At 40.1% G+C, this 144,179-nt stretch overlaps 1 protein-coding gene, 1 long non-coding RNA gene and 1 pseudogene across 6 annotated transcripts; 1 reads left to right on the top strand and 2 right to left on the bottom strand.

Moving 5' to 3' along the window:
• Positions 1 to 19,599: 19,599 nt before the first annotated feature.
• LOC133064930 (uncharacterized) lies at positions 19,600 to 22,215 on the bottom strand. The gene is made up of 3 exons (XR_009694775.1): positions 21,501 to 22,215; positions 20,761 to 20,815; positions 19,600 to 19,822 (listed from the first exon to the last, which is right to left on the bottom strand). It is a non-coding gene; the product is annotated as an uncharacterized LOC133064930 (long non-coding RNA).
• Positions 22,216 to 33,782: 11,567 nt separating this feature from the next.
• SOCS5 (suppressor of cytokine signaling 5) lies at positions 33,783 to 99,842 on the top strand. 5 transcript variants are annotated; one of them, XM_061155477.1, is made up of 3 exons: positions 34,062 to 34,287; positions 52,118 to 52,179; positions 96,747 to 99,842. In XM_061155477.1, the coding sequence occupies exon 3, from the start codon at positions 96,759 to 96,761 to the stop codon at positions 98,367 to 98,369; it is 1,611 nt and encodes a 536-aa protein (XP_061011460.1). In that variant the 5' UTR covers positions 34,062 to 34,287; positions 52,118 to 52,179; positions 96,747 to 96,758; the 3' UTR covers positions 98,370 to 99,842. The 5 variants fall into 5 exon arrangements, with proteins under 5 accessions (XP_061011458.1, XP_061011459.1, XP_061011460.1 ...); XM_061155475.1 differs by lacking the exons at positions 34,062 to 34,287; positions 52,118 to 52,179 and adding an exon at positions 33,783 to 33,951; XM_061155476.1 differs by lacking the exons at positions 34,062 to 34,287; positions 52,118 to 52,179 and adding an exon at positions 33,783 to 34,001.
• LOC133065324 (zinc finger CCCH domain-containing protein 15-like) lies at positions 52,843 to 63,730 on the bottom strand (annotated as a pseudogene).
• Positions 99,843 to 144,179: the final 44,337 nt, after the last annotated feature.

Below are 144,179 nucleotides of genomic sequence, written 5' to 3'. Positions count from 1 at the left end.
TCCAGTGGGACTGACAACCAAGGTGCCTACTCACTCCCCTCATATCCTCACAGGCAACTGAGCTGAGATCTGAGGCCTCTGTGGTGACCACTGGTCATGCATATTGGCCCTGAGGAATAGCTCTTTCTACATCCTCCCACATTCACCAGAACTTTGACCTTGGTGTCTGACATTTAAGCCCTTTATCCTGCTTAGCAACTAAGTCCCCTTCTGAGGCTGGAGCTCACTCTGAATGACCATCCAGCACTGGGGGACTATCCTTCTGTTGGTCCCCTTCCTGGGCTGGAGTGTTGGCCTATACCCAAATCCTGTGGTTGGGTCCTACATCCCATGGGCCAGCCTCCTACATGGTGTTTGTTCATTCAGAGGTCTTCTGAGCACTAATTGTCTTCTGAATTCCCAGGGTCTGTGCTCTGCCTGCCAGATTGGAAATCCCAGGTTTGACCTGGTATAAATCAAAGCTGGGATTTTCATCAAGCCTTGGGATGCTTGTCTACCTATCATGGGCTAGTTTCTCCATTGGATCAGTTCCCCAACTCCATATAACCCTAGCCACATTCCTTGGTTTGCCCAGTGAGACCCAGCACAAGGATGTCCTAAAAAGGACAAGTGCTTCGAGTGGGTTTTCCCCACCATGGAGAAGGGATACACTGATCCATCCACAGTGGTACCTTACAGGCCTCTTTTCATTTGGAAGTGATGCTCCAAAGACATGGTCTGATAGGAGACAAAGAATTGGCTAGATTATTCTGCATAAGGAGTGGGTAGATACTGGAGATAAAGGAAAGAATACAAAAGAGAGGACACTGGAGAAGTTTGGAGTAGTTTGAGTGACATAGAAAGATGCTGGAACCTAGGGGGAAAGGAGCCAATAAGAGATTCCCTATGTGACATGGCCAGAGGACTTTTGCTGTTGAATTTTAATTTGCCTGCTGTCAGGCAAGATCTCTTCCCTGCTCCAAATCTAGATACACCTCTATAGCTTTTGTGGTGGAGACATGAGGAGGGAGACAGCAGGACAGTATAGAGAAACATGGTCTGCTCCACTCACCTCTGCTGAGACTCATGTAGCTAGGAGGGTTCGATCTCGACTTTAGGCTGGAAACTGCTAGTTCCAGCTGGTCAACACTAGTGGGGTGAGCAGAAGCTAAAAGTGGGTCTGGGAGAAGCAGGGAGGAGTGCTTGACACAGAAGCAACTGCCAGGTAGACTTAGGCAGGGACAGGAAACATATCCCCTGTTTGCCAAACACACCAGAGGCTTTAAAGGCAACTCTTAGACAACTGTGCTGGGCTATTCTGGGATTCATTGTCATTACACTCTCACCATTTGAGAGAGCTAGCCTGATATCAGACACTCTAGAGTCTCTTAAATTTGGATCCAATTAACTTGGAATCTGTATTCCCATGGTAAGGGGTTTGGGTGAGATTACCCTTTTCTTGTCTGTGAAGAAACAAATCAGACAAGAGGACAAGATGGTAGGAAACATGTTTAGCCTATGCAAATTTAGTAATCCTTGGCTTACTGCCTTGGGGGGAAAATGCAATAAATGCATTGATAGTTGATGGGGGTTTACAGTTTTAGGGAAAAAAAATTTAAAACACTTGATTCTATTCTTTTTTTTTTTTTTTTTTTACAATTTGAGGATGGTTCTGAACCTCTTTTCTAGTGACTCCCTCCCCTGTAGAGTTGATTCTTTTGTTTCTCCCAAGCATACCTTACCTGGTGAGAAGATGGTATGGGAAGTCGGGTTGCCATTTTAAAGTGTCCCTCAAACATCCTAGAATGGGACAGCTTTTCCTTCTCCCCTTCAAGTAAGTGTCAACCATCAGGGCTGCAGTAGACTGTCAGGATGTGGCAGTGGGAATGAAAAGGAAGGTGAGGAAAAGGTTCTTGCTGCAACCATTCCCTTCCCTTCATTTGTTCCTAGTCCAAGAGCGGCTGGAATGAGTCACTCAGGACACACCTTGGTCCTTTTCCTGAGAAAGCCAAACTTGGAAGTGACTAGCAGGTCTAATTGTGCCTCTGTGGAATCTAAATTCTGGAAGGAGACAAAGAGATGCCTGGAGGCCTCTGACTGGAGAGCCTGATGGATTAAATCCAAGCCGCCAACCGTCCCAAGAAGCTGTCAGGGTGCCTGGGCCGTGTGGAGTCGATCTGGACGATGCATTCCAGATGGTTTGCCTTTTTTCCTTGGGTTTGGGGCCAGTTGGAGCTCCTGGGCGGTCTCCCAAGGTAGACCCCCAGAGAGCATAGGGCAACTGTCCAGATGGGAGGGACCAAGCTGAGGATCACTGTGGCAGGCTTGAAATTAGAGGGAAGGGCCCCCCTCCTTTGTGTCGAACATCTGGATATCATTTTTCAGGCTATTAAAAACACTAACTCTACTTTGCTAAATGCAGCCAATTCATTTTTTTCAAAAAGCAGTTGGGGGGCCAAGCAGTTGCCCCAAAAGGGATCCAAATAACTTGGGGCTGTGATATGCGGTGGCTCAGAAAAGGGGCTCCAAACCTTGCTAACAAGCATCCAACCACCACCTCTACTCCAACCTCCCAACTTCACCAGTTCACAGGCAATGACCCCACCTATGGCAAAGACTCAGGACAGTGCCAGGGTTTTGGAGTGTATTTTACTTTTGGTTTTTGTGCAAAATGTATGAGGCAGATGAAGAACCTTTTCTTCCACATTGAAGGCTTTCCGATTAGGTTACTGAAAAGAAGCAGGAGATAGACAGAAGGGTGGGGGCAGGAAGAGCACGCGAGAGAACAGAGAGAAGGAACAGACTAGATGAACCACTGAAAATTCTCTGTGGACTCCAAGGTCTGTGAATCAGCTCTAGCCATGACTGAATTTGCTGCCATGGAAAGAAGGCCTGTTTACCTGTGGTCCTGTTGCAACAATGTGGTTGGCCAGCAACCTGAGGGCAAGCAGCTAAGAGCAGCCCACTTCCCAAGGGGCCTGGGGAAGAGATGGGAGGTGAAGGATGAGCTTCTACCCATGAGCGTCCCAGGCTGGTTGGAAGATAAGTGGTCCCAGCTCTGGGGAAATCCTGGCTACCGAGGCAGCAGGCCCCAGCACTGGGTAGCTTCTGGCTTACTAGAAAGAGAATAATTGCAAAGTACCATGGAATAAACAACTGCAAGGGAAGGGAGTTTGTAAGTACCAAGGGGATGCAGGGACGGGGTGGACAGAATAGTTTGGGATGCTTTGGAAGGAGAAAAGCTGCCAACAAAGAAAAACCTTTCTAACCCAATAACCTTACCCAGAGGAATCAGAGGAAGCCCAAGGATAGATCCTGCCCAACCATCCCAATGTCTGCTCTGTTGCTCTGAGAACTGTGCTTTAGTCAAACTATTTTGGACACATTTCTAGAGGGTAGATGTCAGAAAGTAAAAATCTTACACATCCAATCAATCCCTGAAAGTATCCTGTTTGAGGGGTGGAAATGTCTTCTATATATATCTCCTAGCTCCAGGCACTACCTGTGATGGTAAAAACAGGCTTCCTAAAATTTTCAGCCTAGTCCATATTGGGGGAAAGTGATGACATTCAGGACATAAATGCTTACTGTAAATATACATCATTATACATGAACAAACCAGAAGTAATCAAGTACACAAGTCTGTACACTGCAAACTTGTGATGACACGCCCCTATGCAATGTATCCATGCCCCTAACTCTTATTCATGCTTTGTCCTTAGGAATCAGCCAAGAGGATTGCTCTCCCCATTATTTAGAGACCTCACTTGACCCTGGTCCTCACGGGTGCCTCAGCATGAAAATCTCCAGCTCCGAGGCCCAGACCCTTGCCTATCTTGACAAGGCAAACAGCTCCTGTCGTGTGCCAAAGTGTTATTAATGAGCTCTGATCTCACTCATGGCAGCTCTGCTGTGAAATGCCAGTCCTGTTAATAGCTCACTGCCAGGCTCTGTGCTTGTCTTCGTGGAGTTGCACCTCAGGACTAACCTTTATCTTCCTTTTATGATCCCAGAACATTGACAGATTCTCAAATGCCATAACAAGAAAATACGTCATGAGCACCAGCCAGTCCTTCTGAGATAATATTGATGTCAGTGACAGGCACGCTATTTTCACCTCCAGATTTAAATGGGAGTGTTTTGATATGGTTTCGCAGACCAGGAGACTTACATAGTAGAGACCTTCCACAGACTGGATCTTTCTTGCTCACTTGAATTTTAAGAGAAATTTTCTCAAGGGATTCAGATAAGTGTTGCTCTAACTCTTTACACAGAGCAACATTAGTGCTTGTCTTGTTCACACTTGCTAACCAGCATTACTCTTCTGCGTGAAGTTACATCCTTTCCCGCTGTGGTTGGATCTCCACCTTTGTGACTCCTGCTTCTCCACAGTAAGTTGATGAGGGAGCCTGGGATTCTCCCAATGAATAAAACCTGAGCCTGGCCCCAAATCAGGCTGCCTAGGGATCAGAAACAACAGGTGAAGGGCATTGCTACCTAGCCCCAACTCCACGGCCATCCCATCCTCATTTTTTTCCTGGAGTTGCCATGAGCTTTACTTGAGGCTGAAGCTCTGGTGCTTGCTCAGGAAGGAGATGTGTGGGGAACTACTCCCTGATGAACTGGAGTCCTTGAGTCTCTATTCCATAGGGGTTTCTTCTAGATTTTCTAGGATAACTCATCCCACCAGAGGAAATGAGCTCATGTAGTCACTGGCCTGACAGATGGCAATGACTTTGGTCAAGAGTGCCAAGGAAAACACCCCAGAAGACGGCTGCTCCTCCCTGTGGCTTTGGTGGCAGCGCCACGTGGATGGGTCTGTCTGCCTATAGCCTTCTCATACCCGCAGAGTGTAAACACCAGGAGCAGCCACATTCCTTGGGCTCTGCATACGGGGTGCCTCAGTGGGCATCTGACCTGATCTGAGTCCACAGAGAAGACGCTGTCAAGCCAACTCTCATCTGGGAAATGCAGAGCTGTTTTTAGACTCTGACCTGGTCGAGTCCGTCCTGGAACCATGAGCCAAGGAAAGTTGGCTGAAACGAGCAAGACTCATTTAAGAAGCTGTAATGGAGGAACGCCCATTCTGCCCTGTTGGCTGGCTGCCAAAGTAGATTGGCTCCAGGTAAGTCACTGGCAAGGACAACGATGCTTCTTCCTGCTCCGCATCAGTAACCTGAGCATGGGTCGTGTGCTGCAGGAGGAAGGGCACGGTGTGGAGCTGGAAGGGCGCCAGAGGTTTATGTAGTCTGTAATCCTGGGGCTCAGTGACTTCTTCCATCTGATCTCTTACTTCCAGGAGCCTTCCTCTCCTCACTTCTCTCCAAGTACTGTGATGATTTGATATCAAGGCTCTCATTTAATATTTCCATTCCATCTCTGTCCATGCTTTCATCTGAGATTTTGTTGTGTTCTTGGCTGACCCAAATGATCATAATTCTGAGTTGTTTCCTCCAGTTTCTTCCACTTGTAACTGAGAAATGAGATTATCATGTAGTAAGTACTCTAAGAAAAAGGTACACAGGTTTGCTGTTACCAAGATTATCTAAACTGACTTTAGTCCATACAGTTCATGTTAGAGGGAAAGGCACAGCAGTTTCCTTTTTCAAGAGTTTTCCCTCTGATTGTTCATTTTGTCCTTGTAACTCTTAGGACCATGTAGAGACGAGTCAGATTACCTCTGTTTGACAGCTGAGGACAATTCAGCTCCGTAGTGACTTGTTTGAGGGAGTCCAGGTAATTGGTGACAAAGCTGATGTCTGGTCTCCTGATTTCCATTCTGGGGTTCTTTTTACCCATCTTCCTTATTTCATTCATGCATGTGTGCTAGGTCACTTCAGTTGTGTCCTACTCTTTGCAACCCTACGGACTGTAGCCTGCCAGGCTCATCTGTCTAGGGGATTCTCCAGGCAAAAATATTGGAATGGGTTGCCATGCCCTCCCCCGGGGGATCTTCCTGACCCAGGGATTGAACCCTTGTCTCCTGAGGCTCCTGCACTGCAGGTGGATTCTTCACCGCTGAGCCACCCGGGAAGCCCTTTTCATTCATTCAGTGTAGCGATTGAAATAAAAAATTGCCCCTACATGCCATGGTAGAAACAGGTCTGTAGTCTTATCTCCTAGCCCGCCCACAGAAACCATCTGTCCAGTCACACAAAAATAGCACCGTATTTCAGCCTCTGCACCTTTGCTCCTGCCATCACTTGCTTGAACTGCCCTCCCTCAGTTCTCTGCTTAATGAAATTTAACTGTCCCTTAAGCCCAAGATTAACTGTCTTCTCTTCTATACTGCTCTTCTGACTATAGCAGCAAAAGTAGTTTTTCTTACTTGGGACAGAGTTAATTAAAAAAAAAAAGGTGTACAAAGCCATCATATACTGCCTTGGATTATAGCTTTTTTTGCAGGCGAATTTTTTTCTCCCCAAATAAACTGTGAGTCCAAAAAGACAGAAATTGTGTCACACATCTTGTGTTCTCTGGAGAGTCTCACATAGACTATAAGCCCAGTCTTTATTGAATGAGCAAATGTGACCTGGAGGAGGTTAGCTGACTCCTCGACATAGTCACAGTACTGAGACTTGAATTCTGAATTCCAGAAGCTGGCCTCCATGTTCTTTCCACCAAGAAAACAGTGCAGTTTTCACTATGATTAGCCTCTTTGCAGGTCAACAATGGTTGAAAATAGGCTACTTCATATGGATCAGTCTAATACAATGCATATTGAGTTATTCTAAAAAAAAAAATAGAATAGGTTAAAAAAAACCCCGAATTTCCTGGGTTGTTGGCTAGTGGTAAATGAGTAGCCCTCTTTCAAGGATGCTGCTTTCTCTCACAAACTTGAAAATTGATTCTCACCATGAGTCAATGTGGGAATAAAGTATGGTGGTCATTAGGCTGGCTTCATGGGCCAAAGAAAGAGGAGATTGAGAGTGACCCAGTGTTAATCTTCTTTTTTTTCTCAATCACTTTTTAAAAATTTAATTAACTCATTTTTTGTCTGTGTCGGGCTTTCTCTGGTTACCGTGCAGGGGCTTCTCACTGCGGTGGCCTCTTTTCTTGCAGAGCACGGGCTCTAGAGTGCGAGCTTTAGTAGTTGCAGCACGTACTCTTCCTTGCCCTGCAGCTTGTGGGATCTTCCTGGACCAGGTATCGTGCCTGTGTCTCCTGCATTGACAGGTGGATTCTTAACCACTGGACCACCAGGGAAGTCCCAATATTACCTGCTTTTATCAACCATGCACTGTTTCCATCTGCATTGAACTAAGCACGCTCTGTCTGCCCACAGTGGACCAATTTATGTAGATACAGAAATAGCATGGAAATCCCTCATGGAATGCCAATCTTGTGATCATCTGTTGCTACTGCAAGTCATTTTAGTAAAAAGCTTTGATTTAGTGGATATCTTTTGTCTCTCTTCTTTTTGTTTTATCTTAAGGGTTGAATTAAGGGTAGAACTCCAGGCCTCATTCGTAAATGAAATGTACACTCAGTCTATATACTGAATCAATCTGTATACTGAAATAGAATGAAATAGAATAAAATAGAAATAATTACGCTTACTTGGAACCTCTCAGGAAGCTGCTTGGGTTCGAAGACTCCCAAGGGAATTATGCAAGTGACAATGGTATTTCACTCACCTGCCTTTAGAGTGGGGTGGGATATGGTCAGGTGTAGAGCTTACTTCTGCTGAGCAGTACAAGTTCGGGTCAGAATTAAATGGCTCAAGCCAATAGAGGAGAGACAGATTCTATCCTCTTTCACTTGTGGTTATGAAGCTGTCTTTAAATAAATATTAAGCACATATTTAAATACATGTGTTTGAAGCAATACAAAGTTGTCCCATTAAGGCATCTGTCTGTCTTGGTCTGGCCTTGTTTATCAGTGTCATTTTACTTATCAAAGGGAATGGACCACTCCTTGAACAGTCACAGAAACCACAGTGGAACTCAGGAATCTTAACCCAGTCTTGCATCCTATGCATTCACATCCTGTTGCTAAATAACAATTCATTCCATTTGTTTATTTATTAATGACAATTATCTGCATTGCTCAAATGACTTCCTCATTCAAATTAAATATTAGGATACTAGGTCACATACCATTCATACTGTTCATGGGGTTCTCAAGGCAAGAATACTGAAGTGGTTTGCCATGCCCTTCTCCAGTGGACCACATTCTGTCAGACCTCTCCATCAAGGCAAATCGGAAGTGGTCAAACAGGGGATGGCAAGAGTAAACGTCGACATTCTAGGAATCAGTGAACTAAAATGGACTGGAATGGGTGAATTTAACTCAGATGATCATTATATCTACTACTGTGGGCAAGAATCCCTTAGAAGAAATGGAGTAGCCATTATGGTCAACAAAAGAATCCAAAATGCAGTACTTGGATGCAATCTCAAAAATGACAGCATGATCTCTGTTCATTTCAAAGGCAAACCATTCAATATCACAGTAATTCAAGCCTATGCCCCAACCAGTAACGCTGAAGAAGCTGAAGTTGAATGGTTCTATGAAGACCTACAAGACCTTTTAGAACTAACACCCAAAAAAGATGTCCTTTTCATTATAGGGGACTGGAATGCAAAAGTAGGAAGTCAAGAAACACCTGGAGTAACAGGCAAATTTGGCCTTGGAGTATGGAATGAAGCAGGGCAAAGGCTAATAGAGTTTTGCCAAGAGAACGCACCGTTCATAGCAAACACCCTCTTCCAACAACACAAGAGAAGACTCTACACATGGACATCACCAGATGGTCAACACCCAAATCAGATTGATTTTATTCTTTGCAGCCAAAGATGGAGAAGCTCTATACAGTCAGCAAAAACAAGACCAGGAGCTGACTGTGGCTCAGATCATGAACTCCTCATTGCCAAATTCAGACTTAAATTGAAGAAAGTAGGGAAAACCACTAGACCATTCAGGTATGACCTAAATCAAATCCCTTACAATTATGCAGTGGAAGTGAGAAATAGATTTAAAGGACTAGATCTGATAGAGTGCCTGATAAACTATGGACGGAGGTTAGTGACATTGTACAGGAGATAGGGATCAAGACCATCCCCATGGAAAAGAAATGCAAAAAAGCAAAATGGCTGTCTGAGGAGGCCTTACAAATAGCTGAGAAAAGAAGAGAAGTGAAAAGCAAAGGAGAAAAGGAAAGATGTTCCCATGTGAACACAGAGTTCCAAAGAATAGCAAGGAGAGATAAGAAAGCCTTCCTTAGCGATCAATGCAAAGAAATAAAGGGAAACAACAGAATGGGAAAGACTAGAGATCTCTTCAAGAAAATTAGAGATACCAAGGGAACATTTCATGTAAACATGGATTCAGTAAAGGACAGAAATGGTATGGACCTAACAGAAGCAGAAGATATTAAGAAGAGGTGGCAAGAATACGCAGAAGAACTGTACAAAAAAGATCTTCACGACCCAGATAATCATGACGGTGTGATCACTCACCTAGAGCCAGACATCCTGGAATGTGAAGTCAAGTGGGCCTTAGGAAGCATCACTATATCACTATGAACAAAGCTAGTGGAGGTGATGGAATTCCAGTTGAGCTATTTCAAATCCTGAAAGATGATGCTGTGAAAGTGCTGCACTCAATATGCCAGCAAATTTGGAACACTCAGCAGTGGCCACAGGACTGGAAAAGGTCAGTTTTCATTCCAATCCCCAAGAAAAGCAATCCCAAAGAATGCTCAAACTACTGCACAATTGCGCTCATCTCACAGGCTAGTAAAGTAATGCTCAAAATTCTCCAAGCCAGGCTTCAGCAATACGTGAACCATGAACTTCCAGATGTTCAAGCTGGTTTTAGAAAAGGCAGAGGAACCAGAGATCAAATTGCCAATATCCGCTGGATCATCGCAAGAGAGTTCCAGAAAAACATCTATTTCTGCTTTATTGACTATCCCAAAGCCTTTGACTGTGTGGATCACACTAAACTGTGGAAAATTCTGAAAAAGATGGGAATACCAGACGACCTGACCTGCCTCTTGAGAAACCTGTATGCAGGTCAGGAAGCAACAGTTAATATTGGACATGGAACAACAGACTGGTTCCAAACAGGAAAAGGAGTATGTCAAGGCTGTGAAGTAGGGTGAAAACCCTGCTTATTTAACTTATATGCAGAGTACATCATGAAAAATGTTGAGCTGGAAGAAGCACAAGCTGGAATCAAGATTGCCAGGAGAAATATCAATAACCTCAGATATGCAGATAACACCACCCTTATGGCAGAAAGTGAATAGGAACTAACTTTGATGAAAGTGAAAGAGGAGAGTGAAAAAGTTGGCTTAAAGCTCAACATTCAGAAAACTAAGATCATGGCATGTGGTCCCATCACTTCATGGCAAATAGATGGGGAAACAGTGTCAGACTTTATTTTTTGGTCTCCAAAATCACTGCAGATCGTGATTGCAGCCATGAAACTAAAAGATGCTTACTCCTTGGAAGGAAAGTTATGACCAACCTAGATAGCATATTAAAAAGCAGAGACATTACTTTGCCAACAAAGGTCCGTCTGGTCAAGACTATGGTTTTTCCAGTGGTCATGTATGGATGTGAGAGTTGGACTGTGAAGAAAGCTGAGCACCAAAGAATAGATGCTTTTGAATTGTGGTGTTGGAGAAGACTCTTGAGAGTCCCTTGGACTGCAAGGAGATCCAACCAGTTCATCCTAAAGGATATCAGTCCTGGGTGTTCACCAGAAGGACTGATGCTGAAGCTGAAACTCCAATACTTTGGCTACCTGATGTGAAGAGCTGACTATTGGGAAAGACCCTGATGCTGGGAGGGATTGGAGGCAGGAGGAGAAGGGGTCGACAGAGGATGAGATGGCTGGGTGACATCACTGACTTGATGGACATGAGTTTGAGTAAACTCCGGGAGTTGGTGATGGACAGGGAGGCCTGGCATGCTGCAGTCCATGGGGTCGCAAAGACTCGGACACGACTGAGCGACTGAATTGACTGACCTGAACTGAGGTCACCACATGGCCTTTCTGAAGGCTATACCTCTCTGATGTACAAAAGAGAATCAACAAACCAAGCAAAGACTAACAGCCTACTTCCTACCAGGCACTGTGCTAGGTACTGGATAGTACAATAGGTTGGATCTAGTTTGGCTTATTCAGAAGACAACCCTGAGGCAAACCAAGGACTGTTTTTATAGAAGGATAAAAATAGTCTTCAATACATCATCTTTACAAAATTATAAAGCAGCTCTTGCTTCCTTTAACAACTTATTATGAATTCTTTATGCATGCAGTTACCTACATTGCAGTCGCATTTATTTTGTTCATGTCTCCAGTGCTTCTTGGTATGATGAATTTATAACGCAAAGACTAAAAGTAGAATCCCCTCTTACGTGTTCTAAAATTACTCCTTTCAAAGTTCAAAAGCTCCTTCTCCCTTTTAGTTTTAGTGGTGGAAAATCTGGTGAATCATTCCTGATTACACAGTATATAAACTTCATAGTTTCATAAAATCTAATCATGTTCCTGTTCAGTCTTCCTGCCAAAGAGCTTTACCCCATTCAGTAAGTCATCAGTCCTCAAGTCATTTCTGAGACCCTTCTGGAGCTTTTCTAGATTTTCATATTTGTATTGATGTGTACGGTTTCCAGGAGAGAAATCAATAACTTTTCGAGGTTTAGACTGCCATGCTTCTACAAATATCCAGGTTGATGTTTACATGGCTCTTTAATAATAAACAGGTCAGCAATTCACAACATCATTTGTCATTAATCCTTGCTTCTTACCCAGATATTTCTTGCTGTATAAATGTTCTTACTGCAAAAATAAAACAGCTATACTGAAGCAAACACCTGTCTAGAACACTCCTTCAAAACTCCTTGTCTGCTGCTGCATTCTCTTCCCTGATTTTGGTTTTCTGTGTACATTTAAACACTCATCCATGTGCTCAAAATAAACAAAGATGCAAAACAAAACAACCAATATATTCTTCCTTTCCTCCTGCAGAATCCCAATCAACAAACCCTCTCGTTATGCCCTACCCATCCTCATTTTTCTCTTTACCCTATTTCTACACCCTCACTAAACTCTCTTTTCTCTTCGTTCTTTGTCATCGTTGTTTGTCACAGGGTATACGTTGAAAACACAACAAAAAGAAAAGACTTCCCATTCTTCAGTTAATGTGTAGCCAGTGCAGTCAGGAGAAAATAGCTCTCTTAGGCCAAATAAATTTTAGCAATTAACAATATCTTCTGTGAATCATACTTAAAAATGCAGCTTTCAACATTTCATACTTCACAAATGTCAATTGTGAGACTTGCACTTAGGTAATAATTAACTACTTTAAAACTACTCCCCAAACATTGAATATGATTTAGCATGGCGCCTTGAGTATAGGAAATGTATCGTAAATAATTGATGAGGCTTTACTCTGATAACTATATGAGAAATGCCTACTGTCCTGTAGGTTATACTACTTAATGCAGATGTCTGGCGGCAGTTTAGTTAGCTTTATGAATGTTCTTGATGGATGAATAGAAATCACGTAGTGGATTGATAAGGAATGGATGAAGTGTATGGGTTTAAGATTTTAGGAGGTAATAGTCCCGTTGGGATCTTCTAGATAGTTTGTGGGCTAGTACTCTGCAGAATTAACACAAATAAGACAGCAATATATATTTAAGGAAATTAATTAGTTCTAGAAAATGATGCTTTTTAATATTTAATTGGTGTATTTTCTAAAAAGGCAGGATTGCACCCATTCATTCAGGAAAAGCTTTTTTTAAAAAAAAAAAAAAACAAAAAAAAAAACAGGTTAAAATTAGAAAATTGTCCAGAGTGTCTTTAATCTTTCATTGACCTGTCCACTCTTAAGTACTTCTATTCTAAGGACTCATCACTGCTCTCCAAACTTCCCCCAAAAAGCCTCTACTGAAGTTTCATCCTGAGTTTTCTAGTGACAAGTTCAAAGCCAGCAGGGCTCCATGGACATGTAAATGGGATCTTCACCTTTACATACAAAAGCCACTGAGTAGGTGGCATCATATTTCAGTGAATTGGAAGTGAACACGAAATTCATAGGGACAAGCATGTTGACCCAAACATATGAAGATTGCTGAGTCTTATATTCTAAAATACGTAATTAGTCAATGACTAGGAAACCTTTCTCACATCAGTCTGGAAAGATAGTCAAATACAGAATGTTTTCTTTTTCTTAGATAACTGCGCTAGTTGACTAGTCAATACTATGAGAGTTGCTAATTTTAGAGGTTTTGGGCTCAATTTAACAGTATAGACATAAACAAAATATGAGGACCAAAAAAGGCAATTTTTTTTGAGACCATAACAGAAGTCCCTGTCAGTGGCTGCACATCATTCATGAAAAGTCTGTTGAAATAGAAGAATATAATAAAAGCCAACTGTCCCTCCCAGCTGACTTAAGAAAGCTGAAAAAAAAAAAACACAGACATATGACCCGTGGTTTGAGAGATGCCCGAATAGACTCCTCTAACATATTCGTATTAAAACTTGACCCCATGAGTTCTTCAGTTTCTGCTTCAAAGACTCTGTGACTTATGGAAGGATCCATAGGCACGTCCTCCTGATTTGGTCTCTGAAAGGCAGTGTGTCCTCTGGCCTCCAACTGCATTGTTCATCTCAGAGCAGTGCATAAAGATTCTATAAAGATCCTACAGAACTGGAGATCCTACCAGCTCTTATTTACAAACCTCTTTGTTATCTATTCACAGACGTTGGTTCAGAATGAAAATGCATAGGACATACAGTCTGTTCCTAAGATTTCACTATTCTCTTTCTGCTATTTAGGAATAGGAAGTCTATTAATTTAAAGTAAATGTCCATGATTTCCCTGGTGGTCCAGTGGTTAAGAATCTGCCTGCCAATGCGGGAGACATGAGTTTGATCCCTGGTCTGGGAAGATTCCACATGCTACTGGGTGACTAAGCCTGTGAGCTGCAACTACTGAAGCCTGCACATTCTAGACTGTGTGCACTTCAACGAGAGAAGCCACCATAACCAGAAGCCGTGCACAGCAACTAGAGAAAGCCTGCGCAGCAATGAAGACCCAGCACAGTCAAAAGTAAATAAGTACTTTTTAAATATTAGGCAAATGTCCACAGAAAGCACATCATCCTCCAGGTAATTTGATCACATCTACCAAATTCTAATTAATTTGCGAAAGCAAAGAGGAACTGAGGACCCTCTTGATGAAAGTGAAAGAGGAGAGTGAAAAAGCTGGTTTAAAACTCAACATTCAGAAAACTAAGATCATGGCATCCAGTCCCATCACTTCATGGCAAATAGATGGGGAAACAATGGAAACAGTGACAGACTATTTTCTTGGGCTCCAAAATCACTGCAGATGGTGACTGCAGCCATGAGATTAAAAGACACTTGGTCCTTGGAAGAAAAGCCATGACAAACCGAGACAGCATATTAAAAAGCAGAGGCATTACTTTGCGGACAAGGGTCCATCTAGTTAAAGGTATGGTTTTTCCAGTAGTAGTTTATGGATGTGAGAGTTGGACCATAAAGAAAGCTGAGCGTAAAGAATTGATGCTTTTGAACTGTGGTGTTGAAGACTCTTGATAGTCCCTTGGACTGCAAGGAGATCCAACCAGTCCATCCTAAAGGAAATATCAGTCCTGAATATTCACTGGAAGGACTGATGCTGAAGCTTAAACTCCAATACTTTAGTCATCTGATGCAAAGAACTGACTCATTGGAAAAGACCCTGATGCTGGGAAAGATTGATGGCAGGAGGAGAAGGGGACAATGGAGGATGAGATGGTTGGATGGCATCATCAACTCGATGGACACGAGTTTGAGCAGGCTCTGGGAGTTGGTGATGGACAGGAAAGCCTGGCGTGCTGCAGTCCATGGGGTCGCAAAGAGTTGGACACGACTGAGCAACTGAAATGAACTGAACCAAATTTTAAAATGAGGAGGAAATTCTTGGAAGATGGAGGAAGTGGTAGCATAGCTTTAAATCTCCCTGGATCCCTTCCCCAAAATAAATAACTGGATAGCAGAACTCAAAACCCTTGAAAATATTTACAGTAAAGCTTAGGTGATAAAGTAGCTTTGTGAACATCAAAATACCAACCAAATGGGATAGCCAGAAGACATGCCGGTTATCAGCACCTATGCATGAGGAAGCAGAGAAATCCATGAGAAACAGTGTATCCAAAAGGTCAGGGGACGGAAAAGTTCAATAACAACCAAGAGGTATTTGCTGAAAAGCATTTGGGCTCGGGTGATAATAGCCCTTGCATGGAAAAGAAAAATTTGAAAGGGAAAACTGCAAATTTAAAGAGATTTGAAAGATATATCAATAGTTTTTTTTTTTTTTAATGGACAAAATTAAACTATCATATTTATGGATGACACTTGGTTGGTAAAACCACAAAAGAAATTGATTTCTATAAAAATCAGTATAGTGGTTAATATCAAGGAGGGAGGCAGTTGTGATCATGGAGCACATGGAAGGCTGGCAAAGTTCTCTTTCTTGACCTGAGTGATGGTTAAGGGGGTGTTGCCTTATAACAATCCATTAAACTCTGCATTTATTTTGTTTGGTTTTCTGCATTTGTATTTTATAATAAAAAGAGGCTTTAAATTTTTTAAATGAACATATCCTTTGGCCTAGTAATTTCACTGCTAGGGATCTGTCTGTAAGAGAAATTCACCAAAGTATGCAGAGATAGGCATGCCCATTGCAGCATTGTTTGAAATAGCCAAAAAGTTGGGGGAGGGGTGGATATGAATGTCTATTAGGTGGAGACTCAGTAAATAAATTATAAAACAGCCAGCCATTTAAGAGAATACTATGCAGTCAAGAAAAAAATTGAGATGGGTCTCATCTATACACGTTCCCAGACATATCATTATGCTTTTTTTAAAAACCAAGATATACAACAAAATTATTATGATCCCATATATGTAAATACATACACAGACACACAATGCATTCACACTTAAAATATTTGCAGGAATATCTAAGAAACAGTTAAAAATCTTTACCCTTAAAGTTGAGTGGGAGTAGGGAGGGAGTCAAAGGGTGAGAATTCAATTGTCATTTTGTGTGCTTTTGTATTTTTCAAAAGTATGTGTGTATTTTATTGTTGTTTTTAAAAAGCTGATGCCTTGATTGCAGTCTTGTAAAAGGCCCTGAGAGGGAGAAACCAGCTAAGCTGTACCTGTATTTCTGACAGAAAGAAACTGTAAGATAATAAATTTTGTTGTAAGCTCTGTTTTAGAATATTTGTTACACAGTAACATAGAACTAACACAGTTGACTAAATCCATTCCCTTTTGGAACTAGAGCACATATGCTAAAACACTTGCTTTGGGAGGCTATCTGATACATTGGGTGGATGTAGCAAAGTCAGTACGGTTTGTTTTTTTTAGCAAATGTCCTCACCTGTGCCACTTTATTTTGTTTCAACTCTTTTCTAGCCAGGTGACCTTATCTCTGAAGACTTTATTCAGAATGGGCTTTCTTTACAAATTCATTTTGTTTTCTTTTCTAGCAGTGAGTTTTTTCAATCTCATCTTTTATTTGAAAATTGCAGTTTGAAAGTGATTTAGTTAAGAATCATCCCAGATTCCAATTTATTACTCTATACACTTCTTACTTTCTGTCCTTGACTGCTTTGCTCCATTGTCTGCATTCTTCTACCTTTCTTTAGAGCTTTTCTTAATTCTTTCAGTGCTTGGATGGAGCATAGGAATCTACTTGAGTAAGCCCTCCTATTATTTCCATATTTCAACATTTTTTCTTTTCTTTCTTTCCCTGGAACTACATTTTTTATATTATAGTCATTGCTCTGAAAGCTTGTACATGACTTCCTTTTATTTCTCACTTAATTAAGAAAGAAGGAATAAATCCTCCTGTAAGAGATAGACCATATGACCACATTTAGTAGTTCTACTGGGAGAACAATATTTGCATTAATTTTTGCAGAATTTCCAGAATGCTTAGTTCTTTGAGCAACATAAGGAATCCCAGATTTAGGAGGCCTGAAATTAGAGGAATGCTCTTCCCTCCCCTCCCCCAGCTTCTCAGAATGGCAATTCCTCAGCTATATAGGAGAATTCAGAAAGGTAAGTGGAAAGGGAAGATTTTTGAATACCATTTTCCTTTGTTTACCAAGTTGGTGTGAAATACAAAGGGACCTAAGGATTTATTTTGGATGAATAAAAATTATAGGCTCTCTAAGTTACAAATAATAACAATAACAACAAAACAAAACAAAACACGTCATTTTTCCTTCCAAAATATTTGATATGCACTCTATAAGAGGAAAATGGCCTTAAGAAGAACATAGCAATATATATCTTCTGCCACGAAAAATGCAGATGAGATTGTGTCAAATAAGAGATCAAAAAAGCCGGCAACCTATCCGGCAAGGTTTTGACTTGCACTAAGTGTTTTACCCCTTTCTAAGGGCAGCACGGTCCTGACGTAATAAACACATTCTTCAACAATCAAACTGCAGCAGTAACAACAACAAAGACAAACACATAAAAGATTTGTTAGGTTTTATTTTGTTTGTTTGTTTTATTAGCACATGGCCTCAGAGAAGCTAAGTAAAGATTCACCCCTCCAGCTGTTGGTGTTGCTCCTCAGGGCAAGGCTGACATTAGATACAGGTATTTGGAAATGAAAGATACTCCCTTCCAACCTAGAAGAAATTATTCAGGAATCTGGGAGACAGCATATGATATTTTGCCAGGTGCCACCAGTCTTTCTCAATAAAACATCCCTAGTGAAAAAACGTGGAGGCCAGAAAGGGCTGGTGAGGGAAAAGCAGGACGAGGAGGGCTGGCAGCAGTATACCCTCAGTGAATTCAATGTAAGGGAGAACATGCAGAGAGACACCATAAACGTGCTTTTCTTACCAAGTTCCTTTCGTTTTAGAGCTGGGAAAACTGAGATGCAGGCATAATCACCAAAGGCATACAGCTAGTTGCTGACAGAGCTGGCTGTCTCTACTCTATCACACTGCTTCTTCATTTTCCTGATTTCCTACCTCTGTTCTGTTCTGGTCTAAACTGCCTTTGTTAATTGGCACTAAAGCCTCTGCACCTAGAGTTTCAGACATGTTTGGAAACTTCCTTTAAATGTGTTGATCAACTGAGCGCTGAACTATTTGTGAGAGCAAGAACAACTCCCTCCAGGATGAGGTATTCAGAGATTAGTCATGATATGTTCCATTCTTCCAGGCTCTCTACATTTTCACACAGGAGGAATCAGTTTCTTGAGAGTACACAGGCCCCCAAAAGCCATTGTAAAGGTATCTGTGGAGAAAACAAGGCAAAATCCCATGGGTCCAGCTACCCTCCACAGTCATCCTTAGGATGACCTTGGAGAACCTGATTCCTCCTGTGGCGATGATGTGTGTGGACTGGGTGATTTGTGAGAGACAGGTGAATGAGCTCTATGTACAGCTGGTCCTTGAGTCTTTGGTCCTCCTTAGCATCAGCTGGCAAGACCGTGTCCTTGTCCCACTGCCTCTGAGAGACACGGAATCTTGGCAGGGAGAGGAAGAGGGAGTGATACTGCATCTAACTTTGAGAATAATCATTACCATATCAGTGTGCAAACGACATGCTCCAATGGGCAGTGTAGGAGTATGCATGTTTGTCTAGCTATCTTGAATATTATAGGCATGGTCTAATTCTTCTTTATATTTTCTTCTAATAACGAACTGCAAAAGAACAAGATGTACGGTTGTGCTTTATAGTTCAGGCAAACAATACAGGTATTGGCTAACATGGTTTGATATGATCAGCTTTTTTTTTTTTTTAAAGCCGATCTGGGAGAAAAGCAGTGGACTATTGCAGGAGTTGCATTGGCCCTTCCAACACTTCTCTGTCCAGTCCATTAATCAGCGGCAGAATCGCCAAGACACCACATTACTGCGCTGTAGCTCAAAGAGGTCTGTGGTTGTAATTGGGTTGACTGGGAACAAAGTTATATCATTCTAATTCTGATTGATTAATGCTGAAGTCCTTGCTAAAAAGTGGTTACCAGTCTGTCTCCACAAATCATTCAGTGGTGAAGGAGGACTAAGCTAAACAAACTTGGGCCTGTGAACACAGATTTTTCTTGCAGTGTGGGGCAGAGGTGTAGAGATGGTGGAAAGGGAAGAGAAAAACTAGATTTGACTGAAGGAGAAAAAAACCCCTGCAGTTTAGGTTCTTATGGCATCTTGGGCACTTCCCTTTCTTTTGTTACCTTGTTCCCATCTCTGCATTCACTGTCTCTCTGCAGTCAGATTACCACCAGATGGTACCACCATAGTCATTCCTTTCTATCACCCTTGGCTCTTTCTTTACAGATGCTCATTATTAGCCAGATAGAGTTATTGCCTAGTCAAATGATTTAAACCTCCCCTCTCTGAAAGCTTTTCTACCCAAATTCTCCAACTCCACCCAATTCCTCCCAATTACTTTTTTCTAGTGAAGCACACTCCCAGTCATCCACTTTGTCTCTCTCAGTTTCTCTTTTTCATCACTCCCATATCTAAATTTGCTCATTCATGGAAAGATAACATTCCTCTACTTGGGTTAGATAATCTTTTCAAAAATGCTTAGTGTATTTCCACCAATCCTGGACACAGAGTAGGTAGGGTATTAGAATTGCAAGAATGTTTTGGACAAAATCAAATTTAAATATTGCTTTTCTGTTTGGGGTTCTTTGAGATATATCCAAACAAATAATAGGGGGAAATGTTTTTTCAATTTTAAGTACGCTCTGGTTGTTTCAGTGTCAGCAATCTCAAGCATTACTTCTTGCCAGCTTTCCATTTGGTAGAAGGTGCTTCCTAAAGATGAACTTCTGTGGAGTCAGAACGAGCACAGATGAGCCAAATCACGATTAAAATGCTTGCTGGCTGCTGCTTTTTGCCAGTGTAGCTCTGTGTTTCCACTTGTTGGAAATCCATCTGCCTGTCAGTGTTTATGAACGCCAGTACCTTTTTTGACATAACTCACAGTGTTCCGCTTCAAGAACACCATAATTTTTAAGTCTCCAACTTTAAAGAAATGGAAGCAACTGAATTTCTCTTCATTTAAAAGTAGAAATAGAAAAATTAATAAATAAAAGTAGAAATAGTAGTATTACATAGCTAGAAATTTCTGTAAAGTGGATTAGCAATAACATTACTTATGCTTTCAAAAATAGGGTTCTTTGAAATTTATGCCTGTGTATTGGCCACAAGATAATACATTCTTTGACTTTAAACTATTTTCTTTCTTGTCCTAGAAATCCTGAATGATTGTTACTCTGTGGACATTTACAGGAATTTGGCTTGAGAAAAAATGTTTCAAAACTCAGGTAGAGGTAAATTATAACTTATTACTGGGAGGAAAACACTGTTAGTTGCAACATCTAACTGGAAAGCTTTTGAATTTTCTAGATATGACATAAAGATTTATGAGGTGTGATTTCACAGAAGAAAAAACATTTTGGTAAAAACTTTTTTTTTGGTAGGTAAAATAGGAACTCACAAGAGTAACTAGATGAACTTTAGTGGAAGTCCTCTGTGAACTTAATTGAGCAAATGAAATCCATTAAACTCCAGGAAACTAAACCTGCATGTTTATTATTTATTTCTGGCATTGAGTCCTTTCGATTTCCCTACAGAGTTGTTTGAGGAATCTAATATTTTGAAAACATGCTATTTTAACTTGAGTTAAAAACTTGATCCTAGTAATTTGGTGAAAGGACATGAGATTAGAGTATGGCCAGGGTCTCATTCTCACTCTGCTACTCACCGGATTTGTGACTGTGGTCATCTCTCTTCCATATTTTGAACTTCTGTCTTCTCATCTGTTTGACAAGAATAAGAAATACCTGATCTCGTTGCCTCTTAACATTGTTGTGAAGATCAAATAAAGTCCTAGTTGTTAAACCATTTTGAAACTATCCAGTGCTATACAATATAAGGCAGTCTATTCATTATCACCTCAGAATTCCTCTCCGATTACATTGCTTCAAATGCATTATTTAGGAAAAGTACAAACTTGAATGCCATATGGAGTCCCTGTTGACACTGCAGATGTTGGTTAATTTTAGATTCTAAAAGAACAAAAGAACAGAAGCAGTACCAAGCAAATTAGCCTCTCTTTAGCTTTTTCTTCGAAATCTCCTATTATACAAATACCAAACTAAAAATGGCAGGCTAAATATTATAGAAAATTACATCATTTGAAGCATCGAAATTCTGTATATCCAAGCCTTTTTGCAGTTTATTTTCGCAGGAGTTTATTCCCTTCAAAACACATCACCAGTGAATTTAATGCTATAAGATTAATCATGGCTATTTCTTCAAGGACCAAGTAAGAGGATTTTAATCTTAAATTTTAACCACAAATAACACAGAGTCAAGGGAAATAGAAAGTCTCAGAAAGGCTCACAAAAAGCCGTTTTGGTGGTCATAGCCTCTCTTGAACTAACGGGAAAGTGAACTAAGCTCAGCTAGCCTTGGTCTCTGATTCTGAAGATTCGTACCTACCGGTGGGAATTCCCTCGAAGAACAGGTGTGGCGGACTTGCACATACTCATGACAACTGCTTTTACAGCCTCATCAGCTTGAGAAGACTGTCCTCCTCACATGCGCCATCTGTAAGACATCTCTTTGCATTTTGTCAAACCTGACTCTGCTTACACATGCACAAGCAAGAGGTGTTTTTGTAAAACATATATATGGCATCTGTCATTCTATCTCTTGTTTGTACACCACCCGCTAAGAAAAAAATATCCTGGAACAAGCTGAGCATTCTTTAAGTGCCTTGTAATTATTTATATTATATATAACATTTTTATATTATATATTATTAATATAATATTGCTTCTATTATATATATACAAAGGTCCAGTTGATATTCTGAACCTAGATTTTTACTTTCTAGAGGATAATCATGTCCCCAAATTGTTCACTAAGTCTATCACTTTAATTAGAAATAGTTTTCAAACACAGGCCATAAGTGTTTCACCTATAAGGCACCCGCTCCTCTAAAAGAGGCAAAAATTTTAAAAGTTTGTCTTAACCTATCTTTTAGTCATTTGGTGGATACAGTCTGATGTTTCAAAGTCTACTCTCACGTGGATTAGAATTATTAAAAGCAAACCCAAAGAGTAGATTTTATGACACAGCTTATTATGGATGCAGTCTAGGCTGATTATTTTTGTATTAAGTATATTAGTAATCACCTCCCTATCCTGCCCATATACTGCCCCTATTAGCACAAAAGGCCTAAGAAGACAGGTGCAACTTGATTCTACATTACATGGTTCCCTCAAACTGGAACAAACTTTTAACTCCCTCAAATATTTTCCCCAGTGAAGGACTTTGGATTACTGCAGATGATTACAGGCCTAAAGAAGAAATGGATTCAAACAACTCTCATTCACTGCTGAAACTGAACTGGAACTGACCCCTAAAAGCAATTGGCTTAATTCCTATAAGAGGAATATGAATCAGGTTGCCATCTGTTCCCTTCCTTCTTTAACTTCCCCAGTGAGCTGGGTTTAAGCACAGAACTGGAGGAGTCTTTCAGGGAAGGGAAAGAAGACTCAGGTTTAGTGTTTAGAGGGGTTTGCTGCAAGGCTAAAGTCACTCTACATGTGAGAAGAAAGGAGTCTGGGAATTAGCCGGGGAAATCACAAAATTTGGCAAACCATGGGCACAACATGAGTTTAATTTGCCAAATTTTGTTTGAAGATGTTACATTAATCAAAAATCCTTTGCTCGCCAAAGTTGAAAAAACATAACCCAAAGTAGCTGAATCAAAAGGTAAATTTATTGACCCATGTAACTGGATAATTTAGAGTATCTGGTGCAGGTGAAGCTTGATCCAGGCCTCAAACAATATGACCTAGGACTTGCTTTCTCTCTCTCCATTTCTCAGCTCAGCATCTTCCATATGGGCTTCATTCTTGGACAAGCTCTCATCTTCTGTACCCAATATGGATGCAAGCTGCTACTTACCCCTAGGTTCAAATCCAGGACCAAATTTTCTAGCAGATCTAGAAAGGATCACTGTGACCAGGGGAGTAGGATATACTAGATGACCTAGACCAAGGTCACATGTGTCACCCCACAGCATGGCAGTGGAGACATCACTATTTTCACCAAGCCCTGAGAGTAGGGAGGACCAGAGTCCACAGAACAAAATGTGTGGTGAGTAGAACTGATGTTCTCCACAAACACGCAGGAACCAGACGCACAAATAAATTTACTGAGTATTATCCCTCACTTAAGAAGGAATTCTGGATATCTTCTAGAATCCAAGTCTTACCAGCTGAAGAGAAAAAAAGGAGAATGTATAACTGACATTTCCTAATGTTTACATAGAAGAATTAGTGCTTAATGAAAACTTGAAGGATAAATATTGCAAGTACAGAAACCAAAATATATGAGAAGGAATTTAAATTTAATTAATTTAAAACCAAAAAAGAAGTGGATTCCATTTTAAAAAAAGAAAAAGATAATGGCCAAAAGAGAGACTATAGAATCCTCATGTGAGACATTTTAAAAATTGAAGGTAGTTTCAATTAGAGCTATGAGTAGATACTCTTCAAAGATACTGGGCAGTTCTAGCTTCAAGATTTGTAGATTTTCCAGTTTCTGAGGAAGAGAACTTTAGAGCTAAGGAAAGCTTTATAGGTGGCTATTTGTTGAAATTGTCAACTCATAGTTTGTTTTTAAATACTTTCATTCTATAATTGAAACAAACAAACAAACCTCCCCATACATGAAATGAAACCAAAGAGAAGTCCTATGTGGAAAGAAAATTTTATTTTCTAATCGTGATAGTAATATGGCTAGGCTAGCTTGTTACGATATTTACATATATTTCTTTTTTTTTTTTTTTTTTAATATTTATTGGTTTCTTTATTAGACTGCACTGCGTCTTAGTTACAGCATGTGGGATCTAGTTCCCTGACCAGGGATTGAACTCGGTTCCCTTGCATTGGGAGTGTGGAGTCTTCACCACTGAACCACCTGGGAAGTCCCACGATATTTACATATATTTCTTAAATGGCAGCTTTCACTGCCATGTTACTTGTACATATTTCTACATCTGTATGTTCTCCTAAATTTTGTTGTTCAGTCACTAAGTATGTCCGACTCTGCAACCACATGGACTGCAGCATGCCAGGCTTCCCTGTCCTTCACTATCTCCTGGAGTTAGCTCAAACTCATGTCCATTGAGTTGATGATGCCCTAAATAGTTCTAAATATTTCATGTAAATTAAGTACCCTAGGATTTTTCCATCCTGGTCTCATGTATCTGGAATCTAATAATAAAAAAAGTATGGAGGGAGGTGCCTAACATAAAGACAGGATGCTCACTTTACAAGGCTCAGTTATAAAGCACATTTACCAAAGTCTATCCATTTTACCAGGCCCTTAAACCTATTTTCCAAAAGCAACCATGGGAAATTGAAGAATTACAGAGACAAATGCAAAGGGATACTAATTAAAAAAAAAAAAAATGGCTGAAGGATATTTGAACCTGGGGCTAGGGTAGCACTAGAGCTGTTTGGGGCAGTCTATACCTTACAAGCTCTCAACTCCAAGCCCATTAATCCCATAACAGTTTTCATTCAAAAGATGCTTCCATATGTTGAATTAAGAAAACTCAAGTATTTTCTAGAGCTTGCAATTTATTAACTGGCACAGAATCAAGCTGAATATTATTCTTTCTTTTCTTCTTTTTAAAAGTACGCCAGCCATTACTGGTTATAGGAGAAGCAGATTAAATATTTTAAAATTTTCTGGACTTCCCTGGTGGTCTAGTGGTTGAGAATCTGCCTGCCAATACAGGGGACATGGGTTAGATCTCTGATCCAGGAAGATTCCACATGCCACAGGGCAACGGAGCCCATGCACCATAACTACTGGAGCCCAAGTGCCCTGGAGCCCGTGCTGAGCAATAAGAGAAGACTACTCACTGCAACTAGAGAAAGCAGGCTTGCCGCAACAAAGACACAGCCCAGCCAAAAATAAATAAGTAAATAGGTCATTTTAAAAAATAGTTAAACATGATAAAATACCAGTAAATGCTCATTGCAGAAGGTTTTTTTTTTTAATTATTAGGAAATGATAAAAGCTGTAATTTGCAGACCAAAGAATGAGGAATTATTTTTAATGGAATGTGAGAGCTAATCCTTTGAAAGTTGACGTTCTACTTTGGAAACCTAGTCATGCCACCTTAGAATATTCCTTTGGAAGATTTCGTTAGAGTGTTTGGGAGACTTCTGGGGATTTATCCTAAAGATATACCTGCAGACATATGTGCTGGGTTATTCATCTCAGCATTGTTTATAATAAATAGCAAAGACTGTAAACAGCTCAAGTGTTCATCGATAGGGGAATGGTTAAATAAACTGTAGTGTAATGTTATGCAGCTGTTAAAAAGAATAAGGAAGCTCTCTCAGTACTGATATGAAAGAGCTCGAAGAGACATTGTCAATGGGAAAAGCAATATACAGTTCAGGAGATATAATATGCCACCTTTTGTGTAAGCAGGGAAGAAAAGAAGAACTGCTTACATGTGCATGAATATCAGGACACATGGAAAATCCAATATAAGTAACTATCTCTACCTATGAGGGTGGGTGGGCATGAAGAAGGGGTGGAAAAAGCAGGGTGGGAGGGCGAATTTTCACCATATACCTTTTTCTTTTGTTTTGATCTTTTTTAAAATTTCTGATGGAAATCTTTTTTTTACATTTATTTATTTATGTATTTATTTTTGTCTGCATGGGTCTTTGTTGCTGTGCACGGAACTTCTAGGGGCTACTCTCTAGTTGTGGTGCCCAGGTTTCTCATTGCTGTGGCTTCCCTTGTTGCAGAGCACAGGCTCTACAGTGTGGGCTCAGCAGTTGTGGTGCACAGGCTTAGTTGCTCCATGGCATGTGGGAATCTTCCTAGACAGGGATCAAACCTATGTCCCCTGCATCGGCAGGCGGATTCTCAACCACTGGTCCACCAGGGAAGTCCTGTTTTGATTTCTGAAACATCTGAACGTATCAACTGGTCAAATATTAAAAATTAAATAAATACCAGAAAGAAAAAAGCTTGAGAGAACTCATTCAGGAGTCATACAGTAATTTCATGAAAGTTATACTTACAATAAAAAGAAAAAGAAATCTGAATTCATCCTCAACCATAGGTATTCTGTTGGTCAGGTATGAGTAGGTGGAAACAGCAGAAGCTCAGACCACAGTGACTCCCATTCCTGTTAGCAGAGCACCTTGCTTCTGTCCAGTATCTTAACCTTGTGGTTCTTTTTCCATATCCTTCTTTTCTCTTCTCTCAAGAAAAAAAAAAAATCCAAGATCCCAGAAGATGCCACCAACAGAAAAGTTACCAACAGAAATTACCAGGGTAATTCTATTGGTAGAGGCAGCCCTCCCCACTAGCCTGGGTTGTTTGAGGACAAGTACGTTTCTTACTCAATGGGCTTTGTAGTCTCAGAGCCTAGCGCAGCACCTCCATAGGCACTGTGTAAATTCAGTAAGCTGAACTTCTATCTGCCTGCTTAGCTCCTAATCCTAAGAGTCATCTTTTAGCATCTTTCCCTCACTTGCTGTCATTAAATCCATCATTAAATCCATCAGTTAGACTCATCAGTTCTATCGGCCAAACATACCCCCAAACTACTACCCTTCACCATCTTCAGCACTACCATCTCTGTTCTGGACAGAAATAACTAGTCTGCCTTTGGATCCTCACTCCCAACTCCCCTGGAACACATTCTTCATATGTAGTTAGGGCTATTTTTTAAAAAACCAATCAGATCATACCATACTCCTGCTTATAATCCTCCAGTAGTTTCTATTATGATTATAATATGATTTAAACTCTCTACTCTGCCAGTCTAAGCTCTGTCTGCTTCTTTGACTTCACCTCCTACCACTTCCCCTCCCTCCCTCCACACCGTATCAGCTAACCTTCAGTTCCTCACAGAGACTTTGCCTTCCCCTGTCTCAGAGTATCGTCTGTGCTCTTCCCTCTGCCTGGAAGGCTATTCCTCCTCCTTTTTGTAGGACTGTCTCCTTCTCATTCGGAGAAGGCAATGGCAACCCACTCCAGTACTCTTGCCTGGAAAATCCCATGGGCAGAGGAGCCTGGTAGGCTGCAGTCCATGGGGTCGTGAAGAGTCGGACACGACTGAGTGACTTCACTTTCACTTTTCACTTTCATGCATTGGAGAAGGAAATGGCAGCCCACTCCAGTGTTCTTGCCTGGAGAATCCCAGGGACGGTGGGGTCTGGTGGGCTGCCGTCTAAGGGGTCACACAGAGTCAGACCTGACTGAAGCGACTTAGAGCAGCAGCAGCAGCTCCTTCTCATTATTGATGCTCAAAGGCCACTTTCTCAGAGAGGCTTTTTATGACCACTCCAGTTTCGTCAGTACCAACTCCCCATGCTCTTTCTGTAGAACCTTTAACTGTGTAGATTAAATATCATTCAGTGGCTCTGAAAAGTTTTTGTTGAATAAAAATAAAGACTTTTAAAATTAATCAGGGGTAGACTATATAGTTTATTTCCTCAGAGACCTTTTGATGAAACTATTTAATTACAAAGGCAATAAACAATTATAAAGGGCTTTCCAGGTGTTGCTAGTGGTAAAGAATCTGCCTGTCAATGCAGGTGACATGGATTTGATTCCTGGGTCAGGAAGATCCCCTGGAGTAGAAAGTAGCCACCCGCTCCAGTATTCTTGCCTGGAAAATTCCATGGACAGAGGAACCTGACAGGCTACAGTCCATGGGGTCTCAAAGAGATGGACACAACAAAAAAAGAAATTAAGTGTCATGATTTGCTTTTATATTGTACAAAGTAGGCTAAGAGAATAAATGAAGAGAATATGGTTCTATTAATACAAGAAATAGTAACATGTCATAAACCAATCTAGGCGACAGGCAGCTCGAGCACTAAGTTAAGTAGAAGGAATATAAAGATGGCCAGATGTTGATTTTGCACTCAAGGAGCTCAAAATCTAGCAGAAGACATTTTAAATATCTTAGTTGCTCAGTAGTGTCCAACTCTTTGCTACCCCATGGACTGTAGTCCACCAGGCTCCTCTGCCCATGGGATTCTCCAGGCAAGAATACTGGAGTGGGTTGCCATGCCCTCCTTCAGGGGATCTTCCCAACCCAGGGACTGAACCCAGGTCTCCCACATTGCAGGCGGATTCTTTACCATCTGAGCTACCAGGGAAGCCCAGCAGAAGATATAGCTTTGTCGTTATAGTCTCTAATAATCTGTATAGTGCAAGATACATTCACATTTATAATTACACTTAGCTCATTTAATCACCAGAACAGTCTTTTGCGGGGGTATTATTAAAAGTGTTATCTCAGTTTTGTAGTTAAATAACCAAGATTCAGAGAGGCTATGTGACTTGCCCTAGACGGTGCAGCAAGTGGTGAATGAGATTTTTAAGTTAGACCCAGATCTTCTGACTCAGCTCTCCTCTTCTTTTGTTGTTGTTCAGTGTTCACTTGCTAAGTCATGTCCAACTCTTTGTGACGCCATGGACTGCAGCATGCCAGACTCCTCTGCCCTCCACTATCTCCCAGAGTTTGCTCAAATAAATTCATGTTCATTGAGTGGGTGATGCCATCCAACCATCTCATCCTCTGCTGCCCACTTCTCCTTTTACTTTCAATCTCTCCTAGCATCAGAGTCTTTTCCAATGAATCAACTATTCACATCAGGTGGCCACAATATTGGAGCTTCAGTTTCAACATCAATCCTTCCAATGAATATTGAGGGTTGATTTCCTTTAGGATTGACTGGTTTGATCTCCCTGCAGTCCAAAAGACTCTCAAGAGTCTTATCCAGCACTACAATTCAAAAGCATTCATTCTTTGGCACTTAGCTTTCTTTATGGTCCAACTCTCACATCCGTATACAAATACAAGAAAAACCACAGCTTTGACTATATGGACCTTTGTTGGCCAAGTGATGTCTCTGCTTTTTAATATGTCTAAGTTTGTCATAGCTTTCCTTTGAAGGAGCAAGCATCTTTTAATTTCATGGCTGCAGTCACCGTCCACAGTGATCTCCTGTTCTAATTCATCACTATGTCTGTTCAGTGTGATAAATATATGTGCAGCATGCTATGGGAGGTCAAGTGTAACAGATGGAATGACTATTTTTATCTGGAGAGGTCTAGGAAGGCTTTATTGAGGAAAGTCATATAAGTGGGGCTATGAAAGGTGGAGGAGTTTCCAGGTGGAGGAAGAAGCACATTTCAGACAGAAATCTGATACAAAGCACAGAAAGATGAAAATGTATAGCATGCTTTATGTGGCAGGGAGCAGAGGAATCCAGGAGGGGAGGTTGGGGCCATACTGTGAAAGATTTTCAGTGTTACTTTGTATGCAGTTTGGCAGTCTCTGAATGCAGAGGTTTGCAACAGTCAGCTCTGGGTTTTCAAAAGAGAATTAGAGTGGCAGATTGGTGGATGAATTCGATCATGAAGAATCTAGTTAGGATGTTTTTTTTTATAGTGATCGTGTGAGCAAGCTGTATCTGAATGATGATATTAGAAATGGAAAGGACTGATTACAAAATGTTTGTGTGAAATAGAATCACTTTTTTTGGGAGGTTGAAGAGAGGGAAGAATGAAGATTATTTTTTTTTTTTAAATTTTCTTGCTTATATGACTCAGTGGCTGACGACTTCTTTAGCAGAACTGAAGAATGCAGAAAAATGATTTGAAAAGGGAATTGGACGAGATGGTGGTTTTCTTGTAGCTAAGATAAAGCTTTTAGTCCTATGTGGTTTGAGGAGCCTGCTGGCCTCCTCTGTCTATGGGATTCTCCAGGAAAGAATATTGGAGTGGGTTGCCAAGCTCTCCTCTAGGGTAGTTTCCCAATCCAGGGATCGAATCCACACTGGCTCCTGCATTGGCAGGTAGTTTCTTTTACCACTAGTGTCACCTTGGAAGCCCAGCTCTGTCAAGTAGATGGCTATAAATATGGGTCTAGAATTTGAAAGCAAGGTTGAAGTTAGAGACTAGATTTTGGAGTATTCAAAATATAAGTTGTATTAAAATTTCTGCTGTGAAAGGGGCACAAGGGAACTTTTGGGGATGAAGTAAATGTTCTATTTCATGATTATGACAGTGATTACAAGGGTATACATGTCTCAAAACAAATCAAATGGTGCACTTTAAATGGGTTCATTTTATATAATCTTGAATTCCTTAAAAAAAAAAAAAACTGCTAAAAATAAAAGTGAACTGCCTTGTATAACATACTGCTAAATTGTTTTTTAAAACTGTTGTTTTATAAGAAAGAAGAGAATAAGAAACTGTTCTACACACATCAGTTAAAAACAACTGATAGGCAGCAAGGAAAGCTGCCATGGTTTCATTGGTTCCAGAAGCCAGTGCCTGAGGTGCCAGTTTATGGGCCATTTGGGAGTCCTCCATTCAAAAACTTATTCCCTCCCCAAACCACCCTCTTTCATCCTCAGCCCACCCTTGTACCACCTGGGTTGACTTCCCCATTTGGAAGAGCTGAGATAATAAAGGTACTTGAAGAATACAATATGACTCACCACTGAACAAGAAATCTTTCCATATTGATTGATTTCAGGCTTACGGCCAATTTGGCCTCCTTGTTTGGCACCATTCCCTCAGCATCACTTCTGAATTGTTCTTTCAATGTTCAGCTTAAAATCTACTTTGTTCAAAAAACCATGTTTAATTTGACAGGAGGAGGAGGAGTCTGATACCTGTATTCACCACCCAGTGTGAACACATCTACCATGAATATACAGTCACCAAATTTGTACATTTATGTTGGAATCGCAGTTCTGTCACTGTCTTTGAGACCTTGAAGAAAATAAGGATTATAAGAGGCACCTTGCAGGGTGGTGTGGATCAAGTCAGTTAGCATATGTGAAAATGCCAAGTATGGCATTGAGTAGGCGCTCAATAAAAGGCAGATGCCTTGTCAAGCCTGACTATACTTTCTGAATTATTTAGTCTGTATTATAAGTTTCTTGAAAGTAAAAGCACTCTTTTCTGCATTCTGCACTCCCACTCTAATATACCCTCCAGAGACACGGGTGAATGATGCTTAGAAAGCTGGCAGGTCAAGGATAAAGTTGAAAAAGATTTACACAATAAATATGTAGATGAGAAGAGATCATTCTGGGGACATGGAGAAAATGGAACTCCATTTAGAGGAGGTGGCAAAGGTCTTTCTTTACATTTCCTCTTTTCATTAATTTAAAATTTTATCTTGCCAAGAAGAGGGGACAGAAGGTTTCATCTTGATGAGCTGCAGGACTGTGTGCCAATACACCTGGTATTGATTCATGCCAGCTGGGAGAGGAGCTTGGCTTCTCCGTGTTTTACTACTGTGGTTTTCTGGGCTGGGCAGCTGGGTGCCTAATAATGATAAAAACCATAATAGTACTTCATAATTATGCACTGCCCTTTGCCAGAACTTGGGTTTAATTACAATGACTATGACGGAACTGGCAACATCTCACTCCCTGTTGGGGTGCAACACCCAAGGGCCTGGAAATAGAGTCAAGTGGCAACTGCAACCCTTCTCCTGCAGAGCCTCTCCTGGCAATTTACCCAGAGTGCTCTGGGTTTGAAGCTCCTCATCAGAAACAAAGAGTACTTTTAAATTGCCCACGTGTACTTGGCACTGTCAAGTAAAGTAGTGTTTATGATGCAACTCCTGCCCCACATGGGATACAGCATCATGGAATCCCAGGCCTGGAAGCAACCAACAGAGGTAATCTCATTCATTTATTACTCTGCCCCCTGCCAGGAGGCATCCCAGCCTCTACCCTCTAATAGATGAGCTTACTGACCTACCATTCTGATTGGGCTCAAGATGCTTTTGTGGAGCCTGCTTCAGGGGTCAGGAGATTTCACCAGGTCATTTCAATACGCATTTTGTGAGTACCTATTCTGAGCCAAAACACTGTGAAGGCCCAAAGATGTATAAGGTGTGACCCCTGCCCTCAAAGTAGCTTATCTCCTAGCTGGGGGATTGGTATTGAGGCAGCCCTAACAAAAAGATAGAGGGAAGTCCTCACAGATGAAAGGACGTAAAACCGCTCCGGATGAAACAATCAGGGCCATCTTTTCTTGGAGAACAAGAAGGAAGGATGAGAAGATACTAAGCAGGGTGGGGAGGCTGGGGGGGGGGGGGGAGGGATGGAGGGGGAGACTGAGGTGAAGAGCTGGGCAACAACTTCAGGAGGTTCTTGCATGTTTCTCTGTTTTTTGGTGGGAGATCTTTATAGTATATATCACCCCCTGAATTATTAATTTGCTACTTTACTCATATATGCTTTATTTCGCCCTATTCAGGAACTTTGTCAATTTTGTTCACCACTATATCCTAAGCACCTCAAACAGTGCCTGGCACATTGTATAATGCTTAGTAAATACTGGGCTAATGAATAAACGGCCCGGTGAGGCAATGGCTGTTGAAATTGAGAGGAAAGAGCAATTAGAAAAGATAATCAACAGGACAAAGCTCAAAGAGGTACAGAAGTGTTACAGCAAGGAGGGAGTAGCCTGGAGGATTGCTCCCAGGTTCTGGTTTGGTTAAGAGAATGAATGGTGATGTTATCAAAGAAGATAACAGACGGGGAGGAACAGGTTTTGTGGACTTCTTAGGGTATTTCAGTTCAGATTTGGATGTGTCAAGATTAGATGTAAGTGGAAATATCCAAAAGCACTAAGACAGGCAGATTGGAACCTCATTAAAGGTACACTCAGTCATCAGAATGGTTAGACCACCTTAGTGTGCAGCAGAATAACTCTGTACCTACTGAGGAGAGGACTAAGGATTAGATCCTGGGATTCTCTTAAAAAGCCAACACGATTGAATTAGAAAGGTTAACTGAAAAGAAATACAATCTGAGAGTTTATGGTCTCAGGGAAACTGGAGTGAGGGGAGACCTTAGAAACTACCGCAAAAGAGATCACCTTATACAAGCGACCCTTGAACTCGATCATATGGATGTCACTGGTGGCCTTGAGAGGGGCACTTTCAGTGGATTAGTAAGGAACATAATTTAGTCTGTACTGGAAGCACGAATTGAAATACGACTGAGAGCTAGACAGGGTCTCGTAATCAAGTTTGTTTTGTTTGGAGGTGTTGTGATACGACCATGGGTATGTCTAACACAAAAGTGGCCGGTAAGTTTGTGAATGACAAGGCTTCTGTAAGTTCAGATGGCCCGTCCTGGTGGAGTCAGATTGCCTCAACTATGTTTTTATCCTTTTAGCCATTTCTAGGGCGGGGGCCCTTCCATTCAAACTGCAAGCAAAAAGTGGGAGACACCCCTCCATCCGATCTGAGTCATGTTTGTGACAGCTGGCAATAGGGATGGGAATACTTGAATTAACCTAAGTGCCTAGGTTCCCGTGAATCTTGGAATTTAGTAATAGGCTCCTTGCTGGAGGGACTAGGGAGACTCATTCACATTTTTCGACAAGAAACTCACGCCTCCATTCAACATTTTTCCTTTCCTTTTCCCTAACAGAGTTGAAACCAGGGACAAAGCGTTCCTCCTCCTACCATTTCAAGGCTGACCTTCCGCCCTCAAGCCCACCGCTGCCCCTTCTTGGACCACGTGACCCTGCCCAGACCCAGCGACTCGCCGCCACCGACCCCGCCCCTTGGGACCGTTTTACTCCGCCCCTCAAGCCCACGTGACCTTACATCGCCCATCTGACTGGCTCCTTCCTTTCCCCGGGCCGGACCCGGCCGCCGTCGCAGCGGCCCGACTCCAAAATGGCAGCCGCGCACAGAGCGTACCCGAGCGGCCGGACCTCCCTGACTCCCGGGCCGCCCAACTCTCGCTCCCAGCCTCCCTCCTTCGGCCTTCACCTACACGCCTTCGGATTGGCCGCTAGGAATCCCGCCCCTTCAGAGCCCCGCCTGCTATTGGTCACGGTAGGCTGCCCTTCAGAGAGGCGTGCCGCCGCCGCCCCCCGCCCCGGGAGGTATTTTCCATTCCGGTGGGGGTTGGGGGGTGGGGGGAGGGGTAAAGGGTGAAGAGGGGGAGGCGGCCCGGGAGAGGGGTGGGGGCCTGGAGGGGGCATCCGGCTGAGCTCGGGTCCCCGGGCTCCGTCCGGAGGAAGCGAGACTGCGCTCACTCGGGCAGTCGCTGAGAGCCGGACGGGACCGGCGGGCTGGCCAGGGGACTCGCTCTCGGTGACTGCGCCGTCCGGGCCCGTCCTGCCTGGCCGCAGGTGCCCCTGGATGAGGCCGCCCCGCGCGCCCCGACCGGTGAGTGTCCCCGCGGCCGACCTGGTTGGTGAGCGCTCCCCGGCCCCCGCGCCGCCGTTAGATGCCGCCTCTCCGGCCCCAGGTGCTCGCGCCGGGCGCAGTCCGTCTCCGGCCGGCGCCTCCACATCCCGGGCGGAGGCAGCGCCGGCCCTCCGGCCGGGAAGAGGACGACGGGCGGGGGACGGCGGACCCGGGCCGCGAGCCCGGTGCAGACCGTGCGGCGCATAGTGGGAGCTTGCGCTTGGTAGGCTTTCGATGCATTTCGTTGAATTATTTTTCTGGTTGGAGGAATGTGGGGCGCCTAAGGGGAGAGGGATCTCTCCAGGCTAGTCAGAGGGCGTTCATGATCAGGGTCGTGGCCAATCTCGGGGGTCACCAGAGACTGGGGCATTTGCGCGCGCTGCCTGGAACAGGGCACCCGTCAAGATACTGGGCTCTGAGGCTCCAATCCGGGGGTCCTCAAGGTCGACGAGAAGGTCCACCGGGAGATGAGAGAGGGAACTGGGAAACTTGGATGGGGGAAGTGGCTGGAGCACCTCCGGAGTTTAACCCGAGGTGGAAAGGGATGCTCAGGCGGGCTCTGGAAGACCTTCTGCAACTACTTGGGGTCCTAAGATTCTTTGGTACTGGGATTTGGGGATTCAAGTAGCTGAGGCGAAGTGACTTTCTGGAGAGGGCGTTGTATTTAAAGAAGGATGCTCAGAAACAGTTTAAGCGCTCATCTTGGTTCTCAACTTTGAGAGGCTGGAGGATTGGAGTCGCGAGGTGATTTTTGACATTTTCTTTCGGCATTCCAACCAAAAGGTGGACCTTGGCAGCTACCTTCTAAAATGTATGTATGCGTTCGATGGTGTTTTACCGGTTATTATTTTTACTGGAAATTCTCAAACTGCACCTTGAAATTCACAAACTGCACCTCTTGTAGCAGCTTCTCCATCTGCTGAAGATCTCACCTTCAGGTCTCTCCATCCATAGCAGTAGTTTACTTCCTTCCAATTTAACATTTAGACTGGTGTGTGCTATTATTACAGTTTACTAATGATTTTTATTCTATAAGATTAATAAGTAATTCACGGACTTTCTTTCCCTTGTTATTAATTGTTTCTCTACAAGGTCATATAAAATTGAACCACAAATTTTATAGAAGTTTAAAATAATTTAACTTTGTTGAGCTGGGAAGATGTTTGGTAGGCTAGCAGCTCTAGAAAGCAATACGAAAATCAGGTTCATTTTTCTAACAGTTGGGAATTTTAATGCCTGAAGCTTAGTTTAACTTCAATAATCTTGTATTTTGCATAACACTCTTGAGAATGAGTTAAGAGCATAGAAAATGCATACCAGGGTTAGTCCACAGAATCCACCTCTGTGGCAGCCCACGGAGGTTCTTCATGTCGTTTAGAAGATGAAGCTAAGAATTTCACAGCTAGATTTTTAATCTTTTCACAATCATATATCTTACTGATTCATCACAATTTGTAAAATAAAAGCTTTTTTTTTTTTAAGGGTGTATTTAAGCATAAGAGAAAATTTTGTAGATCGTATTTTCACTTTGATGTAAAATGTAATTCATCCGTCAGAGAAAACATTTCTGCAAAAGGTTGTTAGTATATTCACTTGGCCCCTTCTTAGTTATTGAATAAATAATAGAAAATTAAAATTTTTTCTCTCTATTGTCCTTGAATTTTACTATTTGTCCTTAGGGAGAATGTACTGGCACACAAAACAGTAGCCTAAAATATTGAAACCTAACACCTTTTAACATTATAATAGCTTCTACATTATTCACCTTCCGATTCATTTATGGCAAACCAGTGGTCAGAAAGGCTTTCTCCTCTTAGCTTTGTTTAGAATGGGCTATTCTCCCATTGTAAAAATAAGGAAAAATAATGCTTAGTACCTGCAAAGTAATGGTAATAACTAAAGAGAGTGAGAATAGGAAGCTTGGAAAAAAGATTTATGTGTATGAGTCACATTTCTTTTAGAGCTGGAAGAGTAGAATTTGGATATAATTATTTTGCAGATCAGGAACTGAGACCCAGACCAGTGGAAGGGTCTAAAATGCTAGCTAGTGATGAGCCAGAATTGGTGGGCAGGTCTCTGGACTCTAGTGCAGGGTTTTTCTACTTTATCATGTTCACATTGTTTATTTCTAAAGCATTCTAGTGCCCACCATAAGTGGTTTTAGGATTATGGGTGATGTTCCCTTCTAAGGATGGCAAAACTTGGGTTGACTACCATTATACATGAAATGATAGACAATAAGATGAGCTTTTATTGAAAATTTTACAACAGTCTGCAGCCTTGTTAGTGCAAGTGCTGACATTTCCCTCTCATTGTCATCTAGATTGAAATATTAGGTGAACTAGTGTTCTATGATTTTTGTGCTAAAACTTAATTGCCTAAAAAATTTTCAGTTCAATAGGCTCAGATATTTTCAAAATAAATTATACAAAAATTATTATTTTAATTAAGTGTGGGGGTTTTGTTAAAATGGATTTTAGTACCTTTAAAAAGAACAGTAGTAGAATTGCATAATTATAAAAACATGATTTTGATCATAGTTGTAGTAAAGGCTGGATTTGTATAATAACATCATGATCCCTGGCAAATTATGTTAACCACTGTGTACCTAAGTTTCCTCACATGTAAAGTGAGGTTAGTAAATATACCCCCTCATGGGTATTGGTGAGGATTAAAAATACAGGGTAAGGGTACAACAAATATTAGGTATCATTTGTCATGTTCATTAGGTACATACAAGCAGTTATATGTCCAATTGTTTACTCGCTATTAATGAAGTCACTTTGTGGCTACACAAATTTCCTAGATAAATACATGATCAAATAACAGTCTGCTTTAAGGGACACTTAGAGCAAATGATGCCCTCCTTTATTTATTTACTTATTTTTAGTCTTACTCTGCTCACCTTGGAACTTGAGTTAGAGATATATATATCAAGTTAGAGTGAGTGTGGCTGTTCTGAATGTCATTGGGAGACCCTTGTAGAAGTTTTGTTATTCTAGAATTAAAATGTTAACAATTGATTTGCAGATATTCTGTTGAAAATACAGTGAGTTCTGCAGGCCTCCTTGTTCAACTTAGATGAGGAAACCAGGTCTCTGTAAGGTCTATTACTATTTGCAACCCCCTTCTCCCAATGGAACCATGAGAAAATCATCGAACATTGTTTTCTATTAAGTGAATATTTTGATGACTTCATTCATTAAACTGTTAGGTTTTAGTGATAAAATTTGTTTAGCTCTAATTTTATAACATTTTATTCTTTTTGATTTGCTGTAGCCCAGATCTTACTAGTCTCAAGAACATGTGGTTTAGCAAATGTGCTTCATGGTGACAGTGGTGGATTTTTTCTCCTGGACATTTTGGAGTTCATCCTCATCAGGTTCTTCAGTTGATGTTATAGCAGCTTGTCTTCCATTTATTGTTGTTGTTTAGTCTCTTAAGTCGTGTCTGACTCTTTGAGACCCTATGGACAAGTAGTCTGCCAGGCTCCTCCATCCATGGGATTTCCCAGGCAAGAATACTTGGATGGGTTGCCATTTCCTTTTCCACGGGATCATCCCCACCCAGGAATCGAATCCGTGTCTCCTGCATTGGCAGCACGTTCTTTAACACTGAGCCACCAGGGAAGCAGTCACACAGGAGCTTACTTTTTTTTAATACCTTTTGTTTTTTTTACATTAACTTCAATTATTTTTTAACTTATATCACATAATATTTAAAAGTTGCCCTTATTTTTAGAATTTCACTGAATTGAGCCTATTTTACATGTTTGAGATTAAAACAAAAAATAAGTTGTAGTTCAAAAGCATTTTTGTTATGCCAGTACTTGATTTTGACTATTTTGTTCTAGATCTCAGGTAGGCATTCTTTTGGTGGTACTTTAGATGATAAACACACAGGTCATCCCTTTACTCTGAAGTAATGCTGACCAGCAGGGCTAAGAGTTACACAGAGTCACCAAAAGTTTCCAGAGTAATTTTTTTTTTCTTTCATTGGTACAGAATTTTACTGCTTGAGAGTGACCAACCCCTAGTCCTCTTTTGATAAATTGTTATAATAAAAATTATGAAAAAAAAATTATGAAATTACTAACAATTTGTTGGTCATTTTTGGCCTCATGACATACTTTTAGGAATTTCGTAGAACTTAGACATACAGATCCTTTCTTCACGTCTACTATATAATCTAATTATGTGAATAAAATATTTAGTTAAATATGGTTTCCAAAGATATCATAAATACCATGCTATAATAAAGAAACAAACCGTTACTCAATTTTTCATTAAGTTGATTTTCTTCATGTACTTGAAAATAATCATGGTGTTGTGAATTGCCTGTTAGTCATACTGAAAATTCATGGATATGGACTGAGTAGATACAGACCATGCAAACTACTTTTCTTAGCCTCAGTGTAGATGTTAGAGAATGACAGGGAAAATATAAATCATTTGCCTTGCTCAACTTAATGAATTTTTCATCTGAGTTATCCAGCTATCCTACTTTTAAAGGGGGGGGAGGGGTTTTGTATCTGGTTAGAGCAGAAGTAATCTTGAAGGGTAATTGGCTGAGTTGGACTGTTGGTGTTGGGTAAGTTTGCATCTGAGTAGTTTAACTGAGAGTTAGTTACCTGTCTTTACTCTCCACCTGGTCTTCCCTGGTGGCTCGGTGGTAAAGAATCCGCCTGCAGTGCAAGAAACATGGGTTTGATTTCTGGGTCAGGGAGGTCCCCTGGAGAAGGAAATGGCAACCCACTCCAGTATTCTTGCCTTAAAAACCCCATAGACAGAGGAGCCTGGTGGTCTACAGTCCATGGGGTCACAGTGAGTTGGACATGACTTAGCGGCTAAATAACAGCAACTCTCCATGCAGGTGACAAATTCTGAGGAATACCTTGAGGGAAACCATAGTGATAGGATTGCTAAATACATATAGGGAGAATATATGTCTGCAAGTTCACTAATAGTATATAAGCATTTTACTTATAAGCTGGTTCACATCAAAATTAAGTTTACCTTCCCTTTGGTGAGATGTCATACAGTTACTGTATCTTTATTAAAGCTAATAAGAAGCAGCAGTGTTGAAAATAATTTTGAAAGTTATTTTTGAAATGAATTTATCTGCTCTGGGATTGTCTTCAAATAATAACTTCCTTATTTTATTGGAAAACTACAAGCTTCCCTTGTGGCTCAGATGGTAAAGAATCTTCCTGCAATGCAGGAGACTGGGGAGGTGGAGTTTGATCCCTGGGTCGGGAAGATCCCCTGGAGAAGGGAATGGCTGCCCATTCTAGTATTCTAGCCTGGAGAATTCCTTGGACAGAGGAGCTACAGTCCATGGTGGAGCTACAGTCCATGGAGTCACAAAGAACTCAACATGACTGAGCGACTAAGCATGCATGCATGCATACAGGAATAATATCCAGTCTTTCTATTCTGAGCCACAGTCTTCAGTTAGAGGTGGTAATCAAGTATTCATATGCAGTATTTCAAGCAATTGAAAAGGATAGAAGCTTATTTAAATTATATATATAAATACACAGGCTTAAAATGGAACATGAAAGATAGAATGATGGAACGAAAATGATTTGGGAACTGAACTTCAGGCCTGCATATGCGGCAGGTAGTCAGGAAGAAAGTTAAAAATTAGAGGTTGGTTAGAGAATGTTGAAGAAAACTGGGCTTTGGTAGGAGTTTAGCCCTAGCATTGATCCTAGGTTCTATGTATTAGGTGTATCTTTGTATCAGAAAAACTGCTAAAGGATAAACTTAGTAAACATTAAATATAACCTGTTGGGAGAAGTCCAAGTACTTTAAGAGTTAAAATATGCATGTAGTCAAAGGGGAACTAATTTATCTAATTATTTGTTTAGTCTTTGACCTTGGTTATTAACATGAGAAGTAGGCCATCCTTATTACTCTTCAGATGATCAGTGCTGGGACTAATTTTATTTAACATTTTTATAAATGGTTTAAAGACATACTGGCATTGAAAGTTGCCAGATTTGCAGCTGACTCTGTGTGTCGTTCCAAGCAGTTAAAAGCCAAGCCAACAAGAAGAAGCTACCGGAACATCCTTCGATGAGTTTTTGTGTGTCAGAGAACAAGATAATGCATTTAGGAGAAGATAGTCCAAATTATATTTATAGCCTGAGCTGTGACCCAGGAAGGGGATCCAGAAGTCATGGCGATAACTTCCTTGAAGGCGTTTATTATAGTTACTGCTTGGCCACAAAGTCCAAGGAGGAACATGTTGAGTGTTGTGGGGCCAGGTTCTGAAAACAAGAATGTTGTTGTACATGAAAATAATTACACAAGGGGTTACCATTTTTACTATTATGTTCCAGGCCAAAAGATTTGCCATTGTGCTTTGATTTAATTCTGTTTTAACAGTTTCGAAATGTAGGTGGCATTCAGTTTTATCAAAGAGGAAATTTGATTCGGAAAAGTTAGGTAACTTTCCCAAGTTGGCCAGTATGTGGTAGACTTGGGACTGAGGCCCTGGTTTTTGTTTTATTGTTAACCCTAAACATTTCCTGATATGTTAGGGGGCAACTCTTCAAACTTGTCATCATTTAGGGTTTATGGACTACGGTTGTACTCCTTTGCTGTGGCAGCTTTGGATGTCATTACCAGAAGAGACAGTGTCTAGATATTTTGAGAGAACTTAAAGACATTCCTTAAATTATTGATTTTTAAGGAAAACTAGGGATGTTTGGGGTTTCCTAGGCGGCTCAGTAGTAAAGAATCCGCCTGCCAAGCAGGAGACGGGGGTTCAATCCCTGGGTTGGAAAGATCCCCTGGAGAAGGAAATGGCAACCCACTCCAGTATTCTTGCCTGGGAAATCCCATGGACAGAGGAGCCTGGCAGGCTACAGTCCATGAAGTCGCAAAGAGTTGGGCATGACTTAGCAACTAAACAACAACAATAAGAATGTTTTAGTGTATAGTCTTACTCTCAGTGCTGGCTGCCCATAAAATGTTTCTCCTGTTGACTTTATAACATGCTGGATTATTATTGGGCATTACTAAGGGAAACATTAACAAAAAATAGTTTTGGGGTGGAAAAGACACCAGAGTAGGAGTCCAGAGACCTGGGTTCTCCTAGTGGTCTGAAAGAGGGGTGTGAAAACATTTGGATAACATTGAAACAGGCATTAATTTTCTTGTTGTGGAAGTAGGAGAAGGCTTGAACTGTGTTTTAAGAGTTGAGAAGGTGAAGAGAGAAATTGTAGTTTCTTTAAATGTGAGTTAAAATGTAAGAAAACATTTTATATTTCACTTACAAGGATGACATCTATCGTGTATAAACTGTTACAGGTATTTTGTATTTATTGATTTTGGCACCCTCGAAAAAAGAGGTTCTAAGAACCAGGTGAGTAAGTAAATGTGAAAGTACTTTGTAAATTTTTAAGTGTTCTTTCAGTAAGAGTGATAGAGGAATACTGATTCTCTTGAGAAGGGTGGACAAAGAGGATGCTGTGAAAACTTTAAGTAGGAAGAGAAAAGTACAAGAGGAGAAACAGCAGACGCGTTGAAGGAAGATGTTCAAGATGAGAGAAAGGAGGTGGATGAATGTGAAGAAGATTGAGCTGTAGTTCTCTGGGCCAGTTGATCAAAAGGAGAGCCATACATCTGTACTGAGGACTTTGTAATCGTGACTTACGACAAGGAGGTAGCCCAGCAGGTAGTCTGCATGGACCGTGTTAACAAGGCTATGAAAATAGGCTCATTGAGAGTTGACTGTGTTGTCTGTTTCTCCACTTCTGTATAGGTTTAGCTAATGGTTTTAAGTTGTATAAGGGTGCTCATAAAAATAAAATAAGCTGGACTGAGTTACTGTTTATTCTAGATTATTAAAAATAAAAGGGCATAGTGTGTTTAAGGAAAAGGGTGAAATTTGATCTGTCAAAATAAGTGCAAAAGAAAATTAGGGAATTAGACTAGAACCAAGGTAGAATGGGAACAAAATGCAATAGTACAAGGTAGGGTTTTTATTTTCTTTTATAGATGAGGAAGTGATTAAAAAATAGTTTGGTCTTTTAAAAACAGTTACAGGTGTGATAAAGAGAGCAGCCTAGAGGAGCAGGTAATGGAGACATTTATTCACCAGTAATGCTGCCCTGGTGGCTCAGTGGTAAAGAATCCACCTGCAATGCAAGATCAGACCTGATCCTGGGTTGGGAAGATCCCCTGAAGAAGGAAAAGTCAACCCACTCCTGAGCCTGGCAGGCTACAGTCTATGGGGTCACAAGAGTCAGACACGACTTAGCGACTAAACAACCAACAACAGTACATACAGTAGAGTGAGTGAATGAGGTATTTTCTCTGGTCTCTGGTAGGCAATCCACAGTCAAAGATGCCATATAAGGCTCTATAATTCTCGTTCAAGAATGAGATTATGATGGTCTGAATTAAGGAATTTGTAGTAGGGATAGAAACGAGAGCACTGATTTCAGTGATACATAGGAGTTTTAACTCCTCCAGACTTGGTTTGTGTTTGGAGTTTAAGGAAGTTGAAGATGAGTCTAAGGTTCCTGACTTGGCGGTAGAATAATATGTGCAAGTGAGAAAAGGGAAACCCTGAGTTTGCTTTCAGATAAGTAGTTATGCTTTTTAGATAGATAATAAGTGATCAGTTGGAAATAATGGGTCTAGCTCAGGGGCATGGTCAGGTTTATAGATATGATTTGGAAGGTATAAAGTTTGTAGTTGAAAGTTTTGAAAGTAATGACCATAATTCCTAAAAAATAATGCATGCAAAACGAAAAGTAACTGCCAGTGTTAACACTAAACTCAAGAATGTAGACATTTTAAAATATTTGTTTGAAATTTTGCCCACCTCTAGTCAAACACCCACCACGTAGCCTTACAAAGAATACATAGAAATATTTACTGCCAGCAAGCCAGAAATATTTTAGTGTCCTTGAAATAGTGTACCACATCCTGTCTGGCCATCCAGCATAACAGGGAATTCGTAGACAAATGCACTTCCTTATTCTTCACTTTAGTCTCTTTTTGGAATCCTGTTTGCTTCCTTGAGCTGGCAGGGTTGTCTGAACAGATACTGAAGCCTGAAGGCTTTTTTTACCTTTAAAATCTCTCCCAGAGCAGCTCTAATTAACCATCTCTTTACCTCTCTTTCCTACTTTTCCAGCCCTATGGAGCTCAAGGCTCTGGCAGTAGAATGGCACTCTTAAGAGGGAAAAGTAAAAACATCACAAGAGAAAGAGCCTTGAAGAGGACTATAATCTTTTCAGTTCTCCCCCAAGGTTCTACTCTCTAATCCAGGGGATGGAGTTGGTGAGTCATTAAGAAGAGATGTCCAAATTCAGTAAAATAAATACATCTATTAGGAGCTAGGTCTTCAAGTGCCGAGGGAATTTGGAAAGAATCTGAGGTGGTTCAGTACTTAGTGGAAAAGATGAGTTTTTGGTTCAGTTTTAAAGGAGGTAGCAAGACAGGGCTGTGCAGTGAAAAGTAAGAATAACACTATTAAAGAGCTAGGGAAAACAGTATGTACCAAGAAGGAAGAACTTTAAGAAAAGCAAAGGAACTGGTGAACAGGATTCTTTATATAAAATGCACAGTTTGGGATGTGGTTCATGAGAAATTGGTGTTAAATGACTGAAAACTAAAATTTGGAGTTAGTACTTCTTAAAGTACATAAGTAGAAAGTTGAATGTGAACAGAGGGGTATTATAACATGATTTAAATAGCAATTAAGCAATTATGGAAGATGACAATTGTTATATATAGGTTATGATGTAATTATGATGTATGTGGCAGTGATTAATTTATATACCATCCAAATTCCTTATATTTTCTTTTTGTTTTTGTATTATGTACTTTTATACTGGTAGTTCTCAAACTTTACTGGGCATAAAAATTATATAAAGCTCTTGTTTGAAATATAGATTCATCCTGATACATGTAACATGTCAGTTAGCTGACTAGTGTTTCACTGTGTGGATATACTGTGGTTTTTTATTGTGGAAGAAAGGGTTGCTGCAGTTTTAAACTGCTATGAGGAAAGCTGCTTTGAACATACCCATACAGGCTTTCTGTGACATGTGTATTCCTTATTTTGGGGTGAATACCTAGAAGTGGAATTGCTAGATGTATGGGATAGGTGTGTTTAACATGAGAAACACAGAACAATTTCCAAGGTGGGTTTCCCAATTTACACTCCTACCAGCAGTGTTCCCTCTTCCTTTTTTGGGGAAGAGTTTGGGTACAATTGATGTTCTTCCTTAAGTGTTTGATAGACCTCACCAGTGCAGCCATCTGGACCTGGGAGTTTTCTTTGTAGAAAGGTTCTTAATTAAGGATTTGATTTTTAAAGAGATAGCTCTAAGACTCTTCAGATTTTCTATTTCTTTTGGTGTCTGTTTTGGTCATTTGTGTCTTTTGAGGAATTTGCTTCATCTAACTTGTCGAATTTATCAGCTTGAAAAATAAATTACACATTTTATGAAACCGTATTTTCTTTTAATGTAAGATATGTACTGGTGTTCCATCTTTCATTCCTGGTTATTGGATTTATTGTCTTCTTTTCCCTCCTGATCACTCTAGCTAGGGGTTATCAGTCCTTTCTAATAATCAACTTTTGGTTTTGTTGATTTGCTCTGTGATTTATCTGTTTTCTATTTCATGATTTAAGTTTTTTTATCTTTTACTAATTCCTTACTTCCTCTATACTTTGATTTTAATTTGCTTGACATTTTCTAGCTTTTAAAGTGAAAACTTAAATCATTGATTTTTAATTTTTTGAAAAATGATCAACATTTAAAGCTATAAATTTTCATTACCATTACATTCAAAATAGTTCCTAATTTCTCTTATAATTTTTCTTTGACCCATGGGTTGTTTCAAAGAGTTTTGTCAAATAATTTCCCAATATTTGGAATTTTTAAGCTATTTTGTTACTGTGCTTTCATTTAATGCCATTGTGATTATAGAACAAACCTAGTAATTCCAGGCAACTTAGGCTTTTTTATTATTTTATGGCCCAACAGATGGTATATCTTGGTGAATGTTCAATGTGTATTTGAGAAGAGTGTGTATTCTCCTATTGCTGTGTGGAATGTTCTCTAAATGTCAATTAGGTTAAATTGGTCTTTGTGATCTTCTTATATTTTTACCAATTTTTTGCCTGCTTGTTCTGTCAATTACTGAGAGTAGAGCTGAGGTTTTCACCTACAATTTTGGATTTCTCTGCTTCTCTTTTCAGTTCTGTCAGATTTTGTTTCATGTTTTAAGCATTGTTACAGCACTCTTAGGTGCATACATATTTAGGATTGTTAAGCCTTGTTAATGAATTGGCCTCCGTGTCGTCATGAAATGTCCTTTTTTATTCCTGATAATTTCCCTTGTTCTGAAGTTTCTGTGTTCTTTTGATTAATGGTATATTTACCATTGTTGTATGGTATTCTTCCATCCTTTTAAAAGCTTTTAAACTATCTGTATCATTATATTCAAAGTAGGTTTCTTGTAAACAGTGTGTAGTTGCATCTAACTTTTAAAATCCATTCTGATAATGTCTCTTTTAATTCAGTGTGTTTAGACCAGAAGTTGGTAAAGTTTGGCTGTCAGATCAAACTCTACCACCTGTTTATGTAAATAAAGTTTTATTGGGACATAATCATGCTCATTCATTTACCCATTGCTTGTGGTTGCTGTTGTGCTGCAGGTGGCAAGGTTAAGTAGTTGGGACAGAGACCAAAGCATAAAATATTTTCTGGTTCTTCATAGAGAAAGATTGCCAACAACTACCTTAGACCGTTTACACTGAATGTAATTATTGATAAGGTTGGATTAAAATGTATCATGTTACTATTTGTTTACTCTTCATTCTTTTTTTCTTTGATGTCTTCATTCGGATGGGTTATTTTTTATGGTTCCGTTTTATTTTTTCTATTGGTTTATAACATTTTTTTAAAAATTTTTTATTGGTATCCCTTATACTTAATTAGTAGTCTGCCATCAAATAATATCATGCCACTTCATAAGTAAGAATCATACATAATATTACACTTCCAACTTCTCCTTCCCATCTTTTGTGCATTTTTGTCATACGTTTTGATATATGTGCTTTAACCCTGTTGCTGTTTTTTTTGCTTTTGTTAGGCAGTTGTACCTTTTAGAACATTACAGGTGAGAAAAATGTCTTTCATATTTCTATCATTTTAACCATTTCTTTATTTGGATTCAAGTTTGTATCTAGTATCATATTCCTTTTATTTGAAAAACTTTGTTACCTTTCCTTTAGTGCAACATTCTGTCTTTCCCTCTCCTCTTGCTTTCTCTTCATTTTGCCTTCAGCTTTGGAAGTTATTGTTAATAGTTACAGAATTCTAGGCTTTTTGGATTTTCCCCTTTTTTAGTACCTTAAAGATGTTATTTTCCTATCCTCTCATTTGCATACTTTCTGATAGGAATTCTGTGGTGATTTTTATGTTTGTTTCCCTATATGTAGTGTATGTTTTCCGTTTGGCTGGTTTTATAATTTTCCTCTCTATCGCTAGTTTTCAGCAACTTTATTATGATGTTCCTTGGTGTGGTTTTACGTTTATTCTTTCAGTTTATTGAACTTTTAGATCTGTGGGTATATTGTTTTCACCACGTTTGTAAAATTTTTAGCCATTTAACTTCAGATTTTTAAGTTCCCAAGTATTTCTTTTCTCCTAAGACTACAGTCCTACATGTGTTCATTTAGCCGCTTAGTATTAATTCACAGGATCACTGAAGCTCTTTTCATTTTTCTTCCAATCTATTTTTCTTTTTTTCATTGTAAAAAGTTTATGTTAACCAGTCTTCAAGGACACAGATTTTTAAAAATTCTTCTTTGTCTAACATACTGTTATACCCATCCAGTTAAATTCTTCTGTCAGATATACTTTGTAAAAAATATAATTCTAGAATTACCATTGATCTTTTAAAAATAACTTCCACTTTTCTGTTAAGGTTTTTCTTTTTATTATGTCTGTGTTTTCCTTTAAGCCTTTGAACTCTTTTCTAATAGCTATTTTGAAGTCCTTTTATTAAGATTCTCTTTATCCCTGCCACTCCTGGATCCTGATTATAGATAACCATTTCTTATTTTTTCATACATTTGATAATTTCTTATGGGATTATGGTGTTGAATATTTGTTTTTTTCTTTTTTCCTGTTTTGAGTATTAAGTTTAATTCCGGCAGGCAGTTACTTTGTGGATCAGCTTGATCTTTTGAATTTTGTTTTCGGGGTTTTTTGGGTTTTGGTTTTGGGCGGTTCTAGAATAGCTTTTAGTTTAGGGCTAGTTTAGGCTCATTACTGAGGCATGTTCCTTCTTGTGTCTCATTTGATTGCCTTATGTGTTCATCAAGGTTTATTCATCCTGGCTAGTGGAAATGGAATGATCCTGGCCCTGTGTGAGCTCTGGGGGTTGTTAGAGCTCCCTAATAGTTGTTTTTTTCTTAGAAGTTTTCCTCAGAGAGTCTCATAGATTTATATAACACACATATGCAGATTGGTGTTTAGCCAGAAACTCAGAGGCCTCTTCTGTAGATTGTTGAGGGTTTCTGTTTAGTTTCTAGCTTTATGATCATATGCCCTGCAAATCCTACCCATCTCAGACTCCACAAATTCTGAGCTCTGTGACCTTAACTCGGTGAGACTGTTGACTCTGTTTGGGTTCCCCCTCCTTTTGTTGTTGTTCCAAACAGAAAACTAGAGCAATCTTTGGGTTGACCTCATTTGTTTCCTTCTTTCAGAGGTCATATTTATTTCCATACTGCCTGTTACCTAGTGTCTGAAAATAATTGATTTATGTTTTGTCTAGTTGTCTACTTGTTTGTGTCAGGAGGACAATTCTGGACTTTGCTGGTCCCTTTTGCCTTCATTTTTGAAGGATATTTATGCTGGATGTAGAATTTTAAGTTGGCAGCTTTTTTTTTTTTCTTGTAGCATTTAAAAACCGTCATTTCATTACTCTCTTAGATTGTTTCTGATAAGTTATTGGTCATTCTTACCGTTGTTCACTTGATGTAATATGTCTTTTTCCCCTCCTCTGGCGGCTTTAAAGATTTTCTCTTTATCTTTGGTTTTCAGCAATTTTATTTACTCTAGGACTAGCTCAGCCCTAATACCAAGGCATGGCCTTTCTGAGATCTCTACCAAATGCATGTAATACTCATTGAAGTCCCTCCTCTCCAGCTGCCAGGAATTTGAATGTCTCCCAGGTAGTTGTTCAGCGCATGCTCCATAGCTGTTCTTTCCCCAGATTTTGTTCTTTGGCCTCATGGAGTCTTGCCTTGTGCATATTTAGCTTAGTCTTGGCAAAGAATTAGGAGATCTCTCTATAGGTTTTTGAAATGTTTTCTCACCACATCTTCCTTCTTTCTTATATTCTCTTTAAATTCCAATGATTTCAGTAGCCTCAAACATGAAGTTCTATTTTTTCAACTCATTGAGATCTCTGTGTTCTTTGGAGGTTTTCCTTCCCAGGTACATGCAGAAAACCAGGGCGTTCATGAGTCTTTGTTTCCCTCCTCTGAAGAATTGCAGTCTGATGCTGCCTGTTGTCCAACATCTGAAAATAATAATGTGTATTGCCCAGTTTGATGGTTTTTCACAGCAGGAGGTCTAGCCCTGTATCAGTTACTCCATCATAACTGGAAATGGAAATGGAAAATTTCATTTTAATTTTTCTTCTTTTTAAAAACTTCTTTTGTTGTGTGGCTTGTGGAATGTTAGTACTCTGACCAGGGATCAAACTCAGGCCATCAGCAGTGAAAGTGCAAAGTTCTCACCACTGCACTACCAGGGAATTCCCTAAAAACCTTTGTAACTTTTGGTATAGCATATCATCATATTTTAATTTTCAAGCCATACTGAGAGCTATAAAGAAGAAAGTTCAAAAGAAAGGAAGAAAGCTTAATATCCCAAAATGAGGTTACCATGGTTACCTTTATCATGTCAGATCTCTTATTGCAAATACACACATAGAAAAATAATTTTTAAGGTAGATTTATGCAATTCATACTATTTTTAATTAAAAGCACTTTAATTAACAAGAGTAAATTTATTAAGCAGAATCAACAGTGGAAGAATGGCTCAGCCACAGCTAAATATTTATTTACTAACAAGAGATACTTCCTAAAAGGTTTTTCTCTAAGGTTATGAAATAAGATTATGGGGAAAAGCCCAAGAGGTTAGAATCATTACATCATAGTCAGCATGCTTCAATAGGTCTTTCATATTAAAAAAAAAAAAAAGTGTTGGCAGATACTTGCTGTTGTTAGGAGCATAAATTGATACAAGTTTCCAAATGGCTATATTAGCCCAAGCTTCTATAACAAATACTATAAATTTATGGTATTATAACCAACAGGTGACTTATAAACAACAGAGTTTAAATTTCTTACAGTTTTGAAGTCTTGAAGTTCAGGATTGGGTGCTAGTGTGGCTGGGTTCTGGTGATGCCCTTTTCAGAGTTGCAGACTTCAGACTTCCTGTATCTTCACATGGAAGAAACAGAGCTAACTAGCTCTTTGACTGCTGCTTATAAGGCACTAATCCCATTCTTGAGGGCCCCATCCTTGTGATCTAGTTACCTCCCAAAGGCTCCACTTCCAAATATGATCACATTGGGTATTAGATTTCAATATATGAATTTTGGGGAGACACAAACATTCAGACCACTACAGTGGCAGTTTGGCAATATATATCCTTTGCCCCCAATTCCATTTCTAGCAATTTATTTTAAGGAAGTATGAGATGTATATGTATATATGAGTGTGTACGTTATTCATTTCCATGCTATTTATAAAGTTTAAAAATTAGAAGCCTCTTAAATGATTAAATTATGCTACAGCCATATAACCAAATACCATAAAACCATTGTAAATTATGTTTAAATTTGTGTTTAATATACTAAAAAGGAAAAATTGCAGGTGACAAAAATGAACTCTAAGATGTTTAAGTATAAGAAAATGTTGAAAATATAGTAAATGAAAAAACTAAGATGATACTTTTGAGTTTCTTATAAAGGAAATATTTATCTAAAAGAATATAAAAGCATCCTAACTTTAAACAGTTAAGTTATAGGTTATTTTCCAATTATCTGTTATTTAATATTTTTCACATTTTTCTACAAGAAGCATGTGCTATGTTCACTTATACAAAAAACTTAATTTTTAAAATTCTGATAAGATGAATGGAAGGATAAGGGCAGAAGGATTTAAGTGATTATAGTTTCTCTCATCTTAATCATGCCTCTCCTCCACTTTTTGCAGTTACTTTAACTTGAGCTTTATCAGTATAGATTTAGTGAAACATTTATTCTTACATTATATGTATAATATATATCCTAACTTTTTCTATTTTAAGGCAGTCTCCCATGTTTCATAGTTTAAAATTGTGGATTTCTATCAAGCACTGCTTTGTACACTTGAAGAGATTAATATCCCTTTCCTTTTTTTTTTTTTTTTTTAAGTTTTTGTCTTGCTTTCTCAGCCACCAGTTACTGTGCACCTCCTTGCAGATGTGGATACCCTTATGGTGTAAAAAAGAATAGTCTTAAAAAAAAAATAGTCTTTACTTTTCTCAATAAAATACTACATTTGCTGTCTCAGTCCCTGGCATCTTAAAGTGTATGGACCTGGTGCTCTTAAGGAACTCACTCTAGTGACTCGGCTTCACATTTTTTGCTATATATAGAACATGCTAGAAATCCATTGGGGAAAGTTAATATACCAAAGAAGAGACAAAGGAATGTTGTGGTTAATGAATAAAGAACTAGACATGTCTTCCAGGGAGGCACCATTTATATCAGACCTCAGAAAATGACCTTAATTTGGACAGTCTGGTGTCTGTTCCTTAGCAGTTGCAGATGCAGAAACTTATTTTGGTCACGGGAACTGATTTCATGCTACGCAAGGTTACTGAAGACTCCTATGGGAAACAAGCAAATTATTTCTTAATAGTATCAAGCCATAATAGCTTGATAGCTTACATCTTCACAGTAGGGCTACATCTGCCGATGGGATGTGAACAATCAGAGTCCAGCTAATCAGACTGTGTTTTCCTGAAGGCTCAAGGCAGTACATTCTTCTTTGATTACCTTATTTTTAGACTTTGTGAAAGATTCTATAGCTGTGGGCAAATTTTTTAATCTCTGCAGTCTCAGTTGTCTCATCATTAAAATTGTGATAATAACTAGCTACTTCCTAGACTTGTTGTGAGAACTAAATAAGGTAATCCATGTACTGCAGTGCCTACTAGGGAGTTGCCATTCAGTAATTGTTCAGATGATTTGTTGTCTTCAACTTCTAGATTTGACATCTGGGAGTTAAGACAGGCACTCTTTATCTTTTCTTGCTCCCTGCAGGGATTGATAGGAACTCTACTCGGCTAGGTGTATTGAGGTACTAACACTATTTGGTTTCTAAGAATATTGTTGTGAGTGATAAAGTTAACTCAACCTGTTGAAGAACTGTGACGAATCTTTGCAGAAGTTACGTTTTACTGTGAGATCTCACCATTTTCATATTTTTAAAACATTCTATTTATTTATTTATTTTTGGCTATGCTGCATGGGCTTTCTGTAGTTGCAGAGAGCAGGGGTACTCTCCGGTTGTGGTTGCGGACTTCGCATTGCACTGGCTTCTCTGGTTGTGGAGCACAGGCTCTAGGGTACGTGGGCTTCGGCAGGTGAGGGCACGTGGGCTCTAGAGCACAGGCTCTGTAGTTGTGACGCAAGGGCTTATTTGCTCTGTAGCGTGTGGGATTTTCCTGGATCAGAGACTGAACCCATGTCTTCTGCATTAGCAGGTGGATTCTTTACCACTGAGCCATCAGGGAAGCCCCCATTTTAATACTTTGAGACTAAGGTAAGAATCATTCTTTTAAGGAATTCAATAGTGTTTTCTTTTCAAATTTGACATTTCTGAAGAGCCTGGTATTTCTTGTAAAACAAGCAAGTCCAAGTAATGGATTTAATAAACTGTTTTTACTTGTTGCTGACAACTTAGTAAGGTTCATACTCTCTAGTTAATATTTCTAATTTATTACATTTGTAGGTTATAATGTTGTAAAGGACTTGATCCCATTCGCTTTCCTTCAGATAAGCTTACTGAGACCCCAAGAACCAACGTGAAACTAAGTCAGACTAAGCTGATGCATCATAGTGGTTCTCTGGGACTGTGAGGTGCTGGTGCAGCTGGGTCCAGGACGGCGCAGCCCTTGATGAATTTGTACTCTAGAGGAGACAAGGAGAGCAGCTGGCTCCTTCCTTTAGGTGTCAGCATCCTTTCTTTCACATGGTTGTGAGAAGGTGTTACTGAATGCAAGCAGGGAGCTTGCGGTGTCTGCCTGAGTAGCAGACATCCTAAGTAGGTCCCTTCTAGAAGGAGCCCCTGCTTGCCCCTCCTTGCTTAGCCAAATCCAAATCACAGTGAATGAACAAATGTCCTTTTTGTGTCAGGTACCATGTCTACTCCCTGGGCACTGTGGAACAGCTGGGATTTAACCCTGGAGTTTTTTTTTTTTTGGAATTTATTGTATCACTGTTTTTATTTACAACTTTATTGGCAAAAAAGAAAAGGGAGTGGTTTCAAACAGTTTAACACAGGGCATTGCAGTTGATCCTGTCAGATTAATGAAGTTTCATTTTAAATGTCCATCTAATTGTCCAAAGATATACAATACTGAATCTGCATATGCAGTTTCCTTGATGAAGTACAGGTTCATATCTTAGGCAGTCTTTTAAACATATAAATACAAAGGAAATAGAATCACTCATTAAAAATTGCCTTAAATGAAGGGTAATTTAAATTTATGTTGTCCTTGTAACAACACATGCCCAATGAAAATCAAAAGCTGGAAAAGCAGTTTACACTTCCTACTTGAGTGGACAATTACAACCATCAGTCATTTTCTGCAATGACCATTTATCTTTAATTTATCATGAACTACTCTGAACTTACTATGAGATGTAGCCAAAGTCAGAAAACAAGATGTAGGGAGGAAGTAAGCCCTCTATAATCAGCATGGGAAACAAACATCCTGTTGAAGAGTTTTAGGTGGAAAAAAAAGTTAATGTAGTCAATTTCAACTCATGCTGAGCTGGCTCAATTTTTGCATTGACTTGTTTGGTGTCATTCTTCTAAATCAAGTGTGTTTAATTCTTCTTCTAGTTCATCCAGTAAACAGATTTTCATCCACAGGAGCAGCATCGATGGCTCCGTTTTCCTGTCCTTCCCCTTCGTTGTCCTCTTCCAAATCACTTCTCTCACCATTTTCAGCCCTACCTCTGGAAGCGTCACTTAATTTGTTTTCATCCTTTTCTGAAGTATATGTGCTGAATCTTTCAAGACTGGCTACAGTAATACCTGTCTCATCTACATCTCTTGGGATGTACAGGCTTAAATCTATGTCATTTACACTCACTGAATCATCAACCTCATCACCACCTGTTCCCTAGGTGTAACGGGTGTCATCAGCTTCCTCATCATCGTCGTCAACCAGTTCAGGACGAAATTCAAACACCTCAAGACCACTGATCACTAGTGCTTTCCCAGCTTTGAAGCCTGCTTTCCTTCTTTCTATATCTTGCTCAAGTTTATCAATCTTTTCTTGTCTTTTTCTTTTCTTCCATGCAAGAAAAGATTCTAGAGTGATTTTGGTAACATTTGGACCTAGGGCAGAATGCTCTCTTTCAATTAGATCTTCTAATGAAATTTCATCCTCTTTCTCTTCTTTCTTTCTATCTTTCTTTTTACCTTTTTTCAAGACAAATCCAGGAGGAAGTGCATGACGATACATGCAAATATCACCCCCTCCAGGACATACCCAAAACCAGCCCTATTTGTTGTTTTCAATAGCTTCAAGGAAATGTTTGCACACTCTTTGAGTTTTTGGTTTTTTCTTTTCCGCCTCACCGTGCTTCTTGTTCACAACTTCTTCCAGTTTTTTCTCATCCCAATTATCCATAGTATCTTTTTCAAGTTCTTCATCTCTTGCATCACTGTAAACGCTTCGCTTTTCACATTTTCTCTCCAGAGTCAAGTCATGAGAGAACTTACACTTATCTCCTTTAGTACACTGTCCGTGCTTGAAGAATGCACATACTACAGATTTGGGATCTGCACCTTTACTTATTTTTTGAGCAGCAACTACAGGTTTGAACAACTCATTTAGCCCTTGTAATTCTTTCTTCTTGTCATCTTTCTTCAACTTCTTTTCAGCTTCACTTTGTGCTACCTGACGTGGATTCTGTTGACCAAATTTAACTTGATGAGTGACAGCCTTGATAAACTTCTGTTGCTTCGCTCCTTTCTTATCCTCCCTACATCAGATGAATTTTTTCTTCTCTTCTGAATTACCATTTGACTTATATAGGAGACCTGTTAAAGAGTGTTTTGACATCTGTTTAGATGTTATTCTTTAATTGTTCTACATAGTACTTTCTTGCTTATAGTCCTGGTGTTTTATTATCTCACAGATGTGTACTGTGTCCTCAGCTAAATCATTGAGGATTTGTGCCATTTTGATCTCTTTTCTGTGACCCTTAGGGCTTGGAATATTTTAAGCATTCAGTAAATTGTTGATCAATAGGTAAATATGTTATCAATTTTTTAATTACACCAAATTTTATATTTTAATATACTTGCAACTTGAGAAAGATCTGTATTTGCTACTTAAAGCTTGTATCCTTGGAACAATTAAGATTGAAAAAAATTACAAAAGTGCTGTTATCATTTGGAAGAAATTGAGTGCTGTCACAGATAACTGTAATGCTTTAAGAACTAGGAAAAGTTGCAGATGGTGAGGTTGGTCACTTATTTGAATAAATGACTTGTGGTCATCTGTTTGTGTTTTTGTTTTTTACAGTCATAACCTAAGGTCTAATTTTATGGCCCCCATCACATATATATAATTATGGAGAATAGCTGTCTCTAATTATAATCCTCTGTGTGTTTTAGTAGATTTGCTCTGGGTTTATTTCTTGAGAAGAAAAAAAAAATTATATCATGGCTCCTTAGGATGGTACAGAGTGGTACAGTTATGACAGTCTTAGTATGTGGTCTCAGTCAGCAGTCTTTTTTTTTTTTCTCCCAGTTTTATTGAGGTATAATTGATGAGTAAAATTTGTATATAGTTAAAGTGTATGTGTGCGCATGCACACTTAGTAGCTCAGTTGTGTCTGATTCTTTGCAACCCATGGACTGTAGTCCAGCAGGCTCCTTTGTCCATTGGGCTTCTCCAGGCAAGAATACTGGAGTGGGTTGCTGTGCCCTCCTCCAGGGGATCTTTCCAACCCAGGGATCGAACCCAGGTCTCCCACGTTATACTTGGATTCTTTACCATCTGAGCCACCAGGGAAGCCCATGAATACTGGAATGGCTATATATTTAAAGAATACAGCATGGTAATTTGATACACATGTACATTGTGAAATGATTATTGCAGTCAAGCTAATTTATATTTCCATTGCCTCACATAGTTACCCTCTTTTGCAGGGGGAAACGAAAACATTTAAGATCTACCCTTTTTGCAGATTTCAAGTATATAATACAGTAATATTAACCATAGTCACCATGCCATGCAGAAATTATTCATCTTATAAATGAAAGTCTGTACCCTTTTACCAACATCTCCCTGTTTCTCCTACCCGCCCAAGCCCCTAGCAAACACCATTCTACTCTCTGTTTTTATGTATGTCACCTTTTCTTTATTCATCATGTCAGCATTCTTAAAAGTGTTTTTTTTATATCAAGCAGAATCAGTTGAGAAAAATTTGGATAAACCACTGTAAATCTGTAATTGCTATTAGGAAAAACAAGGGACATACCATACTAATAATAAACAATGTCATTTTTATTTCAAGGACCAAATGAATATCTAGTACGAATGTGGAATCTTTCTTTTGACTTAATATATGCTCTATTTATTTCATCTCAAATTATCTTTTTTACATGGTGATGTTAAATATTTGTCTTTAGTTGTTACTACATATTACAGCCTCTGTTGTTAATTGAGGGATAGAATTTGAGTTTCTGAGTTTAGAATTAATATCTTTGTATATTTGCCATATCTTTGTATAATTTTTAAAAATTTAAATCTCCTGCCCACTATCTCTCTGTCCTCCCATCTCATTGGTTTTCGCATGCTCAAAACATTTATTTTGAGCCTTAATTCGTGACTAACTAGAAAAGAAAACTCTAAGATAACTTAAACTATATATTTTTAAAAGCTTTAAAAAAAATCTTGATTAACCTACAGTACAATAGACTTTTTGGTGGGGAGGGTATTGTTAAGTCGCTAAGTCAGGTCTGACTCTTTGCGACCACATGAACTGAAGCACGTCAGGCTTCCCTGTTGTTCAGTGTCTCCCTGAGTTTGCTCAAACTCATGTCCATTGAGTCAGTAATGCCATCAAACCGTCTCATCCTCTGTTGTCTCTTTCTCCTCTTGCTGTCAATTTTTCCCAGCATCAGGGTCTTTTACAATGAGTTGGCTCTTCGCATCAGGTAGCCAGAGTATTGGAGCTTCAGCATCAGTCCTTCCAGTGACTATTCACTGTTGATTTCCTTTAGGATTGCCTGGTTTGATCTCTTTGCTGTCCAGAGGACTTTGCATAGTCTCCAGCACCACAGTTTGAAAGCATCAATTCTTCAGCGCTCAGCCTTCTTTATGGTCCCTCTCACATCCATACATGACTACTGGAAAAACCATAGCTTTGACTATACGGACCTTTTTCAGCAGAGGGATGTCTCTGCTTTTTAATACACTGTCTAGGTTTGTCTTAGCTTTTCTTTCAAGGAGCAAGCATCTTTCAATTTCATGGCTGTCATTGTCTACATTGATTTTGGAGCCCAAGAAAATGAGGGTGTGTGGTTGTATACATTTTAACTTGTATGTACATCCATGTACCCACCACCACAATCAGGATACTAAACAGTTCCATCGCCCCTAGAACTCTCTCATGCTGTCACACCCCAAACCCCTGGCTGTCCCTTCTTAACCCCTGATAATTCACTAATGTCATATAAATGGAATCATACAGTATGTAATCTTTTGAGACTGGTTTCTTTCACTGACAATAATGCTTTTGAAATTCATCCAAGCTATTGCATGTATTGGTAATTCATTCCATTTTATTGCTCAGTAGTATTCCCCTGATAAACTATACTAAAGTTTGATTATCTGTTCACCTGTTGAAAAACATTTGGGTTGTTTCCAGTTTTAAGTGATTATGAATAGAGCTATTATAAACATTTATGTACAGGTTTTTATGTGAGCACAGATGCTCATTTCTCTAAGATAGATACAAGGAATGGGATTGCTGGGTCATATAGTAAGTGTATATTTATTAATAACTTTATAAGGAGCTGCCACACTTTTTCAGAATTGCTGTCCTTTTTGCCTTCCTGCTGACAATATATGCGAGCTGTAGTTGCTATGCATCTTCTCCAGCATTTGGCATTGTCACTCTTTAAAAACAATTTTAGCTGTTACAATATTGTTATGCCTTTAATTTGGATTTACCTAATGGCTAAAGTTACTGTACTTACTTTAGTGTAGTCAGTTGCCCTCTGTCTAGCTCCTTGGTGAACTTTTTGTTCAAGTCTTTTACCCAATTTTTAATTGGAGTCTGTGTTTTCTTATTGCTGAGTTTTGAGAGTTCTTTACATATTTACGATACAAATCCTGTGTCAAATATGCTATTTGTAAATATTTTCTCCAAGCTATAGCTTGCTTTTAATTTTCTTTCTCTTTCACAAAGCAAAAGTTTTAAATTGAAGTCTAATTTATAATTTTTTTCTTTTATGGAGCATGCTTTTGGTGTTGTGTGTAAAAATTCTTTGTCTATCTCCATGTCATAACGGTTTTATACTGCAGATTCTGAAGGCTTTATCTTAGTATTTTACATTAAGATCTGTAATCCAGTTTTAGTTAATTTCTATAAGATATAAGGCTTGGGTTATATTTTTGCCTATGGATGTCCGGTTGTTCCAACACCATTTTGGGAAAAGTCTGTCCTTAAATTGCCTTTGCTTATAGTTTCCTTTGCCATGCAAAGGCTGTTAAGTTTAACTAGGGCCCACTTGCGGAGAAGGCAGTGGCAACCCACTCCAGTACTCTGGCCTGGAAAATCCCATGGACGGAGGAGCCTGGTGGACTGCAGTCCATGGGGTCGCTAAGGGTCGGACACGACTAAGCGACTTCACTTTCACTTTTCACTTTCATACATTGGAGAAGGAAATGGCAATCCACTCCAGTGTTCTTGTCTGGAGAATCCCAGGGACGGGGGAGCCCGGTGGGCTGCCATCTATGGGGTCGCACAGAGTCGGACACAACTGAAGCGACTTAGCAGCAGCAGCAGCAGGAGGGCCCACTTATTTACTTTTGTTTTTATTTCCATCACTCTAGGAGGTAGGTCATAGAGGATCTTGCTTTGATTTATGTCATCGAGTGTTCTGCCTGTATTTTCCTCTAAGAGTTTTATAGTTTCTGGTCTTACATTTAGGTCTTTGATTCATTTTGAGTTTATCTTTGTGTATGGTGTTAGAAACTGTTCTGATTTCATTCTTTTACATGTAGCTGTCCAGTTTTCCCAGCAATACTCATTGAAGAGGCTTTCTTTGTCCCATTGTGTATTCTTACCTCCTTTGTCAAAAATAAGGTACCCATAGGTGCGTGAGTTTATTTCTGGGCCTTCTATCTTGTTCCACTGGTCTGTATTTCTGTTTTTGTGCCAGTACCCTACTGTCTTGATGACTGTAGCTTTGTAGTATAATCTGAAGTCAGGAAGGTTGATTCTTCCAGCTTCATTCTTCTTTCTCAAGACCACTTTGGCTATTCAGGGTCTTTTGTGTTTCCATATGAATTGTGAAATTTTTTGTTCTAGTTCTGTGAAAAATGCCATTGGTAATTTGATAGGGATTGCATTGAATCTGTAGATTGCATTTGTTAGTATAGTCATTTTCAAAATATTGATTCCTCCTCCCCAGGAACATGGAATATCTCTCCATCTGTTTATGTCGTGTTTGATTTCTTTTGTCAGTGTCTTAGAATTTTCTGTATACAGTTCTTTTGTCTCCTTAGGTAGGTTTATTCCTAGATATTTTATTCTTTTTGTTTCTATGGTGAATGGGATTGATTCCTTAATCTCTCTTTCTGATTTTTCATTGTTAGTATATAGGTATGCAAGTGATTTCTGTGTATTGATTTTGTATTCTGAGACTTTGCTAAACTCCCTGATTAGCTCTAGTAATTTTCTGATAGTATCTTTAGGGTTTTCCATGTATAGTATCATGTCATCTGCAAACAGAGAGAGCTTTATTTCTTCTTTTCCGATCTGGATTCCCTTTATTACTTTATCTTCTCAGAATGGGAGAAGATAATAACAAATGAAACAACTGACAAAGGATTAATTTCAAAAATATACAAGCAGCTCATATAACTCACTACCAGAAAAACAAACAACCCAGTCAAAAAGTGGGGAAAAGACCTAAGCAGACATTCCTTCAAAGAAGACATACAGATGGCTAACAGACACATGAAAAAATGCTCAACATTGCTAATTATTAGAGAAATGCAAATCATTACTACAATGAGATATCACCTCACACTGGTCAGAATGGCCATCATCAAAAAGTCTACAACAATAAATGCTGGAGAGGATGTGGAGAAAAGGTAACCCTCTTATGCTGTTAGTAGGAATGTAAATTGATACAGCCACTATGGAAGACTGTATGGAGACTCCTTAAAAAACTAGGAATAAAACTTCCAGATGACCCAGCAATCCGATTCTTAAGGCATATACCCTGAGAAAACCAAAATTGAAAAAGACACATGTACCCCAGTGTTCATTGCAGCACTATTTACAACGCCTAGAACATGGAAGCGATCTAGATAGATGCCCATCGACAAATGAATGGATAAAAAAGTGAGGTACATATACACAATGGAATATTCAGTTCAGTTCCGTCACTCAGACATGTCTGACTCTTCGCAGCCCCGTGGACCACAGCACGCCAGGCCTCCCTGTCCATCACCAAATCCCGGAGTCTACTCAGACTCATCTCCATTGAGTTGGTGATGCCATCCAACCATCTTATCCTCTGTCATCCCCTTCTCCTGCCTTCAATCTTTCCCAGCATCAGGGTCTTTTCAAATGAGTCAGCTCTTTGCATCAGGTGGCCAAAGTATTGGAGTTTCAGCTTCAGCATCAGTTCTTCCAGTGAACACCCAGGACTGATCTCCTTTAGGATGGACTGGTTGGATCTCCTTGCAGTCCAAGGGACCCTCAAGAGTCTTCTCCAACACCACAGTTCAAAAGCATCAATTCTTCTGTGCCCAGTTTTCTTCATAGTACAACTCTCACATCCATACATGACTACTGAAAAAACCATAGCCATAACAAGATGGACCTTTGTTGCCAAAGTAAAGTCTCTGCTTTTTAATATGCTGTCTAGCTAGGTTGGTCATAACTTTCCTTCCAAGGAGTAAGCGTCTTTTAATTTCATGGCTGCAGTCACCATCTGCAGTGATTTTGGAGCCCAGAAAAATAAAGTCAGCCACTGTTTCACCATCTATTTGCCATGAAATGATGGGACTGGATGCCATGATCTTACTTTTCTGAATGTTGAGCTTTAATCTAACTTTTTCACTCTCCTCTTTCACTTTCATCAAGAGGCTCTTTAGATCTTCACTTTCTGCCATAAGGATGGTGTCATCTGCATATCTGAGGTTATTGATATTTCTCCCGGCAATCTTGATTCCAGCATGTGTTTCATCCAGCCCAACATTTCTCCTGATGTATTCTGCATATAAGTTAAATAAGCAGGGTGACAATATACAGCCTTGACATAACTTCTTTTCCTATTTGGAACCAGTCTGTTGTTCCATGTCCAGTTCTAACCGTTGCTTCCTGACCTGCATACAGATTTCTCAAGAGGTAAGTCAGGTGGTCTGGTATTCCCAGCTCTTGAAGAATTTTCGACAGTTTGTTGTGATCCACACAGTCAAAGGATTTGGGATAGTCAATAAAGCAGAAATAGATGTTTTTCTGGAATTCTTGCTTTTTTGATGATCCAGTGGATGTTGGCAATTTGATCTCTGGTTCCTCTGCCTTTTCTAAAACCAGCTTGAACATCTGGAAGTTCACGGCTCTCGTATTGCTGAAACCTGGCTTGGAGACTTTTGAGCGTTAGTTTACTAGCATGTGAGATGAGTGAAATTGTACTGTAGTTTGAGCATTCTTTGGGATTGCCTTTCTTAGGGATTGGAGTGAAAATTGACCTTTTCCAGTCCTGTGGCCACTGCTGAGTTTTCCAAATTTGCTGGCATATTAAGTGCAGCTTTTTTACATCATCTTTTAGGATTTGAAATAGCTCACCTGGAATTCCATCGCCTCTACTAGCTTTGTTCATAGTGGTGCTTCCTAAGGCCCACTTGACTTTGCATTCCAGGATGTCTGGCTCTAGTTGAGTGATCACACCATTGTGATTATCTGGGTCATGAAGAACTTTTTTGTACAGTTCTGTGTATTCTTGCCACCTCTTCTTAATATCTTTTGCTTCTGTTAGGTCCATACCATTTCTGTCCTTTATTGTGCCCATCTTTGCATGAAATATTCCTTTGGTATCTCTGATTTTCTTGAAGAGATCTCTAGTCTTTCCCATTCTATTGTTTTCGTCTATTTCTTTGCATTGATTGCTGAGGAAGGCTTTCTTATCTCTCCTTGCTATTCTTTGGAACTCTGCATTCAAATGGGTATATCTTTCCTTTTCTCCTTTGCTTTTGCTTTTCGCTTCTCTTCTTTTCTCAGCTATTGGTAAGGCCTCCTCAGACAGCCATTTTGCTTTTCTGCGTTTCTTTTTCTTGGGATGCTCTTGATCCCTGTCTCCTGTACAATGTCACAAACCTCCGTCCATAGTTCATCAGGCTCTGTTTATCAGATCTCGTCCCTTAAATCTCTTTCTCACTTCCACTGCATAATTGTAAGGGATTTGATTTAGGTCATACCTGAATGGTCTAGTGGTTTTCCCTACTTTCTTCAATTTCAGTCTGAATTTGGCAATGAGGAGTTCATGATCTGAACCACAGTCAGCTCCTGGTCTTGTTTTTGCTGACTGTATAGAGCTTCTCCATCTTTGGCTGCAAAGAATAAAATCAATCTGATTTGGGTGTTGACCATCTGGTGATGTCCATGTGTAGAGTCTTCTCTTGTGTTGTTGGAAGAGGGTGTTTGCTATGAACGGTGCGTTCTCTTGGCAAAACTCTATTAGCCTTTGCCCTGCTTCATTCCATACTCCAAGGCCAAATTTGCCTGTTACTCCAGGTGTTTCTTGACTTCCTACTTTTGCATTCCAGTCCCCTATAATGAAAAGGACATCTTTTTTGGGTGTTAGTTCTAAAAGGTCTTGTAGGTCTTCATTGAACTGTTCAACTTCAAATTCTTCAGCATTACTGGTCTGGCATAGACTTGGATTACTGTGATACACTTTGAAACAAACAGAGATCATTCTGTCATTTTTGAGATTGCATCCAAGTACTGCATTTCCGACTCTTTTTGTTGACTGTGATGGCTATTCCATTTCTTCTTGGGGATTCTTGCCCACAGTACTAGATATAATGGTCGTCTGTGTTAAATTCACCCATTCCAGTCCATTTTAGTTTGCTGATTCCTAAAATGTCAAGTTTCACCCTTGCCATCTCCTGTTTGACCACTTCCAATTTACCTTGATTCATGGACCTAACATTCCAGGTTACTATGCAATATTGCTCTTTTCAGCAATCGGACCTTGCTTCTATCACCAATCACATCCACAACTGGGTGTCATTTTTGCTTTGGCTCCAACTCTTCATTCTTTCTGAAGTTATTTCTCCACTGTTCTCCAGTAGCATATTGGGCACCTACCAACCTGGGGAGTTCCTCTTTCGTGTCCTATCTTTTTGCCTTTTCGTACTGTTCATGGGGTTCTGAAGGCAGGAATACTGAAGTGGTTTGCCATTCCCTTCTCCAGTGGACCACATTTTGTCAGAACTCTCCACCATGACCTTTTTTGTCTTGGATGGCCCTACAAGGCATGGCTTAGTTTCATTGAGTTAGACAAGGCGTCTGTGTGATCAGCTTGGTTAGTTGTCTGTGATTGTGGTTTCAGTCTGTTGGCCCTCTGATGCCCTCTCTCGGCGCTTACCGTTTTACTGGGGTTTCTCTTACCTTGGACGCGGGGTCTCTATTCACGGCTGCTCCAGTACAGTGCAGCCGCTGATCCTTACCTTGGACGTGGGGTATCTCCTCAAGGCTGCCGCTACTGACCTTGGACGTAGGGTATCTCCTCTGGGCCGCTCACTGTTTCATCACCGTGCAGCCTCTGCTACTGACCTTGGACAAAGGTTACTCCTCTCGGCCGCTGGCTGCTCTGGCATCGTGCAGCTCAGCCATAAAAAGGAACGCATTTGAGTCAGTTCTAATGAGGTAGATGACCCAAGCCTATTATTACAGAGTGAAATAAGTCAGAAAGAGAAAGAGTAATATCATATACTAACGCATATATATGGAATATAGAAAGATGGTACTGATTGATTTATTTGCAAGGCAGCAGTGGAGAAACAGACATAGAGAACAGACTTATTGACAGGGGCAGAGGGGAGGAGAGGGTGAGATGTATGGAGAGTAACAAGGAAACTTACATTACCATGTGTAAAATAGATAATTTTGCTGTATGTCTCAGGGAACTCAAACAGGGACTGTGTATCAACTTAGAGGGGTGGGATGGGGAGGGAAATGGGAGGGAGGTTCAAGAGTGAGGAGACACCTGTGGCTGATTCATGTTGATGTTTGACAGAAAACAACAAAATTCTGTAAAGCAATTATCCTTCAATTAAAAAATAAATTTTAAAAAAAGAAGAAGAAGTTGCCTTTGCAAACACCTTTGTCCAAAATCATATGGGCTGTATTCATACGGATCCGTTTCTCAGCTCTAGTCCATTGATTTATTTGTCTGTTCTTGAACCCAACGTCATACCCTCTTTACTACTGTAGCTAAGAATTGTTTGGCTTTTTTAGCTCCTTTGCTATTGTTTTAGAGTAAGTTTGTCTATATATACAAAAAATATCCTGGAGGGTGGTAGTTTGATCAGAACTGTGTTTAATCTACAGATTAAATGAGAAAAATTGACACCTGTACTATGTTGCACTTTGAATTCATGAATATAATATGAATTTCCATTTAGATCTTTGATTTTTTAATAGCAGTGTAGTTTTTGGCACACAGATCTTGTACCTGTTCTATTAGATTTATACCTCCATATTTAAAATTTTGGGGAGGTATTGTAGTGGCATTTTAAAATTTTGGTTTCTACTTGTTCATTGCTGGTATATATGTGATTGATTTTTTTGTGTGTTTTCCTTATATTTTATGACTTTTTATAATTTGCTTATTAGTTCCAGGAGGTTTTGTGTAGATTCTGTGAGATTTCTATGTAGACAATCAAGTTGTCTGCAAATAGGACCTATATTCAACATACTTTTATTGTTAAGTATGATGTTAGCTGTAAGCGTGTCCTTCCTTCTACTTGATTTGGGTTTATTTTGCTCTTTTTTTCCCCTAACTAAGGTAGACACTTAAGATTATTGATTTGAGAATTTTCTTCTTTGCTAATATAAGCGTTTAATGCTATAAATTGTCCCCTGAGCTTTGTTTAACTGCATTGTACAAATTCTGATGTGTTTTAATTTTCTTGGAAGTAAAAATATTTTCTCGCTTTCCTTGAAATTTTGTCTCTGACCTGTGGATTATCTGTATGCGCACCATTTAACTTTCCAGTTTTTAGAGATTTTCCTGTTGTCTTTCTGTTATTGATTTCCAGCTTAAGTTTATTATGGCTAGAGAACATATTTTGTGTTACTTCAGTTGTTTTAAATTTGTTAAGATTTATTTTCTGACCAAGGATAAAGTCTGTCTTGAAGAACATTCTGTGTGTACTTGGAGAGAAAGTACACTGCTCCTGTTGGGTGGAGTGTTCTATAAATGTCAGTTAGATGCAGTTGGTTGGTGGTATTCTATATCCTTGATGATTTTTTGTCTACTAATCATATAGATCACTGAGGTAAGAGTGTTGAGGTCTCCAACTATAGAGATTTCTGTATTTTTTCTTCCAGTTTTGTCAGATTTCGCTTTGAAGTTTACTTTATTTGAGATTAATAAAGCCATTCCAGCCTTCTCATGATTAATATTTCTGTGATACATCTTTCCCCATCCTTTTACTTGTAACCTACTAATATTATAAGTTTTTGAAATACATTTCTTGTAGGTAGCATATAAGTGGATCCTGTTTTTAAAATCCATTTCATAGTCTTTGTCTTTTATTTGGTGAGTTTAGGTGCTTTACAATTAATATAATTATATATTTGGATTTAGTGCTACCATTTTATTGTTTCCTTTCTGTTCTTTTTTCTTTTTTCCCCCTTTCTGCCTTTTTGGCAGAAGCTAAAACAACTTTTAGTGTTTCATTTAAGTTTATTATTATTTTTTTAATTATATCTCGTTCTAGTCTTGGTGTGGGTGTGTGTGTTTGCTCTAGGGATTATAATATATCTAAATTTTTATAGTCTATTTAGGATAAATGTTTTCCCACTTAAGTGGGGTGTAGAAGCCTTATTACTGTCTATACATCTTGCCTCTTTTTTTGTTGTATTGTCATATATTATATCTACATACCTAGAAAACTCCATCAACCAATGCTACGGCTTTTACTTTTAACCACTAAACATTTTAAAGAATTCAAGAAGAAAACAAATAGTTTATTGAATTTACCCATATGGTTATTAATTCTTTTTTATTACTAATGTTCCATTTTTCCATGGGCATAACATCCCTTGTGCCATTCAGTAATTCTTTCAAAGCTGATTTGCTGGTAGTGAATTTTTTTGACTTTTCCCTTCACCTGAAGGATATTTTCACTGAATATAGAAATTCTGCATTGACAGTTTTTTCCTTTCAGTCTTTTAAAAATATGCCTTTTCTTTCAGAACTTAATGGTTCCTGATGAGAAATTCACATCCATTCAAATTGTTCTTCCCCATAAGTAATTAATCACTTTTATTCTGGCTGCTGCTGCTAAGTCGCTTCAGTCGTGTCCAACTCTGTGCAACCAGAGTGCACAGGCTCCGCCGTCCCTGGGATTCTCCAGGCAAGAACACTGGAGTGGGTTGCCGTTTCCTTCTCCAGTGCGTGAAAGTGAAGTCGCTCAGTCATGTCCAACTCTTCGCGACCCCATGGGCTGCAGCCCACCAGGCTCCTCCATCCATGGGATTTCCCAGGCAAGAGTACTGGAGTGGGTTGCCATTGCCTTCTCTGTTATTTTATCTAGTTTCAGATTGTTTCTTTGTTTTTAGTTTTTATCAGTTTTACTGTTTTTATCAGTTTTACTGTTTACTGTGTCTGGGCACAGATTTCTTAGGGGATTATTGTGTTTGGGTTCTTTGTGCTTCTCAAATCTGTATGTACATTGTGTCTGTTATCAAGTTTGGAAAGTTTTCTGCCATTCTTTTCTCAAGTGCACTCTTTCATGCTCCTTTTACAATGCCAGTGACACCAAACTTAGACCTTTTAGTAGCCCAGAGGTCCTTGAGGCTTTGTTTATGTTTTTTTCCTCCTTGTTGTTCAGATCTGATCATTTCTGTCAGTCAGTCTGCAAGTTCACCGACTTTCTTTTGTCACCTCCATTTTGCTTGTTGAGCCCATCCAGTGAATTATTTCAGTTGTTGTATTTTTTAAATCTAAAATTTACATTTGGTTTGGTTTCTTTGCTGAGACCTTTTCTTTTAGTCTTTTAAAGTGTTAGTTTAATATAACTTAGTTTATATTAGTTAATTTATGTAACAGTACATGCTTGTTGTAAAATAGGTATATGGAATTTTAAAATTTCATTGTATGGATGTTACTATTAATGGTCATATAAATTGTTTTTACTTTTTTTCCCATGTAAACCAACATGTATGTTTATATATGTATATTCATGCACACACATACTCACTTATATATCTGTAAATTTTTAGAAATAGAATTCTAGGTAGGCATTATTTTTAATACCCACAAAATAGTTCACATAATCTTTCCCTATTGAGGTGTAGATTATTTTCTGTTTTACACTAGTATAAATTCTAAAAAAAAAAAAAGCAAAGCCCAACTATTCAGTGAAATGGCTTTGCAGAACTAGAATTAGTATGTTAAGTGTTATGAACATGTTTAAATTTTTTCATAATTTGTAAACTGATGTCACAAAGACTTGGTGACAAATTTACACTTATAACTATGGAACTTAAACTCAGGAATAAAACCTTTGTGTTTCTCCTGTCAAAGAACAAGAGACTACTGGAAATATTTAGAGACCTGTTTGTTTCAAAGGTGTTTGCCTTCTTGGAGCATTTTTATAACAGCTGCTTTAAGTTTGTCAGATAATTCCAGCAACTATGTTGTTTCGGAGTTGATGGCTCTTTATTGTACCAAGCAAGTTGAGATTTTCCTGGTTCTTCATATGCCAAGTAATTTTGAATTGCATCCTGATATATTATGAGACTCTGGGTCTTGCTTAAATTAAGTGGAGAATGTTCATTTTTGTGTTTTAGCAGGCAGTGGACCCTGTTGGTTTAGGCTGCGCGAGTTGCAGCTAGCTTTCTGTGGGTTGAGATTTCAGTATCAGTTTGGTTTTCAAAGCCTGTAGTGCTCTGCTGTTTGGATCTGTCCTGTGTGTACCCTGCCCATTGGCTAGTTTGAGATAGGTGACTTTGTGTCTTTGTTCGATTCTCAACCTTTTTGGTTTGTTATTTAGGATAAATTCAATGCTATGTTCAGCTCTGGAGTGACCCCAGCTGTTCATAATCAACCTTATGGAGTTGCTCTTCTGAATTCCTCCCACTCAGCTATTTCCCTTACCCTTTCTGCTTCCCTGGAATCTCCCTGAATGCTGTCTGCTGTGCTTACTTCCTATGATTGTGCCCACATGCCGGGACCAAGTTGCAGGGGAGGAAGGGTTAGGAGAGGGGTTTGCCCCACCCTGTTGAAACCACAGCTTCTGGGATTAAGAGAGGAAGATTTCTCTTGCTCATACTTCAAAGTACCTGTGGGCCCTCTGCCATTACTGCCTCCCTTTTCCTGCCCAAGCCTTGAACTAAAGGATGCCATGTGAAACACAGTCTGCATTACTGCCCACTTCCAGGTTTTTCCCAGTGTAGGTGAGTGGTAGGTAGGATACAAGAGGGAATAAACCCACCTCTGGTTCCGTGGTACTTTGAATTCTGGTCTTGCCCAAGCTACCTGCTACCATTCAGTTTTTAGAGTCTTTAAATAACTGTTGCAGACATTTTGTTTAGATTTGATAGGTATATACAGTAGAAGGGACAGGGTGGAGTGTTTTTACTTTATCTTAATTGCCACAGGAACCCTGTATTGTGTACTTTTAAGTAGGTTATTATTTATTCAACCTATATATGTCCTTATCATTTGAGTGAGGACCATGTGCTTGGCAGTTTAAATATATTATTTGTTTACTTCTCTGACAACTGTCTGTCTTTGGACATGAGGAAATTGAGGAGTGAACTCTCAAGCTAGGTCCAAAGATAGTAAGTGACAGGCTGGGAATTGAACAGAGGAGCCTTAGGTGTGTTCCCAGGACCAGCATCATCCGACCCACTTGAGAACTTGCTAGAAATGATCTAGTCTCACCTCAGGTCGACTAAATCCGAATTGTAGGAAGGGGGCCCAGTAATTGGTTTTGATGAGCCTCTGTTAACCTCATGGATGCTAAATTTGAGGACCATTTCTTATTTGACAGTAGTTAAAATATTAATACTATGAATTTAAAAATTTAAATGTGTGTGTGTGCAAAGATATCAGTTTAAAGAGGTGGTTTTTGGCCAATAAGTCACTTAGTCTCTGGTAGTTACTATATTATATGAGAAAGTGAAGGGGTTAGTCTCTCGATTGTATCCAACTCTTTGTGACCCCATGGACTGTAGCCCCCCAGGCTCCTCTGTCCATGGAATTCTCCAGGCAAGAATACTGGAGTGGGTTGCCATTCCCTTCTCCAGGGAATCTTCCCAACTCAGGGATCGAACCTGAGTCTCCCACTTTGCAGGCAGATTCTTTACCATCTGAGCCACCAGGGAAGTCCATGATCTGTATTTTAAAGTTTAGGATGTTAATACTATTTCCCTAGATTTCAGGGTAATTTGTTATACAGGTTTAGACTAAGATTGGGTTAGATAAAATGGCCCAAATTTGCAGATAGTCCTATTTTGTGTAATTTTATTTTTTTCACAAAAGATTAAATGTACACCTAAGTTTAATTTGCATGTCCTTATAAGACATTTTATTTTTTTAATTGAAATATGTAGTTGATTTAAAATGTTGTGTTTCTCTCTGACATAAATCACAGCAGGATCCTCTATGACCCACCTCCCAGAATATTGGAAATAAAAGCAAAAATATACAAATGGGACCTAATTAAACTTAAAATCTTTTGCATAACCAAGGAAACTATCAGCAAGGTGAAAGACAGCCCTCAGATTGGGAGAAAATAATAGCAAACGAAGCAACAGACAAAGGTTTAATCTCAAAAATATACAAGCAACTCCTGCAGCTCAATTCCAGAAAAATAAATGACCCAATCAAAAAATGGGCCAAAGAACTAAACAGACATTTCTCCAAAGAAGACATACAGATGGCTAACAAACACATGAAAAGATGCTCAACATCACTCATTATCAGAGAAATGCAAATCAAAACTACAATGGGGTGCCATTACACTCCAGTGAGGATGGCTGCTATCCAAAAGTCTAAAAGCAATAAATGCTGGAGAGGGTGTGGAGAAAAGGGAACCCTCTTAAACTGTTGGTGGGAATGCAAACTAGTACAGCCGCTATGGAGAACAGTGTGGAGATTTCTTAAAAAACTGGAAATGGAACTGCCTTATGACCCAGCAATCCCACTTCTGGGCATACACACCAAGGAAACCAGATCTGAAAGAGACATGTGCACCCCAATGTTCATCGCAGCACTGTTTATAATAGCCAGGACATGGAAGCAACCTAGATGTCCATCAGCAGATGAGTGGATAAGGAAGCTGTGGTACATATACACCATGGAATATTACTCAGCCATTAAAAAGAATTCATTTGAATCAGTTCTAATGAGATGGATGAAGCTGGAGCCCATTATACAGAGTGAAGTAAGCCAGAAAGATAAAGACCAATACAGTATACTAACGCATATATATGGAATTTAGAAAGATGGTAACGATAACCCTATATGCAAAACAGAAAAAGAGACACAGATGTACAGAACAGACTTTTGGACTCTGTGGGAGAAGGCGAGGGTGGGATGTTTAGAGAGAACAGCATCAAAACATGTATATTATCTAGGGTGAAACCAGATAATCACCAGCCCAGGTTGGATGCATGAGACAAGTGCTCGGGGCTGGTGCACTGGGAAGACCCAGAGGGATTGGGTGGAGAGGGAGGTGGGAGGGGAGATCGGGATGGGGAATGCATGTAAATCCATGGCTGATTCATGTCAATGTATGGCAAAAACCACTACAATATTGTAAAGTAATTAGCCTCCAACTAATAAAAATAAATGGGAAAAAAATGTGTTAGTTTCTGGTATATAGCAAAGTGATCAGTTTTTTATGTATACATACATACATACATACGCATACACACATTGTTACTTTTCACATTATTTTCTATTATGGTTTATTACAAGATATTGAATGTATATAGTTCCCTGTGCTTACAGTAGGACCTTGTTGTTTATCTATTTTCTATGTAGTAGTTTGTTTCTGCTAATCCCAAACTCCTAATTTATTCCTCCCCCACTTTCTTTGCCCTTTGGTAACCATAAGTTCTTTTCCATGTATGTAAGTTTGTTTCTGTTTTGTAAATAAGTTCCTTTATATCATAATTTAGATTCCATGTATGAGTAGTATCACATGTTATTTGTCTTTCTTTACCTGGCTTACTTCACGTAGTATGATAATTTCTAGGTCCATCTATGTTCCTGCAAATGGCATTATTTCATTCTTTTTTATGACTAATATTCCATTGTGTATATATGCTACTCCTTCTTCATCCAGTCATCTGTTGATGGACATTTAGGATGCTTCCATTTCTTGGCTACTCTGAATAGTGCTGCGATGAACACAGGGGTGCATGTATCTTTTCCAGTTGTAGTTTTCTCCTGACATATGCCCCTCCTGCTGGATCATATGGCACCTCTGTTTTTAGTTTTTTAAGGAACCTCTATACCGTTTTCCATAGTGACTGCACCAGTTTACATTCTCACCAACTAGTGTAAGAGGTGAGGATCATTTCCATGGAAAACCATTCAATATCACAGTAATTCAAGTCTGTACACCAGGCACTAATGCCGAAGAAGCTAAAGTTGAAGGGTTCTATGAAGACCTACAAGACCTTCTAGAACTAACACCAAGAAAAGATGTCCTTTTCATCATAGGGGACTGGAATGCAAAAGTAGAAAGTCAGGGGATATCTGGAGTAACAGGCAAGTTTGGCCTTGGAGTACAAAATGAAGTAGAGCAAAGGCTAACAGAGTTTTGTCCAGAGAACACACTGGTCATAGCAAACACCCTCTCCCAGCAACCCAAGAACGTCACCAGACGGTCTGTACCAAAGTCAGATTGATTATATTCTTTGCAGCCAAAGATGGAGAAGCTCTATATAGTCAGCAAAAAACAAGACCTGGAGCTAACTATGGCTCAGATCATGAGCTCCTTATTGCAAAATTCAGACTTAAGTTGGAGAAAGTAGGGAAAACCACTAGACCATTTAGGTATGACCTCAATCAAATCCCTTATGATTATACAGTGGAGGAATTAGATCTGGCAGACCAAGTGCCTGGGGAACTATGGACAGAGGTTGATAACATTGTATAGGAGGTGCTGACCGAAACCATCCCAAAGGAAAATGTGAGAAGGGAAAGGGGTTGTCTGAGGAGGCTTTTCACATAGCTGAGAAAAGAAAAGAAAAGCAAAAAGCAAGGGAGAAAGGGAAAGATACACCCAACTGAATGTAGAGTTCCAGAGAATAACAAGGAGAGATAAGAATGCCTTCTAAGTGAACAATGCAAAGAAATAGAGGAAAACAAAATGGGAAAGGCTAAAGATCTCTTCAAGAAAATGAGATAGCAAGGGGACATTTCATTCAAGGATGGGCACGATAAAGGACAGAAATGGTAAGGATCTAACAGAAGCAGAAAAATTAAGAAGTGGCAAGAATACAGAGAAGAAGTATACAAAAAAGATGTTAATGACTGGGATAACCACAATGTGGATAACCACGTGTGGTCCCTCACCTAGAGCCAGACATCTTGGAGTGTGAAGTCAAGAGGGCTTTAGGAAGCATTACTAGGAACAAAGCTAGTGAAAGTGATGGAATTCCAGCTCAGCTATTTAAAATCCTAAAAGATGATGCTGTTAAAGTGTTGCACTCTATATGTCAACAAATTTGGAAAACTCAGCAGTGGCCACAGAACTGGAACATGTCAGTTTTCATTCTAGTCCCAAAGAAGGGCAATCCCAAAGAATGTTTGAACTACCATACAATTGTGCTCATTTCACATGCTACCAGAGTGAGTGAAAGTGAAAGTCACTTAGTCCTGTCCAACTCTTTGAGGCCGCATGGGCTCTAGTCCATGGAATTCTCCAGACCAGAATACTGGAATGGGTAGCCTTTCCCTTCTCCAGGGGGTCTTCCCAACCCAGGGATCGAACCCACTTCTCCCACTTTACAGGCAGATTCTTTACCTGCTGATCCACAAGGGAATACTCAAAATTCTTCAAGTTAGGCTTCAGCAGTACATGAACCAAGAACTTCCAGATGTAGAAGCTGAGTTTAGAAAGGCAGAGGAACAGAGATCAAATTGCCAGCATTCCTTGGATCACAGAGAAAGCAAGAAAATTCCAGAAAAACTTCTTGACTACACTAAAGCCTTTGACTGTGTGTATCACAACAAACTGTGGAAAATTCTTAAAGAGATGAGAGTACCAGACCATCTTATCTGTCTCCTGAGAGTCAAGCAGCAACAGTTAGAACCTTACATGAAACAACAGACTGGTTCCAAATTGGGAAAGGAGTATCTCAAGGCTATATGTTGTCACTCTGCTTATTTAACTTACATCCAGAGTACATCATGTGAAATGCTGGACTGGATAGATCACAAGCCGGAATCAAGATTGCAGGGAGAAATATCAACAGGCAGATGAGATAGGCAGATTATACTACCCTAATGGCAGAAAGCAAAGAGAACTAAAAAGCCTCTTAATCAAAGTGAAAGAGGTTAGTGAAAAACTGGCTTAAAACTTCAACATTCAAAAAACTAAGATCATAGCATCCATTCCCATCACTTCATGGCAAATAAAAGGGTAAAAAATGGAAACAGTGACAGATTTTATTTTCTTGGGCTCCAAAATCACTGTGGATGGTGAGTGTAGCCGTGAAATTAAAAGACACTTGCTCCTTGGAAGAAAAGCTATAACAAACCTAGATAGCATATTAAAAAGCAGAGACATCACTTTGCTGACAAAGGTCTGTATAGTCAAAGCTATGGTTTTTCATATACAGATGTGAGAGTTGGACCATAAAGAAGACTTAGCGCCAAAGAATTGATGCTTTTGAATTGTGCTGGAGGAGACTCTTGAGAGTCCCTTGGACTGCACGGAGATCAAACCAGTCAATCCTAAAGGAAATCAACCCTGAATATTCATTGAAGGACTGATGCTGATGCTGGAGCTCCAGTACTTTGGCCACGTGATGGGAAGAGCCATGAGTTGGGAAGAGCCAACTCATTGGAAAAGACCCTGGTGCTGGAAGAGATTGAGGGCAAGAGGAGAAGGGGGCGACAGAGGGTGAAATGGTTGGATAGCATCACTGACTCAATGGACATGAGTTTAAGCAAACTTGGGGAGATAGTGAAGGCCAGGGAACCCTAGTGTGTTGCAGTCCAGGGGGTTGCAAAGGGTCAGACACAACTTAGTGATCTAAACAATAACAAGTGTAAGAGGGTTCCTTTTTCTCCACACCTTCTCCAGCATTTATTATTTGTAGACTTTTTAACAATGGCCTTTCTGACCAGTGTGAGGTGATAACTTATAGTAGTTTTTATTTGCATTTCTCTAATAATTAGCAGTGTTGAGCATCTTTTTATATGCCTTTTGGCTGTCTGTGTTGCTTAGTCATGTCTGACTCTGCGAACCCATTGCCATCTGTATGGGAAAACATTTTATATGAATTTACCAATCAGAAAAAAGTCTTATTAGACCACATCTTCAGAATTTTTTAAATTAGCCTACAATCCACCTATGCTTTTGAGGTATGTGGATTAGTTGATTAGATTAGTAGGTTAGTTAGGGAACATTTTCTTTTGTGATAATCCCTCTTACTGGCAGAATAGCTGGGGATTGGGGTAGAGTAGGTATTAATTCTCTATTGTAGAAGTAGGTTTTATAGTTACTATTTATATTAGATTTTTAAGTTTGTTACCCCATGGTATCTGCATTAGCAAGACACATATTAATCACTGAATACTCTTGTAAGGTAAAAAGGGCCCTGCCCTCAGGGAGCTTACAGAGAAACAATTGCTATTCCAAAAAATTAGTTACTCTGACAAAGATAGAGTACTGTGAGTGTGGTGTGTTGGAGACAGGCTGGACGTGTGAACCGAGCTGTTAGTATTTGAAATCATCTGTGGTGGTATGTACAGCACACAAATCAGAAATGTTACGTGCATAGTCAGTTCTGCTGTAACAGGACAAATGTATTCCTAAAAATCACTGAATGTAGGGAAAAATGGGATTGGAACACACTACTCGAAAACTTCCTCAGCCACACATTTCTTTTTTTTTTTAAAGGAGAAACCTAATTAAAATGGTAAAACAATTTTGCATATTAAAATGGAAATGGTTAAGAAAAAATAAACATTATTATAAATAGGGTGCTTTAACCTGAAAAGCACCCTGTTTGCTTGTGAAGTGGGTGTCGGGGAGATTACCTTTTGTGAGTTGTGGAATGGTGGAGGGAAGGTGTCTGATACCTGAGGCAGGTAACACCTGACGTGGATGGGTGAGGCTCCCTACAGGAGGTGGGCTGAAGTAGCTGGGGGATGTTGGAGGTATGCGTGTGTTCTGTGTATTCCTAGGCACAGGGCTCAGTGCAGCTGGGTGCCGTTTTCTGCATTCATCTAGCGTTTAATCGTGCATAAGCAAATGGCATTCCTGCGGTGCTCTTGTTGTTCTGTAGTGAAAGAAGGGCAGTGAAACAAATTTAAGTTTTCTAAACAAATGTTAGAGCAGAACTGAATGTAATAGGGCTTTTTTTCCCTTCTGAGACCTGGTTTACCAGCACATCTCTGGAAGTGGAGCTCTTTGGTCAACCTGGAGGAGTCTTGGAAGACCTGACAGAAGAGACAGTTGAACTGAGACTTGGCAAATAAATACAATGTTTTGCCAGGAATGACATAGGTAGAAGGAGGGCATTCCAGGCAGGGTGAACAGCAGCACCTGAAAAAACAGGCAGATGTAAGCCTGGTATGTTTGAGAAACTCTTATGTAGTTCAGCGTTAAAGAAGGTTAGAACTTGGAAGGAAGGAGAGGAGGAAAGAAAGGAAACATAGTTAATAAAACATAATAGTTAGGCAGGGGCCAAATTCTCAATGGCCCTGAATACCACTTTAAAGAATTTACATTTTATCCCTTAGCAGGTAGAGAACACTGAAAATTTTTCAACTGTGAATTATATTTTTCTGTCACTGATTTATATAGCACTCACTGTGACAGTATGGAGGGTGGACTGAAGGAGACTCAGCTGGAATCTGGGAATCTCGTGGAATAAGGAGGAACTAGTGTGGTTCTTTCATAGCCTTGGCCCCTTTGAGAGTATCATCAAAGCTGTAGATGCTTACTAGCAACTGTGTCTTTTCTGTGTTCCTAGAAGTCACTACTGTAACCCTGTTTCTTGGTTTTAAGGGCTAGGACCTTGAAAGTTAGTCTTCTGTATGGTGAGGAGTCCAGTGAATTTATTAATATAACCAGCTTCCACAGTAGCTAGTTTCACTGTTAGCTTTATTTATATAATGTTTAAAAATGATGTTGGCTAATCACTACTGGAGAAGTTGTATCATCATGCAATCATTGAGAAATAATTACATGAGCCAAAAGTCTCTTTGCCCATTGGAATTCCTATTTTTGCCCAAATTATTTATTAATAAAGGATAACTATTGTTAGGGATAAGTAGTTATCAGATGAAATTCAGGGGTTAAGAAAATGATATAACTAGAGTGTTCCCCCGGAGAAGGCAATGGCACCCCACTCCAGTACTCTTGCCTGGAAAATGCCATGGACGGAGGAGCCTGGTAGGCTGCAGTCCTTGGGGTCGCTAAGAGTCGGACATGACTGAGCAACTTCACTTTCATTTTTCACTTTCATGCATTGGAGAAGGAAATGGCAATCCACTCCAGTATTCTTGCCTGGAGAATCCCAGGGACGGGGTAGCCTGGTGGGCTGCCGTCTGTGGGGTTGCACAGAGTCGGACACGACTGAAGTGACTTAGCAGCAGCAGCAGCAGAGTCTTCCCAGCAAAAGTTAGATACAAACGATTTTGATTACAAGTCCAAATAAAGAAAGCCATCTAGCCCACCCTTTAAAAAAGTGTATCTTTCCTCACGGGATTCCATAGCATGTTTTGATGCCAGTTACCAGAGGACGATACTGATAAACCTCACAATCTGGTTGAAGATACCAAAGATACTCTAAAGCTAATTGAAAACAACAATATCAGAATAAAATATATATTAAAAAAAACATGTCCTGCGGTTTTCTAGTTAATAAATTCCAGTATTCCATACAGTACTTAGGGTCTGGTCAGCAAGTAATAAACATTTATTAGGAGGCTAAAATGCTATACTTAAGTTTAGGGAGAACTAGAGACAAAAATAATGAAAACATTGAGAGACTTCTTAAAAGAATTTTTGGATTTTTGAAATTTTGGAGAATATAATTATTAGATTATGGATTTATGGAGGCTGTATACTCTCTCAGTGTTTTGTCTGTAATACTTTAAATAGTTGCTGCTGCTTTTTTATTTTATTTTATTGATGGGGCATTGGTGGTTGCTTGTTTCCTTAATTATAAAACTAAAACATTTCAAAAATAACATATGATTATTGCAGAAAATAATGCTACTTGCATGAATAAAAGTTAAAACTCTTAATAACCTTAATGCTGTTTTGTTTGTTTGTTTTTGCTCCCTCCTCATTTTTATAACTCTTCTTTGATGGTGAAAGGAGTTTGACCATCAAATACCAAGTTCTTACTGTGGACTAGAAGCTGTTCAGTTATTACTTACATGATAGTCTCTGATAGCCACTTTGAAAAGAAACCACGGGTATAGGTATACAATAAAAATAAAGTGTGTTACAATCAGATGGCCATATTTATACTGTGATTCACGGACCTCCGTTTGCTTTTAAAGGCAGATTCTAATCTTTGCCTCATCCAGACGTTGCCATATTGTATGTATGCTCCTTTCTTTGTACTGTCCATGTTTTCTCCCTTCACGCTCTCAGAACTCGTAATCTTGGTGCCAAATATTACTTCTTCTAGTCCTCAGGATTTACAGAAATAACAGTGTGTCCTTTTCTAATAGAAATAATGCTTTGTTTTCTCACTGAGCCATTTGGCTTTTCTAGAATATGCAGAGAATCATCCGTGGAGTCATAGTCATTCAGTACAACCAAGTACAGGAAGAGAAGCATCCTTTTTAAGCATGTCGTGTAAGACCCTTTAGAGTCTTTATTTCCAGCTTTTCAGGTTGCGTTTTCTTTTTATTTCACTCTACCTACCCTGTCCTTCAGCCACCTGAACATACCTCTCCTTTGGGAGGCCAGATCCTGTCCTCTGTCTCTGCCTTAAATACCTTTCTCCACTCACTCAGCAGGCAGCTGTTCATTTTTCAAAACCTAGCTCAAAATCACCTTTTCTGTGAAGCTTTCCTTGACCCCCTGTGTTAGTTAGGATTAGGTACAGTGGCAAGCAACAGAACCTACAAAATAACAATGGTCTAAAGAAAGGATTTATTTCTCTTCTGTAACAGTGGAATATGCCGCATAGAGCTGAAATGACAGCTCTGCTTCATGATGTCATTAGAGAAGAGATGTCTCCCTCAGGGTGGCAGAATCTCTCAGATTTAACCCTCGTCCTCACCATCCAAAATGGAGGTAATCTATTTTATGTACTATCATGTACAAAGGAAAGGAACCAAAAAAGGGACTAAGGATATTTGTGAGCTGTCTCATAAAATTTCCCTAAAGCTGCCAAATTATGTATCTGCTTACATCTCACTGGCCCCAGGGAAGATCTGGAAATGTAGTCTTTATTCTTGGTGGCTCCGTACCAGCTAATCGTGTTATTATGGAAGAAAGGGAGAACATGTGTGGAACGCAGCTAGCCGTGTGCCACAGTTGCCCAGCTAGAGATGGCTTAATTGTGCTTGTGTTCTGGGCAGCACTCGGATTAGCATTTAGGTTGTATTAGAATTCATGTGTCTTCTCCACCAGATTGTGGACTTCTAAAGGCACTCAGGAAAATTATAGCAAAATTATCAGAGACAAAAGCAGGCAATGATACTTAAATAGCCATGTGAACAAGGGAAATTGCTTATATAGACACTGATTTCTTAGACCTAAGTTTTTTTTTTTCCCCTTTTTTTGCCATTTTGTAGAGGGAAGTGGACACTGCCAATAGTAGAGGGCATGGCTTCTTTTCAGTAATGCCTCAAAATTGACCACACAGAACACAGAGTTACTTAAAAGGTTGTATATAAACAAGAATCGTGCTTCATTTAAAAATTTTTTACTGAAGTATAGTGGATTTACAATGTGGTGTTAATTTCTGCTGAGCAGCAAAATGACTCGGTTACACATAGATACATGTACACTTTTATATATATTCTTCTCTATTATGGCTTACCAGGATACTGGATATATTTCTCTGTTCTCTACAGTGGAACCTTGTTTGTCCATTCTCTACAGTGGAACCTTGTTTGTCCATTCCATATATAATATGCTTCTTGATGTGCCATGAATAATAGAATTCCTATGTTTCTGACAAAGAAAATAAAAGTGACTAGTGTCAGGAACAATGAAAAATAAAAGGTTGTATATTTTCTGTATTATGCCATTTTTAAAAATTGTAGTAAAATTTACCTAAGAGTTACCGTTTTAACCATTTTTAAGTATACTGTTCGGTTGCGGTAAGTACATGCACATTGTTGTGGAGTCGTCACCACCATCCCTCACCAGAACTACAGCATGTCTGATGCCTAGAAAATTCTGGATATTGACCTCTATCCCACTAGATACAAAGTCCCAATTAGCAATTAAATTATTTTACTAAAATTCTGATTAAACTTTCAAAGTTATATAAATATCAAAGTACATGTCCAGTGGTTTAAACAGAATCTCATAGATACCTTCCCATTGCAGCTGATTGTTTGGTCAGTTTGGCAAAGTGTGAGTCATACTTCTCTAGCCAACCACAGACCAGCTGTTGATTTATTCAGTTATGTGAACCAAGACCAAAGCACCAGAATAGAATAGAGAACCTTGGCTCTGTTAGCATTTTGTCTTTTCCCTGAAAGTCTGGATGTAAGTTTCCATCCTTCCCCTAGGTGTTTTGAGTTACAAGAGGCAGTCTCAGACTTCCTTGTCACTTAAATATTTTAGTACAGTTACAGAGATAAAATCGACACGCCTGGAAGGACCTGAGGAGAAAAGAACACAGTGTGGTGTTAGCTCTGAATTTTAGGGAAATCAGAAATTGATATAGACATTAAAAATCGAAGTGAATAGTAAAGGACAAAGTAGTGGAGGTGTTTTAGAGTAAGAAATAAGTTCGAATAAAATGGGGCCTGATTATGGATGGCAGTGAGTGAAAGTGAGGTGCGAGAAGGTGTGTGTGACTGTTGAATGTTCCTGAAAGGAAATGAGTCTGGCAGGAAAAGAAGAGAGACTAAGGTGTTGCAGAAATCTAGGAAAGTGGCAATAGAAATTTGGACAGGGTTACTGGCAGTGAAAGTGCAGGGAAGAAGGTAAATTTGAGAGCCATTCTGGAGGGAAAAAAATCTATCGAACTAGATAACAATAAGTATAAATGTGTCAAGTGGAAGAAGAGCAAAATAAAAAATTTTCTGAGAAATTCCATAGAAATGTGATTGATATCCTATTTTGGGGAAAGTTCTTGAATTAACTTTAGATATGGTGAATTCGAGTTGCGAAGGAAAATAGCCAAAATGAGACAGATTTTTTTTTAGGCTCGTAATGGACTGAAAAGTGGGTGGAATGTGTGGTACAAATCCAGCTGTACTCAAGGAGGTGAGAACTGGTCCTGGAAAATAAGATCACTGACTATAACAGTAACAGCGAGAGCACATTTTCTCCTAACTGCTGCATACCTGAGAAACTGTTAAATAAGTGTTTTAATTTATTTATTTTTAATTGGAGGATAATTGTTTTACAATATTGTGATGGTTTCTGCCTTACATCAACGTGAACCAGCCATAGGTATACATATGTCCCCTCCCTCTTGAACCTCCCTCCCACCTCCCACCCCTTAAATAAGGTCCCCCCCCCCCCATTAGCTTCATTTCAACTGATGAGACTAGTTAAATAGATGTAATTCATAAGTTACATCCAGGACGCTGAGGTTCTTCTCCCATACTATTAAATAAGAAAGTAGAATCTATGCCTTACATAGAAGGATGCAGAACAGGGACAAGAACTTAGATTCTTTCACAAAGAAAAACATCTTGGAATAAATATTGTGGTACAATAATGTCTTGCCAAGGAGCATTATATTTTTAAATTTTATAAGCTACTGAATTAACTATTTAATTTGTTTGATTTATAACATTTGAAGTAATCTACTAGTGTATAATTGAATGTTTCATGTTTTCCTTTAGTGGAACATTTAGTTGAAGCTGCTATGCCAAATGTTTATGGCTTTCTGTCTCAGAATGGCTCTTTGTGTATATAGCAAAACATTTATAACCATATGGAGTTAAGAAAAAAACCTTGGCAATAGAGTGTTTCTCTTATAATTAGAAATTGCCTTAAGATACAATATGTTACAGTAATGATAAAGGTAATATAATTGGAGAAATAGTCTATTAGCATAGAGATGATTGGAGTTTCACTGAAGATTCTAAGGTGGTAGGGTTGAATTCACATCAGAATGCTGCTTTTTTTATTAATATTTTTATAACGTGGAATTCCCACCATTCCTACCACTGCTTTTTGTCTTCTTTTTATTACTTGCTGGAAACTCATCTTCTAAGCTCAGCTGTAATAGAAGTGTTAAAGTTGTATTGCATCACATGATCTATTTCTGTTGGTTATCCTATAAATAGTATTACGATACACGAAAGAATGCATATTACTTATTATCGGTACTCTTTGGCAAAGGATATTTCCTACTTCCCAGTCTGGTGTTATTTACTGCTGATCCCAAATACTGTTTGAGAATCAGGTTGGCTTTAATGGAGAGCTCTCTATTTGTTATTCTTTTCTCTACTGATTGTGTTTATCAGCCCCTTCAACCCCCATTTCTTTGTATCTTTTCTAACTCACTGTTCCCCCACCTTTTCTTTAAAAAGCTTTTAAAAATACTTTATTTCTTCTTCATTTTACACATAATTTGGGTTTTATAATATGAAGTCAGATTGGTGTTTTTCAAGATCTACTTCCTTTTGAAATAGCATTTTTCCAACTAGGTAATTAATACACTACATTTGAAAGTTTCTGTCTTGGAAAAGACAGAAAAGAAAGAAAAAAAATGAAGTTAAAATAATTAAAAACCGCCCAAAATAACTACAGTGGTATTCCCTATCCATAATCTTTTTATTAAAATGTTTGTATTTATGTGTTGAGGTAAGTTTACATACTAATGATATTTTATTACCATATTTATTTTATATCATGAACATTTCCAAAACACTCAATGCTCCAGAAACATGGTTTTAATGTCTATTATCCCAGTCAATGAAAGCACTACAATTTATTTAACTAGTCCTCTATTAACTGAACAATACAGTTTTTCCCCAATTTTTTCTAATATTAGTTAGGCTATGAGGAATATTTCTTTGTATATAAACCTTTGTGTCTTTATCTGATTATTTTCTTGGAATATATTTCTAATTGTGAAGTCTTGTCAAAAAGTATACACATCTTTTTTAAAGTTTTGATAACATAAAATTTCTTTCTTGAAATCTTGTGTGGATTTATGTTCTTAGGTTAATATGTAAGAAAACAGGCTTCTCAATACCATATTTAGATCCTACCATTAAAATGTAAGAGAAAGAAAAAAAACTTTGCCAAGTTGATAAGTAAAAAATCTTATACTTTGATTTGGTTGTCTAGTAAATTCTAAGAATGACCTTTTTTCATACATTTATTGGTCAAGTGTTTTATCTGATTTTGTGATTTATTATTTTTTTCTGGACATACCCTTTTCTGTTTTCTATTTGTGGTGTTGTGCTTTATCTTTTTCTTATAAATGTATTAATACTTTCTCATATGTTGAAAGTTTTTTATGTAGCATACTATTTGTCCTTTAATTTTGTCTATGGCATTTTTTGACATTTAAAAGTTTAAATTATTCAGCCATTAAGTACTTTGATAATTTCCTTTTGGTTTCTTTCTTCAGCATTGTTTAAATAGATAGAAATAGACTCAGAATTGTATCTGATGTGCTTGCTGCGGGTAGATCTTAAATAACGTGACTTTCCCATCTCTCTGATAGGTTAGATGGTCTCTTATGTTTATTTTTTTATTTATGGTGAGTCTGTTTACAGTTCATTGAAATGCTCATCCATTCCTTTTGCATTGGAAAAATTACAAAATTTTAGATTCAGAAGTATAGAGTTTTCTAGTTTAAGAAAATCTGTTAACTTTATTTTTACTCCCATCTCCTTAAGGGAAAAAAATGATTTAACAATAAATCTACACTTGGACACTTATTATGGTGATAATTGACTTATGCAAGGGAGTGGGAGGGGTAATCTCCAAGTCTGTAGGCCTTCCATTCAGGTTTCCTGTTAGTAATAGCAGAAAAGAGGAGAAACAGTGAGTTACATGATTCTCATTGTTTGCTTAAAGGAAGTGTATCAGTTTTCTTAAGAGAGAAATCTTGGCAGTAAAGTCAGAGGAATTTTTTGTATGGATCTTTATATGAGGAATGATGTCTTTGATACCATTTTTATAGGACATAGAATAATAGAAGGCCATTTATTTTATAAACTCTTAATAAAAGTTAAGGGCATAATATTAAGTTTAATTCTGGTAAAATACTATATCTGCAGGAGTCAAAATAATATAAACCACATAGGTGTCTTTCTGGTGAAGTTATTTGATAAAGGGGAGAATTTAGAAAATGTCTGTGGTTGGTTAGATATTTCTCTTAACTCTTTCAGCATAATAATTGAGATTTTTAAAACTTAGATTTTGATTTGTGTGTATTTGTGATTCCAGTTAGAAATAGCAATTGTGGAATGGTTCATACACGTTAGATCCAAGTGTTTAACTGGAAAGTGTGACATTTCATTGTGAAAATTAGCCAATTATTTGACAGGGTCAAGAATTATCTCATATAAGTGGTTTTCCAGAATTACCTGCAAGCAATAGTATTTTTACTTGCTATTTTTACTTCAGACAGTTAAAATGTGAACAGTTTAAGTAAACAGTAAATCTTAATTCATTTCAAATCTGACAGAATATCTAAGAATTTTTTAAAATAAAAATACTACTTATTATCAAAGAATATTGAGAATGAACTGTACTTCAAATTGCTCAATTTATCTTTGACACAGTCTAAACTTACTTTATCTATAAAAATAACCTTAATTTTTAAGCTGTATGTAGAGCAAGTAAATATCTCTTAAACTGTGCTGGGAAGCTTTTTGTAAGGGAAGACAGGATGGAGAAAGTTTGTGACAGAGTAGTATTGCTATTATGAGGGGTTTTGTTGTTGCTTTGCAGCTGACCCTGAACCGTTAGTGTTTAAATTGAACATTAAATCAGCACCTGACTGAAACCTGACTAGTTACTTAGAGTACAAGACTGTTAGAATAGCTCAGCATGTTGGACATTAGGGGATTATACTTTAATTGCACGGTAGTATGATTAGGACTCAGAATTATATCTGATGTGCTTGCTACTGGTAGATCTTAAATAACGTGACTCTATTTGTAGATTGCTATACTTAAAATTTAAGTTCTGATATTTTAAAAAAATCACAGGTCGTTGAGGTTAGTTAATGTAGTTGCTTGTAGAGAGAGGACTCCCTGGGCTAGCTGGAAACAGAGGGTTGCTTATCCTCTTTAACATCTCCCATGAAAGACTCCTTACAGCCTTCTTCTGGTTGTTTATTTACATTTTTAACTATTTGAAATACTAATTTTTTCTAAGAGTTTCTTTGTTTTTGTCTTCCTGAGGATTAAAAAGTGACCACTCAAAATTCTTCCTGGAGAAAGACTCTTTATATCCTTACAACAACCATCTGGTTACCTGGTTACATATAATACTGATAACTGTTGATTTGTTGCTCCTTTTGTGCTGAGATCTTAAAATGTAGAGGAAGAGCTGGACATAGAGTCCATTGACTTTTCTTCACTGCTTGAAATCCTGGGATCAGTCTTAAGGCAGATGTTCTAGAGGGGAGTGAGAGTGAAGGAAGATGCATTACTTAAGCAGCTGTTTCAAGTAGTGTATGCAAATGATGAAGACTGAACCTGGGCCAGGGCAATGGAAAACAGGGTTCCTGACAGGGCTCTCGGGTGGTCTATAGACCACATTTTTCCAGTTCACCCTTCCCTAGGGGAAGTGTAAAGGCAGTGGTAACTCTAGGATGTCTGTATTTCTCTCCTTGCAATTTGAATCTCATACTTCCAAAGCACACAAAAGTTAGGGCTTTGCCTAAAGAGTAAAGAAATGACCTACCAGCCCTTTAAGGTTGTGTTCATTTTTGCATCTCTTCAGTTTCCATGTGTTTATTTTTAGCATATAGATCTTGTATCCTGCAACCCTGCTGGGTTTTCTTTTCCTTTTTTTTTTTTTTTTTTTTTTTTTTAGGGTTCCTTAGGTTTTTCTATGTGGAGAATCATGTCATCTGAAAATGGGCAGTTTTATTTCTTCCTGCCCAATCAATTAACATTTCTTTTTCTTGCTTTATTGTGGTGGCTTTCACTTCTCTTTTAACCCTAATCTCTTGCTCTGGCCACCAGTGATTTAGAAATCATAGTTGTTAGATTGATTTCTGCCTGGAACACTTGCCTGGGTTGGTGCTTTCCTTATGCAAAGATTTTTCATTACAGATTCAAAATCTTTTAGAGTTATGGGCTTGGTGTTTTTTATTTTTTCTTGAGTCAGTTTTGAAATCTTATATTTTTCTAAAAATCTAGCCTTTCTAAAACCCTTTTAAATTTATTGGCTTAAAATTTTTCATGTTTTATATCTGTTTGTTCCTTTTTAAATGTCTTACAGTGTGTACCCATGTAGTTTCTGACCCCAGGCTGTTAGGCTTTCTAAGGTTCTTTAGTCTCTTGCTCAGGTCAGCTTACTTCCTCAAAGCACTTTTCTTTAAACTTTTCTGCCCCGCCATCCTTTTTTCATTTGCAGTTTCCAAATTGCTATGCACTTCTGCATGTAGTATCAGTAAATGTTAAAATGAATATATATTTTTATCATCTTTTCAGATTACTTGTTTTTAATCTTTTGATAGGTGAGGTTTTATTTCACTTGTTAGCAAACTAAAGATTTTTTGATTGTCCTATTTTAAAAAAATTGTATGTAACATGGTAATACATAAAAGTGGGGTATATTACTTGGAGTTTCTAGTCTATAATTTTGGGCAGAGTGCTTCTCTTGAAATTAGTTTTCTTAAACAGTTAAAAGGTATCCTTTTTGTCTTTACTTCTCCCAGTATTGCTTCCAAATATCTTTCTAAAGAATAGACTCATTTCAAGATGTTTAAAATTTCTTTTACTTAGGCCAATTTAAGGATCTAGAAAAATTTTAACCAAAGAAGTTGTCCCGTTTATGGGGCTTCTTCCTTTATTTTACTCATTCATTACAAGCTGTCAAATTATTTGAAGACCGTGGATTATCTTCAGGCCTATAATTTGGCACAGAAGGAAGTAGTATCCTTTAGTTTGTATAATAGTGATAATAGAAGGAAAGTGTTATAAAAAAAATCATTTTATTTTAGTCCTTGGAATCTTTGTATTTCTTGTGACACCAAACTCCTGGAGTTACAAAATGGTTATCCTTCCTCGAGAAGGAATGCTCCAGATGACAATTGCTCACGCACCATTGGTAACTAAATATTCTTTGTAAATTATTAGCTGGAGTGCAGTGAGCTCATTGTTAAACAGGCCCCAATCAGCAATGAAGGCTAACCAGTGTAGTCGCTTGATCCACTAAGTTCCTCAACTGAGAGCTGTTTTCCTTTGTAGATATTTGTTTCTAGTTTACTTTTTGGTATTAAGGGAGATTTGTGTATGTGTGTTGGGGGTAGGGGGCTGGCCCTGTACTCTAGGAAATGTTACAGGCATTTCTGAGAAGGTACTGATCACATTGGACTTCGGTGGTGGCTTAGTGGTAAATAACCTGCCTGCCAGTGCAGGAGATCCAGATTCGATCCCTGGGTCAGGAAGATGCCCTGGAGAAGGACACGATGACCCATTCTAGTACCCTTGCCTGGGAAATCCCATGGACAGAGGGAGCCTGGCGGGCTACAGTCCATGAGGTCGCAAAAGAGTTGGACATGACTTAGCAACTAAACAGCAACCAATTGTATCCTGTTTTGATGCTTAGTAAAAACAATTTTGCATTTTGCTGCTATCACCAGCAGGTACTTTCTGCTGCCCTGTAGATTGTATAACAGAAGCTACCTTCTCTGAGCCCTTGTTATACATACTTGGCTATACTTACCTTTATGTCATGTTATCCTCTTAAAAACCCTTGTAAGAGAGGGGTAGTTATTTCTATTTTTAGATAGAAAGGCTGAGACTTAGATTTCACAGCTGGTGAGTGCTTGAATTTGCTTTTAAGGCTTTCTGAAGCGAAAGCACATGTTCTTTGTGTTCTACCACAGTCTGCCAATAATGCTGGCCAGATAAGAAACATTTCAATGAATAGTATGTTTGTTAGTATATTACATAAGATACTTTATCCATAGAAAATGAAGCATAACTTACTAGGATTTTATGCCTCCCTAGTGTGCAGTATATATATGGTAGAATTTAAATTATGGCAGTGTTATAAACTAAGAAGAAATTTTGAATTAAAAAAAAAAAGAATGAGGACTATGTTCCCGGGCCTTGCCCAGTACTGTACAGATTAGCTATGCTTCGTTTAGGTTGTAGATAAGCTATGGCTTCAACTGCTAAGGAATACTGAAATCCCTGTAATATTTCCTAGGAAATAATATAGAATTGTAAATGATTAATGGTAGAACTTTCAGTCGGGTAGATTTTGTACATAGGAAAATACTGACATTTGTGGCATGACCTAAAAGAACTGAAAGGGGGAATTATTTTTAAGAAGAAAGGAAAGCTAAAGGTTCATGCTAGATAGTACTGGTAACAGCCACTGTCTTTTGAGTGTCTCCCATGAACCAAAGGCTTTATAGATATGGTTTCTAATCCTCACATCCAGCGCATGGGGTAGACACATTTCTCCAAGAGGGACATTGAGGTTCAGAAATGTGAAGGACTGTTCTTATTCAGCCTCCTCCCCGCCTCGCCCCTCAGTTGACTTGTCTTATGCCGGTGCCCTTTTCACTGTGTTGTCCTACGCAAAGTGCAGGCAGAATCACTACAAGTACTCTGTGTTTAAGAATCCGGGATTTTGATGGTTTGGAGCACTCTCTTGTATGACACTGGAAATTATAATTGTGTGAGTAAAATTTAAGAAACATGCAAATTTTAGATACTTTTTTTTTTAATCAGAAAAAGAAATAGCTCTTAAATTGTCTTTTGGGGGGTTTATTAAGGCAGTCTGTATAACACTATGACTCTTAATTTGATTTAATGTCCATTTTTTCTTTTTTAAGATGTGCTATTGTATTTACCTTAATATGCAGAAAGAAATACAAGAAATTACTAAGCTTTATCCCTTGAAATTCAGCATGTGGTTCCAAATATATTCTTTTATTAAAAATTTATTTATTTTAATTGGAAGACAGTTACTTTACAATATTGTCATGGTTTTTGCCATATATCAGCATGAATTGGCCATAGGTATACATGTGTCGTCCCCCACCCCCGCCCCATCCTCAACCCCCCTACCACCTCCCTCCTCACCCCATCCCTCTAGGTTGTCCCAGAGCACTGGCTTTGGGTGCCCTGCTTCATGCATCGAACTTGCACTGGTCATCTATTTTACATATGGTAGTGTATATCCAAACATATTCTTAATTGATCTTATATTTGAAAGTAGTATTCTAGAAAAGAATTTTCTAGAAGTTTGATTTATCTGTTGATCTATCTGCCGATAGATCCATTAGTTATAATAATATCAGAACGTTTCTGAGTGGTATGCACGCCTACAGAAAGTTACGACTTTCACAGTAGGTAGGTGTAGAATAGAGACACCAGGACATTCACAGCGGGCCTGTGAATACACCTTTGCTCTGGGTTCTTTTTGTCAGTGTTGTTTCACACATTGCACTTAAAAGGGAACAAGCCAGTGGTTTTCTTCTGAGTGCTAGCTTTGTCCCATTTTAATATCAGTTCCATCCTTTAATGGAACATTTTGATAAATCACCAAATTGCATATAGAAAAAAAAAAAATCTCTCAAATGTTAACATGCTATTGTCTAAATCATCTGTAATTTTCCGTTTTTAATTCTTCTACCAAAGAGTTATGAGAGCCTTTTATTTTCCTAATGGCTTTTTAAATAGTGTTTATTAATTCCCATTGTGGTCAAAATGTGGCTGTATAATTTTGAAACTGTTATTGTGCAGTGTATTGTGTACAGGAAAGACTGTAAAATTGTAAGTGAAGTCTAAAAAATATTTAGTAAATAAAAACCACCTAGCCATTACCCAACCAAAGAAACAGAAAATTAATAGTGCTTTAGAAATGCCCTAAGTGCTTCTCACTAACTCTGTACCCCCTCCCCACAAATGTAACCATTTACCTGCTTTTTATATTCTTACTACTAGTGTGTATGCCTATCTCAACAACATATTTTGGACTTTAACAGATAAATTGATTCATAATGTTCATAATGTATCTATCTTACATATCATATCGTTCTCTAAGCATTGTCTTTGAGCTTCATAGGTATAGATGCAAGTGGGTTATCACTCTTGCTTGTCTAGTTCCATCATATGGATATACACTCATGGACTGATGAGGTTTCGCTAGGATGTCTCAGTGACAGCCTCAACTGCAGTGTTTCCTAAACTGAGTTTATTAACTCTCTTCAACCTCTCACGTGCCAAAACTGCTCTATCCTACTGAGTTTTCTATCTCTGAAATAGCATTTCTTTCCACCCAGGTACCCAAGCGAGAAACTCATTTTGGACACCTTTCTCTTCCTCTTTCACCATTTCAAGGCAATGATTAATCTTGTAGGTTTGACTTTTAATCGTTTCACATCTGTGTCTCCACTGTTAGCAGCCTCGTGGTGTCCTTACCTGGCCTCTGAGGTGGCCTTTGTGCAGCACCAGCGTCCTTCCCTGTCCTCTCTCCATGGGTCACAGCCCTGCCTCCTGTGCTTCACCCCTCATTCCCTCCACTTGCTCGTCTCTGTCAACTTCAGCCACTGTTCATGCCATGCTCCTTCCTGCCTCACGACCTTTGCAGATGCTGCTTCCTCTGCCTGTAGAACACTGTCCTAGTATTCTACAACAGTGTTGAACACCGTTCATTCTTACTCATCCTTCCTGACAGAATTTTGAAATATCACCTCCTCAGAGAGAAGTCTTCCTTACCACCCCTGAATCTAGCTCATGACTCCCTGTTAACATTAGGACTTTGTACCACTCCCACGTGGCATGACTATAAAATTAATTAACTGGTTATTAAGGAAGACCTTTCCTTTGATTCCGTCAGTACCAGTAGTCTACAAAGTCTATTAAAGCAAGAAATCATTAAAAGGGATGCATGCCTTAAGTATTTTACTCTCAGAACATGACTCCATGTTCATTTGTCAGTCTTTTTATTAAGGGACAAAGACCTTTTCTTTGGGAGTAGGTCCATTAGTTGCCAGTTCCATATTGTTTATCTTTTAGAAACTATACTCATATCATTTAAGATTTATAGTTTGGGTTTTCTAAATAGAACAGGAGTTTAGACTTTTCTGATGCATTCTGATCTTAGAATCCTTGTATATTTTTGTAGTATTTTTTCTAATTTTTGAAACTATTTTCTTGCCTATACCTAATTCAGCAACAGAAGTATCTCACTTTTATCGAGTATATCAAAAGTTATTCAATCAGTCTTCTCATTCCCCCACATTTTGTTAGGTTAATTAACAATTAAATCACCTAATTACAATAATAAGTATAAATGACATGAACAGATCTAGAACTCAGTAAAACTCAGCTGATGGGAAGAAGTCTGAGTATAGTAGGTCAGTGGATTCCACATGTACATGCTCTACTATATTAACATACTTTGTATAGTATAATACTGTAACTGAATTATATGACCATTTATTACCCACAAAACAGCAGTTTTATATGGTCGAATATAATATTAAATAACAGTGTAAAAGATATGTAGGCATACAGTTGGATAATGTAGATCATGTCACAGACAATAACGTGTGTTAAAAATATTTAAAAATAATTTTCTAAAAAACCCCAGTGGTTCTCAGATTCTTTTAAGGGACTAGAGCTATGACAGCCATGCTTCTCTGGATTTCTGGATCAGTCTTTAATATTAAACACTGTATTTTTTTTTAAGTTATTGAAATGTCACCAAAGTATCAATCAAAAATGGAATCTCCTAAACTGCATCTTGTACTTGACTTTGACACAGAAATACTTTAGCCTCAGTCCATGTGTCCCAGTTTTTGTACTGTAACTGAAGAGCTTTCTATTGAAAAGGTATTATGGTTAGTAGCCTACATAGATTAAACAGTAGAGGAGAGGTTTAGTTGGGTCACATGTTTCCTCTTTGCCCACTGTGGCATGCCATTTAGTCTTAAAATTTGTTGAATTTAATTTATTTCTGATAAAGTATGGATTAAGTTCCACTGGAATGAACTCCTGGGAACTATTTCAATGACTTTGTTTTGTGGAAATTTTGTAATAGATACTACTTGGCATTAAGAGGGCCATTGACTATAGTCTTTACTTCGTTAATATATGTAAATTTTCTAGTAATGGAATTTGACCTCTCATTTTTCATAATTCTGATTTATAGCTTATCCTGTTAATTATCACTTTTCAATAAAAGCTGTTTAACTTACTACAGTATTATAAAATCAATTTAAATTATGATTGTCCTTCAGGGAAGGAATGACTTTTTAGAAATTTGCTTTGGATAGGTTTAAAGGTAACTCTGCAGGTGTAGAAATGTGAAAGATTGTTAATGGATGATTTCAATCTAGAATCAATACAATTGAAATTTAACACTTTTTCATAAAAAAGCCCTGTGTAACTTTATATGAAATCATAAAGTAATAGAGTTGTAATTTAGTTCTCAAATGGTTTCAGTTGTATTTCCAAAAATTTAACCAGAAAAACAAAAGAACCTCAAAACTGACATTGTAAATATTAAGATAGTTGGTATATCTTCCTGATTCTTACATGGACTCTTCTTTGAATCACTGTTGGGATTTTCTTTCCACTATTACAGCCACCCACATAGCATTCCCCACATCAAGAAAAAATCCATTTTCTGTCGCCAAGGAGTTTGGAAGCATACTAGTCTTTTAAGTTAGGATATTATGTCACAATGCAAGCTAGCAGCAGCCTTCCGCATTAGGAATAGAGAGATCACTAAATTTCATGCTCTGTCTATGAAACTGAACCAGAGGTTTAGTGTTGGAAACTGCCTGCTGTCACCTGGCCTGTCATGCAGCTTGTTCATACAGCTTACAAAGAGCTATATATGAAAATAAGTGGTTTTAAGTTTGGTCGCTTTCTAAAATGAATGGTTATTTTTTTAGGTATAATTTTCTTGTCAAAGAAGTATCTTTAGATAGCTACAAAACGTATCTTATAAACATGGAGATGAGAGATTTCTGTACTTTTTGAATATTACTCTTACAGTTTCTGCAGTGGTATGGCTTATTATCTTACATACACTAGACAAAGGTCAACAAACTTTTTCTGTAAAGAGCCAGATAGAGAATACTTTAGACTTTGCAGGCTACATGTGATCTCTGTTGAATGTTCTTTCTGGGCTTTTTGTTTTTGTCTTTTTTAATCCCTTTAAAAATGTAAAAACCATTCTTAGCTTGAATCTATACAGAAGCAGGCCACAAGCCAGATTTCCTCCTTGAGCTATAGCCTGCTGACCCCTGCTCTAGATTAGCGTTGTCCAGTAGAAATATAAATTGGACCATATATGTAATTTAAAATTTTCTAGTGGCCACATTTAAAAAATAAAAAGAAGCAGATGAAATGAATTCTACTACAATATTTTACCAGTTACATCCAAACTTGTTATTTCAATATGTGGCACTAACCACATTTCAAGGACTCAGTAACCACATGTACCAGGCAGCACAGTTCTGCACCAGAGCTGTTCAAAGCAGGGGCCGTGAGCTGGTGTCAGTCTACGGTTACCAGTTTTTGATAGATTAAGTATAGAAATAAAAAACAAGCATTTAAAATATTTTATAGCAACTTAACTTTACATCTGTTCAATTAGTAAGAAACTTGGCACTTACATTTCATGTCTTTTTTACATTTCATTTTAAAAGCAATTTTATTATATTTTACAGAAGAATCAGTCTATGAAGTTAAAAAGAAACTGCTTTCACTACAGATAATTTAAGAGGCCCCTTCAGTGCTTCTGCAACCAGTTTATGCTCCTGGCTCAAAACTTTGAGGAACCAGTTACCTCCAGTGGTCAGGGTGGGATATGGAGCTGAAAACAGAACGGTGGGCAGTCTGTCTATCAGTCTCCCGTGCGTCTTTCACCCTGAGCAGCCTGGAAATGACTGTTCCTTTACCTTGTATAAAACTGGAGGTCAGAGCTGGGAGGAGTTTAAGAAGTTTAGTCGTAACTAAAGTTGGGATATCTTTTGGAAATAAGCGCCACTTTTGAAAAACAGGAACTAAGTGAAAGTGAGAATATTGAGGTGAAGACCTCACAACTCGCCTTCCCTGTATTCAGAACATGGCAGTCAGGTGTGTATGCCCCACACAGGAGGTTGGAGCGTTTCCTTCTGGGATGAACAGCCAGGAGACAAAGCTTACAGATAGTAACTTTTGAGGATTCCCTAATAAAAAACCAACTCACTGTTTCCTCACCTGTAATAAAGCCAACCAGTCAGCAAGCAACGCCCCCCTGCCCCCCATCCACCCCCTGCTTCCCAGCCCGCCAGGGAACAGAGCTTCTGATCAGCGTGTCAGTGATGATGCATCATCAGACGCTTACAGGAAGCCTCTGAAGTCAGAAACAAAGATCTAAAGATTTAAGGAGAAAAAAACAATATACGTAGAAGAAACAGATAAAAATATTTAAAATGTTAAAAGAAGAAAAAAGGAAAACAACATTTTAAAACTTTGTATTCTTAGAGAAATGAGATAGTATATCCAGGAAGTTGGAATAGGAAGCTATTAAAAAGAACATTCAGAGAACAGGAAAATTTGTCTTGAGAATTAAAACTGTGATACAAAGAACTGTAACTGCACTGGAACTGTTGGATGGCGATGTCAAAGAGATCTACCAGTAGAAAATGAAAAGAAAGACAGTCTTAAAAAGGAGATATATGATAATCAGAAGATGAATCTAAGTGGTCTAGTGTCTAATGAACTTTCAGGAGGGAGGGAGGGAAGATGGGGGAGTAAAAAGAAATTGAAAGGGCCTGGCACAATGAGTGTAAAAAAGGTCCCACACTATGGATAAAGTGTGGATAAAGAAGCTGCAGTGTTTCACGAAATAAAAACAGGTCACATGCAGAAGACTGGGAACTGGTATAACATTAGACTTTTCAACAGCCAAATTGAAGCCTTTAGAATAGTGGAATAAGGCCCTCAAAATTCTGAGGGTGAATTATTTCCATCCTAGAATGTTATCAACTGCTATGAACACATTATCTAGAAACAGTGAGGAAAATAGCAGCAGAAACAGCTTAACAAAACTCAGAGTAACTTTCCTTGACCCCTGGGAGTGGGAATCAAGAATGGAGAGAGTGTACCAGGCAGCACTCCTTTTTGTTATAAGCCTTGTAGTAGTGTTTGCCCTTTGAAACTGTAAATGTATGAATTAGTTAAAAATAAAAAGCAACTTTAAGAAATGAGAAGGAAGCCAGGCTGAAAGGGGCCAGGATGTTGGAAGAGTACATCTACAAATTCTAGAGTCAACAAGAATGGAGCAGGAATTAGTCCTAAAAATAACAGGGCCATAAGTGAAATCTTAATATAAAAAGAATAACTGATAAAAGGTAAAACATGTTCAAATGGTGTAAGACTCAAAAAATGCTTACAAAAGATTTTTTTTGCAAGGAGGAGGAAGCAAAATGTTCTGACAGAGTTTAATAGATTTAACAGTCCCATCTAACATTTTATTAGAACATATACCACCTATCATGGAAATTTCTATGTATTTAACAGTATGCTTTTAATAAAGAGGACTCTTAACAGTACATTTGATGATTTCAGAGACATAAATTATCTATGTTGGCATTGTCATTATTCCAAGAGCACTGTTAGTTCAAGACCCATTCTGTAAGAAACTAAAGGGAAGATACATAATTCTTCTTGAGAAAGTTTATTTATCTTGCTCCTAGTCAGCTTCTTGAAAATGGAAGTATTTCTGACAAAGAGATTTAGTCAGTTATGGAAAGATCAGCTCTAATGACTCATCACTGTTAAAACAAAACTCAGTTTTCCAATACTGATTCTGAACTGTGCAGAATAGTACACAATAAGATAGTAAATAAACATAAATTAAAAAAGTCAGGGGAAAAAGTGCCATAAATATTAAATGGCAAAATAGAAGAAGAAAAAGATTCTGCTGTCATATTGTGATAAAACTGGTTGAAGTTTAAGTTTAGGCTTTTCTATTTCATCTAATGTTGATTTTTAGGTTACTAAATGAGACAGTATGCCTATAAATGTCATAGTCTTAAAATAATTTACTTGTAAAGTGCCATGAACTACTTTAGATTTTTTTTAAAGGAGCAAGAATAAAGAACCCAAACTGCATAGTTTTTATTTTTTAACTACTATAGTATCATAACTTTTTTCCTATTACTCTGTTACTTCCAAGTTTTTCCAGGATTAAGAATCCGGATGCTTACCTTCTATTTAAATACTGTATTATCTTTCTTTTTTCCTGTTTTCTGTTACACTCAAATTACTTCAAAATCACGGGAAAAAATTATTTCATAGGGTGAGGAGGGCAGATTAGGAATTTTTACAAGTGATTGACATGTAAGGCTTAGATTGCTAGATGAGTGGAGTAGAGTTAGTTGGTAAGTGAAATTAGATTACTGCTTAAAGTTTTTTTTTTTTTAAAACTAATTTTGATGTATTACACAAATGTGGTCCTGATTATCACTTTTAAGAAGTTGAATGAAGATGTGTTTCAACAATGCAAAACATTTTCCCTTTATAATCCTTGAGGCAGTACCTAAATTATTCAAAGTAAGGAGACAGAAACCAATGTCATAATGACCTGATGGCTCAGTGGTAAAGAATCCATTTGCAATGCAGGAGATACAGGTTTGATTCCTGGAGATCCCACGGATCGGGAAGATCCCCTGGAGAAGGAAATGGCAACCCACTCCAGTGTTCTTTCCTGGAAATCCCATGGACAGAGGAGCCTGGTGGCCTGCAGTCCATGGGGTTGCAAAGTGTTGGACACAGCATAATGATTACCAACAACAACACATATGAAAAAGCCACCAGAGTTTAATTCAAAGGGTTTGTTTCCTTTCCTCTGTATTCTGTTTAAAGGGAGGTAGAAAGTGAGGACTAGCTTGGGTAACGGTGCCACAGTAGGGTCTCATAACCCTACAGGTGCCAAACCTCATTGCCATAATGGGGTGATGTAATGTAAATTTCTGACCAGAACCATTGATATTTCTCATGAGAAAAAGAGGGGTGGGTACTTACTGCCTTTTTTGTTTTCACACACTCCTTTGATTAATTTTTCTTCTTTTTCTATTTTTTGTCTTTAGGTCTTATAATCAATGGATAAAGTGGGGAAAATGTGGAATAACTTCAAGTACAGGTGTCAGAATCTCTTCGGTCACGACGGAGGAAGCCGTAGTGAAAATGTGGATATGAACTCCAACAGATGTTTGTCTGTCAAAGAGAAAAACATCAGTTTAGGAGACTCAGCTCCTCAGCAGCAAAGCAGTCCCTTGAGAGAAAATGTTGCCTTACAACTAGGGTTAAGCCCTTCAAAGAATTCTTCAAGGAGAAACCAAAACTGTGCCACTGAAATTCCTCAGATTGTTGAAATAAGCATTGAAAAGGATAATGACTCGTGTGTCACCCCAGGAACAAGACTTGCAAGAAGAGATTCCTACTCTCGACATGCTCCTTGGGGTGGGAAGAAGAAACATTCCTGTTCTACAAAGACACAGAGTTCACTGGATACGGATAAAAAGTTTGGTAGAACTCGAAGTGGACTTCAGAGGAGAGAGCGGCGGTACGGCGTCAGCTCCGTGCATGACATGGACAGTGTGTCCAGCAGGACTGTAGGAAGTCGCTCTCTGAGACAGAGGTTGCAGGATACTGTGGGCTTGTGTTTTCCCATGAGAACTTACAACAAGCAGTCAAAGCCCCTATTTTCTAATAAAAGAAAAATACATCTTTCTGAATTAATGCTTGAGAAATGCCCTTTTCCTGCTGGCTCAGATTTGGCCCAAAAATGGCATTTGATTAAGCAGCATACGGCCCCTGTGAGCCCACATTCAACATTTTTTGATACATTTGATCCATCCTTGGTTTCTACAGAAGATGAAGAAGATCGGCTTCGAGAGAGAAGGCGGCTTAGTATTGAAGAAGGGGTAGACCCCCCTCCCAACGCACAAATACATACATTTGAAGCCACTGCACAGGTTAACCCATTATATAAACTGGGACCAAAGTTAGCTCCTGGAATGACTGAAATAAATGGGGACAGTTCTGTAATTCCACAAGCTAATTGTGACTCAGAAGAGGACACAACCACGCTGTGTTTGCAGTCACGGAGGCAGAAGCAACGTCAGGTATCTGGAGACAGCCATGCCCACGTTAGCAGACAGGGAGCCTGGAAGGTCCACACGCAGATTGATTACATACACTGCCTCGTGCCAGACTTGCTCCAGATCACAGGTAATCCCTGTTACTGGGGAGTGATGGACCGCTACGAAGCAGAAGCCCTTCTGGAAGGGAAACCTGAAGGTACATTTTTGCTCAGGGACTCTGCACAAGAGGACTACCTCTTCTCTGTGAGCTTCCGTCGCTACAACAGGTCCCTGCATGCCCGAATTGAACAGTGGAATCACAACTTTAGTTTCGATGCCCATGACCCATGTGTGTTTCACTCCTCCACTGTAACAGGACTTTTGGAACATTACAAAGACCCCAGCTCTTGCATGTTTTTTGAACCATTGCTTACAATATCACTAAACAGGACTTTCCCTTTTAGCCTGCAGTACATCTGCCGTGCAGTCATCTGCAGATGCACGACATATGATGGAATTGATGGGCTCCCTTTACCATCGATGTTACAGGATTTTTTAAAAGAGTATCATTATAAACAGAAGGTTAGAGTTCGCTGGCTAGAACGAGAACCAGTCAAAGCAAAGTAAACCCTCCTGTCCCCCAAGGGCATTAACTAGATCTGCTTTTATGTGCACCAGGCAGTATACCTATAGCAAGCACACATATCAGTGTTAGGTCTTTCAGTCAGTATGTAAGCTTAGTGTTAGTATCTGTCAGGGGCAATCTGCTGTTACTTTTACTCAGTAAATGTGGTGCCTATTGAGACAACAGGGGGTAGAGCTACAGGTATTCAGTAAGGCTGCAAAGACATTCTGCCGATTTAGCTGACAGTTTGGTTTTTAATGGCTGTAGTAACTGAGTGAAGCAACTCTGGGGCATTTGCTATGAAGAATTCTATTTCTTACTGAAGAACAAATTATTAATATTGAATGAGTATTTCAACGGTATGACTAATGTTTGAAATTATTATTTTTTCTAAGAATTTTTCTATAACCTTCCAAAAGTAGTGATGTTTATAGTTACTATAAGTCAAGTTTGGAAGTCCAAAAAAATAAAGACTGCCTTCCTTTTAGGAAAAAAAAAATGCAATTTTCTGGCCACAAGGGCATAGTGCAGTTCATGTAAGTGTTGATATAGTTTATAGTCAGTCTCCTTTTCTCTTCTGCAAAAGGTACTGTTAAGTAAACCAGGTTTTCTAAGTAGTAGTTCTTAAAATTTCAGACTTATAAAAAGTTGTAGTAGAATTTTATTTAAGGCCTTACGTATTCATTTTTTATGAGTGCTTTAACTTAAAACGCATTGGAAATAGCTGCTGCAAGGTAGGCCTGCGTGTGATTTTTTTAAGTTGACACGTGCAGTCGAGTTGCTGGTTCGTTAAAGTTGGATCTTTTTCTATGCCCATGATGAGTTTGTGAACCATGAAGAAAGTGAGACGAGACGATATCCAGACAAGTCAGATGATACTAACTACAGTGGTTGCTGGTCATTGAGATTATTGTTAAACTGTAACTCATAATTTGGATGGCAGTATTTATCTCTTTGTTGTAAACTCTTATAGCTGAATTGCTTAAGTACAAGTTATAGAATTTCAGTGCATTTAATTTTTAATGGAAAATCTGAAACCTAAATTGCTGATTTAAAAGGTACTGTACAACCATTGTATCTGTAAATAACTTTACTTAGCTCCTTTTTGTCACATAGAATAGTATGCAGTACTACTTGAGTCAACTATTTTGGACGTAATACCAAGTTCTAGTGTTTGCTTCTTAGTATTGAACTGAATTTACAGTCTGTCTTAGACATTTTGCACTAAAGTAGTCAAATCCGTTCTCGTGTCTTTCTGTTGACGTGCTCTGTACCACTGGTGAGTGCTCCCTAGTTTCCTTACCTGCTGCTACAGAAAGTTATTTTACATCCCAGTGGCTGTCGCCAAGGCCACAGAACAGGAAAGCTGTGTGTGCGACACTAACCCCTGGACTGCTGGTGTCCGTTTCTGCTTGCTGTGCCTTGTTACGGCCGCTTTTTTGTGCTAATAAAGTATGTTTGGTGTTCTCCTTGTATATCTGCTGTTTTATACATTTGCAACAATTTCTCTTGTAAATGGAATGGTTTGGGGTTTTTAAATAAGCATTACCTGGCAACCTACTTTAGTTAATGCAGAATTACTGAACAGTCTAATATTGACTTATTCCAAGTAAGCTAACTCTAAATTTAATTCTGTACATCTTTTCAATCATAATCACATATACTGTGGAACAGTATCTCTAGTTACAGAAAATTACTGTATAGTTTAGGTTATAACAGAAAATGAACAGAGAAATACTGACTAAACCTATTGATTTCTCTGCTTATAAGTGAAAGATTGACACTATCAATGACATGTTACAATAAATGAGTATATGTAGCCTCCTGCATCAGAAGCAAGTTAAGTGAAGTCTTGTGAACTAATAATACAGTAGCACCATTTATTGGTTTGGGGACCATTTTAATTAATAATAAATACCCAAAATGTAGACACATTAACCAAAGACTTGTCCATTTTAAAGCAAAATGGGGATTGAAGGGACTTATAATTCCTGTCATTTCTTATAGAAGTCCCTGAAGAACATATACCAAAGTGTTTGAGAACGTCATCCAAACCAACTTTAACACATTATGTGCAATTAAGTTGTTATGACATAATTACATTGCATAATTGTTGGGTCCGTTTTCTTGAACTTATAATGTACCTGCAAAATAAACCTCTTGGGGAAATAAAGAGTTCATACTGATTATTGGAGAAAGACTATATATATGCAAGCAAGATCTTGTTTTAAAGAGGTAACTTGAAACTCCAAGAAAGCACTTGATGTTTTATATGCTTGTAGGAAATTGATGTTTTAATTGTAGTTTTATAGAAAGTATTAATGCTTTTATGTATTTCAGAAATTTCTTATGTTAAATGGAAATTGTTTTAAATGTGTAAATATTTGAGTTTATGTAAGCATGTATACACTGTGCTAAAAGTCACTTATGTTTCAGTTTGTGTGTAATATTCATATGCAACTTCTGGTTTAAATTTCTTCCTTAAAAAAATTAGTGGCTTACATTTTAAAAAAAGAAAAATCACCAGCATGAAACTGTACCTAAGTCTATATTCCCTGTGTCTTTTTCTGAATCCCACTGTAGTCTGTCAACTAAATTTATGTTTTCATGGTTTTTTTGAAGTGCATTTTAATACAAACTAGGAAATTCTTTAGAACTTTAGACACTTCATATAGAAGTAATTATAATTAACCCAAAGAAAGATTGCTCTGGTTCGTATACATTCTCATTCTTAAATTCATTATCCATTTATTCATATTCTCTATATACATACACACATACATATGTGTTTATGATGTTAATGTTACTTTCAACATTAATATTGAAATTTGATTTAAAATCATTTAAAGGCTTTAGATAGATAGATAGATAGATATAGATATACACTCTATCCTTGTACCATTCAGATTTGATTATCTGCACCTAAAGTTTAGACTTATAGTCAATCTTGTTTGTAATATCTTATAAAGAGAAAGCATTCATTAGTATTTTCTTTACTGGCTAAACACAGTAAAGATTCTTTGAAGAAACAGCTTGGTTTAAATATAGTTATTAAGAGTCATAATTAAATTTATATTTCTTAGACAAAAGTTGAGCCCAAATAATCACACTTCACAAACTGATGTGTGTTCTTATTGTCCATGAGAAGATTTACATAAGATTTATAGTGGCGTGAACCATAAAAATTGATACTTGAATTCTGAGCTTCGTTTGACAAAATTCAGAGTTTATGAACACTTTAATTGGACGTTTTGACCTTGTTGCTGTTCATTTTCATCCTAAGTTTTATCTTGCTCCATATCACTAAATATTAGTTTGGTAAGTTTTATTGAGATTGGTCTTAGATCCCTTATTTTTATAACAAAGAAAGCTATAAAGTTGCTTTTTGGAAGTGACAAAGAGTCTGGAGTGAGCCAGAACTCTCCTAGGAAAGATGCAGAGCCTAATTCCATCTCTGGGAGTGTGTTAAGTGTTAACATGGGGCAGATCACATGAGTTCCTTCATATTATGTACCACAACATACACAGTTTAACCCAGATGAAATTAGATAAACATGCACACTAAGGGCTGACTTAAAGGTGAGAAATATTATTTCCAAAGGAGGCTTGGTGCATAAACACTACATATCTCAGCTCATGTTTTGTTTCATATTTTTGCAACAGCCAAATACAGAACATAGACTTTCACAATGTGGTATATTTCTAAGGAGGTTTGGGATGCAGTTTTTGTGGTTGGTGGTTTGGTGGGGGCGGGGTATGGATGAATTGTCCTTGTAAGGATCAGTTGGAACAACTTTCCATACCCAGGAAGCTTGATTAAATATTAAGACTCATTTCAGCTATTCATTCAACAAATACTTATTGAAGACCCATGAATACTCATGAAGACCATTTTAGTGATGGGCACACATTGGGTTATCAGACAAAGTTATAGGGTCATTGGGGAATGGTGACCTGAGTGATGAGAAAATCACCAATATCAAAGGAAAGTATTTTGATGAACAATAAAACTAACGATCTGAAAGGAGGAATGAGCTTTTATACTGAAAAAGAATGCTAGTAAGCCAAGTCCAGTGAGTTTGGTGGAAAATGGTAGGTGATAAGGTTGTAGAGATTGACAAGGGCCTGACCACTTCGGGCTATGGATCCAAAGTAAGGAATCTAAATTTTATTCTGAGTCTGATGGTAATAAGGGGGTGACATGGTCTGCTTTATATTCCTTTAATAGATGGAGAACAAGCTGCAGTGGGGCAAAATTGTAGTCATCTAGGTGAGAGATGGTGAGAGCCTCGATTGGAGTGGTAGCCATAGGGAGGAGACTTTTGCTGGAAAAAGATTATAGGATTTGGTGATAGGTTGGATGTCAAGAAAGAAGAAATCAAAGATGACTGATTTTGAGCAAAGGATGGTGATGCTATGATTTTAGAATAACATTGGAGGAGCAAATTGGAGAGTATAAGTCAAATCTTGACCTTATGTATGTTGAATTTTGAAATTACTATTATCTCAGAGACATTGGGATGTATGAATTACTATTAGTTATCTCAACAGAGACATTGGGATGTCTGAATTACTATTAGTTATCTCAGTGGAGACATTGGGATGTCTGAATGTAGAGTTAAGGGGGAAAAGAAAATATGGGGCATTGCTATATGACTAATACTTAAAACTACAGGACAGGATGGCAAGAGCTAGGAATTGCAGGGCTTAAGTATTTCTTTGGAAAAAGTGAAAGTGTTAGTTGCTCAGTCATGCCCAACTCTTTGAGACCCCATGGACTGTAGCCCACCAGGCTCACCTGTCCATGGAATTCTCAAGGCAAAAATACTGGAGTGGGTTGCCATGCCCTCCTCCAGGGGATCTTCCCAACCCAGGGATCAAACCCAGGTCTCCTGCATTACAGGCTGATTCTTTACCATCTGAGCCACCAGGGCAGACCTACCAGCGTAGCAAGTATTTCTTTGGGAGAAGTAATTATGGTGGTATTTACCTCAATTTGTCAATTCAAGATTCTGTATCATTAACTTTTTTTGTTTTTTAAGCCATCTACTTTCAATAGAGGACTTGCACTTCAAAATACTGGAATCATACTACTTGTACCCAGTCTCAAAACTTCATGTCAAACTAGTTGTCATGTTTTCCATGTCAAGTTAATATGTCTTTTTTTAGTACAAGTGTTTATATGAAAAATGCAAGTTCATTATGGAATATTTAGAAAATACTGAAGATTATAAAGAATTGGTACCTCAGATGCGACTTCCCTAGCAGTTCAGTGGTTAAGACTCCATGTTCCCAATGCAGGGTGGGCACAGGTTTAATCCCTGGTTGGGGAACTAAGATCCCACATGCTGCACAGTGTGGTCTAAAAACTTTTAAAAATAATCAGGACCACAGTAAAGTCCGTATTACCATTTCCTCTACCATCATCAACCCTGACCCTGACCTTCCCAACTCCCATTTTGTAGAGGTAACTGCTATTAACACTTATAATCTTCTCTTCCACTATTATCCATGCATTTCTAACAAAAGATGAAAGTTTTTGAAATATGGATAAAGATAGATGATAACATACCAAGAGAGGAAGAGAGTTGTGGACCTTGAATCACTTTTAGGGCATACTCGGATGTGGTCCAAACAGACGAGTTACCATGACTGAAATCAAATCAGTAATTTAAAAACTCCCAACAAACAAAAGTCCAGGACCAGATGGCTTCACAGGTGAATTCTACCATTTAGACAAGAGTTAATGCCTGTCCTTCTGAAACTATTCCAAAAAATTGCAGAGGAAGGAAAACTTCTGAACTTTCTGAGGTCCGCATCATCGTCAGAGATGAACAATAAAATAACTGAAATGAAAAATACATGGAATCGAGCAGAATAAATGAGGCAGAAGAATAAGTGAGCTGGAAGACAGAATGATAGAAATCACTGCTGCAGAAGAGAATTTTAAAAAATGGGAAGAAATGAGGACAATCTAAGACCTATGGGAAAACATTAAATGCACCAACATTTGCATTCCAGGGTTCTCAGAGGGAAAAGAGAGAAAAAGGACCCAAGAAAATATTTGAAGAGATAATAGCTGAAAATTTCCCTAATATGGAAAAGGAGACAAAAGTCCAGGAAGTGTGGAGAGTCCCATACAAGATAAATCCAAGGAGGAACATGCTGAGACACATATTAAATGGACAAAAAGAGAAAGAATCTTAAAGGCAACAAGAGAAAAGATACAAAGGAATCCCCATGAGGTTATCAGCTGATTCTTCAGCTGAAACTAGGCCAGAAGGGAGTGGCATGATGTATTTAAAGTGATGAAAGGGGAAAACCTACAACAAAGAATACTCTTCCCAGCAAGCCTCTTGTTCAGATTCAATGGAGAAATCAAATGTTTATAGACAAGCAAAAGAGAATTCAGCACCACCAAACCAGCTTTACAACAAATGCTGAAGGAACTCCTCTAGATGGAAAAGAAAAGGCCACAACTAGAAACAGGAAGATTATGAATGGGAAAGCTCACTGGTGAAGGCATAGGAGACAGCAAGGTACAGGAAACAAAGCACCTGTACTCTGAAAACTTTAAGATGCTGATGACAGAAATCAAAGATAACGCAAACAGGTGAAAAGATATGCTGTGTTCTGGATTGGGAGAATCAATACTGTCAAAGTCACTGTACTATCCAGGGCAGTCTACTGATTCAGTGCAATACCTATCAAATTAGCAATGACATTTTTCACAGAACCAGGACAAAAATCTTCTAAATTTGTATGAAAACACAAAAGACCCTGAATAGCCACAAGAATCCTGAGAGAAAGAAAAACAGATGGAGGAATCATTCTCCCTGACTTCAGACTATACTACAAAGATGCAGTGATCAAAAGTGTGGTATTGGCACACACACAAAGCAGAAATATACACCAGTGGCGCAGGATAGCAAGTCCAGAAATTATGCTCACACTTAGAGTCACCCAGTCTACAACAAAGGAAGCACAGAGATACAGTGAAGAAAAGACAGCCTCTATAAGTAGTGCTGGGAAGCCTGGAGAGCTACATGTAAAAGAATAAAATTAGAGCATTCTCTAACACCATATCCAAAAATAAAACAGACTAAATACCTAAATGTAAGACTGGATATTATAAAACTCATAGAGGAAAACATAGGCAAAACATCTTTTAACATGGATCACAGCAAGATCTTTTTGGATCCACCACCTAGAGTAATGAAAATAAAAAATAACAGGATATAATTAAAAGCCTTTGCACAGCAAAGGAAACCATAAATAAAGCAAAAAGACAGCTCACAGAGTGGGAGAAAATATTTGCAAATGATAAGACCAACATGAGATTGATCTCCAAAATATACAAATAGCACTTGCAGCTCAATATCAAAAAAAGCAAACAACCCAATCAAAAAAATGCACAGAAGATCAAAAACACATTTCTCCAAAGACATAAAAATGGCCAGAAAGCACATGGAAAGATGCTCAATGTTGCTAATTATTAGAGAAATGCAAATCAAAACTATAATGAAGTGTATCACCTCATATTGATCAGAATGGCTATCATCAAGAAATCTACAAATAATAAATGCCAGAAAGAGTGTGGAGAAAAGGAATCCTCTTGCTCTGTTGGTGGAAATGTAAATTGATACAACCACTATGGAGAATAGTATAGAGGTTCCTTTAAAAAACTAAAAGTAGTGTTACCATATGATCCAGTCTGGGCATATATCCAGAAAAGACAAAAGCTCTTATTGAAAAGATGAATGCATCCCACTGTTCACAGCAGCACTATTTATAATATCCAAGACATGGAAGCAACCTAAATATGCATCAACAGATGAATGGACAAAGAATATGTGGGGGGGGGGGGGTGTATGTGATGGAATATTACTCAGCCATAAGAAAGATGAAATAATGCCATTTGCAGCATATGGATGGACCCAGAGGTTATCATACTAAGTAAGTCAGATGGATAAAGGCAAATATGATATCACTTATATGCAGAATTAACAACAATTATATAAATGAACGTATTTACAAAACAGAGATAGAATAAGACATAGAATACAAACTTAGGGTTGCCAAGGGGAAAGCGAGAGAAGGGATAATTTAGGAGCTTGGGATCAACAGATACACACTACTAAACATAAACAAGAGAGATCTACTGTGTGGATCACAATAAACTGTGGAAAATTCTGAAGGAGATGGGAATACCAGACCACCTGACCTGCCTCTTGAGAAATCTGTATGCAGGTCAGGAAGCAACAGTTAGAACTGGACATGGAACAACAGACTGGTTCCAAATAGGAAAAGGAGTACGTCAAGGCTGTATATTGTCACCCTGCTTATTTAACTTATATGCAGAGTACATCATGAGAAACGCTGGGCTGGAGGAAACACAAGCTGGAATCAAGATTGCCGGGAGAAATATCAGTAACCTCAGATATGCAGATGACACCACCCTTATGGCAGAAAGTGAAGAAGATCTAAAGAGCCTCTTGATGAAAGAGGAGAGTGAAAAAGTTAGATTAAAGCTCAACATTCAGAAAAGTAAGATCATGGCATCTGGTCCCGTCACTTCATGGCAGATAGATGGGGAAACAGTGGAAACAGTGGCTGACTTTATTTTTCTGGGCTCCAAAATCACTGCAGATGGTGATTGCAGCCATGAAATTAAAAGACGCTTACTCCTTGGAAAGAAAGTTATGACCAACCTAGACAGCATATTAAAAAGCAGAGACATTACTTTGCCAACAAAGGTCCGTCTGGTCAAGGCTATGGTTTTTCCAGTGGTCATGTATGGATGTGAGAGTTGGACTATAAAGAAGGCTGAGCACTGAAGAATTGATGCTTTTGAACTGCGGTGTTGGAGAAGACTCTTGAGAGTCCCTTGGACTGCAAGGAGATCCAACCAGTCCATCCTAAAGGAAATCAGTCCTGGGTGTTCATTGGAACGACTGATGTTGAAGCTAAAACTCCAGTACTTTGACCACCTGATGCAAAGAGCTGACTCACTGGAAAAGACCCTGATGCTGGGAAAGATTGAGGGCAGGAGGAGAAGGGGACGACGGAGGATGAGATGGCTAGATGGCATCGTCGACTCGATGGACGTGGGTTTGGGTGGACTCCAGGAGTTGGTGATGGACAGGGAGGCCTGGCGTGCTGTGGTTCATGGGGTTGCGAAGAGTTGGACGTGACTAAGCGACTGAACTGAACTGATACCACAGGGAACTATATTCAGTATCTTGTAATAACCTATAATGGGAAAGAATCTGAAAAAGAATAGGTGTTTAAACACTTTATCATATACCTGAAACACTGTAAATCAACTAATACTTTCAATTAAAAAATACCAAAAAAAAGATGAGGTAACTAATATGATAACCCTCCTGTGGTGAATGGGAAACCCACAGGTAATACATAAAACAAATGAATGCTAGAAAAACTAAGGCAGTTGTTTCACATAGTTGGAGGTAACTATATCTATGAAACTATACACCCTAAGTTTTATGGCATTGAAAGTCATGTTTTTAAAAACTAGAAAACAGTGCCCTTGAAGAAAAAAGCGTATGACCGTTTATAAGATCTTAGGGAGGTCAGATGTGATTGGGCTTCCCTCACAGCTCAAGTCGGTAAAGAATCTGCCTCCAATGCAGGAGACCCGGGTTTGATTCCTGGGTCGGGAAGATCCCCTGGAAAAGGAAATGGCAACCCACTCCAGTATTCTTGCCTGGAGAATCCCAGGGATAGAGGAGCCTGGCAGGCTGCAGTCCATGGGATCGTAAGAATCAGACACAACTAAACCACCAACCAGAGAGGCTGGATGTGATGGGGTTAGAAGACTTGGGTTCAGGTTCAGAGATCACCACTCATGTCACCTTGGTCAAATTACAGTTTCTCTTGGCTTTTGCTTCTTCTCATTGTAAAGGAATTATCTGCCCCTTTCACAGAATCACATTTTGGAAATTATCTCAGATGATAAATGATAGGAAGAGCACTAACCATTAATTTTCAGAACTCTGGCAGTTGAAAAAAATTTGTAATATGTGACTTAATATAAAGACAGAGATGCATGTAAAATGATTAAACTAAGAAAGAAGTCCTTTATATAATGTTTTTCTTTCGAAGAACTCAAGTTTATTTTAGGTGTGTAGCTGTTGTCAGACTGTCTGGGTTGTGCTTCAGTTCAGCTGCCTACTACCCGGTAAGTTTCTTAATTCTCTGCAGGCTCAGTCTATTCATTTAAGGCGCATCTCTACCCCCATTGTAGTATGGAAATACATTTAATAATCCTTGAGAAACACATAGCACAGTGCCTAGCACATAGTAAGTTTTCAGTAAATATTGTTTTCTTATCCTTCCACCCATCATTGATTACATTAGCAGGTGTGCAGAACTGGAATCCAGAGCTTCTGATCAAAACCAGTCCTTTTTCTCTGTTAAGGGCTTGACTAAAATGTAAATTCAACCAGTAGTTCTCTTATATACTGTTGGCTTGATGTGGAGTTTTGCTGATGGACATAATCAAAATGTTGAAACATTATTTCTAAATCTCAGAAAATTATTGGGGAGCAGATAGGATAAAGAGAACCATAATTCTATCCAAATTTTTATTTCAGTGCTCATAAGGTGTTTTAGTTTTCCATAAAGCGAAAGAATGTATCTTTGGCATTGATAGATGCAGAGTTACTATGCATCTGGTTCATGTTTTTACATCCCGGTAGAAATGTGGCAGGACACCTAGAAAAGTTTCGGGAATTATTTTTCTCCAAATGCACCACTTTATTTTCTAGCCTGGCTATGACTGTTAGGCTTAGGAAACACACACACACAGCATAGGCACGGCCACAGGATGCCTTAAAACCTGTTGTAGCCGTCGTTACCACTAGTACAGATTGTCAGAGTATCATCCTGTGACAAATCCAAACTGTTGTCAGTTGTTGCCTGAGACTCTGAAAACCAGTGTGGCTGCTTTCATGCCTGAGATTTCTGGGGAAATCACCCTGTGTCCCTTTCCACCTAGCTTGTTGCCTCCCCACTTTACACACAGTGCTCTGCTTAGACGCTCAGTCACGTCTGACTCTTTGTGACCCGTGGACTGTAGCCCGCCAGGCTCCTCTGTCCCTGGGGAGTCTCCAGGCAAGAACACTGGAGTGGGTTGCCATGCCCTCCTCCAGGGGATCTTCCCAGCCCAGGGATCGAACCCAGGTCTCCTGCCTTGCAGGCAGATTCTTCACCCACTGAACCATCAGGGAGGCCCAAGAATACCGGAGTGGGTATCCTATCTGTTCTCCAGGGGATCTTCCCGACCCAGGAATCAAACCAGGGTCTTCTGCATTGCAGGCGGGTTCTTTACCAGCTGAGCTACCAGGGAAGCCCTTACACACAGGGTCATTGCTGTGGGTTTGTGGGCGTAGAGACCACAGCACCAAGTTCCTAGCTAGATCCCGAGAACCCAGCTCTCCTCATGGCTCATGGCAGGTGCTCGGTAGATATTTGTTCAAAGAGTGGATTCTCAAAAATTAAGTAATATCTATTGTGGATACATTTATAAAACATAAAACATGAAGGAATTAAAAAGCAAGCTAGCATTGTGTAACTGCTAGTTTTAACTTACGTCAAAACATTAATAAAAATCATTGTACTTTATTCTACATTGCAGATTGACTAATACAGTCATAGTACAGTCTACATTGCAGCCACTAATACAGATTGTCACAGTATCATCCTGTGATGTCATAAGACTAATGACTTAATTAGTTTACTGCCTTATAGTTAAAAGTCTCTTAATTTTGAAATTGAGACTTAACCTTTTTAGGCTTTATCACATCTTTCTGCTGCTTAGGTAACTCTTTGAAACCGTAAACAGTAACTCCAGTTACTTAGGTAACTTAGGTAGCTTAGTAACTAAGTAACTTAGGTAACTATAAACTCACATCTTTTGATTCTAGACCTGCTGGAGGTTTACAAGCCAGTTTTGCTTTGAGGTTGCAGTGACTACCATTTGTTGAGAAGTGAGGCTCAGAGGCCCTGCAATGCATCAGTAAGAGGCAGCAAATGGTCCCACCTAATCAAGTATTTCCTGAAAGAGAGACGAGCTGGGGGACACAGATACAGGCCATACAGCTGTGCCTCTGAACGTGTCTGTTCACACTGAATGGCTAGCACAGTGGTGCTTTCATTCTCTAAAGCAAGATGTTCAGAATCTTGGGCCCTACGCTGGAGCAGTTTCTAATGGAACATCTTGAAAACTCTATGACACTTTAAGGAATGTCTGAAAGCCATCATGCAGACCAAGCCAAAGAAAGCACTGTTTTGATTTTAATGGTTTGTGACTTGTACTGTGTGTCCTGTCCTTGGGTCCTGGCTGCTGTGACATTGTGTGTAGGCTTCACTGCAGAGGCATTTGTTTCTCTATGTCTGTCAGCTTGGGAAGGAAAGTCAAGGTGAAGACAGGTGAAACAAACCACTTTGACCATATCCTTAAGCTAAATTCTACCTTAAGTCCGTTGATTCTAAATTCTACCTTAAGACAGTTGAGTTCAAGAAAGCTAATCATACATAATCAAACCAGAAACATTTTTCAGGAGAGAACAGTTCCAATCTCTTTGAGTGATTCTAGTACTTCCAGGTTAAAAACTTTATATTGTTTGATCCTATGATTATTTTTATTCCTTTATTGAATGAAAGAATAACACTGAATGATTCAAAATATATTTTAATTTGTAAGTTTTGGTTAAATTTAAGTGTTTAAAAACAATAATTGCCTGGATCTCTCAACCTCACATCATGGAAAAAGAATATCTGCATGCTTACCATTTTACCATATTACCATGCTCTGTGTCCACTAAGACACTCCTTCAAGAAATGATATGGCTCCCATCCTCACAGAAGCTCAGCTCCTGTCCCCACCAGACATTTGGGAGTGGCAGTTGTTTGGACTTTTACTTGTGTCTGTGTTCTGCTCGTTCTGAAATCAGAACCGCTCCCTTCCTCTAACTGATGCATACCTCATGTCATTTGAGCCCATTTCCCTGAAATCCTAAGTTCCCATTGGTTTATGACAGCAGTTCTCAAACTTTTGGTCTCAAGACTTTATTACACTTTATAAAATTATTGATGACCCACCCAAAAGTTTTATTTACTGATTTATCTATCAATAGTTACCATTTTAGAAATTAAAACATAAAATGTTTATTTCTTTTTAAAAATTCGTTATACATTAAATACATAACATATTTTGGAGAAATTGGTGAGAAGAGCCAAATTGTTTTAATTTTGAAAGTCTCCTAAATATCTGGCTTAATAGAAGACAGCTGAATATTCTTATCTCCACTCGATCTATTGCAATATGTTGCTTTGGTTAAAGAATTTGAAGAAACTCTGGCCTTACATACATATGTAGTTGGAATAGGAGTATTTTAATAGCCTTTTCAAATAACTGTGGATATTCTTCAATAATACTAGAGTAAAACTCAGCAGATGATAGTTTCTTAAAAGCTGGTTACAAAGCAGAGTCTGCAACTGTATCAATGAACTAATGGTCTGTCTTGCACTTTGAATGAGTTTTGCAGCATCATGCATTGGTCATTTGGAAAATCTTAGTTCACTGAATAATGCAGTTCTTCTGAATATTTATGCCTTTTAATATACAATATTATAAAATCACATTTGATAACAGCACTCCTAATCTCATTGCTAAATAACTAGGAAACTTATAATATTTGATACCAGTTCTCCAAAATTCAAAATTTTGATTGAAAACTCAAATTTTATCATTAGCAACAAATTCTTTCAGTTATTTACCTTGAAGTAACACTTTCAAGAAAATGTCTGCCAGATAAAAATCTGAGTCACCACAGTTTGTCAGCCATTCTTTCAAATAAAAATGGTGTTTCATTAAGAAGTGGCTAGTTCAACTTGAAACTCAGTCACGCAAGTGCTTTTCACGGAAACAACCATTTACTTTGAGAGGCAGCAGAATGTTTTTTTTTCACTTCCTCTGTTGGCACACATAATATTAAAAAGATGTGTACTTCAGAGCTGAAATTGAATAAAACATCCTTTCTACTGCTTTATCAAGGACTTTCTTAGGTGGAGCTGGCTCTTTTTGTTTTGCCAGTGCATAGCAGTACAGAACACAATCATTCCTAGTACAGTTTGGTATCAGTGCCTTGATTCATGCAAGGGTACCATTTTTGCCCACCATGGCTTTTGCACCATCAATGCAAATTTTGACACAGTTGTATAGAATAAACCATTAGATTTGAAAAATACCTTTAAAATCCTAAAATTAGGTCAAGGATTTACCGATGCCTCAAATGAAATAATCAGTGGCTCCCAAGGTTAACAGTCCAAGAGCCATGGATTCAAACTTGGATCCAGCAACTCCTTCCACCTTTGCTATGTGACTCTGGAAGCCTAGTCAGTTCTGGTAAAGAAGCTAGAAATAACTTTTTGCTATTTGATAAATTAATGAATTTAAATTCCCACATGCTATTCCTCCAGACCCCTTCATAATCATTAATTTTCTTTCAAATAAGAAACTGCAAAAAAAGAAACTGCAACAGCTAAAACCATTTGTATACAGTTAAAACTTAATCACTTTACATTTTGAACATTCCTTCTAAGAGAAATTTCCTCCGATATAATACAAAATACATGAGTACCTATCATGCACTCAATACTAACTGGGCACTTTAGGGAATAAAACAAGTGCACATTCCTACTCCTCAATTGTTTTTGCAAAGGCTTACTGCATGAAACAAAGGATGTATGGTTAAATGTTGCCTTAGATGTAGGTTATAAGTAATAAAAATAGAGATTTAGGGATTTCAAAGAGAAGCTGATGGATAGAAGATCCCCTGGAGAAAGGAATGGCAACCTGCTCCGGTGTTCTTACCTGGACAATTCCATGGACAGAAGAACCTGGTGGGCTACAATCCATGGTGTTGCAAAGAGTTGGACACGACTGAGTGACTAACACACACACACACACACACACACACACACACACACACACACTCTGAACCTGGAAATGAGCCAGTCCTGAGGGGTTGGAGGTAACCAAAACTGTAAATATTTGTACACAGCCACATCCAGAGCTGGAGAGGTGAAGAGAAAGGGCTGGAATAGCTCTTTCTTCTTCACTCTCCTACCCTCCAATTGCCTTTAGTTGAGCAAAGAGGATATTAAGTAAACCAAGGGACATGGGGGAGGCAACTCTAGAGTGAGTCACAGCCAAAAGGGGTTGTCAAAATGACAGAGACTTCCCTGGTGGTCCAGTGATTAAGACTTCCAATGCAGGCAGTGCAGGTTCAATCCCTGGTTGGGGAGCTAAGGTCCTACACACCTCGGGGCCAAAAACCCAAAACATAGAATGGAAATGCTATCATAACAAATTCAATAAAGACTAAAAAAATTTTTTTAATGACCCAGATTATCAGGGCACCATTGTCTGCTGGAGACCAGATGCACTGCTTAGATCTCCATCCTAGAAAGAACCAGCTATCCATCTATAGGAAGTGTTGGCGATCAATTTCCAACTGTCAGTTCCTTTAGGGTTGGCCTCAGCAGCAAAAAGCCACTTCTCTGCAAAAAAGGTACCATGCTCAAGGTCATACCCTTCCCAAGACAGTTTATATCCATTAACAGGGGCAGGGATGTAAAAGCATAGCCATTCTAGACAACTCTGCAGACAGTATTCACTCCAAAGCTCCCTGCTACCTTGGCTGAGGCCTTAATGCAATTCAACTTCTTCTGATCCATCCTTCTTTCTCCTTCTTCTCACAGGTGGGATTCCCTTGTGAGAATTCTTGCACTCCAAATTCTGCCTCGGTGCCTGATTCTGGAAAATCTAACCTGTGACATTCTCTCTTGCTGATCAGTACATATATATATGTGCATATGTTTATGTATACATGTGTGTGTGCTCTGTCGCTCAGTCGTGTCTGATTTTTTGTGGCCTCATGGACTGTAGCCTACCTGGCTCCTCTGTCCATGGGGTTTTCCAGCAAGAATACTGGAGTGGGTCGCCACTTCCTCCTCCAGGGGATCTTCCTGACCCAGGGATCAAACCCACATCTCCTACACATGTACGTGTTTATGTATATGTACATATGTCTATGTATACATATATTTTAAAATTACTTTCTCCATTCATACAGTATACTATCCACAAATTATCAGCAAATTGTGTTTTCAACCTGTTGGCTTATTTATTCTAAATATAGCCATTATTTCCCTCTAATGAAAATGTTGCCAAAAAATTTTTATAATGGCAAAATTATTTATTTTCCCACTAATCCCTATGTAATTTTTGCACATTTTGGAGATATTAAGATACTAAATATACATAATTTGTTCAGAACAGTGGGACATTTTATCTGTTTATCCCTGGGTTGGGAAGATCCCCTGGTTGGGAAGAAGGAAATGGCAACCCACTCCAGTATTCTTGCCTGGAAAATCCAACGGACAGAGGAGCCTGGTGAGCTACAGTCCATGGGGTCACAAAAGAGTCAGGCATGGCTGAGCATGAACACAGTCAACAACTGAGAGTAATTCTTAGTAAGAAGGAAAAATATTCCAGTTGTAACTTCAAAAATACGACATGTGGAAGATTGAAAGTCACTTTCTCAGCAGTGTGGGGTGTAAGCTTTAGTCTTGACACCTCTCTTTAGTAGCACACTCTGGCCTTTAGCCTCATATGCAGGGCAGAGGACCAAGGTCTGACTGCACTCAGTCTGTTTGCAGGAAACTCAAGCAAAGTCATGCCCTTTCTGAAAGACCTCCACCAAAGAAAGGTGATGGACTAGAGGATCCCTAAGGTGGTTCTTTTCCTAACATCCCAAGTCCCAAGCTCTGTGCTGTGTTGTCACATAGGTTATTTGGAGTCCTGAGAAGCAGATTAAACTATGACTTTAAATTTTTATATTAGGCAAGACTTTTTATATAAAGCAACAACAAGCGTTTGTGGCAGCCCTAAAATTTGTCATGAGAAATAAGCATTTCTTTCATGAAGCCCAGGTGGGAGGCAGCCCTGGGCTGGACTGGAAGCCCAGCAGAGGCATCGTTCTTCCCGGTCTCCTCTGCCCTGCCTGGTGATGCCTGCCAGCCTGCTCCTCTCACCACAGCTCCCCAATATCACTTCTACACTTGCTGCTCCACTGACTCCCCGGGGCCATAAGATACAAGCCAGATCCCATAGGCTGGCATACACGCCCTCTGTGGTCTGACCAGTGGCCACCTTTCTAACTGCCCTGGAGCCCCACTCCTACCCATGCACTCTGTCTCTGTGGCTCTGGAATCCTCACAGTCCATGAACACACTGCTCACTCTCAGCTCTGCCTCTCTGCACACATTCCTCTTTCTCCTCACTTGGCCCTGCCCTCTGTCCTGCCACCCCCATCTGCTTGGCAAAGCCGTGCCCCATGCCTCCCTCAGTTATTTCCTCTGACTCTTCCTGGATACTCATCTACTCTGTTTATAACTTCATTACAACCAGGCTTTTTGCATTAGAAACCGTTTATTTTCCACACCAGACACCTCACTTGAATGTGATGCCTGGGGAGCAATAGCAGGATCCACTTCACCTTTGCATCACCAGCGCCATCACAGTGCCTGATACATAGGGGGCCTCAGGCACTGTTTCACATAGAAAGTTGAATCAATGGCTTCCTGCCACTGAATCCCCCACCAAGCTCTGTTGAAAGAATTGTTTTGGTCTTGCATTGTTTGCCTATTTTCTTTCCTTGTGGCCAAAGCATCTCCAACAAATGGGAGAAGTCTAAAGAGTGACTTGCAGACAAATCATACGCTAACCACAATGCCCAGCATCTAATAAGTATTAAAATGTCACTAAATTAATGACTGGAGGCCCCCATCGATAGGCAATGCTATGCCTCTCTTTTCTAACTCATTGGTAATTCAATTGCAGGCTAACAGGAAGGTATATGGTGGAGGGAGAAGCAGGCCTCTCAATGGCCTCAAGTCATGGCACATGGGGGTTACCATGCTCTAAATGCTTGTGTCCCCTTCGGGTTCCTATGTTGAGATCTAACCCGCAAGGTGATGGTATTAGGAGGTGGGGCTTTTAGGCAGTGCCTAAGTGATGACAGTGGAATCCTCATGAATGGGATTCATGCCCTTAATAAAGAGACACCAGAGAGAGCTCTAGCACCTTCTGAGGATATTAGTTTAGTTAACTAAAGTAAGATGTGTTAGTGAACCCTGGAAATTGGAGTTGAGTGCTAGTGAGCATACAACTGTAAGTCTACAAGCCAGAAGAGGACCCTTACCTGACTACACCGGCACCTTGGTCTCAGACTTCCAGGCTCCAGAACAACAAGCAATGCATTTCAGCTGTTTGTAAGCTATCCAGTCTCTGGCACCTTGTTAAAACAGCCTCAGTGGACTGAGGCAGGGGACCACCTGCTCATACACCTGGCTAAGTATGGCTCCTGGAGGCTTAAAAAGGAAAGAATTCAACTCTTTTCTAGGACGAAGTATGGTCTGGGCTCTGGAGGTATTAGTTTAGTAAACTGAAGTGAAATATGTTAGCAAACCCTGGGAACTGGGGTTGAATGCTTGTGTGAAGCTGAAGTTGGTAGGGTCTCCCTCATCTGTATGTTTCATGGGTATGATTGATGTTTGACTCTTGTCAAGTAGGGCTACAGGGAGGTTCCAAGAGGGGCCTTTCACTAGACTAAGAAAAGAGGAGGTGTGGGAAAATGTGTCTGAGAAGCTCATCCAGCACAAACATATTTGCTGCCAAACTGTGAAATTGTTAAATTTATACCACACAAGACTGTTCCTTAAAACATGATGGTAAAATTGCCTGCTGAAGCAGAAAAGAGCGCTTCACACACCTCTGGAAGGAACATACGTGCTCAGGTGTAGGTCCCTGCCTCCTCCTCTCCTCTGTACTTAGTATCTGTGTTTCCTAAGACCCTGTGCTGCTCTCTGTCCTGTGAGTTTCAGCTAGGATACGAGCTTCTTAAGAACAAGGTCCTTAGTATCATCTTCCTCTCTTATGCTGGGCACACAGTAGCTGTTCAATAGATGAACATCTAATTAGACTGGAAGATGTGCACATTGCCAAAGCTGAATTGCCACCATGCGGCAGTGTGAAGAAGCCAAAAACAGCTGCCCTTTATTGCTCTGCACAAGATATGCATGTTCATGTATGTGTGCGTGCTCAGTCGTATACAACTCTTTGTGACAACGTGGACTGTAGCCTGTCAGGCTCCTCTGTCCATGGAATTTTCCAGGCAAGACTAGTGTAGCAAGTCACCATTTCCTACTCCAGGGGATCTTCCCAACACAGGGATCAAACCGGCGTCTCTTGTGTCTCCTGCATTGGCAGGCAGATTCTTTACCACTGTGGCACCTGGGTGCCTGAGAAAGACCCTATCAGACCATCATTCCTGCTGATAAGAACTATAAACTCTCAACAGAATGCAGGTGATAACTAAAGTAAAACAGCTACCTGAAGGCACTGGAGAGTGAACAAAAGCAGGCAGATTCTGGTGAGGGGTCCATGCTTGGAGGAGGGGAGTTGTACGGAGTGAGTTGCCATTTTAGACTAGAGCCAGGCAGTCATTGTGGCACATAGGACAGTGGGAATGCTGATGGAACAACTGCTGTCTTTCTGGGGAACCAGAAGACTAAATATGGGGGAACCACAGCTGCTAGAAAGGGCTCCAGAAGAGAGAGCTGGAGAAGAGATCCCCAAATTCTGTCTGTTCATATCGCTATTGGCTTTGAATACACAGAACAAGCTGAAAGCAGCTCTGCTGAGGGCAGACAATCTGATTTGAGATTGGAGGTAGTGGCCAAAAAAGGATGTGTTGCAGTTTGAGTTCAGCAAAGATGACTGCCTGCTTTAAAAAGAAAAGGGAAAGAAGGAAGAAAACAGTTTTTAAAGAAAAGAAAGAATGTTTATCAGGGTAAAATAACATAATCCTGAGTCTCCATAAATTAAAATTCATAATGCCCAGGATACAGTCCAAAATTACTCAACATAAAAAAATCCAAGAAAATGGAACATATTTTCAAGAGAAAAGAATATCCACTGAGGAAAAAGCCTGAGATGAATGAAATATGGAATTACACCAATTTTAAAGCAGCTATCATAACTATCCTCCATGAAGTAAAAGAAAATGTTCACAATGAAGACAGAAAATTTCAGCAAATAAAAAATTTTAAGATATTCTTAAAAAGTATATGTGTATAATATATAAAAACTGCATAATGGCTGAAGTTTTACAAAATCTACTGGATAAATTTAACAGAATGGAGATAACAGAGAAAAAAGTAAGTGAACTTGAAGATAGATCAGTAGAAACAATCCAATATGAAGAGCAGAGTTTAACAACTGAAAAAGACAAAAGCCTCAGACATCTTTTAGATAATATCAGGCAAAAATATATGTAGTTGAAGGGGAAAAGAAAGAAAATAAGGCAGAAAAAAATATTTGAAGAAATAATGACTGGAAATTTCATGAATTTGTTGAAAACTTAAATCTGTAGATTCAAAGTATTCAAAGAACATCAAGCAGGCTGTGCTAAGGCACATTTTATAGTCAAAATATTGAAAGCCAAATACAAAGAGTAAGCATTGCTGAGGTAGCCAGAAAAGAATAATGTACTACATTCAAAGAACAGTTCAATAAGTGGCTGACTTCTTATCAGAAGTTATTAAGCCCAAGAGAGAGTAGAACAATATTCCTGAAGTGCTGAAAGGAAAGGAAATCTATCAGCCCTGAACTCTATATCTAGCAAAAATATCCTCCAAGAATAAAGGTCAAATAAGGAAATTTTCAGATAAAACAAAACTAAGAGAATTTGACACCAGCAGACCTGCACATAGAAATGCTAATGGAAGTTTTTCAGAACAAGGTAAATGATACCAGCATGAAATTCGAATCATCAGACAGGAATGAAGCAGAAGTGATTAGGCAGCATTAGAACCTGCTTCCTCTTTTTTGGCCCAGACCCCTCCAGTAGCCCAAAAGTCAGAGACAAGATCGCCAGGTTTTCAAACAATCCACAACATTCTGTTAAAACTAAATACCATTTTTAGTAGGACGGAAAACATCAAGTACTTAGGAATAAATCTAACAAAAAATGTCCAAGGAAAACTGAAACCTACAGGACACTGCTGGGGGCAGAGAGTAAAAAAAAAAGAGGAGACTATGTTGGTGGAGCACATTTGTTCCACCCCCCTCTGCAAGTTCTGCCTTGGTGCCCCAATTTAGAACAGGGAGCAGGATGGAAAACATGGGCTTCAGACTCCTCTCCAGCTCTTGAGTTTACATTATACATCCAGCCACCTAGAAACAGCCTGACTTCTCTCTTGCTAAGTCCATATTCTAAGCTGTTCAATTGCTAAGACATGTCTGACTCTGCAAACCCTTGGACTACAGCACTCCAGGCTTCCCTGTCCTTCACTGTCTCCCAGAGTTCGCTCAAACTCATGTCCATCTAACCATCTCATCTGCCACCCCCAATTTGTCTACCCTTGAAACAATTAACCATAACCATGCATAAGTCCATAAAAGAGCTACCAGGACCAATTGCTTTTGCCAAACGAGTTGATGTGAGGCAGCTTCTACAAAGTAGGCAGGAAGGCAGTTCATTTGGTATCTAGTACAGTAAGAGAAGAATGAAGAAAACTCTCTTGATTTACCAGCAAGCAAATGTTAAGGTGAAACTCAATCTTAGGAAAGCCTCCTATTGGGAGGGTACAGGATGTGCTGGTAGCAAAGGGGGAAAAGACACAAGGGGGAAAAGGAACAAGATGAGCTGGAGGCCAGGAAAACATTTGGAATCGGGCAGGCAAGATGTTGGTGGAATAATCAGCAGGAATATGCTAGTATTGCCATGCCAGTTCTTCTTCTTATTATTATTACTAGAACTTCCATAATGATTGATCAAGAGTGTAATAGTAACTGCAGCTTGTGGTAAATGAACAATATACATTTCGGCATGTGTCATGTATCTCCAAAACCACACAACAATGCCATTTCAAAACATTTGTCTGGTTTGGGCAGCGGAATTTAGAGCTGGGAGGGAAGAGTACAACCTGGAGAGTGGAGACACCTTGCTGTTTATTTCAGGTGTTAGGGACTTGCTTATTCTCCATGACCATTCATTTTTCCAAAATCCCCTCCAGTATCCCCGTTTCCTCCTAGACTCGACAACATTCTTGAGGGGGACTACAAGTACCTCCATTACAACTGAAGAGGAGTGTGAGGCAGGGTTGGCTCTGGGGGCAGGGCCAGCTTTCAAGTCAACAGCGACGATGTCAGCACAGGCAGCGAGAGCCCCCCTTTGTGCCTTGGTCACTGCGGCACTGTCTGTGACCCCCAGCCCACGGGGAAGTCCCTTGCAGGCTCAGAGAACAGTATGTGCAGATGACTTCTTGCCTCAAACACCTGAGACTCTGCCCAAGGGTTTTGTCTGGAACCCTGAGCACTCTTTGCCTGTGAACAGGTCAGACTGAAAGTTTGAGGGAGTTAATGCTTTTTTAGGGCCACCCCCTCAAAATACAAAGAACCAGAGCCGGCGGGAGATACCCTAGCTTCCTCTCTGCTCCAGCCTCCTTGCCCTCAGTAGGGTGACTCAAGGTGAGTTGTACACTGAACTTCAGCAGATCCTCAGCAGGACTGCCTCTCAGTTGCCCAAGCTCAAGGCCCAGAACTCACTGACGTAACCCTGAGTGGTCTCCTCCCTCCTCTGTCTCTTTCCCTCTGGCCTTTTCCATGCTTCTGGGAATCATCTCCAAATAAACAAAATGAAAGTGGAAGTTGCTCAGTCATGTCAGACTATTTGCGACCCCATGGCCTATACAGTCCATGGAATTCTCCAGGCCAAATAAACAGCTTGTACCTAAATCCTTGTCTAGAGTCTCCTTATGGGGGGCACCCACACTGGGACAGACAGCAATCCCGACCAAAAGTGCTGGACCCCTCTGCCCAGTGGAGTTGGGAGACCACTTCGGGTGGCTCAAAGGAGGGATGGGGAGGGACTATGAAGTCAGCGGATGGCATTTCAGGTAAGAGGTCTGGCATGAGTCTACTCTCGAGGGGGTGTGGGATGTAATGTAGTGGGGGTGGAGGGGTGGGCAATGGGAATCTGGGGGTGGCAGGGAGGAAATCGGGGATGAGACCCTGACTCTTCCAGCAAAGGGGACTAAACCCACAGGCCTCCAAGCAGACGCCAGGGAGGCCGCAGTCACCCTGGACTCAGTCAAGGCTTTTAAGGGCTGGAATTAGAAATGCCATTTTCTGGTTTGCTATTGGCCCAGTATTTCTTGTTTCACAATTTTTTCTCTGGAATTTCCATTGTCCTTACTCCTTAGAGGAGACTAGACTTTTGTGGGTAGTAAAATATGTCCTCTAAGTTAAATGTCATTTCACCAAGTGCCATCATCACATTTTTCAGTGCCTGGCCATTTACATAGCTCTTTCATTTTGCGCTGATAAAATATCCCTTTGAGGTCAGAAAGGCAGAGGCTAGAGTTTCCATTTCTGAGATGCTGGCTAATGTGCCCAGTGTGACCCAGCTGTAAGTGGCAACACCTACCAAAGTGGGAGGGGGCTCCTAGAGCCTGGCTTCCCTGCAGCAAGATGGAGTGGGGAGCTCAGCAGGACCCCTGTGAGTACGGCCCCTCCACTGGGCCCAGTCAGCACTATGACAATCGTGGGCAGGGCAGTCCCCCTGGGGATGGAGAACCAGTGCCCGAATGCAGACATCTGAGGTCTGGAAGGTGCTGGCCACCTGCTTATATAACACCTGTCCTTTCAGGCTCCCACTGCAGCTGGCTAGACTTTCTAACAGAAAGTTCTCTTTACCAAGATTTCTAAGTCCTAGTTCTTGCAAGTGGTTCTGCAGATGGCAGCCTTTGTCTAGAACACTACCACTTGACCACTGTCAGTCGCTGCCAAGGGTGGCAGCCTGGTGACTCGGGGGCCAGCTCAGGATCAAGGGTGACCAGTCTCAAGTCCATCTGAGTCTCCCAGAGCACAGACAAGTAGCCAGCTCTTTGTAGGTTTTGTATTTTTATGGCACATTGCAGCTTCTAAGTAGGTGTTTAGGATATTGAAAACACTTGTTATTCCTTGTGTTAATATGATGAAAGCAATAATAATAAAGTAGGGTCAGTCTCTCAGAGGCTCTGTGAACAGAGCTGGGCTTCCTGCCCTCCTGACCTCGGTGAGATAGGCTGCACTGTGGCCATGTAAAACTCCGGCAGAATTCTGTGCCCCTCCCAGGGATGGTCCCAAGTCAAGGAGCAGCTCCAAGCCTTCCTGGCAGGACTGGCAGTGGAGCCAGAAGCAGGGACCCTGCCCCGTCCCTGCTGACTCCAAATCCTTCCAGGTCTGGCCATGTGGAGCAGGGCCTGCCTCCTGGATAGGAGAAGTAAGAACCCCAGAGGTGGCCTGAGGTCTCCTGCTTTGGGGACTGAGGGCCAGGGGTGGGAGTTGATCAATATCACTTCTGCTGAAACCTTCAGGGAATTACAACCTGTCTTGATCAATATTTTCCTGTAACCTTCTCAATTTCTTCCTAGAAAAGTGAGGATTTAACAAAGGAAACTATAAAACTTCTCTGCTGGAATCAGGCAAAAAGGAAGATCTTTAATAAAAGAATCAATAATGGGTGTTACACCATTAAGCCTAATTTTCCATGAGGGCACAGTTGACATGAGAACTAATATTCTCTCAGTTCAGTTCAGTTGCTCAGTCATGTCTGACTCTTTGCGACCCCATGGACTGCAGTACGCCAGGTTTCCCTATCCTTCACCAACTCCTGGAGCTTGCTCAAACTCATGTCCATTGAGTCAGTGATGCCATCCAACCATCTCATCCTCTGTCATCCCCTTCTCCTCCCACCTTCAATCTTTCCCAGCATCAGGGTCTTTTGCAATGAGTCAGTTCTTCACATGAGGTGGCCAAAGTATTGGGAGTTTCAGCTTCAGCATCAGTCCTTCAAATGAATATTCAGGACTGGCTTCCTTTAGGATGGACTGGTTGGATCTCCTTGCAGTCCAAGGGACTCTCAAGAATCTTTTGCAACACCACATTTCAAAAGCATTAATTATTCAGTGCTCAGCTTTCTTTATAGTCCAACTCTCACATCCATAGGTGACTACCAGAAAAACCATAGCTTTGACTAGATGGACCTTTGTTGGCAAAGTAATGTCTCTGCTTTTTAGTATGCCATCTAGGTTGGTCATAGCTTTTCTTCCAAGGAGCAAGTGTCATTTAATTTCATGGCTGCAGTCACCATCTGCAGTGATTTTGGAGGGCAAGAAAACAAAATCTGTCACTGTTTCCATTGTTTCCCCATCTATTTGTCATGAAGTGTGGGACCAGCGAATGCCATGACCTTTTTTCTGAGAAAAGAAGGGAAGCTAAAGGCAAAGGAGAACCTTTTTTTCTGAATGTTAAGCTTTAAGCCACCCTTTTCACTCTCCTCTTTCACTTTCATCAAGAGGCTCTCTAGTTCTTTTTCGCTTTCTGCCATAAGGGTGGTATCAGCTGCATATCTGAGGTTATTGATGTTTCTCCCAGCAATCTTGATTCCAGCTTGTGCTTCATCCAGCCTCGTGTTTCTCATGATGTACTCCGTATATAAGTTAAATAAGCTGGGTGACAACATACAGCTTTGACATACTCCTTTCCCAATTTGGAACCAGTCTGTTGTTCCATGTCCAGTTCTAACTGTTGCTTCTTGACCTGCATACAGATTTCTCAGGAGGTAGGTCAGGTGGTCTGGTATTCCCATCTTTTAAGAATTTTCCAGTTTGTTGTGATCCACAAGTCAAAGGCTTTGGTGTAGTCAATAAAGCAGAAGTAGATGTTTTTCTGGAACTCTCTTGCTTTTTCAATGATCCAGCGGATGTTGGCAATTTGATCTCTTTTCTAAGTCCAGTTTGATCATCTGAAAGTTCACAGTTCATGTACTGTTGAAGCCTGGCTTAGAGAATATTGAGCATTACTTTGCTAGCCTGTGAGATGAATGCAATTGTGCAGTAGTTTGAACATTCTTTGGCGTTGCCCTTCGTTGGGATTGGAATGAAAACTGATCTTTTCCAGTCCTGTGGCCACTGCTGAGTTTTCCAAATTTGTTGGCATATTGAGTGCAGCACTTTGAAAGCATCATCTTTTAAGATTTGAAATAGCTCAACTGGAATTCCATCACCTCCTCTAGCTTTGTTCATTGTGATGCTTCCTAAGGCCCACTTGACTTTGCATTCCAGGATGTCTGGCTCTAGGTGAGTGATCACACCATCATGGTTACCTGGGTTATGAAGATTTTTTTTGTACAGGTCTTCTGTGTATTCTTGCCACCTCTTAATATCTTCTGCTTCTGTTAGGTCCATACCATTTCTGTCCTTTATTGTGCCCATTTTTGCATGAAATATTCCCTTGGTATCTCTGATTTTCTTGAAGAGTTCTCTAGTCTTTCCCATTCTATTGTTTTCCTCTATTTCTTTGTATTGATCACTGAGGAAGGCTTTCATATCTCTCCTGGCTATTCTTTGGAACTCCGCATTCAAATGGATATATCTTTCCTTTTCTCCTTTGCCTTTAGCTTCCCTTCTTTTCTCAGCTATTTGTAAGGCCTCCTCAGACAACCATTTTGCCTTTTTGCATTTCTTTTTCTTGGGGATGGTCTTGATCACTGCCTCCTGTACAATGTCACGAACCTCCATCCATAGTTCTTCAGGCACTCTGTCTATCAGATCTAATCACTTGATTCTACTTGTCACTTCCACTGTATAATTGTAAGGGATTTGATTTAGGTCATACCTGAATGGTCTAGTGGTTTTCCCTACTTTCTTCAATTTAAGTCTGAATTTGGCGATAAGGAGTTCATGATCTCAGCCACAGTCAGCTCCCAGTCTTGCTCTCTCAGCTCCTTTTCAAACCTTCAAGGTCTGAGTCTAGCTAACTGACCCCACTTTATTATTATTGCTTTCATCATATTAACACACAGAAAATTTTTTTTTTCCGTGAATTCTCTAACATCCCAATTGCCATGGGATTAATCTGGAGTTTAGAGATGACATTTTTCTTCTCTTTGGAGAATATTGTGAGAAGGCCAACCCTGAATGCTCAAAAGAATAGCTTCTGTCTCTTGTGTTTCCACTAAGGAAAAAGATGTCAGCTGGGAGGCCAATCTTGTTTCACTCTTCACCCCCAACCTATGAGAACCTGCCATTCTGCCCATCTCAGGTACAGCTGCCTAGACCAGGGCGGCCTTTGACCTCAGGTTACCTTTCCCAAGTCCACTGAGTTGTGGCATGGTTTTAAAAAAAAAATGGCCCATTAAGATTCCTTTTTCAGGCCATAAGTGGGGGAAACTGAGAGGCTGCTGACATTGTGGTGCAGAAAGGGGAGAGACGGAGGTGATCGCCAGGGTGGTCACACACCAGATGAGGGCATAAAGCAGCCAGGGGCAGAGCTGGGAGAATGGAGCAGACAACAGCAGCAACTAGAGGCCACGGGTTCCTTGAAAGACGGAGAGCGTGGCCTTAGCTCGGGACGGCTTTCCCATCTCAGTTCCGGCTCCATGCGAGCCAGCTGGGCCAAGGCTTCTTTTCTAGGGGTCATCATCCCTTCCTCACAGATCCTTGCACTAAATCCCTCTTCCCTGAGCCAGTTCAAGGTGGGTGGGGAGGTCTCTTTCTGAAACAAGAAAAAGTGTTTAGATCATTCACACTTAACGTAATGATTGATCGAGTCAGGTTGCTACCTACCATCTTGCTGGTTAGTTTCTACTTGCTCCCTTTATTCTGTTCTCTTTTTAATCTTTTTGTCTTATTTTGCATTAATTGTGCATTTTTTAGTATTCCATTTTACCTCCACTATTGGTTTGCTAACTATATCACCTTGTCTTATTTTTTCAATAGTTGCTCTGGGATTTAAAATATGCATAATTAGGCTGATTCATGTCAATGCATGACAAAAACCACTACAATATTATAAAGTAATTAGCCTCCAACTAATAAAAATAAATGAAAAAAAAATGCATAATTAATGTATCACAGTGTATCTTCAAATACTTTATACTACTTCCCATATAAAACTTTCCAACAGTATGCTCCTATGCTTCCCTCCTGCACTTTGTGCTACTGTTGTTATATATTTTACTGCTGTATATGCTATTAACACCACAATACATTCTTTTACTTTAAGTCATTAGTCTTTTAAAATTTTTTAGTAAGGGTAAAAAAGGTCTCTTATTTTTACCCACATTATTTACCATTTCCCAATCTCTCCAGGCCTTTGTGTTGATCCAACTTTCCATCTGGCATTATTTTCCTACTGCCTGAAGAACTTTAATATTTTTTAAGTTCAGGCCTATTGGCAACAAATGCTTGCATCTTGTCTGCCTGAAAAAGTCATCATTTCACCTTCATTTTTAAATTACATCTTTGCTAGATTTAAAATTCTGGGTTGACTTTTTTTTTTCAACACTTTAAAATGCATTCCACTGTCTTCTGGGTTGCATTGTTTTTTATAATAAATCTGTGACAAGTTTTATCTTTGTTCCTCTGGACAAAATGTGTCTTTTTCTCTGGATGCTTTAAAGATGTTCTTTTGTCACTGTTTTTCAGAAACTTGATCGTATTGTGTCATGGTGTAAGACATTTCTATCTGTAGATTTATAGTTCTCAACAAATTTGGGGAAAATTTTTGGCCATAATTTCTTCAAATACTTTTCTGTTTATTCCTCTCTTCCATCTTTCTGGAAGTCCAATTTCATGGACACCAGACTGCTTGATATTATTGCACAGGTGATTGGAACTGTGCTATGCACTTTAAAAATGTATGCATTTTCTTATATGTAAATTAAAACCAAATATAGCTGATTTAAATCAATGAGAATATATACAAGACCCAGCACCATTCATGGCACACAACAGGTGATTAATAAATGCTGTTTTTCATCTCCCCAACCTCACCGCTTTAATTCCTCTCTGTGCTCATGCTCTCTTTATGCAGCTTACACAGTTCAGCCTCTTTCGCTTCTCACACCCCTCTGCCTCTCCAAATTCCTCCCATCCTTCAAGGCGCAGTTTGAATCCCTCCACCCTGAACATTTTCCAGGTTACTTTAGATCACAGTTCAGGTCTAAGCATTCACTGTCTGCTTCCCCAGAATCAAGCATTATTGTACATTGACACGTGTCTTTCACAGTGCAAGGGTGCTTCTGGGTCTTGCCTCACCTTTGATTTTGAATTCCTCAGGAATGAGTACTATAATATTTTTTCCTCCTGCAACATCATTACCGTCTGCTCCAACAGTGCCAAGAGGTGTTTCTCATCGTGAATCACCTGGGACAGAGCCTCCCAAGCATCCTGGAGCACCAAAGACCTCCTGCCTCTGGCCAGCCAGCTCCCTGGGGAAAGAAACTGCTCCAGAGTGACACTGTGGTGTTCTGAAGGAAAAAGGACTCTGGAGACCAACCATCCTGGTAGAAATCTGAGCCCTGCCTGCTTCCTTCTATATAACTCTGACCAAGTTACTTAGCCAGACTGAGTCCCAGTTTCCTCATCAGTTTCATGGATGTGATGGAGTAAAACAGAGACTTGCATCAAGCCCCTGGCTATCATCTGCTGTCATGAGAGCTGGATTCATGAATGTAGCACAGTGTTCCAATCTTTCAGAGGGTACATGAAGCTGGTACTCTTATTCAGAGAACACCTAGACTTAAGAATTTTTGTGCCAGCTATGAACTCATTTCCCCAGGCTGTGTCATGAACTCATTTCCCCAGGCTGTGTCTAAGAGCTCTGCATCCCTCACAAAAGCTTATTGTGTTTCTTTAGTCCCATCCACACATCTGGTTGCACTTACTGATCTAAAAATGTATCCATCCTTCTTGCCATGTTCACATTTCTGAACATGGTGCAGCCCCCAGAGGGAAAAACTCGTAAATACCATGCATTAGAAAAATTAATGCCATGCATTTACATCCTTCCAAAAAAGGAAGGTCTAGGACAAGGAGCATAGCCCTCTGTAAGCAGCAGGCACATGGACAGCTCTGCACGCCAAGGGCTGACACACCAGCACCCCTGGGACTTGAATCTAGTGGTCATGGTGGTGGTGTTAGTCACTCAGTCGTGTCTGACTCTTTGCGACCACATGGGCTGTAGGCCACTGGGCTCCTGTGTCCATGGGATTCTGCAGACAAGAATACTGGAGTGGATTGCCATTTCCTTCTCCAATCTAGTCGTCTTAGGCTAGGAAAACCCCTCCAAAGCAGTGAGGAGAACTTCTAGGGCAAGGAATCCAGAAAACAAGAAGTGCTTTTGACTATCTAGTAAAGGTTTACTTCCAAAGATGAGAGGAGTAGCAAGGAGAAGTCAAGAGACAGGGCACCTGGTTCCGCCTTTAGCACGTCCAAGAGCAAGAGCACGTCTCTCTGTGTCTGTGGGTCTCTCCTACCCATCTGTGCATAATCACTTATGTCTCCACTGCAGCTGTGATTCTGTGAATGTCTCTGAAATGAGGCAGAGGTATTTGTCTTTGTGTTTGTATCTGTCCATGTTCTCAATGCCAATTAAGTGCTTGGCATGTAGCAGATACTCCACACATGCTTTTTAAACAGATGAATGTCTTAAGATTGAAATTGTAAGCCTCTATCTAGATATGCACTTTGCCCTCGATTACTGTGACATCAAACAACTTCATCACCGAGTTCCAATTTCCTCATTTGTAGAACAGATAATGAGGTCTACACATGATGACTGTGAAAATTAAAACAGGAAACCCTCATCTTAAATGGACTTGAGAAGTCCTGAAGGGGGATCTTTCACACGCAAACCACCAGTTGCATTTTATTTTACACTTCTGGGCAGGAAGAAGCTTACCTTACCACCCCATTAGAAGGAAGTAAGATTTTCTCTTCACCCAATAACAGCCCAGCCAATGAAAAAGTCCGACAACTCAGCCAATGAGAAACTGTCACCATCCTAACCCCTCACCTTCCTTGGATGGACTTTCATTCAAAGAAGCTCCCCTCAACTTCCTCCTTTTTCTCTATAAAGTTACACTCCTCTCCTTTTTCCTCCAGACTTGCGCATGGTTTGCCATAGCTTGCATATCCTGCATTGCAATTCTTCTGCTATTCCCTAATAAACACATTTTGCTAGTAAAAATAACTGGCTGCCTTATTTTTAAGGTAGAAATGGTTAAAGGAGATGTTTGTTAAGTCCATAAAGGGTGCCTAATACAGAGAGATTGCTCACTAAATAACAGTGATCATGGTTATTGTTATATCTACCACAATTCTGCTTGTTGGTTTTTTGGAATGGCTGTAGGAATTTCCTCTCTTGTCTCTTTTTTCCCCACTCTCCCACTCCCAGTATAATGGTGCAGTGTATGGGTTTTCTCACTCAATGGACTGTCTCTAAAGATCAAACCAAAAGAACAGGCTTGTGTTGTAGTAGGAGATTAGATTCGAGTTCAAGCTGAACAAAGAAGTTATGAAAAGAGATGAGGAACTTTCCCCAGGAAATCTGTTGGAATATATAGATGTTTTCATCAGTGACTGGTTCCTGTGTTGACCCATATGGGTCCGTATGAGCTTTTACTTAATGGCCTCTATAGGCCATGAACAGCTCAAGGAAACTGCGATGAAGCCAGTGGGCTCAGTCAGAGATGCTCTGTGTGTGATCTGCTCCACAGAGACCCATGGGTCTTTGAAGTTACAGAGCTGCTGAGATGTATTAGTGCTACCCAAGGATACAATGAAAGAAGTAGATCCCTGCCTGGCACCCAGCCAGCCCTGAGGTCTGGGTCTGAAAGAGGTAATAGAGAATGGACCCGCTAGACCTGCTTTCTCTTGAGACTTTTATGCACTGGGTCTTTGTAAAACCTCCTGGCACCTTTAAAGCCAACCTAGGGCACAGCCCTATGCCAGCACAGCCTCAATGGCCAGGTCTGGTGGGCTCATGTACCTACAATGACCCCTTCTGTCCTCCTGCCCATTTCACTGTGGGTTTGGTTTATAAGGGAAGAAGAAGAGTCACATTCTAGGCTGAGCTGTGTCCTGCAGAGGCTCTCCCACCAGTGTTGGGGACCGCCAACCACCCCCAGGGCCAGTTCACTAAAGGAGCTGGGCCTTTGGTTCCTGTTGGGGAGGGACCGAGATGGGGGTAGGTGAAGTAAAGGGGGAGGGATGCTGCGAGTTGTGAGTGGTGTGGAGAAGACAGAGAAAATTTCTTCTTGCGTTTCTCAACTACTTCACCAGCTCAGTCAGCTGAAGATAGGGAGGGCTGACCTAGGACAGGTAGGTAGTGTGAAGAGCAGGTTATACTGGGCTGAGTTGAGCTAAGTGGAGTTGGAAAGACAGATCCTGCTCTCTTAGAATCCCTTGGGCCGAGGCATCCGTTCTAGGCAGAGATTGAGTTTGTTTTCCTAAAATTGTCTCTGGCAGTTGAAGAAGAGAAATGCTTGACTTCCGGACAAGACACCCAGGGAGACCATCTCAAGTCCCCAGAAGCGAGTCTTCTGAAGGTGCCCTTGCAAAGCTCCTGGGCTGTCTCCACTTCCACCGCCCCTACTCTTCCCTGCTCCTCATTCCCACTCTTCCTCTGCCCTCACTCCTTTTCCCCCAGGGGAATGACTTCATGCATTCTTCCCCAAGGGCCTTCCAGACTTCCTGCACTTATCTGGCTGCATTTTACAATATCCTGACCCCCATCCTCCATTTGTTTTGTTTCTCTGGGTCCTTTCCTCTGAATAACTGAGTGCTGTAGAGGCCAGACATGACATTCTTCGGTGTCTCCTAAAATTCAGAACTCGGAATACAATAAATGCTTCTTGAATAAATGACTGAAAGGCTGTATTACCTCAGATCTTAAAATGCAATTTTAGGGCTTCTCTAGGCAGTCTAGTGGTTAGGAATCCACCTGCCAATACAGAGGACATGGGTTTAATCCCTGGAAGATCCCATATGCCACAGGGCAATTAAGCCCATGTGCCACAACGACTGAAGCCCGTGCACCTAGAGCTCATGCTCCGCAACAAGAGAAGCCACTGCAATGAGGAGCCTACATGCCACAGTGAAGAGAAGCCCCACTCGCCACAAACAGAGAAAGCCCTTGCGTAGCAATGAAGGCCCAGTGCAGTCAACAATTTTAAAAATAAAAAATAAATTAAAAGTTTGGGTCATAACAGGTGTACACATTCCAACTTATACCTTAAGGATTATTACTGAGGAACTTTGGGTTTCTAAGGCTCCAGCTGTGAGTCCTCTGAGGCTGGTGAGGACGGCGGGACCAGGGCTAAAGACATTAGGCAGATGTCGCAGCCCTGCCACCAATTTACGTGTGATAGAGAATAAGTCATGTAACCTTTCTCCATGTCCTTACCTGTTCAGTGGGTCCCCACCCACTTGTATAAAGTACTGACAGCAGAAAATGGGGCAGTTTTGAAAGCGGTTTGGTAATGCTGAATAAATGAAGGAGATTATTGTTCTCAGGGGTTCATGAGGGATGCATTCAAAACATCCTTAGTGATAATCTACTCTGCATCAGATACTAGGAACACACATACAAAGGTGCTTCAAACCTTGGCCCTGGGAAGCTGGGGAGAGAGACTCAAATACTAACAATGGGATCAGCATTGTAGGAAAGGGGGAGGCAAATGTCTGGGGGGCAAACAGGAGTGCATTTGAAGACAGCTTTGGGAATCATCAGACATCTCCAAGTAGAGTGGAGAGGCAGGAGCCTGACAGAAGTGAAGGTTGAAGGCGTGGACAGAAGCTGTGAATGGTGCCTCATGGCTCCAGTGGAGAAAAGCAGGGTGACAAGGCTGCCAGGGAGCTCAGCACAGATGCTGGGAAGGTAGGCGGCTGAGCTGGGGAGCTCTGCCACTCTGGTGGGGTAGGCCAGGGTGGGGTGGGAGTGCAGGGGGAGGAAGTGTCAGAACCCTTCTGGGACTCCGACTGGTGCAACCACAGGCAGGGCCTAGTTACGGGGTGAGCAGGGAGGCCAGGCCCTCCAGGTTGCTCAGCACAGATGGGCAGAAGCATACTGCCTGTGTTGTAGCCATGCATTCCGGGAAACACACTCACTCAGAAGGACAATGCAGATAGTGGAGTGCAGTCAATTACACTCGCTGGCCCAAGGCAGAGTCTCCTCTTAGCCAAGGACCCCGACCAGTTTTTGTGAAAACCTTATATACCCTAAGTGTACGCCAAACCCACCTCCCCATATTCCCTGAAACTAGTCTGAAGAAAGGAAGAGAAAGATACAATCAAAGTTAACCCGTGATTCCTATGCCTTAAGCCTAGGTAGTTAACAGTGGACAATTATCAACAGGCCTGTGGTCATACCCCAATAAGCATAATAGAATATATGATTCTATTTGGTTACACAGATAATTAGGGTATTCTTTTAGGCAACAGAGAGTCTAGGTATGAGCCCTGGGGCTCTTCCTTTCGGGGACCTGGTTTTCTTCCTTCCCAGGGCCTGGTTTTCCAGTTGGTATGTCCTTTCCATAGATACTGGGCATGTAGCTCAAAGTCCACAGTCCGGCCCAAGATGGAGTCCTGCTTTCAAGATAGAGCCTGTTCTGTCTGTTTCCTCCTTCACCTGGTCCTTCCTTCTCTTGAGAGCTCCAAGGGCAGCCAGGTCAGATTACTCGCCTGCTACTCAAACGGGTAAAACTCTCTCACCACTGTGCCTCTGCACAACTCTCCCTCTGCATGGACTGCTGTTAATGGCCCTCACCCTCCAACCTGCTTCCATGTCACTCCCCGCCCCGGGGCCCTCCTCGGCCCATGGGTCCTCCTGACCATTCTCCATCATGGCGCCCCCACTGTTCCTTTGATGCCACGTAATACAAGTGGCCCTTGTCTTTCCTGTCCCTCCCCTCTAACATGTCAGTTCTGTGAGGCTGGGGACTTTGTCTCTCATCCCGAGTTGTTCCTGGCACACAGTAGGTGCTGAATAGCTGAATCAATGGCCTGGCTGTAAAGTGTGACTTGAAGGGTGTTGCACTTAAACCTGCAGTATCATCCATGGGTTATGGTAGGGATCAGCATCCCCCATAGTAGAAATCAAGAAATCGGGGCCCCATTCTTGGTCTTAAATATGTATCACATTAAATTTCATAGTAGGCGACAAGGAGAATTGACCACAAAGCCCCAAGGCTGAAATCTGGCTCAGCACCTGACTCTCCTGACTCCCCAAGCATCATGTCCTAAATTCTGAATCCCAAATCCAGCCAGAGTGCAAGCCCAAGGTGGACATAGTCCTAAATCCAGCCTGGCCAAGGAAACCCAGCTGGCACAGGAAGGTCTCCCATAGGGACTGGGCCAGCTACAGAGAATGGAAAGAACGGGCTTCAATGGGCAAAAGCTGCCATTGCCTTACTTGGCAACACACGTGTCTTTTAAAATAACAGATTTAAATAAGTAATGCAAACTGTGAAAATCTATGGTTAAAAATGAAAGAGGAGGGGTGGGAATAAAGACTCTAGCAGATGGTTGCCGGGCCTCCCTCTCTGACAGGTGGGACAGATCATCTACACCAACACATCCCGAAAGGTCTTCTTTCTTAGTGGAGTGTTTATTGGCATCCCACAGAATGAGCCCTGCACGTTCAGACTGCATCATCAGCCCAGCCAGAGCAGCTCTGGAAAGAGGACCTTGGTCTTGGCTGGGCCTCACCTGTGGCCACAGAGTTACCCCTCACCAAAAGCGGGGCAAGGAGAGAGAAAATCCTGCAAGTCTAGGCAAAGGCACAATCCAACCAGAGGTGGGGAGGAAAGACTCGATGCTAACCCTTAGGGTATCTGAGCCAGCATCTCACTGACACTCACTCACTCACTCACACACGTGCTGCCTCTTGCAGTCTCTTGGCCCTCTTCACATCTGCTCTGCCCACACCTGCTCTCTGACAGCCAGGACTGTGGGGCCCTTTACAAGACCCCACCTGGCCCTCTAACTGGTTCACGGAGGACAGTCATGGGCCCCTCGCTAGACTGTGGCCCACCGGGAGGTGGAGACCAGCCCTCGTCCTCCAGTATTCCCAAGGCCAGTCACAGGCCCAGTGTCCAAGGGGCTCAGGCGCAGCCACCTTCATTTCCCAGCAGAACCATCAGTTTGGGGTCAGACTCCTCTCTGCAGCTGCCACTGAGGGTCATGGGCAGGCCTCCTCCCCACATCCTCCAGCCCCTGGGTGTGTTAGCACTGAAGGTTGGACGCTGATGCTGAGTCAGTACTGGGTCCACAGGGTGTCCCTTGAGGGACTGGCAGGGAGCTGTCCTCATCTCGTCTCAGGGTCACCTGCCATCATTAAGCACTTGTCAGACTGGCCACTGTGCTGAAATCTTTACGTGCAGAATCGCTTTAAATCCTTACAACACCCTACGAGATGGGCCAGCATCACCCCCATCATTGTCATCTGCATTTAACAGAAGAGGAACCTGAGGAGCAGAGAGGGCATGGAACTGGTCCGCGGTCACAGTGAGCGGGATGCGGACACGCGGACCCCAAAGTCCTGCCCCAGAGTGTGTGCTCCAAGCCCAGGGAGGCCACAGCCGTGCCGCACAGCCTCCCTGACTGCACGTCCCTGCCACTGGCACCTGAACATAGGCTGCAGGACTGCGCGGGCTCAGCTGCTAGTGCCCCTGGTCAAGTCCTTGCCTCTCCCCGAGCCCTCGTTTTCTCATTAGTACAATAATACAGGGTTTGGGAGAAAAGCCGTCTCACAGGGTGATCGGAGGAAAAATGTGCTAATATGTGTAACAGGCTTAGAACACTGCCTGCTACCAGACACACTCAACAAATATGAGCCTTGTCACTATTATGGATAATATGAGTGTTCCAGTGGAAACTTCCCAGTCCTTGTCTGATCTACAGTCTCTTCTCCATGGGGTTGGTGTACTGACCTCCCATATCCACTGTCTTTTTAACATCTCCCTCCAGCTCATTCTTCCACCTTCTCCTTTTCTCCTCCTTCCACTCCCAACTTGCCATTGAATCTGTTTAATTCATTTTAATGCTCGGAGCCCCAGATCCCTGACTGTGACAGATTGAGGGGGCGGGGCGGAGGTGGAGAATGGAGGAGCTTGTGTAATAGGACATAAATAAACTTGCACACGCTTCTTGGTTTTCACTTGCAGATTTTATCCCGTCACAGGGCAATCTTTGCTTTGTCTTCTCTAGAATCAGTGGGAGGATGTTTTATTCATGTCCATCTCCCCAGCACGCAGTGCTGGAGGCGCCCAGCGTGCCATGAGCTTGGTTCTGTGAGAGCCGATGTTTATGCCAGGTGCTGTTTGCTCTCCGGGCCTCACACACTCACTCACTGATGCTCTGATACCATCTTAACGTCCCCATGCCCAGAAGATAGTAAGCACTCCGATGTCTGGCTAGCAAGGAACGGTGTTCAGTCTCTGCCCTCTACACCATTTAAAACCCCCATCTCGGTCTTGGTGACTCATGACCATCCCCTCTTACCTCTGGCCTCATCCCTCTCTAATATTTAGGAAGGGGGTTTCAGTGCAAACTTTCAACGTGATGAATGGCCCAGGTGACAATGACAAAAGTGAGCACATGCCTAAAGTGACTTAGGTGCTCCCCTACAGGGTGTGACTTGAGCAGCATGAAATCATCTAAAACCTCTCCCTCAGCACCGGTAAGACATTCTAGTTACTTTTCGGAGTAGCTGTCTGAAAACTGCAAATCATGAAGGCGTAACACATCACACCAAGTCACGGTCAGATAGGCTTGGGTTTACATCCTGTCCTGTTATTTTTTGAGCAAATTCCTGATGTCCTCTGAGCCACAGCTTCCTCGGTGATGGAGAGAGGGTTGTGGGCTACCCTGAGGGGCCATGGGAAGATGACCCAGTTCAAAGATCAACCGTTTGGTGGGTGGCTTCCTCACTCTTAACAGCCCACCGTGTACAGGCTACCAAGGAAAGAAGAATTTCGAGGGAGAAGAGAGAAAGGAAGGATGATTTTAGCATCTGTCAGGCCTGGGGTGGGATGGGGTGGTGGGTGGAGGCTGGGAAGGGAGCGAGCTGTTTACCGGCACAGTCAACAAATAAGGATCGAGACTATAAAGCCAGGCATTGTGCTAAGTGCTGAGGCAGTGAAAAGGAATTTTTATTTATAAGTTATACTCCACCTACTTCCCAAGAGAATTTGAAGGTGACTCAAAATGAAAACCACATATGCAACATGATCAGTAAAATAGAAAATCAAATCCATGGAAATGAAGAAAAGAAACCAACACTGATGATCACCATGCGTCAAGTTCTTGAGTGTCATCATCGTTTAACCCAACAACCCCATTTTACAGATCAGAAAGGCAAGAGCAAAGAGGCAGGCTCAGACCATGTGCAGGTGCAAGCACAATGGGCTTGGGATATTTAGGAGCCTGTGAAAATATTTAAAACATTCTTTTAAAATCAGTCAGAAGAAAAATTTAGGTTGAAGAAAATGTTTTAATATATAACCTTAATATATTCTTCTTTATACCTCTATACTTTCTATACAATCATAAAATATAATTTTTACTATTTTTAATGGAGGAAGGGACTCAAAAATGGAAAAGTGCCCCAAAAGTCATCCTGCAGCCCCAAACTTCAGCCTAACTCCAAACTTGTATGTGAGAGTATTTGTTGTTATTGAGTATCATGTGCAAGTCAACTCTGAAACTAAAGAGAGAGTATGATGAGATAAATAATTTTCAGTTTCATAAAAAGGATGTGTGGTGGGACACATGTACTTACTTTACAATGTGATTGTAGTTTTCTTATTTTCTTTGTAACTAGTCAACCCTTGCTTATCAATTCCACCAGGGAGCCAACCCCTAGTTGGCTGGGGGGGGGGGGGGGGTGGCTAAATGTTGTCCAATTTGATAAATTTCCAATCTGATTCAGTAACTAAAATTGTCTAAGTAATGGATGACTCTCTTGAATCTCAACCTTTGGGAGACTGTTTTGTCTGCCTCCTGAATCCAATGTGGCAAACGGTTCTGACAAGATCATTGTGGCATCCGGGGAGAAGGTCCCTGGAGCATGCCTGGATCCTCACTGCTCTCCGCTGCCAGGGTATGGACCAGCCTGCTACCTGAGCTGATGGACCACTGAGGTGGGATGGGCTGCATCCTGCTTTACAGGGTGCTGTGCCAGGATGCATCAGCGAAGCCTGTGGTCCCCACCGGCTGCCAAAGTGACCACTCGGTCCTGTGGCCAGGCCTGTACTCCACCATCCTGCTGGCTCTCCCAGTATCTCCTTGTGTGCTGCCTCAGGCTTCCCTACCTACCACTCCTGCCACACATTCATGGCATCATGTGGGTACTTCTGGACCTGTCATGGCCCCCACGTACCTGGAGGCAGATAGAATACTAGCCCAGACACTCGCTGTCTCCTTCATACTTTTCTGGAATGCCTTAAAAACTCCAACAGATTGTACCCTGACATATTGGTAGGGACAATGGAGGAGGCAATAAGGAAAGTGGCAGAAAAAAACCCTGGGGCCTGATCTGTTATCTCTCCATCCTCCTTCCCACAATCTATCAAAAGAGAAGAAACAAGATTTCCTCTCTTCATTTTCTAAAAACTAGTCAGGCAGACCTAATTCTTGATAGGTTAAATGAGAGATGAAGGAATTCAGAAAACCTTTTCGTTTAACAATGACTGAATTCCATCCAAGAATTTTGCTATGACTCAGACAAAAATCTAATTGGAATATACTGAGCTAGTATTCTATCTGTCTTCCCCTTACCTCCTACACCAAACATTGCTTCAGTGAGCAAGTAACCCCAGAACAAGATTTATAGGATGTGAAAATTAATTGAAAAATAATTTCAGAGTGTCAACCCTGTTGCAGAAACATGTTAGTTCAACAGGAGAAACCAACTATAGTGTAATTACTGCTGCTAAGTCACTTCAGTCGTGTCCGACTCTGTGTGACCCCATAGATGGCAGCCCACCAGGCTCCCCCGTCCCTGGGATTCTCCAGGCAAGAACACTGGAGTGGGTTGCCATTTCCTTCTCCAATGCATGAAAGTGAAAAGTGAAAGTGAAGTCGCTCAGTCATGTCTGACTCTTAGCGATCCCATGGACTGCAGCCCACCAAGGCTACTCCATCCATGGGATTTTCCAGGCAAGAGTACTAGAGTGGGGTGCCATTGCCTTCTCCAATAGTGTAATAAATCCCCCCAAAAATGTATTCTGTGGGTCCTTTTACAAACAATATTGAACAACATGATGAACACCATTTTCAATGCTTTCTTGAACCTACTGGATCACAGGTTTATTATAAAAGAATATAACTCAGGAACAGCTGGGTGGAAGAGATGCATAGAGTAAGGTATGGGGAACGGACACAGAGCTTCCATGCCCTTTCCAGAGGTATCACCCTTCTCCCATCTGCATGTGCTCACTCACCCAGAAGCTCTCTGAACTCTGGCCTTTTGAGTTTTTAATGGAGGCTTCATCACATAGACATGATCAATTAAATCATTGGTCATAAGCAACTGATTCAACAGCTAGCCCTCTCTCCTCCACAGAGGACAGGTGAGGGAACTTCACTGCTTACTTTGCAAAACTTCTTCCAATACCTTTTGCTATATGGGCTTCCCTGATGGCTCAGTAGCTAAAGAATCTGCCTGCTATGCAGGAGACACAGGAGACAAAGGTTTGATCCCTAGGTTGGGAAGATCCCTTAAAGGAGGAAATAGCAACCCACTCCAGTATTCTTGTCTGGGAAATCCCATGGACAGAGGAGCCTAGTGGGCTACCGTCCAAAGGGTCGCAAAGAGTTGGACACAACTGAATGACTAAGCAACACCTCAACAAAAGTAGACTAGGATATTAGGTATTTCTGTATGAAAGGGGGATCATCAGGTGAGTTCAGTTACACTATACCTGGTGTTCCTAACAGTTGAATACAGGTTAGACACCCCAGAGAAGATAGCACAATACTGTCCACCTAGGTTTTTCAAGCAATGTTTAGATGGGAGAAGAAAGTCACTGTCCTCCTCTCCCACCTTGAAGGAGACGAGGGAGAATTTAAGAAAACAATGATGGGTGTTTGGTTTTGTTTTGTTTTGTTTTTAAGATTCATTGTGATTCAACATTTGGGCCAGAAGTGGTTTGAGAGTTTGTGCTGGACTTCTATGAAGCTTTATTAAGAGATATTTTAAAGGATGTGCTAAGAAATGCAGAGGTATTCTACATTCATGGATGGATGAATTGGTATTATGAAGAGGTCATTTTCACAATTTTATATATAGATTCAATGCATCTCAATTAAAATCCCAATACATATTTACATGTAGAATCTGGCAAGCTTATTATAAAATTCATTTGAAAGTGCAACAATGAGAAGAAAAACAAGGTGAAGTGTTTGTCCTACCAGGTATTATGACTAACTACAAAGCCATAGTAATTAAGACAGTGTGACATTTGCACAGACATAGAGAAATAGATCAATGAAGCAGAATAAAGAGCCCGTGAACAGACCACACATATAGGGATGCTTGATATATGATAGAGGTAGGATTACAGAGCACTGGAAAGAACAAACTATTTAAAAAATGATGCTGAAAAAAGTTATGGGGAAATGTATTCTAAGTGAGAATTAATTCCTTTGTGGGGTCTTTTAGGATCACTCCAACATGGCCATAGAAATTACCCTCAGAGAGGCATACAAAATGAAAGGATTTATTATACTCATGGGTCCAAAAAGAGAGAGGCATGGCAGGCTACACAAGGTCATTTATATCTCAATTTTTAAAAAATAATGCATACAGTATGTTATTTATTTACCAAGCCTAAAAATAGACTCAACTACTAGCTTAAACTACAGTTGGCCTTATGTACTTGCATGTTGTGCATCAGTGGATTCAACCAATTGGGTATTAAAACTATTCAGGGGAAAAATTCCAGAAAGTTCTAAAAAGCAAAACTTGAAGTAGCCATCCTTCAGCAACTATTTATAGTACTTACATTGCATTTACAACTATTTACATAGCATTTACATTGTATTAGGTATCATACATAATCTAGAGATGATTTAAAATATATAGAAGGATTGCATAGGTTATTTGCAAATACTGCACTATTTTATATAAGAGAGCATTTTAGGATTTTGGTATCTGTGGAGGTCCTGGAACCAATCCCCTGTCAATACCAAGGGATGACTGTATGTGAAATTGCTGTTATTTAACCATTTTTTGTGAGACAAAATGGCAATTTCCTACAGTTTACCCTAGATAGAGTAAAGCAGTGGGAAAACGATTAGAAATGACGCTGGAAAAAGTTATGGGGAAATGTGCTGTAAGGAGGGAGAGTAAGTCCCTTGTGGGGTCTTTATGGATCACTCCAACATGGCCATAGAAATCCCTAGTAATTTTAGGGTGCATACACAGATGGTAAAACCATAAAAGAAAGCAAAGTAATCATGAACTGAAAGGTCAGGATTGTATTACCTCTCTGGGGAGGAGTGAGGGAGATTTGACTGAAAGAGGAGGAGGTGGAAGGGTGACTTCACAGGTACTGGAGATGTTCTAGTCTATTTCTTGACCTCGTGAGTGGTTACAAAGATATTTGCCTTACAGTTCTTTAAACTATACATAATTTTACGCATTTTTAAAAAAGGAAGTAAGAAAAACGTAGATGCCAGTCCTGAACTCAGGGCACCCTAGCCAAACAAGCCTATGCTTGAGTGGCCGAGAGCAGGGCACCTCCTGTTGGATGCCAGGGGCCCTCACTGCAGACTACCTGTGACAGTTGCCCTGGCACCATTGGTTTGTCTTGTTTTGTTTCTCCCAGATAACAACTGGTGATACTTTTATTACCCCACTTATATTATACTAGATTAGTTATGTGTCTTTTCCCAATGAAGGGTAAGCCCCTTGAAGGCAAGGACTGACAAGTTTCCATGGTTGATCCAGTGACGCCAAGTGCCTGACACATTGTAGATCCTTGAATAATTGAAAGGATAAACTCCAGAGGAATGTCTGGTTGGACAGACAGATGGATGGACAGAGAGCTTACTGGCTGCAGGTCTTTACTGAATAGGGGATTTAATTTTCAGAACTAGTGAAGAGAGTTTTACAGCCAAACATGATGAATAGAGTGGCTTTATACGTGTAAAAGTGCTAGTACAGTATAGTATAAACGGAGTATGGTATAAACCATACTTAATGGTTTAGTAACTGGGACAACACACGCTGTGTTTTGAATATTCAGTGATGTCCCGTCTAATTATGCTGCGAGGACTTGCCAGCCACACAGGGCCCGCTACTTCCTTGCACAGCTGCAGGGCAACTACTCACTTCATATTTACGTAAATAGCACTCCCCGAGTTGTGCAACAAGAAGGTTTGAAACCCGCCTTTGTCGGGAGGACTATGGAGCAGGGGCTCAGGGACGACCCAGGAAAGTTGTTGGAAAGTTACCGTGTGCGGACTGGTTCCTTGGTGCACCTCGATCTTGGAGGCCGCGCTCAAGAGGACAGCGTGCAGAGAGACATGTCCCTGCCTCACGTCTCCCCTTCCTTTTCCCTTCCTTCCTGCCTGCTTTCCTCCCTCCCGCCCCCGCTCCGGTCCTTCTCTCTTTCCTCTCTTCCTCTCTCTCCCTCCTCCTCTTTCCCTTCCTTGATTCTCTTTGTCCCTCGGCCTCTCCCCATCCCTGTCCTTGTCCCTCTCTCTCATTCCCCCTTTCCTTCCTCACCCCTGTGCTCCTCCCAGTCCCCTATTTATATCTCCCACCATCAGTCGGCTGGACCCAGCATAAAGAAACCCAAACACTTTTAACTATCCTTTCCTTTGCTCCTCAAGAGACAGCTCTGCCTGTGGTTTTTAGGAGACTGAATTCCCTCCGGGTCCTTCACCCCAAGCACTTTCCATCCACCCACACAGTCCCTGGACTCCTCTGGGTGGCCTGGAACCTGCTCCACCAAGTGACCACAAAGCCCCCCTTGGGCTGGCCTGGGACCCCTTCCCAACCCACAGCCAGAGAAAGGGCCATTTGTTACTTCTAAATGTCTCCATCCTCAGCTCTATGAGCAAATGCCGCGCCCCCCCACCCCCTTTCTAGACCCCATAATAGAAACACAGATTTTGGCTGCCCTTCTCTTCACCCTAAAGAAGGGCTGCTTTTGCAATAAGGGGCATTAGAAAATTGTCATCTGCCAGGAACGCAGAGATGTTTTTTCTCCACAGTCTCTGCCCTGGGTTGATTTGGCCTGATTGACAGGAGAGACAGAGATCATGGAATGAGGGGGAGGAGGAGGGTAAGAAGGAGGTTGGAGAGAGTACAGAGAAGTAGAAAGAAAGATCAAATTCCAGAATTTTAAAACTGGAGGAGGAGAAGGATGGTCATCTAGTAGGGTGGTCCCAACACACACACCACCCATTCTGCAGAGGAGGAAACTGAGGCCTCAGGGACCAGAAGTGGTCTGCTTCCATCCTGTCCCGAATCAATAATTGGCAGAGTCCCGACTAGCAGGCAGGTCTCCCAACTCTAATCCCAGCCCAGCAGCAGCACCCCCGCTCCCTTGCCTGACTCAAAGCAGAGAAAGTTGACTTTCTTGGCAGCAAAATGAAACCTTTTGATTTACAAGGAATTCTGAGATATCTTCCAGTTGACAGTCTGGAGAATTGCATAAGTCCACACTTTTTGTGGGGGGTAGCACTTAATGAAATGAACACATGAGTTATTCATTTTTCATTAAGGATGACATGCAGAGAGTCCGTATCTAAAGATGAAAAGTAGGCCCCCGTCTGGAGCCCCACAGTCCCATGGTCCCCTGGACCACTTGTCTCAAAACACAAACACTGACTGTCAGATTCATTATCTCTTGTAACACTCATAGAGACACAGAAAGCCAGTATTAGGAGAAAAGTGACGCTCAGAGAGAGCAAGTAACAAGCCCTAAGTCACCCAGCTAGGAAGCGACAACTAGAATTTACATCCCAGGAGGCTTTGGCTCAGCTTCAACAAGCTCTCCATGTAGCAATGGGAGGCCTGGGGTCTAATTGTGTAGATGTTGCTCAGAGCAGGGCCTGAGCTGCAGCCACTCACTCCAGATGGATGCTCCAGAGACAAAGGGGCCCTGAGTCTTGGCAAGGGGATCCGTGGGCTTTAGTGTTCAGCCAGGCCCAGCTGGACAGTGACTGAGTCCATTAAGTCTAGGGGACAGTGGGGCCATGAAATTGTTGCCTGAGAGGCTCTGATTTCACCACTTTGCAAATCCTCATCCTCAGAGCAGCCTGGCATCTGCATCAAGAAACCCAGCCAGGGCCCCATCTCAGATGCAGGTAAAAGTGTGAGCCTTGGAGCCGGTCAGATCCGAGTCTGAATCCTAAGCCTGCCACTCATTAACTGTCAAACCCTGAAAAGTGCCTCAACCCTCCAGAGCTGAAGTTCCCATACCTGTTATAAGTATGTAACAATACCTACCTCTGGGTATTGAACTGAAAATAATAAAAGTTATTATTAACAACAACTACTGGATAGTAATGACAACTAATATGCATTGAGGGTAATTTTTGTGCTCTATGCTAGGCTGAGCATTTTACTACATTACCTGAGTTAACCTTTGATACAACCCTCTGAAATGTCTTATTATTAGCTCCTATGAGGAAACGGAAGCACAGAGAAGTTAGTAATACTTGCTTGCCCAGACCACAGAGTTAGCAAGTGATAGGATCAGCACTTGCACCGAGGTCTCTGTGCACCCCCAGCCCGCGAGCATGACTGCAAGCAAAGCGCTGAGCACATAGAAGACACTCAAATGGGAATTCCTGTCCCTTCTTTTTCCCCT

The sequence above is a fragment of the Dama dama genome, chromosome 11 (assembly GCF_033118175.1).
Source record: "Dama dama isolate Ldn47 chromosome 11, ASM3311817v1, whole genome shotgun sequence".
Taxonomy (NCBI): Eukaryota; Metazoa; Chordata; class Mammalia; order Artiodactyla; family Cervidae; genus Dama; species Dama dama.
Note: the sequence above shows the minus strand (reverse complement) of the source record. Positions and strands in the feature narration are given on the sequence as shown.

Coding starts and splice junctions, on each gene's coding strand:
- SOCS5 (XM_061155475.1), top strand. CDS start 96,759: ATGGATAAAGTGGGGAAAATGTGGAATAACTTCAAGTACAGGTGTCAG.